Source organism: Cyprinodon tularosa, unplaced genomic scaffold, assembly GCF_016077235.1.
Source record: "Cyprinodon tularosa strain WSP-4 unplaced genomic scaffold, ASM1607723v1 ctg761, whole genome shotgun sequence".
Lineage (NCBI taxonomy): Eukaryota > Metazoa > Chordata > Actinopteri > Cyprinodontiformes > Cyprinodontidae > Cyprinodon > Cyprinodon tularosa.
The window spans coordinates 65644-180443 of NW_024039520.1; the positions used below are offsets into that span (position 1 = coordinate 65644).

At 39.1% G+C, this 114800-nt stretch overlaps 6 protein-coding genes and 1 long non-coding RNA gene across 8 annotated transcripts in view; 3 read left to right on the forward strand and 4 right to left on the reverse strand.

Annotated features, from left to right (window-relative positions):
• Positions 1-9127, forward strand: part of ppp1r16a (protein phosphatase 1, regulatory subunit 16A) — a 16353-nt gene extending 7226 nt beyond the window's left edge. Inside the window, exons 2-11 of the mRNA XM_038270474.1 lie at positions 3001-3892; positions 4055-4125; positions 4940-5085; positions 5353-5456; positions 5557-5681; positions 7388-7513; positions 7590-7665; positions 7756-7885; positions 7974-8136; positions 8242-9127. Coding sequence (XP_038126402.1) covers positions 3646-3892; positions 4055-4125; positions 4940-5085; positions 5353-5456; positions 5557-5681; positions 7388-7513; positions 7590-7665; positions 7756-7885; positions 7974-8136; positions 8242-8775 — 1722 coding nt within the window. The 5' untranslated portion in view covers positions 3001-3645 and the 3' untranslated portion in view covers positions 8776-9127. The remainder of the gene's footprint in view (positions 1-3000; positions 3893-4054; positions 4126-4939; positions 5086-5352; positions 5457-5556; positions 5682-7387; positions 7514-7589; positions 7666-7755; positions 7886-7973; positions 8137-8241) is intronic.
• An 8396-nt stretch (positions 9128-17523) lies between these two features.
• On the forward strand, positions 17524-30582 carry si:ch211-217a12.1 (alanine aminotransferase 2-like). Of its 2 annotated transcripts, XM_038270479.1 has the most exons (12): positions 17524-17622; positions 17716-17906; positions 24806-24895; positions 25035-25143; positions 25298-25431; positions 25953-26196; positions 26586-26665; positions 26875-27011; positions 27192-27366; positions 29629-29784; positions 29859-29971; positions 30053-30582. In XM_038270479.1, exons 2-12 carry the CDS (start codon positions 17760-17762, stop codon positions 30141-30143), a joined length of 1476 nt encoding a protein of 491 aa, XP_038126407.1. In that variant the 5' UTR covers positions 17524-17622; positions 17716-17759; the 3' UTR covers positions 30144-30582. The 2 variants fall into 2 exon arrangements, with proteins under 2 accessions (XP_038126407.1, XP_038126406.1); XM_038270478.1 differs by having other exon boundaries at positions 17554-17906.
• A 41-nt stretch (positions 30583-30623) lies between these two features.
• pdia4 (protein disulfide isomerase family A, member 4) lies at positions 30624-35906 on the reverse strand. The gene is made up of 10 exons (XM_038270477.1): positions 35628-35906; positions 35132-35312; positions 33492-33697; positions 33271-33409; positions 32979-33184; positions 32720-32878; positions 32461-32612; positions 32083-32239; positions 31395-31628; positions 30624-31266 (listed from the first exon to the last, which is right to left on the reverse strand). Exons 1-10 carry the CDS (start codon positions 35701-35703, stop codon positions 30854-30856), a joined length of 1923 nt encoding a protein of 640 aa, XP_038126405.1. The 5' UTR covers positions 35704-35906; the 3' UTR covers positions 30624-30853.
• A 5821-nt stretch (positions 35907-41727) lies between these two features.
• On the forward strand, positions 41728-43587 carry LOC119773493 (complement C1q-like protein 2). The gene is made up of 4 exons (XM_038270465.1): positions 41728-42046; positions 42191-42253; positions 42475-42603; positions 42900-43587. Exons 1-4 carry the CDS (start codon positions 41770-41772, stop codon positions 43178-43180), a joined length of 750 nt encoding a protein of 249 aa, XP_038126393.1. The 5' UTR covers positions 41728-41769; the 3' UTR covers positions 43181-43587.
• Positions 43588-60401: 16814 nt separating this feature from the next.
• LOC119773495 lies at positions 60402-61095 on the reverse strand. The gene is made up of 3 exons (XR_005279421.1): positions 60821-61095; positions 60556-60618; positions 60402-60459 (listed from the first exon to the last, which is right to left on the reverse strand). It is a non-coding gene; the product is annotated as an uncharacterized LOC119773495 (long non-coding RNA).
• A 5394-nt stretch (positions 61096-66489) lies between these two features.
• Positions 66490-97837, reverse strand: LOC119773500 (polycystic kidney disease 1 like 1). The gene is made up of 52 exons (XM_038270476.1): positions 97659-97837; positions 95452-95583; positions 93635-93905; positions 91540-92023; positions 91274-91490; positions 90275-90514; positions 90054-90186; positions 89772-89969; positions 89396-89577; positions 87554-87757; positions 87250-87413; positions 86990-87160; positions 86742-86909; positions 84857-84946; positions 84593-84763; positions 84432-84509; positions 84188-84330; positions 83971-84091; positions 83714-83855; positions 83265-83454; positions 83130-83186; positions 82903-83038; positions 82679-82848; positions 82186-82596; positions 81903-82054; positions 80587-80687; positions 79959-80157; positions 79786-79869; positions 79400-79607; positions 78974-79080; positions 78764-78863; positions 78546-78674; positions 78291-78464; positions 77835-78006; positions 77664-77728; positions 77245-77576; positions 77067-77151; positions 76805-76972; positions 73966-74084; positions 73776-73886; positions 73591-73696; positions 73361-73420; positions 72467-72510; positions 72126-72360; positions 71934-72038; positions 71100-71237; positions 70872-71006; positions 70514-70723; positions 70215-70370; positions 68680-68841; positions 67183-67286; positions 66490-67111 (listed from the first exon to the last, which is right to left on the reverse strand). The coding sequence occupies exons 1-52, from the start codon at positions 97835-97837 to the stop codon at positions 66874-66876; spliced, it is 8451 nt and encodes a 2816-aa protein (XP_038126404.1). The 3' UTR covers positions 66490-66873.
• Positions 97838-108740: 10903 nt separating this feature from the next.
• Positions 108741-111550, reverse strand: skida1 (SKI/DACH domain containing 1). The gene has a single exon (XM_038270473.1). The coding sequence runs from the start codon at positions 111075-111077 to the stop codon at positions 108798-108800; it is 2280 nt and encodes a 759-aa protein (XP_038126401.1). The 5' UTR covers positions 111078-111550; the 3' UTR covers positions 108741-108797.
• Between the last annotated feature and the right edge of the window lie 3250 nt (positions 111551-114800).

Genomic DNA, 114800 nt, shown 5'->3' on the forward strand with positions numbered 1-114800 from the left:
TCAAAACTTTTCCAGGCAATATTTTTAGCTTTAGGACAAAACTTGACTAAGAATATGAGGGAATCCTGTATCGGTCATTGCTTTTGCTGGTGATTGTTGTGCAAGGTCCTACCTGAGGCTGAATCAAAACTCTGATTGGTGATAAGATTTTTTCCCTCAATTTAGCCGCAGTTGTGCTTGAATTTGCAGTCTGCTCCCTCTTCTTTGTACACCGTTTGAATAAGTTTGCTATATTAGTAGGATCTCTGTATAGAGTCTTTTATATAGCCATGGTTTTGGTGTGTTGATCACTGCTGTTTTTTTATTTGTGGTGGATGCAAATAGCACTAGACAAAAGCCAATCAAAGCAAAATTTTACTCTGTAACATCCACTTGCAAGCAAATACTCTATAGAAGACACTGCATGATGAAAGACTGTCTTAGATGTTTTTCAGTTAGATCTTCTAGAGCTGTGATAAAGAAACTTAGACATATGCTACTTAAATAAGTTTTATATGCTTCCATAGTGTGTAGTTTATAAGCTGCCAATCAATATAAAGTTTTTACTGAGCCTGCCTGACCGAAACAACTTCCTAAATAGTTTCATCTCACAGGTTGCATACTGTAAATTTAATTGTGTAACACTTGTGATTAATTCCTGTTATAAATCTTGTATTTTGTAATTTGAAGTAGGGCTGCAACTAACAATGATCTTGCAAATCGATTAATCTGTCAATTACTTTTTTCGATTAGTAATCAGACAACCAAAGGTTCCTTAAAGAAGGATTTTTACTAAATTAAACCAAATGAAACTAAAACATTTTCCCAGAGGAGTTCTGGATAGAGCATAGTTAAAAAAAGTTTTTTTTTTTTAATCTTAAATGCAAAATGTTTACATATGTTTTTACAATTTTGATATAAATACTGCTCTAAGTGGATTGCTCTGTCAGCTAAAGGCATGTTTTACAGTCTCTATACTCCAGTTAATGATTAATTGATTACTAAAATAGTTGATGATTATTTCATAATCGATTAATCGCAATTATTCCAATTAATTATTTCATCCCTAATTTCGAGGTCCTATGGGGCTTGACTGGTTGCTCTTTTTGGAAAATGATTCCCTTTATCTCTGGGCTCGACAGTCAACATCGGCGTGTCTGTGGCCGAGCTTCAATCCTCTGATACCCAACACCGATTGGCTTTGGCTGAGGTTTGACTCGTCCAACTCACTCTGCCAAGCCTGCTAATCTGCAAACATTGTCCTCTTGTCCCCTGATTGCGTGCTCGCGGTATGAAAGCATTGCAGGTGATGGTTTGTTTGCCTTACTCCACGGGTCAAAGTTGACACGTATGTTCATGCATTTGTTTTATAACTTCTTGTTTTTCTAATGTCACAGGAAGTGATGGACAAGTCTAATGGAGCTTTAATAAAGACGCTCATCAGATAAGATATAACAGCAACAGCTAAGCCTCCTAGTAAACAGGAGATTTTAAAGAGGCAATTCCTTTCTGCCAGGAAGAAGTTTAAGTTGTTAATGAGATTGTAGTCACTCAAGAAACTGTTTGGTTAGCAGTGATTTAGAGACATGTTTTCCAAGACCAGCTGACAGACCGAGCTGCCGCTTTAGGAGCCTTGATGGATGCCCTTTATATAATAAAAAAAAGTCTTATTCACGCAGATATTAGATGATAAATTCAATTGAAGTTTTCCGTGCATACACAACTGTGAAGAACTTACTCAACTCAGGAATTTTGTAGTAAAGCTGCTACTCGTATGTATTAAAAACCTGATACTAAAAGGAAGATCGAGATGTATTATACAGATGGTCAAACATCCTATTTCTTTTATTGTAGGTCTGCTCAAAACCCCCCTCATTTAATGCAGTGTCGATAATGTGCGTATTAAAATTCCTGGACTCCTCTATATGTGCAATCAATGAGTAATTTATCTTAACAAAATGACCTCTGCCACACTATATACCTTTTTAAAAAGCATTTTTCTTGGAAATTGAATTAAAATCATGTACAAGGCCTTTAACCTTGAATTGAAAAGTGAGCCAAAGAATAAACAGGAAAAACTGTTCACTCCTTTCTTTAATTCAAAATTTAAAGTTAAAAAATTGAATGGGTTCAATGAACATTGGTTAAGTTTTATGTGCCAGTGCTTTTCTGCATGAGAAATTGATTTTAGTGTTTTGTCTTCAGTGCAGGGTGCCTTGACCAGTTGTAAAGGGGCCACTGGCCTCTGCTGGCCCCTGATTAGAAATAATTTATAAATCAACAAAAAGGGATTCAATGTGAGATTGGACAATTTTTCAAACCATAGAAAAAGTTAATGAAAATCAGCAGCAAATATATTAAGGCTTATTGGGGTTATATTTAGCCATATTAAAAAAGTATGTTGCCAAATGTTCAGGTAAATCATTGCAGGAACAATAAACCTCACCAAGACTACAGTTTTAAGAGAAGTTAGTGACTGAATCTAATCCTAACCAGTGCACCTGTTTGTTATCAGCTGATTTGTAGAACAGTGCAGTTTTCCAGTTTTGGTTGCTTGCTAACTGCTGCAGCTCTGTGTCCTAGGTCTACCATCTTATCACTCACTCTCTCTATCTTAGCGAGTGCCACTTGTTGACCTTCCTCTCAGCATGCACAGGCCAACCCCTGAATAATATATGAGTAGCCTGGAAAGAGGCAAGTGTGTGAGTTGTGTCTCTGCCCTGGAAGTGAACAAAAGGTAATGAGAGCGATCTTAAACTTGCACTGAAACTGAGTGTTTGGCAGTTTTAACCCCCTTTTTTTTTGGTCCTCATCTCATCCCTTAGGGAACAATGGTAGCCAGCAGCTATGGCAAAATGTAGCTTGTGTCAATCATTAATGAAAAGCGCCCTGCCATCTCAAGTTTCTCCAGGAGAGAAGAGGGAGACGAGGGAACTCTGGGGTTAAAGATGACCCTATTAGGAATGCAGAACGTATGCATTCTACTCTAACGAAGCTCATATCTTCTCTTCCTGCCCACAGATCAGCTCACTACAGCCTCCATGCTGCGGCTTCACAGGGAGCTTCATCCAGAACATCAACAAGAAGGCTACCTGTGTACCTATATAAGCTGGGGATGGAGCCGATGTGGCCTTGTGTGTTATTGTTCTCCTTGATGCCCGTGTTTGTCTAATTTCACTCCCATGTTAATCCAAATTTTAGACCTAATCTGCAGACGTAAGAGTAGTTTGAATCTGCCTTATAAGTCCTCCTATTTTCCCTCTGTCTCTCATTGAATTTATTATTGCAAGATTACCTACAGCTGAAATGGATAGGATGGTAAATTTGCTGAATTTTGCACCTTTTTCTATAGGTAATACGTCAGCAATATTTAAATGTGGAGTGATACCACTTTTTTATATAAATCTTTGTTAACCTACTAGTGGAATCATGGAGACATTTTCACAAAAAGCTACTTAAGTTGGTTAAATTTTGTTGTTTTTTTTGTATTTTCTTTAGTAAACCTAGACCTTTTTCTATGATATGCTAAATATTGTGATGTAGTTCTTTGAACTAAGAGAAGACTGAAGAGGCTAGTGCAATGTTTTGAAACCCAAATCAGTATACAAATCCAATTTCAAAGACTTGAGGCAAACACAGCACAATATAGTCCCAATCCTGCCTGCCATGGCGGCAGATCACGGCGAACTGCTGGCCGAGATGGCCACAGTCGGGCGCCTGAGCGCTACTGAGCGCCTGAAGCACGCCCAGAAGCGCCGTGCTCAACAGCTGAAGGCCTGGGCGCAGATGGAAAAGGATGCAGCGCGAGGATCAAGGGCCAAAGCAGACAAGAAGAAGAAACGCACCACAAAAGTGACTTTCCCCAACTCTATCACCCTGCTTGAAGCAGCTGCTCGCAATGACGTACAAGAGGGTGAGCTGTAAACACAAGCAGAGATGTGCAAAACTATGCATGTTCTCAAACCTTTCCTCCTTTACAAACACATCATTCAGTCTGTTTTACTTTTGTTTGTAATAAAATTGATTAGAACTGAATTTGCAAGCATGCTTTAATGTATACTATTGCATTTTCTAGTGAGAGAGCTCGTCAACAGTGGTGTGAACCCAGATCTAGTCAATGAGGACGGACTGACCGCCCTACATCAGGTACTCCTGCACTCAGGCAAGGGACTTGCTGGTTGTATAAGTTCAAATGCACAGGTTTTATATAAAAGAAACTTGTCAGCATGCATGCATAACTGATTTGAAGTTTGCTCATTAAATAAAACATCCCTTTTCTTTCCAGAAACCATTTATAATAGACAGAATATGTGAATACAAACCTACTCCTGCATGAACAGCAGCATAAGCTTAGATCTGTTTGAAAAGAAAACCAAAGCATTAATTCTGACTCTACTGTGTTATGTCTGTCTGTGATGCTTGCAGCAATCATGTTCTTTTTTTAATCTATTATGTCTACATCTTCTGTTATCTTAGTTTATCTGGAAGTAGTATCTGGAGAGTTTATTCCACTCCAAATGTATCCAGAGGCAAGATGTTTTCGAAGCAAGGGGACAGTCTCAGGCTTATACTTGATTTATGGAAGTCAGATTTAGAGGAAATAAAGCAATCACTGTGATTTAAGTGTAACAAACATAGATCTAACTGTGTAGCAAATAATCCTACATGTTTTTTTTTTTTTTTTTTTATCTTTTTAACTCATGAAATAAATGCTTTTAAGCACAGACAACTCTTTATAAAGTCGGGCCCAGCAGAGATGTCTTTCAGGAAAAACTTTGTTTGCACAGCAGCAGACTGAGCCATTCATGCAAATTTTCCTCTTAAGCAAGTTTAGTCACTGCATTCAAACTCGAAACAAGATGCATCCATTCATTTCTCTTCTTTTATGTTTGTTTTGAACCTTTTTTTCATGTTTTTCTTTTACTATGTGCTACTGGTTTCCTGTGTTTTCTCTTCTCAGTGCTGCATTGATGACTTTGTGGAGGTAGTGCAGTGCCTGCTAGATGCTGGTGCCTCTGTGAACGCCTGCGACAGTGAGCTGTGGACGCCGCTGCATGCTGCTGCCACCTGTGGACACACCGGACTAGTGCAGCTCCTCATTCAGGCGTGAGTCTTGACGCAGCTCTAAAAACATCTCCTTTCTTTAGTTTTTGCTAATTTATTCTAGCCTCCCATTAGAATCGTAAGAGCAATCAAATATTTAAAAACCTATAGGCAGACCCACTTTCATTTTAGAGGATAAACAGCAGATTGAGAATGCAGAAGCAATTGTTATGCAAAAACAATGGAAATATGGCTCCCGTCTGACATCAGGGTGTGTCACTAGTCACTCCTGATCAGTTTGCATGTCTATCCACGTGTGTTTTCCTGTAGTGGAGCTGACCTGCTGGCTGTCAATGCAGATGGCAACATGGCCTATGACCTCTGTGAGGATGAGGCTACCCTTGAGCTGCTAGAAATGGTTATGACCGAGCAGGGTCCGTATACTAAATCATTGCCTACAAATGTGTTTTTTACCTTTTGAATGATGTAGTCTGGTTTTAAGCATACTAATATATATATATTTTTCATTTGCAGGGATAACTCAGGACCGCATAGATGAATGCAGAGGAGCTAGAGAGAGAACCATGCTTAAAGATGTTCAGGCTTTAATTCAGGACGAAGCAGATTTAAATGCACAAGACAACAATGGAGCAACGCTGGTGAGACTGAAGGAAACATCCAGATGAATAGATTTGTAACAGAGGAGACCAGAGGTTAGTCTCAGAAAGCAGTCGCTTTAAACCAGTGGAGCAGGGGCGTCAAATCCATTTCTACAACTGAGGAGGGTTCAAAGCGACTCGTATCTCCTTTCTCATTTACCTCTTTGCTAAACCCCACTCCTTTTCTGTTTCGATCGTTTCTCCATCCTGGAGGTGATGTTCATATATCCCCGTAGTATGAAATTATCCCAGAGACAGTGCTCTGATCCACCTGCAGCTGCGCTTACACGACTAAACACAGGTGCAACAATGCTGCGTTATATTGGTTATCGGTCGCTTCAGTTCAACGGTCCAGCCGTTTGAGAATCCCTCCAAACCTGGACACTTCTGCCCTGTCTTCAGAGCTGGCTCTCGGTCAGCTGGCAGAGCGGTAGCGCATGTGTTCATCTGCCAAGTGCTCAGTGTAAGTCCATGACAGTCTGAAGGGCATGGGGCTCACCTTTTCACTGCTCACCTATATGTGCAAATAAATCCGGGCATACGCTCTAGGATTTCTTTTGCCTTTTCAGGCCAATTTTCCAGTCATGCGGGAATTTTTCAATCGGGTCGAGTTTCAGTCTGATTATGCGTCTCGCATTGTGTAGTGTACAGGGGGTAACGAAGGGCGATCAGCCACTCACGATCACCTCCCGATCAGGAATCGTAAAGTCAGGAGAAAATCAAACATGTTTGAAATTCAGGCAGCCGTTGTGGGCAAATCGCTCAGTGGGCAAATAAGGATTCTTCTCCTCCATCTTCCTCTCAGACGAAAACACAAAAGCATGGCCGTGGTGCGAGTGAAATGGAGTTATTTCTGTAAGATTGACAGACTGTAGTAGCCACGTTTGCTCAGCCATGTCTTTCTCCAAATACGTCGTCGCCTTTTGTTTTTAGGGCTTATAGCACATAATTGTACAAATTGCCAACGTAATGCGTTTCACTCTAGTAAGCTTCATATTCCTCTTCTACTCGTTTGGCTTCTAGATCGATGAGTCCAAGTAGCGCCATGTCACTAAGGAGCTGAGTCCGAAGTGGTTTTTAGACGTACAGTGTGAACAGGTAGATCACATCAGAGCGTCGGGTCACACAGTGTGAGAACATACTTCGTGAGCTGTGAACTTTTAAACGCTGCGGATTTGTCGTACAGTGTGAGCTGTAGCTGCGGCAACGATTGAAAATCGAACACTGTATGCCCGGCTTTAAGAGGTAAATGTGTTTAAAAATCCTGCATCCGCTGCCCTTGGTGAAATTAGGCCGATATGCTGAGTTTTAATAAGCCATTTTTAAGAGCTTTCAGCATAACGAGCATCTGTACTTAGAAGATCTAATCAAAGCCCATTAGGAGCCTGGATTTTAGTTAAAATATAGCCTAACTGTTAGAAATCTAAGCATAAAAACACTGGCCAGAACCCTGGACTGAAGGGCCAAGGAACACAAATTATTATCACGCTTTAAAAACATTAGTTGTATATAGTTTTGGAAATCTTGTACTGTCTACTTTACAATTAACTGCTCCATGTGTTGGTCTATCATTCAAATTCTAATGTAATTAATTGAAGAATGACGCATAACAAGATGTGCAAAGGTCAGGGAATGCTGCAACAAGGAGCTAAACTTGGCAATCATTCACCATCTCTAAGTCACGTTTTATTTCCTTCTGATTTCAGCTCCATATAGCGTCTGCCAATGGCTACATGTCTGTAGCAGAGCTGCTGGTGGAGCAAAGGGTTCAACTGGAGCTGAAAGACTCTGACGGATGGACACCACTTCATGCTGCTGCCTGTTGGGGACAGGTCCGTCCTGCACTCGCCCTTCAAATTGCATCATTTTAAAGCTTGCTCATAAGAATTGTTTTCACGTCTTCTATAGATCCAAGTAGTGGAGCTGCTGGTGGCCCATGGAGCCAATCTGAACTCCAAGTCTGTTTTAGACGAGACGCCGCTCGGTGAGATCAGAGGGTTTGGTAGTCGCTGAAGATAAATCCTCTTTTATAGATGTGGTGTTGCGTTAACTGGTGCTGCTGCTTCCTTTACAGATTTGTGTGTGGATGAGGAGGTCCGAGCCAAACTGATGGACTTGAAGCACAAACACGACGCCATCATGAAAAGTCAAGACAACAAGAAGAACACGCTGCAAAGACGAGTGTCCAGCACTGGAAGTAGAGGGTAAAAGGAGGAATTCAGAGTGAAAATTCTTCCAGAAGTCGGAGCACTTTAGTGTTTGACTGTATTTCTGTCTCATCTGCTTATTCAGGAAGGTGGTGCGTCGGGTCAGTGTTAACGAACGCTCCAGTCTGTACCGGCAGGTGCACCACAAAGAGGCGATCGTGTGGCAGCAGCGCAACAGCCAGGCTGAACCACAGGACGACGACGAGGACAGACAGACTGATAATGAGCTGCTCCAGCATGCTGCTATGGTGATGAGAAAGACTCATGTCATGCTTTCTATCCCTTCAAATGTGGGACTTGATGATTCTGTTGGTTTGGTTTTCATTTTTCGGAACATTTCCCTCGTTTTTCAGGTGGCTTCCGGTGCAGCAACAGCCCGTCTGGAGGAACTGGAGCTTGCAGACAGAAAGATTTCCTCATCTAGCGTTGGAAACGGCGAAACGTCCGTGTCTCTGTCTTCGTCTGTGCCTGGAGAGCTGTGGAGCGGCGGGGGCCGTATGGATCGCAGTGCCACCTACGAGCTGAGCCCAGCACCCACAGCCGGGAAGTCAGAGGGCGAGGGAGCAGACAGTATGACTCGGGAGAAATCACACCACACCCTGGCCGACCTGAAGCGCCAGCGGGCAGCTGCCAAGCTTAATAAATACCCCGCCCCTCCTCCTCCACTGCCCTCCACTGCAGAGGTAGAGGAGCCTTCTGTGGCAGCTGCCCAGACGACAACCCCTGATCCCGGATCAGAAGCCCAAACGACTCCGACTCCAGAGCAGTCAGCTTCTCCCAGTCAGGTGTTCTTCACCACAGCCAGCGGAGATCCTCCACTGCTGAAACTACGAGCCCCTGAGGAGGAGCAGAGCAGCAATAAGGAGCCGTGCTGTGGCCTCATGTAGATACTCTCTGCTGCCTGCAGGGGGCAGAAGCACTCCAAAGTGACAAACGGACATGTTTAAATTAATCACTTAAGACTGCATGTTAGGGCCACATGTAATCTGATCTCACAGCAGAATGTGCAATACCTACGTTGGGTTAGAGATTTTAGAATCATACATTCTGTAAACTATTTACCCACCTCTTTCTAGTGCCTTGTAAGTTCATTCCTACCCCCTGAACAATTTCTCTTTTTCAAAAAGCTTTAGGATCTTGACACATGGGTCAACTAAAAGTATGAAAATGATAGATGGTTCATGTTATTTTGAATAAAAATCTGACTTCTATTTCTACACCTGGTAGAACCACCTTTTACAGCTGCCAGTGTTTCCAATTTTTCTGTGCAAATTAGCTAAAGTTCATGCTGACTTGCGTTAACAAGTCAGCATGAACAAGTCAACAACCTTTGAGTTTAGCTCTAGCTGGATGTTCAAGGTTAATATCCTGTTAGGAGGAAGATATCTACTGTAGCCTCAGGTCTTACGGTTAGTGAAGGGTTATTTATTACTGTATCCTGTTATATTTCTGTATATTCATCTCCCAATCAGAGCTGCCCAGCTTTCCTATCCCTGCTAAAGAAGGCAATCCCAAGGCTTCATGCAAGTTCTCTGTGAACAGCTGGGATTATACCACACATCAATAGGCTTTTTTCTCTTTATGCAATTTAGATTATCTGTTGCACTTGATTTTATTTAGAGGCTGCTGAGTAAAGAGGGCACAAATTTAAAGTTTTTATGTCCATTTGTAAAAACCTTATAACTGGGTTTCTTTCCACTTCAGATTGTGCACTACTTTAGTGAATCACATAAAATCCCAACAAAATGCAGATGTTTGTTGTTGCAAGATGATTAGTGCCTTTACAAGGTACTGGACTTGCCTTTACACCAGTGAACAGGGATCATTGGTGAGCTGTAAATGCTGCATAGAGGTGAACCTGCTGACCTGACCAAAGCTGCTATAATATATGATATGAGAACTCACTGCTTAGTGCTTTTCTGCACAATTTTTTTGTTTATTTTACACTAAATAATTAGTGAAGGGGAGTAAAATAACATGCTTAAGTTTATGATTAGGGTTGGATATCAACAAATATGCTGTTAGGCTTTAAAAATAACAAACATCTATATGGATGGCCTACAGCATGGTGTAACCATGCCTGATTATTCTAAAACATTGGAAATGTGGAGGAACGTTCTTATTGCACATTTTCTGCTGAGACTGGACTGCCCTGTGCCAATAATCGTTTGATGTACGCCTCTGTTTGTTCCTCTCACCCATGTTTCCTCCTCTTCCAATCAGCCTGCACACCCCAGCACTGACTCCTGTTTGATGTTTGCTAAGTTTTCACATCAGATCTGGAGGATTACAGTCAGAATAAAACAGTTATATAATGAATCAAACGATTAATCTTGAGGAGGAGAGAGTGGATTTCTTAATTGATTTGTCTGAATTTAAATGTGATTTTTCTCGCTTTTGTTGGGTTCAACAGCTTTGAATTTGGAAAATTCAAAGATTTTGTTCCCCATCATTCATAGCAATGAGTCGGTTTGTTTTATTTTCTTTTGATATAAAATCTTTTGTCTTTAATCAAAGAGCATGTAATATTTTTTCTTCTGTCAGTATTTTTTTTACCCTCATAAATTAATCACATTATTTATCACTCTAAGTATAAACTGTACAGCTTTTAAAGATAATTGATGTAAAGGAGAAAAATATTTTTGCATTCACATAATGATCAGAGACTTATTTGTGTTGTGATTCAGCAAATTTTCCTATTGATCATCATGAGAATTTGGTGCCTTCATGTTTGTTGCTGTTTAACATTGGCTTGCACAATGTCCCACAAGTAGGTGAGATTTGGGATTAAATATGACATCAGACTTTATTCACCTTTAATCTTCGCTATTTACTGTAAAGGATCACAGTTTTACTTTTATTGATCCCTGATTAAAATAAGGAAAAAACAATGTTTTCCCAAATAAAGGTGGTTTAATTTATGTTTCTATTTAAATATGGGGTAGAAAAGTGTTATTTGTTTTAATAGAATGTATAAAAAACAGTTTTTTTGGCCTTTTTGACAGAAAATTAGACAAATTATTCTCAAGATACTTTGCTGTAATCTGAGCCTTTTCCTCCTGACAGATCTGATAATGGAGTCGGCTCCACCCATTTTTTTTCTTATCTGATGGCAGGATTAAGGCTATTGGCCATTTGTGCCCTACTTTTACCCTCTGACTGATGTCTTCAAATATTTTTTTAACTTAATTTTTCCTTATGGGTCCATCTATTTTCATCTACTCCATCCTTCCAGCAGTGATGCATCCACACATCATAATGCTGCCACCACTGTGCTTCACAGTAGGGTTGATCTCAAACTGGAGTTGCTTCTTTTTCCCTCAAAATTGCCAATGCTGTCAAACACTTCAGTTCTCATTTCATCTCACCAAAGGATGTATTTCTAAAGAACAGGTCTAGGTCTGACTTTTTTAAATAACTTATCTAGCTGATTTTAGCTGCTTCTTGAATAGTGCCTTTTTCCTCTCTTGTTTTTCAGCCCAGTTTGCTATTCGGTTACTTCTCATTCCAGCTTCAGCCAGCTTCCTCATAAGGCCTTTAGGCTTTGTTCTTTGCTTGAGATTTTATTTATTTTTTTTATCAGATATTAAAATGCATTGATCTGGGCACAGGGGTTTGTTGATATTTAATGCTAGTCTTCTCTGCTCTCTCTCACCTTTTTCCAGTCACATAAACACAGAGCCCGCCCCTTTTTTGTATTCAATGATGGGACATTTCTACTTACTTAATAATTATAAAAAGATGAATGTGGCACCTTTAGGCAGCTGGAAATGTACCCAGGGATGAGTGCACGTGCACTGCTTATGTATTCTGTGTATCTTTACTGAGTTATTTTAGTTGTCCATCCTGTCAAACTAGGAGGCGTTTCTTAAAATACATTTCGAGGTGAGCCTCTTTTATAAGTGTTGTAATTTAACCTGTCAGGATCTCACAGATCTATGAGATGTTGTTCTGTGTTTTCCTAAATAGCTTTAAGATAAGGAAATCTAAGTGTGCTGAAACCTCTACATATGGGGAAAGTAATGAGAATCGTACAAGAGTACATCACACTCTTTCTGACATTTACTAAATCCTGATTTTGAAATAGTAAATCTTTAACAAAAGAGATTTTTTTTCTTCTTCTTCATCAGGTGTCCATAAATATCTGGTTTCATCTGTACTTTACCCTTACCCCAAACACACTTACCCCCCTAACACACACACCCTGCTTTTTTACCCCTCTTTCATCACACCACTCTGAGTACATCTCAGATATCATGATCTGTTCCGATTTGCCCTCCAGAACAGTATACACTGGAAAAAGTATAACCTTGCTCAAACTAAAAAACAAAATGATGTAAAATATTTGACTTCACAGAATCTGAATTTAATCGCTTGTTATGACCTGATATTATGTTGATGTAAACAATACTGCACTTGACAGAACTTAAAATCTTTGCCCTCAACCAAACTAATATATTGACATTACCTAATATACTTAATTTTAACTAAATTAACAAGAATTAATGTTTGTATAGAAACTAGTTAATTTAAATATAACCAAATTAGGTTTTTCACATATGAGAATTTAGACAAGCTAATTAACCTAACAATCATGTTTTTTGATTGCGGGAGGAAGCTGGAGAGAATCAATGCATGCTCAGGGAGAACATGCAAACTCCATGCAGAAAGAGCCTAGGCCAGGTTTCAAACCCACAACCTTCTTGCTGCAAGGCAGAAGTGCTAGCCACTGCTCCACAGAGCCATGTTATGGGACTTAATCTTGATGACGTGTTCTGACTGGAAGCAAAGCTGCAGGCCATATTGAGAAAAATAAAAAACTTTGTTTTGGGTCCTTTCTATGTGTATTTAGTTCAGATTAAATCAAACTTGATGTCTCAAAATCCAAAAAGAATGATTTACATAAACAAATCAATAATTTTATCTAGAGTGAAAAGCATTAGTTTAAAAGAACAGTTACATGTTACACCTTTTTCAGTGTAACTGACATTAAGGAAATCAAACATTGTTATAGTAATGAATGCCTACAGCTGTTGCTTTTAATCTTAATCATTTCCCTGCAACATGGGTTGCAGGAGATCCTTGTAGATTGTGCGCAGCTCTGTGATCTCAAGGTAACCGGTTAATGTTTGGTTTTTGGTCCCTGAGCTGTGAGAACTGCTCAGCTTAGACTTACACAAACCACTTTACTAAAGAGTTGACCTTAAAGATAACCTATTATGTTGACTTGTCATTCGATGCTGCCAAAATCCGCGCTGTAGAAACGTCAACGGGGGACATCACATGCTCGGATGTGACCGGTTTTAGTTGGTGATATCAAATGTCTTTCCCAAGACCCTTCCAAGAGACCTCTGCAGGGTCCTTGTTATATGAACATTGGTTTGATCAGCTGCTCTTTGTAGCACACCTTGTTCTTCTTTAATTGTTTTTATCTGTTTTTAGTGTTGTTTTAAAGCTCTAAACTGACTATTTAGATAGATATGGCCTACAGTTCTGTGATTTTTTTAGTACATTTAAATAAATAAATTAGGAGGTAATTTTTCCAGTTCATTTCATAGAAAATATTTAAATCTTTACTAGATTTAGTGCTATTACTTAATGAAGTAATCCAGGTAGATATTAAAAAAGGGCTGGGAAAAAAATTCTTAGGAATCTTTCCATTTTGTTGCATTTAAAAACTTATTGGGATTAAATGTATCGGAGCAACAATACAACTTTAAATTTTTAAGTTGCAAAAGATGAATCTGAAAGCCATAATGTACATTTATTTTCATTCAGCACTCATTTCACAGGAGTTCCAGCTGCAGAGCCTTTATGGTTGGTGCCTTCCAGGTTCACATATCTTCATTGAAAAGTAGCTCCAGCTCAGTCAGACTGAGAATAAAATGTCTTCTAATGTTGGTTTTCAAGTCTTGTAAATTGTAAGCTGTATTTAGGTCTGGACTTTGACTAAACCATTTTAAAATATGAATGTGATTAGATGTAACCCATTCCAATGTGAATCCACCCTGGTCTCATCGCCATCCAGTTAACAGGTTTTCATGCTGGATTTTCCTGTATTTCCTCATCAACTCCTCTCAGGTTCCCTATTTCTGCTGAATAGAAAAATTCCCATAGCATTATTCTGCCAACACCGTATTTCACTAGTTTTTTAAGTTCCTCTTTTACCTTCTGAAATTAGGCTGATTTAAGATCTGATTTAGGATTGCTTACTTTTTGAAATCAAAGTTGCTATAGACAGCCTATGGTTGAAAGGAAATTGTTTTTTTTTTTTTTTTATTAAACAACTCCTAAATAATGTTCTACATTTACCCTCAGCTTCAACAAATATAATTGTCTTTTACGTTTCCAGTGCACCACTTTAGTGCCCATTCATTTCAGCTACATTTGATAATTCTAAAGTGGGAGAAAAGTCAACCTTTTTTAACATTAAGGTTGATCATTTATTGTGATAGAGAACTAAGAGAGATGTCTTGAACAGGTTCAGGTTTTGACCTGTTTCTACCAGAGATGTTAATGAAAAACTAAAGTCTTAAGTTTCTCTCAACTATCAATTAGTCAGTGCTAATTTCTATCTATCTATCTATCTATCTATCTATCTATCTATCTATCTATCTATCTATCTATCTATCTATCTATCTATCTATCTATCTATCTATCTATCTATCGATATATATATAGTGCATTTTGCACTATTAATCAAACCTGGTCTTGTGTATTTCATTTACTAAAGATAATTAAACCCAATTTGATAAATACTCTGATTTTTCCTATCATTCATCCGTGCAAGGGAGGTTCGTCTTAGTCCTTATTCCTAGTAGAAATAATTTTGGCAGGATTTTGATATTTGGGAGTTTTTTATTTCTCACTTTTTTAACAGCCTCTTCAAAAGAAATGTTGAGAAGTGTCTGAACAGGACATGATTCATTAGTCCTCCCTTCCCCTTTTCTTAAGTGAATCTCCTAAAAAACCTGCTCCAGTACATTTCAATATCTGATAAAAGTTCCTTTTGCAGCAAGAGGATAAGATAATATCCTCCTTTATATGGTCTGACAGGCCTGTCTGTATTGCACCTGCCTATAGTTGCAACAGCTGATAAATGTCATTGTTAGGCACAGATAAGACAAGAGCTCACAGAACGCAGTGGTCAGTTTTATAAGAACCATGCTATATTTAAAAAAAATAATAATTTTTTAGTGTTTAAATCAAAGACCTTTACAAAGAAAATACTTTGACTGATTTCAAAGACTAGATTAGGGTGCCATATTTTTCTTTTCTTTTCAAATGAGTCACTTTGTCAGATCCACTAAACCTCACTTCACCAATCATCCACCAGGGTCACTGATGGGGAATCATTTTCACTAATGATCCGGTTCAGACATTCTTAATTCCTTGACCGATGACCTTATTAATTAACCTGAGGGTCCTCCCAGTGATTCCCAAACCTTTAGTGCTTGACCCCGTTTTGGCTTGCAAGAAAGTTTACACAACCCCCAATCGCCTCTCTAACCCACCCATTCCCATTATGAGTGGAACAAAAACAACTTAGCTACAGTAAACATTGTAATAAAACAAACTACATTCTCCTTAAAATCACAAGACTATCACCATTAAAATGTGGTTATTTTACATATATGTTGGTTTTAATGTATAACAGAATTTAACTTTGCTGTCTATACGTTTTTAATTGCCTCTTAAATAGGGTAATCAATTTAATTAATTTCTACCAGCCACCCCCTGCAATTACACAGAGCCCCACCTAGGGGCCACGCCTCCCACTTTCGCTCCGAAAGTAAACTGTATCCGAACGTCCACTCTAACCCCTAAATCCCTCAATCGATATATAGAGCGGGGACTATATAGTACACTTATAGTAAACTCAGTTAACTGACCGTTCTGACAGATGAGAACTCCATCTCCACGCATTGTGCCTGCGGTAGCAACAGCTGTAGGCGACAGCGGGCTGCTGTGACAACAAATCCCATAATGCTTTGTGGGGAATGTTCTCCTCACAAAGCATTATGGGACATGTCTGCTTATCTAGTGACCATAGATGATCACTACTTTTAAAGGTGTCATGGTTCTCCCCTTTTGGGACTGAGTTTTTAGTTTTCTTTGCTGGAGGGCGGACAGGCAGACTATGGTGGTCCTGAGGAGCAGCAGAGAAGACTGCCACTTGTTTTTCTGACGTGGATGGCGTTCTGATATGGTGAATAGTTTCCTTTTCTCAGCGTGAGGAGAGGGTTCCTTCCAAGGCTTGAAGGACCAGGTTTATCCAGTGGATCTGTAGAAATCCTGCCGGAGAAAAGAAACAAAGAAACAAGATTAGGACTAGAGGTCTCAGAAAAGGAACTCAAAGTTTTACTCAGCAAAGGGGGGGCTAGAGTATCCAATACTGGCAAACACTCTGGCGAGGAGATGGTGACAGTCTGCTGCTTATATACTCCTCAGACGGTGCCCAACGAGCTGCAGGTGTGAGTAGTTGACAGCAGGAAGAGGCCCTCCAGGCCAACAGAGGAACAATGGAACCATCTACTGGATGCACGGAGACACTGAAAAAGAACAAAGAACAACCCACACAAACTGGAACCCTAAAAGTGAAAAAAGGTGAATTGTGGGAAATTTCGAGTCCACTGCTTTTTCATCCACTAGATGTTCAGACACTCATTTCAAATGCCCTAACCACTATATTGTGCCCTATATAGTGATTAGGGCAGACATTCGGACACAGCCACAGTCATTTTTCACATTTCCTAAACTGACAAAATATTAATTATAATACTAATAAAAATATATAGGATTTCTTTTCATCTTTGAAATAATGCCTATGTTCAAATTAAAATGATAAAATAAGATAAGATTGTTTCTCTTTTCAAAGCTTTTTTGAGCCTGCTTAATGTGAGGCTCTAATTTTTTAATCACCATCTCAGGATTCTGGGTGGTCCCTGCTAGATTCATTCATAAGTGAATAAAATCTGTGTTATGTTTCCATTCCTTGCGAAAAGTTTGCTTATAAAAAAATAAAATTCTGTCCTACAGCCGATCTATTAACATAAAATAACTTTAGGTTTAAAGTCCATTTCTTAAAAAATTGTATCATAATTATTCATAAATACTAGTAGGCTACTTGAAAGCCAAAGCAGTTCTCATGCAAATATATTCAAATGAAGCACAAAGACGCTCTTCTCGTTAATCAGGATGAGTATCTCCAAACTCCCCTTCTAAGTGTTACTGATACCCTCCATGTATTGGCTTGGTAATGGGATGATACCGAATTTTCTAGAAAGTTGCCTCACAGTGATATAAAAACCTCAGCCTGGGTGTGAAAATGAGGGGTTTATCTAACGGTTCGTGTGCCGCATTCAAGGAACTGGATCAGTAGCCACTGAGTAAGTGAAACGGAAGGACTATATCCACCAAAAACATATCTATGGACACATATTTCTGTAACAGCTGCTACTGAGAAAACTTGTGTTTGTAAGTGGGTGTAGATACAGTATTAGTTTTCGTCTTTTCCTTTAATTTGTCAAATTTGAAAGCATTTTACTCCTGGAAAGGTTCATTTTCCTGAAGTATTTAAACGCCTCATTGGGAAGTGTCCGGTTCGCATAAATGATGAGGAGAAAGTCCAACCAACCGTCGGACGGAGGCGTGGCGGCCCGGATTGGAATATGAGCACCGGGAGGCACCGAGCTGAATAGACTTGTAGTTTGTTTTCTCCACAGAAAGAGCTGTTAACAACAGATACACTTTATCTGATCCTCTGTAGCAAAGAACTTCTGTTACTCGCGATAACTTTTTTTTTTATTTTTTTGAAAAAAATAAAGTTGACTTGAAGTGACAGCAGAGGGGTGATCAGAGCGCAGCCAGGATGTCCCAGCAGGCAGTGAACGGGGTGTCGTGTCGGGGGAAGGTGCTGACCGTGGAGAACATGAACCCCAACGTGAAGCGGGTGGAGTACGCGGTCCGGGGGCCCATAGTGCAGCGGGCGGTGCAGATAGAGAAGGAGCTGCGAGAGGTAAACTGAAAACAACAGACATGTTTGGTTTGCTTTACTTTTTGATTGCTTTCATGACTGTCTTTGGCAGGCAATCAAATTTCTGTTGGGAATTCCCTTTACAGTAAAAGGTACTGCAGTGGGGTCTTTAAACTTCCAGCAGACTAAAGAAATGCAACACTTTGCTTAATGTAAAGCAATCAAAATGTGTGAATGTTTGGATTGATGATGCTAATAGAGGCACAAGTACGGAAGAGGAGTAGGGCCACTGAAAAAATCTAATTTTTATTTCAGTATATATATATATATATATATATATATATATATATATATATATATATATATATATATATATATATTAATATATAAAAATCAGAATTCTGACTTTTTTCCTCAGAATTCTGAGTTTAATCTCATAATTCTAACTTTAATTTCATAATTCTGACTTTAATCCAAGAACTCTGACTTTGATCTCAGAATTCTGACTTTAATCTAAGAATTTTGACTTTAATCTCAGAATTCAGACTTTTCTGCTCAGAATTCTGACTTTAATCTCAGATTTCTGAGTTTAATCTCAGAATTCTGACTTTTTTCCCCAGAATTCTGACTGAATTCTGACAGCTAACAAACATGTTAGCATCACGCCGTAGCCATGTATGTTTTAGAGTCTAAACTAGCTCTCTTGTTTTAATCACCTGCTGCTCTTCCATTAATGAAATAGCATCACTGGGGACCCCTCGGGCACATAAAAAGTCAGCTAATTCCTTCATTTTCCAATCCTGTGTCACTGTTCCTCACAAACAACTCACATCTTTGTCAGTGAAGCTGAGTGCTCCCACATCTCTTCATGGTGCCCATCTACATTAAGATCCAAAATTCTGAGTTTAAAGCCAGAATTCTGAAATTAAAGTCAGAATTCTGAGAGAAAAAAAATCTGAATTCTGAGACTAAAGTCAGAACTCTGACTTTTTCCCCACAATAAACTGAAATAATATTTAAAAATCAGTAAATTTAGTTTTATTTTTTCAGTGGACCTAATCCTCTTCCATACTCAAGAGAGCGGGTGTTGTGGAAAAAAAAAGTGGTATTCTGTCCAAACCAGATAATCGCAGTGGTTACATGATAAAGTTGATCAATAAAACAATGTTAACACGAAAAAACAAAACAAAACAAACAAATATATATAATTATACAGAAAAAGATTATTTTGCATTAAAATGGCTTTTTGGTTTTTATTTATTTCTATTATGCTATATTGTGAGGTATTTGACATATTTTGCTCTCTTTAAGCTTAGAGAGTTTTGTTATATTATTATCTCGCTGAAATGTACTATACAAAATTGGGATCACCTTGTATTGGGATGATTATTTGTAAATAAACTTATTTTAGCATTCTACCTAAAAAGAAAGAATTGCAATTTTTCCCCCAGTTTATGCATCAAAGTCATATTGTTTTAATAAGAATGAAGAACGAGCCTTCAAGTACAGAATGTTGACTGATGTGGTTGATGATGAGTGTTTTGGATGCATTAATACCTGGAAAAAAACAGGATATTCTGGATGTTGACCTTTTGATCAACGATTGAAGTGAATCAATTGAAATGAGCTAATTAAATCTGTGACAGATTGATTAATGTACCTCCACTTCCAAGCCATGACAGATACTGCTGTTAATGATAAAGCTTAAGCAAACAGTGGTGGTAATGATCATCTTCAGAGCTTTTACTGGTAAAAAAAAATCTGCATATTTAAATATTCCATCTATTTGTGCTGTTTATATCAGCCATTTTAAAAGTAACTAAAAGCCATAATCTTTTTTCCTTGGGTACGGTGGCACTATGTGTATTCTGTACTTACATAATTTAAGTTTTTGTGAATAATTATTTATTATTATTTTGTAAATAATAATAGATGATCATTTCTTTACGTGACCATGTAAATTTCCCTCTGGTTCTGGGGTGGAATGACGTCCACTGTAAGTATGGAAGGCAAAAAGTGCTGCAAATCTATTACATAGATTTATCATTATCTTATCATTTTTACTAGTTATAATAGAAATAACATTTTAAAAGAAACTAGATAAATGTATATATAGATGTAAAATATAGTGTCTACATGATTAGTAAATTAAAATATTTTTTTTTTCAAATGTAAAATTAGATATATTTGTTTCCTGTTCTCAGGATTTTATAGTATTTCAGTTACAGAGCTCCATTAAAAAGTAACCATTACAATCACTTGTTATCTGATTGGTTATTTTTAGACCAGTCGTCATTTTCTGCACACTGACTTTGAAAAGCTTGCAGCGAAAAGAAATTCCAAAGCACCCCAAAGCATTCGACATTAAATTATTATTTAACCAACACAATTTGACTCATTTTGTAAAGAAATTAAATCTTTTTACTAATGACATATTTACATACTTGCATATCTTATATGTTATGGTGGATGGAGCAAATAAGGATGAATTAAATGCATAATTTGGATGATTTCCTTTAAAATGTGTTGCCTCTTTCTCTGCAGCGATACAGCAATCAAGTAAACACACTTGAAGGAGAAATTTAAAGTAAAACATGTAAATATAAAAAAACAAATCATAAAATGTACTAAAAGATACAGCGGTTGTTTTATGTGATGCACATGTCCATATTTAGTCTCATTCGGTTTACTGTTGATCTGGTTTAAAAGCGAAAAAACTGTCCTGCTTTATTTAATGCTGGCTTCCTCTGTGATTAGAAACAGGACAGACGGAACAGGTCATCTTTTCACATCCGAGTCTTCTTTGCTCTGCTCTTGTTGCATTCCAACGGTGGCGTTACTGATCTACTGTATTTTTGGAGGGAGGTTAAGCAGGTTAAACGGGATGTTTTTAACAATCTCTTGATCAAAACTCCCTGTCCTCTTCTTGGAAACACGTGATGAGATGTAGTGGACGACCCTGCCTGGCATCGAGTACATTTAGCTCTCCCTTTGTCTCAGATGCCTGCAGGACTCTGAGGACATGTATATTGTGAAGTGTTGTTACATAAGATGAGCATTCTCTGTCCTCCTTTGTGTCTTTGGCCTTACCCACTCAGAGGAGAGAGCCTGCTGGGGCCCACTGGGCTCTGGAGGTTCAAAACAAGTAGCTCTGATGAAAGTGCTCTACTTCTTGGCTGTCCACTTGTTTTTCTACGCCTATAATCTGGAAGAATCCCCATCTTCACAGCTGACAAAATAATTATCCTTGAAGGATTGTGGTTTGCGTCAGATATTTAAATTTAAAATCTAAATCTGAGGTTGTGAGGTGTTTTCAGAGGGGTCGCGGGGTTTGAATGGCAGTGCTGGTCGAGTCATCTGCGGGTGTGCTTCCTGTCACATCTGCTACTGGAACACTTTTAGTTGTGGCTCAGCAGATTTAATGCGTGTGTGCGCATGTGTGCTGTTGATGACCCTTATAAATCCTTACGCAGACATCTGGCTTGACACTTCCTGCTCTGGTGCAAGCTAATTCAGGCTTGGATCTCAGCTTCTGGCAGGTCTGTGCTTCTCTTTGACAATAACTCAGTGACACCAGAGCAGAGACATGAGAAGGAAGGGTAACTTGTCTGACATTGGTAGGCTCTGCAAACGTCTTTGTCTTTTTTCATTTAACTGAAAACTGTGATTCCGTTTTCTTAGATATCTTCCCTTAGAGATTGTTTTGTCTTTGTAGAGTCACACAACAATATTAGTTATGTTTATTTTCTAGTTTGCACATCTCTTAGTTTTCATACCCCTTACATTGTTATCAACATTGTCTTGTTACGAACACAAAGATGTATTTCTTTTTGTCTTAATCAAAAAATGCAAACTAATACTGCAGCTCTGCTTGGCCACATTTTCAGTAGGGTGAACCCTAATAGAAGCAGCATCAAGCTGCAAGAAAACAGGATGGCATAGTCAAAGTTCAGCGCTAAATCCCATGAAAGATCTGGAGCATGACCTGAATATTGATGCCCAAAGATGCCTTTTATCCCATCTTACTCAGTTTCTGCTCATTTAATTTTAATTTCCTTTTTTAAAGTTCTGTTTATTTCCAGTCTATACTGGAAGTTTTCCATGTAATTGATTACTTATCTAGAGTAGGGCTGCAACTAATAACTATTTTGCAAATCGATTTATCTGTCGATAATTCTTTTGATTAATCGATTAATAATCGAATAGTTAAAGATTCCCTAAAGAAGACTTTTTATGAAATTAAGCCAGATGAAACCTTTCCACCTTAATCTGGATAGAGCATATTGTTAGACAAACATTTATTTCTATCTTAAATGCAAAATGTTTACATATTTTTTTTTTTACAATCTTGGTAAAATTACTGCTCTAAATGTGTCGCTCTGTCAGCTAAAGGCATGTTTAAGAGTCTCTATACTCCAGTTAACGATTAATCAATTACTAACTCAGTTGACGATTATTTCAATAATCGATTAATCGCGATTAACCTGATTAATTGTTTAGACCCTAATCTAGAGCCAATATCAATAAGCATGTGTACAAAGAGAGCGACAGAAAGGAATGAATATGGGATTTAATGAGCGTCCAATTAGTGTGGTATAGTATGTTATAGTCGTCAGGAAGCTTTGGAGATGATTTCCTGGAGAAGAATTCTTCATAAAACAAGGAATATTTTAGAAAACAGTGGGCAACGTCTTCAGAAGACTTTTAAAGATCCTTCCTGCCTAAAGCTTTTAATATAAATAACTCGTTAACAAAACCCTATGAGTTATAAATGATAATGTTATGTTATCTATTATGTGTCTTCTTCAGTCCGCTATCCACTAACCCTATAGAAACATCAGGATGTAATACATATAGCTCCCCCTTGCTTCACAATAAAGAATGGTCACACATTACAGCACACAGAAAGGGCAACGTTTGCTTAGCAGTGGCTTTGTTTCAGCATGGCGAACCCTAAATTTGTCATCATGGGTTGTTTTTTTAAGATGTTTATTGGAACAGAAAAAGAAAGCAAAAACATATCTTCACCTAACAGTAGCCAGGCACATTTACCTCAAATCAAACAGCAGACTGGATAAGTGCAACCTTCTACTGCAGGAAGGAACTGTTGGGGGGGAAAGCAAAAGGTGTGGTACAGATAAATTATATAGATGCATGTCGGATTTTTCAGATTTTTACTCTGCCAACCTCCAAGAAAGCAAATTAAACACAGTGATGTTTGTGGTTGCATGTTCAAGGGATGCAAATGCGTTTGATTGGAGCTGTAAGAAAAACATTTTTTTTTTTTTATTCTTTGTGGGTTCTGCTCAGTCTGGGCGTGTCGGTCAGGCCTGTGTAATCAGTGCCTTGTGCTGACCGGGCAGGAGAACGCAGAAAATAACTGGCTTGGAGAACAACCCGACTCTTTGTTAGTGGAGATTAAAAAGGGAAACGAGCCGCATCGAGTTATTCAGATCTGATTTAACGCGAAACAAACGAAGCTCTGATAAATTAGAAATGCGTCCATTTAAAAGGAATTCTTTCCATGATGATAGAATCTTATAAAATCACATGGAACCAGAGCCAAGAACATTAATTTAAAGAAATAAACATAGATTATTTCTGTATTAAAATTTTAATCTTAGTTTACAAATATCTATGATAAAATTTTGACCAGACAAGTTCTAATATTAGCTTCACTTTTTTTGTTTTAATTTTTAAGATAATTAAACAGCTGACTTCCTTTTACAGCTATCTAATTACATTCTTGAAAAGGTTTATGTTAAGATGTTGTCTATTGACTCTAGCCTCTCTATGTGTGCGAGAAATAGAGAACCTTCTGACCACATCTATTTATTTTTCTCCTTGAGGCTTTCATTTACAAATATCCATCATCCTCTAATACCTGCAGCTAACCGAGCTGTAATATTGTGATAATTCTTGAGATTTAAAAATGTCCACACTGTTAAAGGAGACTGGGTCTCATTCCTCACTGTTTTCACTCTGACCTTTTTGGTCTGGTGGCCAATTACAATTACACAAGAATATCTGCTGTTGTTTTGCTTGACGTAATCTGAGAAACAGGAACAGCTGCGGCACGCTGGAAGCAGCAAACACCCCCTGAGTTTGGGTGAGTTCTTTAAGTTCGAAGAGAAGAAGGGGCGCAGATTTTCTGGTGAAGAGAAAAGAACCAAAGTGGGGGGAAAAAAAACAAAAAAAAAAACGCACATGATTGAAGCCAGTCATGGGATTAGATTAAGCCAGCATGTCTTGATGAACATGCAACCATAAACAGAGGATGGTTTGTGTCTCTGGAAACCCCAGAAGTCTTCCAACACGTAACAAACCAGACTCCCTGCTAGGCCCCTTGTAAGGCGGGGGAGGGGCGGTTCAATTTCACCCTTCCTGGCCTTTCTTTGATTTAGTTTCTTGCAAAAGTATCAAGAACTCCTAAGCAGAAAGAATTGCATGTTTGAGCAGTAGAGGTGGAAAACCGTACATTTAAAATATAATCTGAAAAGTGTGCTTTTCTATTACGTGTTTTTCAATCAATATCTTAAAGAGCCACCAAAGGTTAAATTACAGACTTAAAAGTTTTTGGCTATTCTCTACAAGTTCTGCTCAGCTAGATTCTTTGCATAATGCATCAAGTTTTTAGTCACATTGGCTTGGGGAGAGTATGTGAACACCCATTTAAAAGCTTGCCATAAATTACTAGTTAGATTAAGAGCTGGACTTTGACTGGGTTTGGGTTGTTGTTTTTTACATTACTAAACTTTAAATAAGTCATTCAGTTTCTATCAGAAATATTCTAGAAATAGCTTCCCAGCAGCTGCTGCAGAAAGCAGCTCCACAGCATGATGCTGCCATGTTTCACCTTTGAATTGTTGCCAAACTTTTCTTGAAACGTATTCGTTTAATTCAAAAATGAATCCCCCTGACTTTGTTTTCTTTTGTTGCAGGGAGTGAAGAAACCCTTCACAGAAGTCATCAAGGCTAACATAGGCGATGCCCACGCTATGGGTCAGAGACCAATCACATTTTTCAGACAGGTTAGACCCCTCCATTGGCTGGATTCCTCCCCCTGATAGTTTGCATCGTCACTGATCACACTGAGCACTGACTGACTTTTGTGCAAAACATATGTTGCAAGGCCTTCAGCCGATTGACCTTTGCTCCTCTGCCTCTCAGGTGTTGGCTCTATGTTCTTATCCAGAACTTTTGGAAGATAACAAGTTTCCAGAGGATGCCAAGAAGAGAGCTCGGCGTATCCTCGATGCCTGCGGGGGTCACAGTATAGGTTAGACGATTACCATCACCCTCACCCTTTTAATCCATCCGATCTATCACATCTTCTACCTTCCTAATCAGTGTGCTGTTTGCAATCTACTGCATGTTAAATAGTTACAGATTATCCTTGCTGTGCATTGAAAAATCACACCTCTGTCCTGCAGGGGCCTACAGTGCCAGCCAGGGAATCGAATGCATCCGCCAGGATGTGGCACGTTACATCGAAAGGAGAGACGGCGGCATCCCCTCCAACCCTGACAACATCTACCTCTCCACTGGGGCCAGTGATGCTATTGTGGTATCTATCACACCTTTATTACCTCCTCCTTCACAAGCTGGGGACAGGCAGCAGAAATGACTTCTTAAAAGGACTGTATTCCTGAAAATCCCTTTCAAAGAGCTGTAACCCTAACCTGTATTGATCTTCTGTTAATGATGTACTTACTAAGCTGTACTTTGCACAGGTCTAACTTCATTTCCACCCACAGACCTTTGCCACTCTCACTTTTATGTAACCATTTCACAGCTGGCATTAAGAGAGAGTCTTATGTAGAGATACAGCAGGTGTGCGTGCAGGAGTAAATGGTTGCATATCTGGCACAAAGCGAACAAACATGTCAGATTTTAAATAGTCTGAAATAACTGCATATCACATTTCCCTGATACTTTAATTTAGGTCAAATCTATGCTAAATGACCCAGAATTAAGGGAAATCTTGTGACAGCATATAATTACCACTGGGGATCTGAACTGATTCCTTCATAAATGAGTCATTTACACTGCTTGAATATAAATGGAAAACAATTCTCCATATTTCAGACCATTCTCAAGCTGCTTGTGTGCGGCGAGGGTCGAGACCGCACAGGGGTGATGATCTCAATCCCCCAGTACCCCCTTTACTCGGCCGCTCTGGCAGACCTGGGCGCCGTGCAGATAAGCTACTACCTGGATGAGGACAGCTGCTGGAGTCTGAATGTGACAGAGCTCAGACGAGCCATAAACGAAGCCAAGCAGCACTGCAAGCCTCGTGTGCTGTGCATCATCAATCCAGGGAACCCCACAGGTAGGCCTTATGCATCGCCCCTCACCTTTCCTGGCAAACCCGGTGAGGAGGTGTTAAAAATACCACTTAAATGGGTTAATCTTTTTATTGCCATTGAATATTTCACTCAACATTTTAGGAAAACTATGGAATAGGCTGCAGAGATGACGGCTTCAGAAAACAATGTGGAGAAATTGTGCAAAGTGAAATGGTCAAAGATCTTTCCATGTTCTGTCCAACCTTATCAAATGTCACAAGAGCAATATTAAGGCTGTGCTGTGCAAAGCACTGGTAGCAGGGGGAGCTGTTGTCTGTTGCATCAGTAATTTAATTAAAAACAAAAAAGATCCTAATAAAAACAGTTATTCACCTTCTTTCCCAATGATATTGTTTTTTTTTTCCTATGATAGGTCAAGTCCAGAGCAGGCAATGTATTGAGGATGTGATCCGATTTGCTAAAGAGGAGCACCTCTTCCTCATGGCTGATGAGGTAAATAAGTTTTCGTTTATCTTCAGCAACATAAACAATCTCAGATGTCAGGTTAGAAATAAAAGATTACAGAAACTTATTTCTTTGTTTAGGGCCCACCCATGCATGCATGCATGAAGCAACATAACAAAACACAAGCATCCCCCGCTAATGATTTGTTTCCATTTCCTGTGTAACCAGTTTGTTCTGAAGCTGTTTTCTTGTTGCAGGTCTACCAGGATAATGTGTACACTGAAGGCTGCAAGTTTCACTCCTTTAAGAAGGTGCTCTTTGAAATGGGACCAGAGTTTTCCAGCACCGTGGAGATGGCCTCCTTCCACTCCACCTCTAAGTGCTACATGGGAGAGTAAGCAGCTAATTTATTAGTGACTTTAAATGAAGGATGGGGAACTGTGTGAGTGGCCCACCCTCTGCTGTTTAAGTATTCCTCTCCAGGTGGCGGTGATGTGGCGAGCTTTGGAGGATCTTGCTTATCGTATTCAGCACAGTTATCCCTGTTTGTCTTCTCTCTATTTGCTCTCCTGAGGTGTGGATTCCGTGGAGGCTACATGGAGGTGATCAACATGGACCCGGAGGTGAAGGCCCAGCTCACCAAGCTGGTGTCGGTGCGTCTGTGCCCCCCCGTACCAGGACAGGCGCTCCTGGACCTGGTGGTGAACCCCCCACAGCCTGATGAGCCATCCTACGCTTCATTCATGAAGGTGAGAAACAAACACTCCTAATCACAAAGTGCACACCCGGATGCAGCCCTGAGCGCTTCCGCAAACGTATTACACTTACACAAACACACACAACGGCCAACTCATGTAATCTGTACAAACAAAGCAGCCATTGAGTTTGCTGAAGTCCTTACAAGGCGGTAATTGGCTTCTTACAGAAAACTTCAAGCAGTGCTCTGAGCTTTGCAAAGTGGATTATATACAGTGGATTATATAATGCATGGTGTTGTAATGTTAGCCTGTTTCTGTCCAACTCACAGTGCTGTGAGAGGATCGCATTCATTAGACGGTCATTACCAAGTTCACTGGTAACATGACTCTCACGCTGCAGGGATTTTATACCAGCATAAAAAAAAACTGCAAATTTCTGCACTTTTTTGAAATTGTATTAGGAGACATATGTTTCGGCTTTCTCTCCCTGCATTAAATGCATTCATAATATTCTACTGTAGCTTAAAATGCAACAAGAAAGACAGAATATGAAACCCTGGTTGGATCATCACAGGTTGATAAACTTTGCACCTTCTAATGGCTACCTGAGACAGTAGCAGCATATTCGCCGAAGATACAATAGTTAAAGTTAAACCAAGTGCAGTTTTTATGCTGAGAAAGCTGTGAGAGGTAAGCACGGAGTGTCTGCCTTACCCTCTGTTTAGCAGTAGATTTGAGAAATGTTTAACGGTGAGGATCATTAACTTAGAGACTGGTTGCTCCATAGCTGCATCATATAGGTCAGGGGTCTGCAACCTTATATAACCCTATATTCAGTCCAGCTAATAAAACTCTTTAAGAGCCACAAACTTTTTTTTTTCCTTTTAAAGATAACATAATTAACATCTACCAAAGATTTGTCCTTTTTTTTTTAAATAACTAAGTAGTTTCAAAATGTTGGTTTTAAAATGAATAAAAAAATTATAAAGAGAATACATTTTTAATGGGCTGCTGAAATGTTAAAAATTCTGTATGTGTATAAAGGATAAAAAAAAGTATTATATTTAGTTTATTTTGGACATTTAACACAAATAGTAAATGGAGAAAATACTAACTAGCACATTAAACAGCATTTGTTAGTATATCTATAGATTTGCTGGCTCTTCATCATTTTTAGCCAACATGATGAAGAGCCATTGCCGAAATATCTAAAGAGCAAAAGGTTGTAGATCCCCTTATATTGGTCGTCCAGGACCATTCAGTCCTTTTTTCTCCCCTCAGAATTCTGACTGAATTCTCACAATAAAAAAAAGTCAGAATTCTTAGATTAAAGTCAGAATTCCTAGATTAAAGTCAGAATTCAGAGATTAAAAGTCGGAATTCATAGAAAAAAAGTCAGAATTCAGAGATTAAAAGTCGGAATTCATAGAAAAAAAGTCAGAATTCTGAGAAAAAAATAAATAAAAAAAATCAGAATTCTGACTTTTTTCCCCCCATACTAAACTGAAATAAAATTTAAAAATCAGTTCAAATTTTTTTTTTCTTCTGCAGTGGCCCTAATCCTCTTCCATATCATTATGACCATCTTATGTGTAGAATTTAAAAATGATAAACAGATATTTAAGTTTACTGGCTGAAGGATTTTCCTGGATATGATCCATCAGAAGTGGGGAAAAGATGAACCTTGTAAATTAACTTATCTCTGGTTTATAAGAAACAGAGGCCCAGTCATGTTATCTGTTCCTGCAGAAGAGATAAAATTAGCTCAAACTGTTGCAGTTTAGTTAAACGGTCAGCTAATCTTGTGCAGTGCTTCCATCTTTATAAAAACAATCCCTCTACTTCATCTGGTAAATTAAGCATCTGAACAGATAAAATAATTTCAAGTGTTGGTCTAAAATGAAAAAAGTATTTCTCTGACAAGTGATTGAAAAATTAACTGGAAACCAGACTGAAGTAAGTTCAGCCTTTGCTCTTTTATAAAGTTTAATCCTATAAGAAATCTGTGCAACATTCAGAGCAAAAAAAATCAACTGTAGCAGTTTATTTTAGTCCTCAAAAAGACCAATTTCCAACTTCTTTTGAATGCATCTGCTTCCACACCTCAATGAAATTAGGTGAATTACCTCCTCAAAAATGTCAAGTCCTCCAGAGTCCTACTATAGACCTGATTATTAGACCCAGGTTGATGGGGCAGGACACCAGACCTGAAGAACAGGAAGTGAAATACCCCGCTTTACAGGATCTCTAGCTGTAACTTAAATGCCAGAAGATGATTTCCGTTTTAACTCTCTCCATTTGCATCCCTCCCAGGAACGGAGTGCTGTTCTGGCTGCTCTGGCAGAGAAGGCCAGGCTGACAGAGGAGATCTTTAACACAGTACCTGGGATCAAATGTAACCCGGTCCAGGGCGCCATGTACACCTTCCCCCGCATCACTCTACCACAGAAAGCCATCGACAAGGCGAAGGTCTGCTCTCACCCACCCTGACTGGTTGTTTTATTTAAACACAGACATGAGCAGTCATGTGTGTTCACCTGCAGGCTGAAGGAGTCGTTCCAGACATGTTCTACTGCATGAAGCTGCTGGAGGAGGAAGGGATCTGCTTGGTACCAGGAAGTGGCTTCGGTCAGAGAGATGGAACCTTCCACTTCAGGTTAGCCTCAATGCTCAACATCTTCCTTAGTTTTTATACATTTTTAAGAGCATGTTTAATGACTCCTTTTCCTCCAATCAGGATGACCATCTTACCTCCTACTGAGAAGCTGAAGGTGGTGCTGCAGAAGATCCGTGACTTCCACTTGAGGTTCACAAGCGAGTTTTCCTAACCGTCCACCACCTTCTCAACCTCTGTTCATGAACCAATGTCTCCAGTGCCAGTATCTCCAGTGCCTTTGTGCAAATGAGGAAGCAGCTCTGCAGGAACCAGTTAGAACCCCCAGAGCTCCCAGTCTACCTTTTTAAAAATGGACATGTATGAACTGCAAATGAAGACGTTTTACACATCACTACATGAAGCACTTTGATCTCTGAGCCTTACAGTTACAGAAGCATCATCTCTTGTGGTACATAGTTTGATGCCGAATGATTTTTGTCTTAATTTAACCTCATTAATTGTGTTATCCTTTTATGAAGCTCCATGCTGAGGTACTTCAGTGTTTAGTTCCAGGATGTAGCCATTTAAAAAACGATTTTATGAATGTGGTCGTTTCCTGAAATGTATGCATTTCCATTCTCTTCATTTAAAATTTCTACAAAAAAACTTGACCCTCCAGCTCGACTCATTTTTGATTCATTTTGACAAGGAGTCTGGGTGTTGGTGCCGACAGCCACCATCATTTTCAGCTTTATTTAAAAACCGTCAGTGCTTACATGCTTTCAGAAACAGGAGCTGAATCTCTTGGAATGAACAGAAACTAAAAAGGATGATTGAAAAGTGTCAAAGAAAGTCAGTAACACCATTTAGAAATGGATGTGTTCCCTTTGGCCTCCACCAGAGCACCGATTAGAGTTCTTAGCTCCTCACAGAGAGAAAGTCTCAGAGTTCGTCTCTCCTCTGGAGCTTGGTGGCGTGCTCCTCCACAAACTTACTCAGCCCTTCTACTGTTCTGTCTCCACCTTGGAATTTAACTGGGCTCTGCTTGCTGTTACTGGGAGCAAAGTATATGGTGGGGAAGCCTTCCACTTTGTAGCTGTCGTGTGGCACATCGTTGGCCGTGGCGTCCATCTTGGCGATCACCAAGTTCTTCTCAGATTTGTACTTTTTGCCAAGCGCCAAGAAGTCAGGCTCCAGCTTTTTACAGTGGCCGCACCAAGGAGCGTAAAACTCGATCAGGACATCCTTTTGTGTATCCATGACGATTTCATCAAACGTCTTCCCCACCACAACCTTAACTGGTCCCTTGTTGTTCTTTGGCACTGGTTGGGACTTGATGATGGGTTGGAGCTTTCCTGTTGACAAAAGGAAAGATCTAAATTAATTCTTAAATTGCAAATAGAAAAAAAAAAAAAAAAAAAAACAAGGCTGGTTTCATATGAAACCTTTTAAAGTAGGATTTTACCATGAAACAAAGACCCACCTTTCTTAAAAGCAACCACAAATTCTCTCAGCACCTCTGAGTCAAACTCCTCCGGCTCCATGGCGAACTTCTTTCCTCCGTCTGCCAAAATCCCAACGTTCACCTCTTCTCCGCTGTCGCCTAAGCCCAGGCTCTTCAGCTCGTCGGCGTAATCCTCCTCGTCGGCAATGGCGAACGTGTACTCTGGGAAATCTTTCGCAACATCCAGCACCTTGGACCTCCAGAACTGGGTGGCTGAAAGCGAAACAGAAGATGAAAGGTTCGTCTGTGCAGAGGCGACTCTTTACAGGTGGTGTGCAGCTGTCTGTGAACGACAACCTTTCTGATCTGCACTGAGATTAAACTCGAAACCACAGAAAGGTGATGACTCAGAAAGCAAACAAAATGAACAAATAAGAATCAAATATGAAGAACACCAGCATGAATCGAAATTTTGCAATGACACAAAAAAAAAAAAAAAAAAAAAAAAAAAATATATATATATATATACACACGTGTAGAGAGAAACTAAAACGCCATTAAAGAAGTCGGTGGCTGGATCATGCAGTGAAGACTTTCCTTCAGCACCAACTGGGAATCAGGCTGGTCGATTAAAAAGATGTTTGAACCAAATACAGAGCACTGCTGAGCACCTTTAGTATAAATCACCAGCATATTTTAAGCTTCTATCATTTTTTTCTCATCTCACCTATCCTGTAGTCAAAGCTGAAGTCGACTCCATAATAGACGACCACCAGGGGGCGCTTTGTGAAGCGTTTGGCATCGTTGCTGGGTTTCCTGTGTCCCACCAAGGGAATGGAATGTTTCCTGAAGAATTCCTGGACTTCAGACACCGTTGTAGACTCCTGCACAACACAGACAGAGTTTAGTCTTTCTTCCTATTTTTATTCTACAATCTGCTGCTCAATGAAGCATAGCCAATGCTTGCATCTTAGTGCCAGCAAGCTCAACAGAAACTGTTCATATTCTAATGAGTTTCACAGCTAGTTTCATTTTCAGGATTTCCACTGAGAAGAAATGGAAAAATAGATAAAAAAAAAAAAAAGCTTGAAATAGAAGACGGCACCTTGACTGAAAGTTTGTTAGAAGCCGGCTCATACTTTGAGTGGAACTTCTCAGGCTGAATAATGACAACTTGACCGGGAGACGCTTTCAGCAGTTTGGCCACTTCAGAGCTGAAGGAGTGACGGAAGGTGAAGTCCTCCCTCAGAGCGTTACCTGCCAGACAGAAAACGGACGTAAAAATAACGCCAAAGATCTTTATAATTCTGCAACGACAGGCTATGAAATATGCATGGAGTTTAAAGCCTGTAACAGATACTTACAAGCTTCGATGTAGATCTCATAGGCGGCATCCTGTTCGCTGGAGAATATTCCAACTATAACTGCATCATCTCCATCTTTGATCAGCTCTTGAACCTGCTTTGCTGCCTGCACCTGCTTAGAAGGGGGTCCCGCCTGCTCACTCATGAAGTCGACGATCCCTAGGGGTAAAGTAAAAGATCAGCCTGTTGCAGGTGAAACAGAAATCTAAACTTCTCCCTTTAATGTCAGTCAAATCTGAACTGTCAGAGCTGCGCCTACCGTAATTCTCCCTGGGTCCGTTGTATTCGAACGCTTTGCCTTTCCTGAAGATCTTCAGCGTGGGGTAACCAGTGACCCCAAAACGTGAGGCGAGCTCCGTCTCCACTGTGGCATCAACCTTAGCCAGAGGAATAGGAGGGGAGCGCTGACTCAGCTCTTTGGCAGCCTTTTCGTACTCCGGAGCCAGACGCTTACAGTGTCCGCACCTGAAGAAGGCAAATTGTTTATTTTAATCTAGACCTGGACAGGAAAGGAAAAAGCGTCATTGTAATCTGCTGAGGGAACAACTCACCATGGAGCATAGAACTCCACCAGGATGATGTCTGCATCGTTCACAGTCTCATCAAAGTTGTCCTTCGTCAGCACCAGGGTGGCTTCAGGAGGCGGCTTCCAGCCTGGCTGAGACACCTCCAGCACCCGCGCTACAATGGCTGCAAGACGCGTTCGACGCATGAGAGCATTTTACTCGCATTCAGGTAGAAAATGTACAGAGAGCCTCTACTGGATTCCCACCCTTTTCGGTTCTCTCTCCATCGTAGTCCACAGGCTCTCCATTTTTCAGAATTTTAATGGTGGGATATCCCGACACGTCAAACCGGCTCGCCACGTCGTTGGCTTGTGTGGCGTCCAATTTGGCCACAGGGATGGGAGGGTCATTCTCCTTTAGAGTCTGAGCGATTTTCTCATACTCTGGGGCAAACTGCTTGCAGTGGCCACACCTGACACAGATCATAGACGTATGATTACAGTTTGACCTGTGAAGTGTTCCTTAAAGCTTTTCACATCTTTAACAATACAACCACAAACCTCAGTGGTTTTTAATCATCACTAATACATGGTCTTTAAATTGATAAACCTGAAGTATAATTATGAGATGGATGGAAAATGATTTTCCAGTAAAAATCTGATAGTTGGCAAGCGATTTTTATTTATTCCTCTTTAGTTTGGAAACCTTAAATCAACTTTCCTTTAGAAGTCCCCTAATTTGTACATAATGCAGATCAAGGAAGAAAACATTCGGGTCAGAAAGAAAGTTCGAACTTTTGGAGATAAAAAGGAGAAAAACAAAACATGATCCCAACAATGAAGCATAGTGGTAGCAGTATTATGCAATGTTGACCTTTTCTCAACACAAAGAGAATTGCTGGCCAGAGTTAAGAGTTAAGGGCTGGCTATACTCCCCGCAGTGAGTTTGTCGCAGATATCATGCCCAAAATTGAAGTGTGGTCTGCGCTATGTTATTACATGCCACACAAAAGAGGGATAATCACAAATTAGCTGTGGGTCTAGATACGGTTGAGGTGGTGAGGAAGTGGGGCAATTTTGTGCCGGAGGGCAAAAAAGAGCTGGGATCCAGGTGGAAAAAGGGTCCCAGCGTTTTTATGCTCCTTGCTCATCTAGCTGGTCCAAATTCACTAGTCGTTTTCTGCAATGGCGGTCATACAAACAGGACAAGCCAGTAAGGTACCAAACAGGAAATACACGTAAGTAGAGCGGATGTAGATTTGACCAATCAGAGGCCTCCTGGCTGTAGTCACCCACAGTTTGGGAGAGGTGCAGCAGATTGTCTGCGGCAGGGGCGGAGGCACATTTGCATTCACTGCAACACACACCCAGACGACCTGGTTTCTGAGTATAAATCAGCCTTTACTGTGAAAATAAGTAATCTAAAAAAAAAAAAAAAAAAGAAGAGTGGTTCTGAAAGGAGGCTTTTAAGTGCATACAAAAAGGTGTAAGATTTTAGTTAATTCAAGAGATGGAATGAGATAGTTTAGATTGAATCACATGCATGTGTTAGAATGGCATAGTCAAAGCCCAGACTGAAATATTCAGCAACAATTAAAAAACTGATGTTAATCAAGACGTGACCAAAACTAGAATTTACCCATAAGGCACTTAGAAAGAATAAAGCTAGCCATATTCTTCACATTATGTTTGTAATAATCCACAACTCTTTGTTCCTGCAAGTTTGAGTGCAAATGGTGGTCCTGTCCTGGAAACACACAGCCAGACAGCCGAGCACCAAGCCAACTCCCATGCCAGAGATGAAGGGAGCACATCCAGCCACTCACAATCAGAGAAACAGGACTACACTGGAAAAACAAACCGACCTCCAACATCTATTTCCAGGGACTTTAAACAAACAGACCTACCAGGGAGCATAAAACTCAACCAGAACCGTGTCCTTCGCCTCTGTGAAGGTGTCGAAGTTGCTGTTGGTCAGAACCAGCACTCCATTCTCTTCTTTCACCTCCGTGTCATCTTCCTCCTCATCATCATCATCCTCATCATCACTGACGTCATCAGCAGCCTCTCCTTGGTTTTCTGTGGCATCTTAACAATCACAGGACAGAAAGGTGCAAAATATTTAGCTCACAATAAGCACAATTAACTAATAAAGCTTTAATATTTTTTAAATAATGCTGTATAAAAAATACCTAATGAATGTGAGCATTTTAACTATATCCACCATGTAAAATTAGATTTAATAGAAGTGTTGGTGCAGCTTTGTTGGCATGCTAACTACTAGGCTAATTATGTTCAGCTGCTTAGCTAGCTCGGCTATAGAATCACAATAAGTTTTAAGGAAAACGCATTAGCTGCTTAAATTATATGGCTATTTATCCAACAACAACAGACGAGACTCACCATCTTCACACCTGCAGACAGACGCAAAGTGTGCAACGCCGAGCAGCACAATTAGCAGCAGAGCGAGCTTCCTCATTGTCCCAGCCGTTAACCCGGGGAGCTTTAATCAACTTAGCTTATAAAGCTGATGAATGTCATCAAAAAAAGAGGCGCCCTTCACACAGACCCGCTATCCGGATCAATACTGATGATGTGATGCCCTCAAAAACCTTCGCTTTGTGCTTTCATGCAAACTCTGACTTCTCAAAACACCAGCGCCGCCTCCTCCGGCTGCAACTTGTCTGACTTGCCGCGCTCTGATTGGCTCTGGCCGCCTGCCGTCAGCCAATCACAGGTCGCCACTCAATTTTTCAGTGGGGAACGTTGAGGGTTGCTATTGGATACTTGTGTTGATCTTTTTCTTCATCCTGAGTTGTAGACAACTAGGCAGAAGATTCAAACTACTTCTTATGTTTTATATCTAAGAAGCCAAACTGTCAATAACTTCTGATTCCCAGACCTAGTGCCTGACTGTGCCCCCCTATATTTAACAAATCTGAGAATTATTGAAAAATAACCCATTGAAAAAGCAAGAGGGACATCAGAAACCCTTGGCAAAAAGTAGTATACTTGAAGTAAATTCTATTAGGAATACTTAAGTATGAGTTTAGAATGTATACCAAACAATTTACTTTTAGTGTACTTGAAGTATTACTAAAGTAATACTTCTTCGGACTAAACTTGAACATTTTTAAGTTTACTAAAGTATACTTAAAGTAAACCATAAAGTAAACAATAGTATAGTCCATAGTACACTATCATACTATTGTTAACTATATGAAATATAGTTTAGAATAAGTAAACTCGAAATGCACTGCCTGATTTTAAGTATGAAATTAGTGCACTTTTAGTAGACTTGAATAAACTACTATTTGCTAAGGGAAGAGTCTATTTATTTATGCATCCTTCATCAATAATCTAATGTTGCTGATGTTCAGCTCACATAGCATTTGTAAAACACTCTAAGTATAAATATGAATTGAAAAACAGTCAGAACGTCAAGAGAGCCTCAATAACGTGAAACTCCCCCCATGAACTGAGAAAACAAGGATAAATCAAGGTTACTATATAACAAAGATAATTTTTTAAATGCAAATTATACTGAAAATGACTCAAAACAGAGACAGCTTTCTATCCTTCATAATTGATAATGCCTTGATAATGCATGTTAATTTGTATTTTTTTCCCCCTGCTTTCCTATTGTGCTTTTATTATTTAAATTTTTTTTTTGGTGGTCTTATTTATGTTTCTTTTGTGTGCGGTCAGAGTGTGTCCTTTATGCCGGTGCAGGTTGGACCTAATGTGATGATGCATGATGCTTTATTAAATAAATCAATGTAAATAAATCATATTCCATGATAGCTGTGCATTTTTTTTTTTTCAGAGATTTTTTTTTTTTTTTTTACCCATTGTTCCCTTTAATATTTAATGTTATTAAGTATGCTTGTTTGATTTGCCACTGGCACCTACATTTCCCCATCCTGTTCTATTTTGTTCCATTCTATTCTATTCTATTCTTGAGCTATAGATAGTTTTTCATGTTTAAACCCCTAATTCTAATTTATTTATTGTTATTGCGAGTGATACAACACAGATGGGTGCATAATTGGGGTGAAAGGAAACTGATGCATAGATCTGAATTAATTCACAAAAAGCTAAAAATAATGTAAAGGGGTATTTACTTATTCCCTCTAAATCAATATTTTGTGAAACTACATTTCACTAAAGACAGCTGCAGATCTTTAATATCTAAAGCAGCTTTTACCATCTGGAGTACAAAATCTGTTAAATGGTGAGATTAGCTTTAATTTACAGTACAGTCAATGAGGTAAATACAAAGTCATGTTACATTGTTTTTGTTACATAACTATGCATGATTTTTGTACGGATATAATCTTTTGATATGTGGTGGTCATATTTCACCTGATAGGTTTGTTAGTTTGACACCAGAAGGTTGCTTTAACCTTTCAGACTGGTCACTGTGATCCTGTTTGCACTGTTTTCTCTGGGTAAGCCTCCCTGTATGTTCAGAGTGCACAGACACAATTCCAGCTTCTGCACCTGCACAGTGGTCAGACATAAACATGAAACAAAGCTTGGTGTAGATATGTACTATGTGAACTAAACTGAAAGAAAAAAGAGCTTCAGGACATAATAGAAATACAAATGATTGTTAAAACAAATCAATAGTTTCAGTTTTCCACCTGATCACCCATGAAGCTGCTCTAATAGCACACCTTCTGTCAGGTGTTTTATTGTGCTTGTCTACTTCATTTATAAAATGGAAAGATAAAATGGATCAGACTTTGAACCAGAGCAAAGCTGTGTTTGAACAAGACAGTGCCCTGTATGCAAACTTAAAATGAAATGATAAACTTTTTCCTTTATATCCCCAAAAATCTGACTTTATAATCCAGCTTTTGTCTTAGAGCTGAATGAAAATAAACAAATACATAAAATAAAAAGACTTGAAGGATGCATGTGGAGTGATTATTTCCCAATATTAAATAAATCAAGTGCACCTTTAACTAATGTAATTACGAGGGCTTCAACAAGCTAATTAATGTGTGGAATCTTGGAGAAACAGCGCCCTCTGCGGGAGAGCTAGAGATAAAGCATGATGATGTTCCCGTTCATTCCGATTTTATTTACTATGGATCATCGTTATGATCACTTTATGTTTATAGCCAATTTCTTTACATTACAAGTGGGATACTAATTTTCCTATTTAAATGTCTAAAATAATATTTTCTAGGTAATGTGTAACTGTTCAGCTTCTTTCAGTATGCAGGAGATGATCTTCTAATGTTTCATTTAACATATAATTTTTTTCAAAAGGGTTCTTTGAGATTCATTAAATGTTCCTGCCAAGGACTAAGGCGTGAATTATTAGCAGAAAATAGATGCTACTAAAAGTGTTATCAAAAGTCAGCAATAATAGCCTATATTAAGTCAAAGCATATGTTTTTAATGAAATCTAGGATATGTAAACAGTTTTTGAAGAGGTTTGTACTTATTTTGGAAATTAATGCTTTATGACCTTCTAATAAAAAACGAAAAAGATGAAGAACAACAGCAACAACAAAAACCCAACAAAAGTACATTATTATTATTATTATTATTTTTTTTTTTTACAAATACAGTAATCATTAAACCTTTTTTTTTTTTACATTTATTATGTTATTGACCTTTCCTCAACCAAGTAACAATAAATAAAAAGTGTAAAATGAAAAATTGAATTAAACTCCTTTCTTAAAGTATAATTTCCTTTGATCTGAGAGTGATAACCGAACTGTAAAATAGTGGGACTCTTACCCCAGACAACTTAGAGATTCAAGGTGTTTAAACAAAGCAGGTTGAGAGCAGCAAAATATCAGCATCTCTGTTGACAGCTGGGCTGAGCTGATGGAGCTCAGAGACATGGCATTCCAAATGAAGGTGGACCTGTTACATTACCTGAGCAAGAGAGAGAAGCTGGAGCGGGAAATATCAGCTAAAAGATACTAAAGTTATTATCCAGCGTTTCGGAAATGCAGATTATTTATAGCAAAGCAAGAAAAAAATGTCCAATATTAATAATTACTATTTGCTAAAAAAGAAAAATAGGAATTAAAAATATTTTCTGTCTGCATTATATGCAGAGTAGTTTTCTTACCTCAATCACAACATGCAAATCTTTGGAAACAAATTGCAAATAAGTAAGTATTGATGCTCTACATTCAGGAAAGCAAAATGTATCAGGCTTATCTAAATTACAGGTTGCTGGAAATAAACAACTATTGTTGTAAAATCTTTATGGGGTCTTTATCTGTGTTTTGGTCCCTGTTTTAATGTCCATGCTCTGCTCTCCTCCAAACTAATTATTTTGCTAAATAATCAACTCACCATGCTGCCTCCTAGTGTCTGTTTGTACTTTGGTCCCGAATATCAATCAGCCAGAGTCTGTACCAAATCAAATTTCCTTTGGGACAATAAAGTTAATCTATTGTTAAGATACTGGACAAGATTAAGCCTGAGCTCGATCCATGCAAAAAGACAAAAACTGTAAACATGTCTTCAGGTGGATGAGGCCTACCTCAATGTAACAGTTTTTTTCTGCAGAACCTCTGGTTCAAAATTACAGCAGCACTTTGAAACACTGATAAAGAAACCAAATGTTATTTTGAGCTTGAATGATGAAATATAAAATCAATACCGGTACATAATTATGAACCATTTTACAAGAAATGCCTGAATGAAATAAACTTTAAAAATCTGTCACTCTTAGAAAAAACAATGGAGTATGAAGTTCCACACAAATAGCAAGATATTTAAAAGAGTTTTCCTGTTTTTTACCTGACACAAAAATGATTCAGGTATCAATTTGGCTCCTAGAAACATTAAATTCATAAAGCCCAATTAATTAAAAATACTGTATATTAAAAAAAAACATTTTAAGTACTGCAATTAGAAATTTCAAAATTATAAATGAATATGTACCACTCAGAACATTATTATTAGAAACTATTAGAAACTACTATTAGAAATTACTATTAGAAATTATTAGAAACTATTATTATTATTAGAATCATTAACTGGTTTAAATGAAGATTGTAAACATCTACATGTTATACCATGTTGATTTTCCATTTAGGTTTAAATGAACAAATGTTAATTTTCATAAGTCACTTAAATTATTGTTTGATTTATTGACTATTCGTCAAGACTATTAGTGAATAAATGATAAAGTTATGCTTTTTTGATCTGGGAACATTTTTGAAGGCAATCATTAAATCTGGACCCAGTTAATCTTTAGTTGTTCAGTTCTCCTCTAAGTTGCATCTGTATTTTTTTACTTCACTTGAAATCTTGAACATTGAAAGATAACATATTAAAGTATGTAAGTTATGGAGAACAAAAAAGGGTTGAGCTATATATACTTGAGAGGATATTTTCCTGTCCTTACATTTATTTAGCTAACTATCTCTCACTTTTTCCTTTTAGGTTATTTCAGAAAATAAAAAAAGTATTTTTTTAATTTAGCCTGATCAATAAAAATCTAATTTCCACAGAATATTTATTTTGTCTTTGTTTTCCGGTAGGATGCCTTCCTGATCCACTGGAAAAGCCTGGACCTTCTTCCCCCCCTGGAAGGAATTATTTGAGTCACATTGAGCAAAGGGAAACCTCCAACAGATCTGTTCAAGTCTGCTTCAGGAAAACCCGGTGACAGTCCGCTCCATTGCTCCTCTGGACCCAACACTAGTCTGCCTGTCCGCCCTCCAACGAGTTCATTCATCTCTGGATAAAACCCCACTAACTGGATCCTAAGGTAAAACAAGAGCCCCCCCAAACGTGTGTCCCATTCCTGCATATTACAAGTCTCAGTCATATGTCCTACGAGCCTTGAACTGATCATTTTGATCTCTCCTTCAGAGTTTCAAGTTCCGGTTCACCAGTCTGCTGAGGTTTAACTGAGTTTACCTTGCTGTATAACCTCTCACTCTGTTTTTGTCAACCTACAAATAAACCAGTTAACTTTAACCCTTGGTTTTCTGAGTGTGTCTCTGCATGTGGGTTAGAACCTTAAAGCCCATCATGACAGTTATCCCTGAGTCATTTTATCATGTAAATGGGGGAAAAGAGAAAAAGATCTGCATGAAGACTCAGCCCCCAAAAATCAGCATATCTAGGATCAGTTAGACCAATGTCAAAATAATTGGTATAATAATCAGCCTCTAAAAAACTGCATCCGTCGCTTTTGTTGTACATTTATTTCTTCAGTGGTACATTCAAGTTTATCTATTTCATTAAATACTGTGGTCCTCCAACATGTACCTCAGAGATCACATCACGATGATTGTGAAGAACCCCTGGTCTATAAGAGCTTTAGTTGTGTTTTTTTTTTTTTTGTAAATTGGTCAGAACTAGTCCTGGGCAATTTACTCTCTCATATTGTTCTCTGTCCTACTTTACAGGAACCAACAAAAACAAAGCAATAAAATAGAAGGACACGCCTATTTATTACTCACACAGTGACCTGCTTTCTGCCTGTATAAAGAGCAAACGTGAGCCAATCTTTCAAGATTTCATTATAAACTACTTACAAAGCAGAGGTGTCAGGATGAGGAGGTCTGATGTTTTTCAAATTTTTCTACTTTGTCTGTCTTTGACTCACAGTGAGGCTGAAATGGTGATAGAGAATGCTATTGCTCTAGACCAAGACTCCCACTTAGAGATTCAAGATGTTAAAACAAACCACGTTGAGAGCAGCAGAGAGATCAGCATCTCTGTGGACATCTGGGCTGAGCTGAAGGAGCTCAGAGACATGACCATTCAACTAAAGGCAGACCTGGTACATTACCTGAGCAAGATAGAGAAGGTGGAGCAGGAAAAATCAGGTAAAAGATGCTAACGCAGTTTTCCGCATGTTTGAAATGCAGACTTTTTATTACAATGCAATAAAAATAAAAAAATATTAAGATTTAGGTACAAAAGATCATCATAATTTAGTTTTTCATGTTCTATGATTAATATCTCTGCAGCCCTTGAGGTCAGAATAAGCTCAACTGAGATGGAGATAAAGGAAATCAAGATGCAAAATGCAGGTACTGATGACAAAGGAACAAATATGAGAACCTACAAATCAATAAACAGAGAATTAAGCTAAATTTGTGAAAAATCACGCATATTGATTAGACATGTACGATTGTTGTAAATAGGTTGAAATGATTTGTTCCCAGCTAAATAAAAAAAGCAACTTCTCTGCCCAGAGCTGCAAACCTCAGATGTCAGATGTATCCTGTCTAATGTTTCCATTTTTTCACAGATCGACCAAAGGTGGCGTTCTCACTCGGCCTTACAAACGCAGGACGCCTCGGTCCTTATAGCACTGATGTCACTCTGAAGTTCAGTAAAGTTTTCAGTAACTTTGGTCAAGGCTACAACCCAAACACAGGTGATAATGCCCCCCCCCCCCCCTTTTTTTTCTTTTTCTTTTTGTAAGTGGCAGTTTTGGCATGGAGGGGTTGAGAGGGAGTGCAGAAATTCCTCCCTTCTGTTGTCTACACATGCAAAAAAGCGCTACAATACTTGCAGCATTTTTCACTCACAGTTAAAATATGGCCATCTGTTGCTTGCTACTACATTGTTTTTGCCATATTGAGCAACAATGTCCACATTAAATCTTCTGCTGTTCCCAGAGTACACACTGCTGGTAACTTTTCATCTATTTTTCTTTTTTTTAAATTCTAGGTATCTTCACATCCCCAGTAAGAGGAGTATACTATTTCAGATTTACTTTCTTTGAGGTCGACAATGCTAACTGGATGGGGGTTCGACTGTATCATAACAGCAAGTTGATTATGATTAATTATGACCGAAGCAGCAGCTACTATGAAAACATGTCTAATGGAGTGATACTTCAGCTGAACATAGATGATGTGGTTTACATGGTTCTGGTGTCACCCTACACTGTATTTGATGACCATAGAAATTACAGCACCTTCACTGGATTTCTGCTTTTCCCCTTGTAAGAATACTCAGAAGATACAACATGCTACATTTAATTTAAAACATTTACTTTGGGAGCACCAGTATTCATGGGACATTAACTTTAATGTGACTATGAAAATCTATAGATCTCAAGTGCTGCTAATGCTGAAAATTCTCAGTCTTTCCACATAATGTGAAAATATTTTTCTTTCTGTATTATATGCAGGGTAGCCTTCATGCATCAACCATAACTTGCAAATCTTCTTAAACAGATTCTAAATGGCTTAAATTTTTTCCCCCCAACATTTTATGGTTAAAGTAACACAATGAAGACTGACAACAAGCTGAAGACTTAGAGAGCCCTCAGTTTGTTGTCAGGTTCTTTTTGTTGGCTCCATTTTCAATGTTTATACTATGTTCTTCTGTAAACAAATAATTTTATTAAATCATCAACTCACCATCCTGCTACCTGGTGTCTTGCTCCCGAACATTAATCCTGGACAACAATTACCTTTTGACTTTATACAATGATTAACTAAATGAATAGCATAGAAGAAATGTAAACCTCTAAGATTTTTATTGTTTTTATTTAAAACATTTGTGGTTCCAAATCTATAATACTTTAATGAATAGCTGGTACACTTTCGTTACTGGACAAGATAAAATCTGAGCTGAATCCATATAAAACAGACAAAAACTGTATGCATGTCTGCTGGTGGCTTTGGCATATCAATTTAGCATGTTTTCGTACAAAACCCCTACATCAAAATGACTGCAGCACATTGAAATATTGATAAAGAAACCCATGGTTACTTTGAGCTTGAATTATGAAATACAAAATCACTCTTTAATCATGGACAAACTATAAAAAAAAATGTCTTAATGAAAAAAACCTGCCAAAAAAAAAAAAAAAATAACAAAATAAAATCTGCCAATTTCTTCCATCCTTTCACAAAAACATTGGAATATCATGTTATATAGAAATATAACATATATAGAAAGTATTCCCTGTTTTTACCTGACTCAAAATTTTATCATAAATCTGTTTTCTTTGGCTAGAAATATACGAGTTATATATACAGTATATATATATATATATATATATATTATATATAATCTGTAAAGATTTAGCCCTGATTATTATAGTGTTGTATTTTAGGCTAAATAAACAAGTAAAAAGTAAAAGGAAAAACATGCAGTTTTCTATAAAAAATTACATTAGCTTCTGGAAATATAGTCATACAAAATTGTTATGACAGCCATTTCATTTTTATATAATGACAACTACAACTTTAGGTACTTTCTAAAAAGAACAAAATAAGTGTAAAATTTGGGCTGAATGTGTCATGACTGGTTTTATATCAAACCCACATGCAGAACACAACGGAGGCTGGGTAAAAGTTTAACAGAGTTTATTTAAGATGTTGACACACAAAAACATGAACTGGATCTGGAACAGGTCCGGGTTGGGTTCACTGAAGTCTGCAGAGATGATAGTTTGATTAGCTGGGCAGGCAGATGATTAATGAGTCCTTTTAGATAATTCTGATTCTACCTTGACGGAGTCCAGGCTTCTCTTGTGAGAGAGGGAACCGTTGGGTCCAGAGGCTGTTGATTCAGCAGAGTACACAAGCAGCTGCAGCGTCTAGCTTCTGACTTTGAATGGCAGACCTTGATCAGAGTTTCCAGCTCTTCACAGAGAGCAGCAGGGGAAATCCAAATAGGAATCTTGGGGTTTGGCTCACCAGGGCTGGAAGGCAGGTTAAGCTCACCCAGAGCTTCAGACTTGAGACAGGTTTCCTGTGAGCAAAGACAGAGGCAGGTTAGAACCAGTTTTCTCACTTAGAGATAACTTAGATTCTTTCAGGTAACAGAGGCTCAGGTTGCTAACCAAACTAAGGTCAACACTGCGGCGTTGAAGGAAGGTCTGGCAGCTGCTTATGAAGGGAAGGTCTCCTGATGAGTAGATGCGTTTCAAGTGTGCTGGAGGGCTCCAGCCCAGGAGACCCATGGCGCACTCTGCTGGAGAAAGGTGGTACATCCCCAGATCCCAACAGAATGTTTATGATGTGATGATTCTGAGGACGACAATTCTTCATAAGGTTGTAGGGTCACATCATCAAATGAAATAAAAAGTCTCCTGGCTGTAAGGTAAAGCAGTTCTAAGTCTGTTGTGTCAGAGTTTGCATGATCTCCCCAAACAATTAGGGCCTCTGTCTGATCAAAAGCATTATGGTTATGTTAATTCGTTTCTCTAAAATTTCCCTCTAGCCATTAGTGTTTCTAATGAACCCACCCTTGAACCCATGCCTCTACCCAGGAAGAGGGCTGCACAGGATACAAGTAGAATGTTGTCTATGATTATTATCTTATTTAAGATTGGTAGAAATTAGTTTTCTGGAAAAGTTTGCACTCCAAGCTCCACCAGGAACATTCTCTGGTAAGTTTGAAGCATGGTAATAGAGCTCAAGGCAAATGCATACATTGCTTACTCTTTGTAAATTTTCTCAAGCTGAACAACTGAAAAGCTACAATATTTTGATGGAAGGGACACAGAGTCACCCACCCGATGGTTGAGCGATGGGGCTAGATATGATGCCAGGGATGGCTCCATAGGTGTAATGTTTACCACCCCAGCCCTCCTTGGTCAGATACCGATGTTGCATGTCGGCAAAGAAAGAAGAAGGACATCCAGATAAGCTGGCTCAGCAACTTGTGTTTAATTAATAGATTTGAATGTCATTTCACTGCTATTACCACATGCATCTTCTTTAAACTCACCACTGTTCTTAGTCTTAAGATCCTCAATGTCATGTTCGGATTAAGGTGTCTAACCCACATGCAGAACACTCGGAGGCAGAAGAAAAGTTCAAAGATTTATTTACAATAAATGTACAAAATTTGATCAGATCCAGGAGGGGACTTGACTGATCACGAGTGGGTTCACTGCTGAGGAGGACAGAGAGATTAGTGGAGGTCCGGGTGTTTTGCAGGTTGAGAGTGTTCAGGTCAGTACCTGTTCAGGAGTGGAGCAGAGCAGCAGAGGGGGGGGACCTTGAGGGTCCAGAGGTTGTCGGCAAGCTGAGGGCGGAGGCAGAGCTTACAGAGTGCAGGCAGATCACAGATTGAGTTTCCTTCCAGTAATCTTCTGACAGCGGGCAGGCAGTTACTTGACTGAGGCTGCTCTCCAGAGTTCTACTGAGAACGAGCAGACAGATCACCGGTAGAGAAACTCTCCAGAGTTTCAGGTATTCAGGCAGGATCAACCTGGGAAGCAGAGAGGAGAAAACGGGATCAGGTTTGGTTCACAAAAGTCAGAGATCACGGACAGGCAGGTTGGCTCAGGCTTGCTAACCATTACTGGCAAACACTCTGGCACTGGAGTGAAGCCCTCCGCCTCCTTAAGTACAGATCTCCTGATGAGCAGATGGGAGACAGGTGGTGTGGTCGGCTCAGGCTCCAGGATATCTCGTTGCCCTCTGGTGGAGAAAGTGGACAAACCTCCAGATCCCAACACTCAACTTTACTCTTACTGATGTTCTGTTCGTTCTCTAAATCTGAAAACAAAGTTGGTATTTTACAAACAGAAAGTTAATAATAGAGCACATCAAGCTTACCATACATCAAATGCATTGAATAATCCTCTGATTGGCATGCATTTGTTCAAGCCTCCAGTAGGGATTTGCTGAAGTCTTTTCTGGACTTCAACACTTCAAGTTTTCTTTTAAAAAACATAAATGGTAAATCAAAGTACAAGAGAAATTAAATATTAAAGTAAAAATGTCAACATCCTAAGTTTTTTCATACTGCATATGGGCGCTGTCTTGAAATAAGTTTGTGTTGTTATAAAAATGCTGGCAAACAGTCTGTGAATTACCTAAACTCTTCTGCTTGCAGGCTCTCTATTTGAAATTTCATTCCAATGGTCAGGTCTCTCAGTTCCTTCAGCTCAGCCGAAACATCAAGGCAATTCTCAGTCTGCCTGCTGTCTTCATCATTGTTCGTTTTGACATCCTGAGTCTCCAACTGAAGGTGTTCCGCCACTAATGGTGCTCTGCCTTTTTTTTATTCCTTCATGCTCACCCTGAGCCCAACTCAACCACTGGCAGAGCAGCAATGTCAGAAGAATTGCTGCATTTCTCATTGTGAAATATCTCCTGTTGCTGCAATGCAATCTTTGAGAGCCTTTTCAGCTTCATAGAGTACATAGAGTACTTAAGGCAAGAAAGTACTTGGGAATCAAACAGGTGCGTTCGGTCTTTTAATATTTATTCTTGATAACATCAGTCAAGGATAGAAAGCAGGGAAGCATAGATTAAAATGCTGAATGTCCTTCGCAAGTTTATAGGGCGACTGCGCTGCAAGCTGAGCAACATATATAAGAAATAAAATAAATATAATGATAGAAAATAATAAAAAAATAAAACGGGATTTTATCCCTGTAATGTTATTCCTTTGCTGATGTTCAAAACTCTTCTCATGCATAACACATCACAGAGAATAAGACCATTCATAGATGTACAGTCACTTCTAGTAGATGTTTTGCAGCTAATATTTTCATAAAGTAGATTGCAAATACAAACATGACTTTTAAGTCAACAAATACAGAAGTAATGAGAAAAAATATAATTAAAACACCGATTAATTAATCTTACTCTATATGGTTTATGAAATGTACTTTTGTAACTTACAATAATAAATCTTGCAGTCTGCACAATACAACTAGCCCTGGCTACGTAGAACATGGAGCCGTTTGTTCTTGTTGTGATCTATCCAATAACTGTACTGTTCCAAAGACCCATGCATAAAACTTTTGTGAAGTGTTAGCAAAATGTTTTAGTGAAGAGAACCAGTTTAACAGGTTTATTGAGAAGAGAGTACAGGTGTTCAATAAGGAACTCAGAGAACTGGTGAACCGGAACTGGAAAGTCTGGAGAGGAGATCACCATGATCAGTTCGGGGGCTATGGTACTGTGGAAGCGGGACTCACGTTTGAGGGGGTTCTTGTTTTTCCTTGATTCAGTTCGTGTGGGTTTATCCAAGGAAGAGGGAACTCATTGGAGAGCGGACAGGCAGACATTCGTTGGACCTTGAGGAGCAATGGAGCGGACTGTCACTTGGATTTCCGAAAGGGACTTGAACGGCTCGTGTGGGTGTTTTCCCCTGCTCATTGTGAACTCAGTTAATCTTCAGGGGGAGAAGGCCCAACCTCCGGTTACACAGGAAGGCTTCCTGCCGAAAAAGCAAAGACAAAAACGAAGTTAGACTTAGAAAAACTTAGGCTCAGATTAGACTCAGCTAAACTCAGTCGAGGTAGTGACAGTCCACCGCTCAAATAGTGATGAACCAACGAAGGAGAAAAAAACACACAAACAACCCACAGAAACTGGATTCCTAACAATATATATATATATATATATATATATATATATATATATATATATATATATATATATATATATATATATATATATATATATATATATATATTTATTTATTCCATTGTCCAAATACCATGGGGTGCCACCAGAGATGGCAAAAGTACTCACTTTCCGTACTTGAGTAAAAGTACAGATACTTGTGTTAAAAAATACTCTGGTAAAAGTGGAAGTACTGATTAAACTTCTTTACTCAAGTAAAAGTAACAAAGTACAGGCTTGTAAATTTACTTAAAGTATAAAAGTAAAAGTAGAAACCACTTTTTTTTTTTGTTGCCTACATTTTAAATGGATGTCTGCCAATAGGACTAGATCTCTGTTGTGTTAATTTTCAATCATCTCGTCGTCCATACTACTATGCTAACGCCACCGCCACCAAGCTGCAATGATTTGCTGCGAATGAATACCGCCGAATCTGTCGATTCATCTTGTAGTGGTGCGTCAAATGCAACGTAGATTCCTATCCAATTAGATTGAATTTGGTACTGATGACGTGAAAAATAATAATGGTAACTTTATTGAAATGATTCAAAACTAAAGTAACGAGCCAATTTTTTAAAATGTAAGGAGTAGAAAGTACAGATATTGGTGTAAAAATGTAAGGAGTAGAAGTAAAAAGTCGCCATAAAAATAAGTAGTAAAGTAAAGTAAAAATATCAGAAGAATCTACTTGAGTACAGTAACAAAGTATTTGTACTTCGTTACTTCCCATCTCTGGGTGCCACAGGCTAACGGAAACCAAGAGGTGACAGCAAGAAAGACCGCCACAGCCAAATATCTACAAAGAATAAGGCAGGTCCTGAGAAGTCAGCTGACTTTTCAGCTGACTGAAAGTCAGCTGAATTGGAAAAACAAGATCAAAGCCATCAACACATATGCCCTGCCAGTCATCAGATACCCCGCTGGTATAATTAACTGGCCAAAGGAGGAGATAGAGGCTACTGACATCAAGACGAGAAAGCTCCTCACAAAGCATGGAGGATTTCACCCCAAATCCAGCACCCTGAGCGTAGCGAGGGAGGCCGAGGGCTAGTGAGGGTCAAGACCACTGTCCAGGATGAAACAACTAAGATCCAGGAGTACATCAGAAAGATGAACCCCAAAGACAAATGGCTTGGCAAATACCTCAGGCAGGAGAAATCCGAAAGTGAGGACAAGAAAGATGAAGGAGAACCATCATGGAGGGACAAGCCGCTGCACGGTGTGTAAATAGAAGAAGTGGCTGATATCAAAAAATCCTACCAGTGGCTGGAAAAGGCTGGACTGAAGGACAGCACAGAGGCACTAATCATGGCAGCACAAGAACAGGCACTCAGTACAAGATCAATAGAGGCCGGGGTCTACCACACCAGGCAGGACCCCTGATGCAGACTGTGCAAAGATGCCTCTGAAACAATACAGCACATAACAGCAGGGTGTAAAATGCAGGCAGGAAGTGCATACATGGAACGCCACAACCAGGTAGCTGTCATAGTGTACAGGAACATCTGCCATGAGTATGGGCTGGAAGTCCCAAGGTCAAACTGGAAGACACCTCCTAAGGTAGTTGAGAATGACCGAGCTAAGATCCTATGGGACTTCAAGATCCAGACTGACAAACAGGTGATGGCTAACCAACCAGACATCGTGTTGATCGACAAACAGCAGAAGAAGGCAGCAGTGATAGATGTGGCAATCCCATCAAGAAGAAAGAACATGAGAAGCTTGAGAAATACCAAGGGCTGAAAGAGGAGCTAGAAAAGATGTGGAAAGTAGGATCAGCAGTGGTGCCAGTGGTAATTGGAGCACTGGGGGCTGTGACCCCCAAACTGGGAGAGTGGCTACAACAGATTCCAGGTAAAACATCAGAGGTCTCTGTCCAGAAGAGCGCAGTCCTAGGAACAGCTAAGATACTGCACAGAACCCTCAAACTATCAGGCCTCTGGTAGAGGACCCGAGCTTGAGGATGACACATACCACCCCACGAGGGGTGAGAAAATAGTTATATATATATATATATATATATATATATATATATATATATATATATATATATATATATATATATATATATATATATATATATATATATTTTTTTTTTTATTTTTTATTTAAAGTCATGGATGCATGAACTCCTTTTTTTAAAAATCAGTGTTAAATTCTGTTTAAAGTAACAGATTATAATGAAAAATGTCTCCGGGCCTTTACTGGTTGTTGATTTTCTTTATTTGGACCCTGCTGATTTTTAGTTTTATTACCCCTGGTCTAACAGGCAAGACCTGTTAATTATCTCATGGAGATTCTACTCAGTTTGATTCTGTCTTACATTACACAGGAAATACCAAGGAGCTGTTTGAAGCTGCTTTGAATGTTATCATCCAAATAAATGGTCATTATTAGTAGTTCCCCCCACAGAGTTAATTAATCTACGTATGTGTAATCTGAAAATAATTTCAGTAGTTCTTAATGTACTGCAAAAATAAACAAAAAAAAAATGATCAGCATGTCGCTCATATTTTACAAACCAAAATAAAAAGAAATATATCATGTCAACTGAGTTGTAGAATCCTCTTCCTATAAATGTTTAATTATCTGTGAAATCATGCTGATCATTCTTTATTAAGATCCTCGTCACAAGGACACACAATATATATATATATATATATATATATATATATATATATATATATATATATATATATATATATATATATATATATATATATATATATATATATATATATATATATACCTGTATATATATATAGTACAGACCAAAGTTTGGTCACACCTTCTCATTCACAGTTTTGTTTATTTTCATGACTATGAAAACTGTAGATTTACACTAAAGGCATCAAAACTATGAATTAATACATGTGAATGTACATATTTGATTACTGCTTGATGAGCTTCAAGAGGTAGTGCCCTGAAATGGTTTTCACTTCACAGGTGTCCCCTGTCAGATTTAATAAGTGGGATTTCTTTCCATAAAATGTGGTTGGGACCATCAGTTGTGTTGACCAGAAGTAAGGTGGATACACAGCTGATAGTCCTGCTGAATAGACTGTTAGAATTTGTATTATGGCAAGAAAAAAGCAGCTAAGTATAGAAAAATGAGTGGCCATCATTACTTTAAAAAATTAAGGTCAGTCAGTTCGAAAAATTGTTAAAACTTTGAAAGTATCCCGAAGTGAAGTCGCAAAAACCATCAAACCACAAAGAAAATGGCTAACATGAGGACTGCCCCAGGAAGGGAAGACCAAGAGATCACTATAATCACTCCTCTAAAAAAGTTAATTAACACCTAAATTAACCTGGTGCCCACAGTTTGGATTACGTAAAGGAAAAACGCCTTCCTGCAGCGACGGCAAGCTGCCAAGAGGCAACCGGACCAGAGGCTGCTGTTAAATGGGATTCCTAGTAACAGCGCACCTCCTGTGTTTTTTTTTTGTACCTTTTCCTGTTCACTATTATGGCAGCAGAACTGAAATCTGAGTACTGTGCTATGCTGAACAAATTTGCTGTGCCTAGAGAGGCTTTGTTGGTGAGAAGCCCCTCTTATTATCCAAAACGGCTTTATTTATTCAATTTGTTACCAAATTTACATGTCTCCAAAAACGCCGAACCTGACAAAGGAAGTAAAACAGTGGAAAGGAGAGAGATCCTTTAGATAGTAAGAGAAAAAAAATGAAAAGGGAAAAAAAAGAAAGACAACAAAACCATCCAACCAGCTGCTATATCTGTAAAAAATGAAACTGCTCCCTGTAGGCAATCCAGGTGGAGAACCTATAGGGCAGGGGTGGCAATCTGGTTCCAGATAGGCCATGTGGCTGCAGGTTTTCTTCCCAACCAAACAGTAGCACACCAGACTCTAGTCATCTCATCAAGTGAGTCCAGTCTTAACATGATGATTTTCTGGAGTGGTTAAATGCAGAGGGTTCATATTGGGGTTTATTTCGTTTATACTTGTGACAGTGTAATGACAATAAAATGGTGAAACAGTGATATCTGTTTAATCAACGCACGTCCAGCAAGTTCAGATGCTCCAAGCCTTCAAATGAAATAATGATGAATGAAGGCGGTCATGAGATCTGGGTAATGACCGAAAGGACAAGATCGCGAATACAAGTGGCCTAAATGAGTTTCCTTCGCAGAGTGCATGGGGGCACCCTTCGAGTTTGGGTGAGGAGCTCAGTTGCCTGGGAGGAGCTTGGATTAGAGTCGTTGCTCCTCCACATCGAAAGGAGCCAGCTGAGGTGGCTCAGGCATCTATTCCAGATGCCTCCTGGTCGTCTCCCTCGGGAGGTGTTCAAGGCATGTCCTTTTGGGAGGAGGCCCGTGGAAGGCCTTAGGACAGCTGGAGGGACTATGTCTCTAAGCTGGCCTGGTGTCATTTCAGGGTCCCCCCAGAGCACCTGGAGGAAGTGTGTGTGGATCGGGAAGTCTGGGCATCTCTGCTTTGACTGCTGCCTCCGCGACCCGGCCCCGGGTACAGCGGAAGAACATGGATGGATGGATGGGTGGATGGATTCCCTTTTCACAGATTCAAAATGATACAGAAAAAAATTTATTGTTCTAATTGATTTACGGTTCATGTCGTATTTTATTTTCTGATAAATAAATAGATTTGAGGGAACATTGGTGCTCACACTGTTAGTCAATAGAAGCAGTTTATTTCCAGGTCAGACATTGTTTGACCACTTTCCATTTATTGTAAGTAAGGGGAACACACTCTGCCCATACAGAAAATGGCTGTATGATGAACTGATTCTCTCTTTGCAAAGATGTAAATATAAAGTGCCGACTGAGTGAAATCCATCAGTTTCCGTTTATTAAACCGGGGTGAACAGTTAAATACATTTTTCCCACTACAATTTGGAGCTGTTAAGGCAGGATTCTCCAATGACGGATTTTTACAAGGACAGGGATTGTCAGAAGGGTCAGGTACCACCTGGAGGAAGCAGTCTTCCAGCCTCAATACCTCGTTTCGAAGTTTAAGGAAGTGAGGACTTCTGGCATCGATGTCCCTGGAGGTCAGCGGGAGGATCAAAGCAAACCATTTCTTTTTTGAGACGCTGAGATAAATCTTTTGTAGGCACAGCTTAAAATAAATTTCAAAAATAAAATTGAAGACAATTTAATTTAAGATTTGATTTAATTCAAGACAGCAGAATATTAATAGATTTAAAGATTATGAGAAATCAAATACTGGAAAATTAGCTCAAACAAAGCCCTCTTCTAATAAATCTGATAAAAATAAAATAAATAAATGTAATCTATTAAGTGAAAAAAACAAACTAAATGAAAAGTTAATAGGTTAACCATTTTTAATGCACTAAAAATTTGTATAATACTAAAGAACCTACCTACATAGCGTACATATTACATATATACGTACATAGATGAAAAAATAAGTTTTCTTTTGGGGAGAGGAGTGACAATTTAGGTTTTTTCACTTGAGAACCAAAAGACACTTGAAAGGGAAAGCGGAGGGCTCTCTCTAAGCACTGACAGGAAGGTTTTAGGTATCACCAGAAGGCTCTTAGTTTTACTAAGACGTACTACAGGGTCAAAGGCCACCTTGGGGCCCTAGTAATTGTTGGGTTTGCTTGCCTTGTTGTGCAGGCCAGCTGACTGCACATCTCATTGAATGTCCATGGGTAGTTCTGGTAAGTCTCACATTGAAAAAAGCAGAAATCCACTAAAAGTGCAGTAATTATTTCCATCGTTATACAAAGAAAAACCAGTACCAAGATTCATAAAAACTTCATCCCCTTGTTCAAGTTGAAGTACAGCTGCATTAGATGTACTTTCATGTAGGCCATCACTGTGTTGAAAAGCGCCTAAAATGAGATCGCTATTATGATATAAATAAACACCGACTGTATGTGTCATGATCCTGGCACTGGTGGCTGGCCTGATTGCTCATTCCACTCACCTGTGTAACTCTGTCTGTTTTTCTCATTACTGCTTATCTGATCCACCTGTTTTCAGCTCCTATATATGCTGTGTGTTTTCCAGCTACCAGTGCCAGAATATTCAAGCTGTTTTGTGTGAGTAACTCTAGCCCTCTGTTTGCTTTTTTGATTATCTAAATTGTGACCTGTTTCTGTCCTGTGGATCCTGAGTTTTGCTTTGCCCTAGTCTGCTCTTTAATCTGCTCTGTTCTGGACTGATTCCTGAATTCACCTGGCTTTCTGACATTGGCTTGGATTCCCCTTCTGTACCTCATCGGCTTTCTGATCCTCTGGTCTGTGAACTTGGTTCTGCTTCGACTTCGGCTTTGGACATTCCCTTCAGGACTCTGTTGCCCCTCGGCCTCGGCTGGCTTCAGCTCCACTCAGAAACAGGACCCGGTTTATCCGCCCCAGCTGACGAGCAGCCATGCTTGGAGTTAATTAAAGTCTAGTTTTGAACCATCCAGATCTGTCTGTTTTTGAATATTGGGTCCAAGGTTTTGAATTCACTACAGAATATTCTGGCCAAATTATGGACCCATCAGCAGACAGATCTTGGAGCGAGGCCGTCGATCTGAAAATGTCTCAGCTAGAATCCGGAGTTACTGAGATTCTCACTCACCTGCGCAATCGGACTTTAACTGCCTCAAACCATTCCCACACAGCCGCGCCTGTTTCTTTGCCTCCCTCTGTTTCTGCCAATAATGAACCACGTCTGTCTGCCCCAGAACTGTATAGGGGCGATCCGGAGCACTGCAGAGCTTTTTTAACCCAGTGTGAGATCCGCTTTGAGCTGCAGCCTAACGCGTTTCCTTCTGACCGAGCCAGGGTGGCCTATGTTATTTCGCTGTTAGCGGGTAGGGCGAAGATATGGGGAACATCTGTGTGGCAGAATAACTCCTCCCTGTGTGATTCGTATGGGTTTTTTTCTGAGGAACTACTTCGAGTTTTTAGCCCTGTTCTTCCCAGCAGAGAAGCTTCTAGGGGACTGTTGACTCTAAAGCAGGGGAATCGGTCAGTGTCTGAGTACATTATCGATTTCCATCTGCTGGCTGCTGAGAGTGCTTGGAATGAGGAGGCTCTGATGGACGTCTTCATCACGGGACTCGGAGAGAGCATCAAGGACGAGCTCTCCACCCGTGATTATCCTCTTTCTCTTAGGGAGCTGGAGGAGTTGGCTTCCCGCATCGACCTTCGCCTACAGGAGCGTCGAAGGGAGTGGTCCTCTAGTACGTGCCGCCTTCCCTTCAATGCAGTCTCAGAGGATCGTGGGAGGACTTCGGAACCCCTACTCTCTTCTGGTCCTAAGCCCATACAGCTGGGACGTTCGTGCCTCACCAAGGAGGAGAGGGATCGCCGCTACAGGCTCCGGCTCTGTCTCTACTGCGGAGGAGAGGGACATCGGCTGAAATTCTGCTCGGTAAGGGATCAGGCTCCGGGGAGGATCTTATTGAGCTGAGCCAGGCTATCTGCCTCCCCAGACTTTCTGCTTCCTGTGACTCTTTCTGTTGGCTCACATAGCCATAGTTTGTCAGCCTTTTTGGATTCTGGAGCAGATACCGAGTTCATGGATGGGGACCTGGCCAGAAAGCTCGGCATCAAGCTTTTTCCGACACCGGACTCTCATCAGGTACTAGCCTTAGATGGACATCAGCTTAACCAGTCATCTCTTAGGACTGAACCTGTAGAGCTGGTGGTGGGGGGGAACCATGTTGAACAGTTAGTTTTTCTTATTATTGATTCACCTCAGATTCCTGTAATATTAGGTTCTACCTGGCTTACTAAGCACAACCCGCACATTGACTGGCAAAGGGTGGAGGTTTTGGGTTGGTCCATTGCTTGTTCAGGTTCCTGTTTACTATCAGCTAAGTCTAGGATGTTGGGTTATTCTGTTGATCCAGAGTTTTCTCCAGATCTTTCTAAGGTCCCAGATGAATACCTTGACCTCAGAGAGGTGTTCAGTAAGGGCAGGGCCAAAGCCTTACCTCCCCATAGACCTTTTGACTGTGGGATTGATCTACTGCCCGGTTCCACACCACCTAGGGGTAGGTTATATTCCTTGTCGGCCCCTAAATCCCAAGCTATGGAGAAATACATTTCCGAGTCACTTAGGGCTGGCATCATCCGTCCTTCCTCTTCCCCTGCTGGGGCGGGCTTCTTTTTTGTGGGCAAGAAGGACGGATCCCTCAGACCTTGCATTGATTACAGGGGTCTCAATGACATTACGGTCAAGAATCGGTATCCTATTCCCCTAATTAACACAGCATTTGATCAGATTCAGGGAGCTAAGGTTTTTACCAAGCTGGATCTCCGCAATGCATATCACCTGGTGCGCATCAGGGAGGGTGATGAGTGGAAGACTGCTTTCAACACCCCGACTGGTCACTATGAATATCTAGTGATGCCTTTTGGCCTCACCAATGCACCGGCGGTTTTTCAGAACCTGGTTAACGAGGTTCTTAGGGACATGGTTGGTCACTTTGTCTTTGTTTACATAGATGACATATTCATCTACTCACGGGACTTGGAGTCTCATAAGCTCCATGTCAGGTCAGTGTTGCTTCGCCTTCTCCAGAACCAGTTATTTGTGAAGGCAGAGAAGTGTGAGTTTCACGTGAGCACTATCTCTTTTCTGGGCTTTGTTGTCTCCCCTGACCAGATCTCCATGGACCCCTTGAAGGTGAGCGCCGTCACCGATTGGCCGGTTCCTAAGGATAGGAGGCAGCTCCAGAGGTTCTTGGGATTTGCCAATTTTTACCGCCGGTTCATTAGGAACTTTAGTCAGGTGGCAGCGCCCCTTCATGCCCTCACATCATCCAAGGTCAGGTTTTGCTGGTCCGATCAGGCGGATCGAGCTTTTCAGAGGCTCAAGGCTGCTTTCACCTCAGCCCCAGTTCTGGTGTCCCCCGACCCCAAGAGGCAGTTTATTGTCGAGGTGGATGCTTCCGTTACCGGGGTCGGGGCGGTGCTCAGTCAGGAGGCTGAGGATGGAAGAATCCACCCTTGTGCTTTCTTTTCCAAGAAACTGTCAGCAGCTGAGCAGAACTATGATGTCGGGGATAGAGAGCTGCTGGCAGTCAAACTGGCTTTGGAGGAATGGAGACACTGGCTGGAGGGTTCAGGTATTCCGTTCCTGGTCTGGACAGACCACAAGAATCTGGAGTACCTCAAGTCAGCCAAGAGACTTAATCCCAGACAGGCTAGGTGGGCACTGTTTTTTGGGAGATTCAACTTCTCTTTGTCTTACAGACCCGGGTCCAAGAATACCAAACCCGATGCTTTGTCCAGGGTGTTTGAGGCGGAGGAGGAGATTCTCAGTGGTGCTGAGGAGTATGTCTTGCCTGAATCTGTGAGGTGTGCTGTAACTATGGTTAACATAGAGGAGGAGGTTAGACAGGCCCTTCTTGACCAAACTCCTCCCAGTGGTTGTCCGTCTGATCGTTTGTTTGTTCCTAATGCTCTTAGAGGGAAGGTCCTTGAGTTTTGTCATTGTTCTCATCTGTTCTGTCATCCTGGTATAAGCAAGACTATTTACATTGTTCGTTCTCAGTTTTGGTGGCCTTCTCTGTCTGCTGACGTGCGGGAGTTCGTGGCAGCCTGCTTACAGTGTAACCAATCCAAAGCATCCAAAAGACCACCTTCTGGTCTCCTCCGGCCACTCCCCATCCCTTCCCGTCCTTGGTCGCACATTGCCATGGACTTTGTTACTGGGTTACCTTGTTCTGAGGGTAATACTGTCATCCTTACAATCATTGACAGGTTCTCTAAGATGTTGCATTTGGTCCCTCTGCCCAAACTCCCCTCAGCTAAGGAAATGGGGGAGGTCCTCACCCGTGAGGTTTTTCGGCTCCATGGTCTCCCCACTGACATTGTTTCTGACAGGGGTCCCCAGTTTGTCTCTCGGTTCTGGAAGGAGTTCTGTTCATTGTTGGGGGTCTCTGTCAGTCTCTCATCCGGTTTTCACCCCCAAACAGATGGCCAGACAGAGAGGGCCAACCAGGAGATCGAGACAAAGATCTGCATTCTCTGTGAGGCTGATCCCACTAAGTGGGCCAGCCAACTCCCTTGGGTAGAGCATGCCATAAACTCTGCTCCCTCTAGCACCACTGGACTCTCTCCGTTCTATGTTGTTTTTGGTTTTCAGCCACCGGTGTTCACCATACAGGAGAAGGAGTCTAAGGTCCCTTCTGCACACCTTTCTGCCCTTAGGTGCCAACGGGCTTGGAGAAGGGCCCGGAGAGCAATTTCTCAGGCCCTGGTTGGTCAAGCTAGGGCTGCCAACCGCCAGAGGGTGCCGGCACCCACTTACAGGGTGGGTCAGAGAGTTTGGCTCTCAACTAGGGACCTGCCTCTCAAGGTCGACAGCAAGAAGCTGGCTCCCCGCTTTATTGGGCCGTTCCCTATTGTTAAGGTGGTGAACCCGGTGGCCGTCCGCCTCCAGCTCCCTCGTACCTTAAAGATTCACCCCACTTTCCATGTATCCCGGGTCAAACCTGTTAGGTCCTCTGGTTTTGTGCCCACACCTGGGTCACCTCCACCTGCCCGGTTCATTGATGCAGACCCGGTCTACACGGTCCGCCGTCTTCTCAGGTCTAGGCGGAGAGGCCGGGGGCTCCAGTTTTTAGTAGACTGGGAGGGTTATGGACCTGAGGAGAGGTCCTGGGTCCCGGCCCGGTTCATCTTGGATAAGGACCTCATTAGGGCTTTCCACAGGGATCACCCAGATCAGCCCATTGGGGCGTCTGGAATCCGCCCTTGAGGGGGGGGGGTTCTGTCATGATCCTGGCACTGGTGGCTGGCCTGATTGCTCATTCCACTCACCTGTGTAACTCTGTCTGTTTTTCTCATTACTGCTTATCTGATCCACCTGTTTTCAGCTCCTATATATGCTGTGTGTTTTCCAGCTACCAGTGCCAGAATATTCAAGCTGTTTTGTGTGAGTAACTCTAGCCCTCTGTTTGCTTTTTTGATTATCTAAATTGTGACCTGTTTCTGTCCTGTGGATCCTGAGTTTTGCTTTGCCCTAGTCTGCTCTTTAATCTGCTCTGTTCTGGACTGATTCCTGAATTCACCTGGCTCACCAAACTTGGACTGTTTTTCTGACATTGGCTTGGATTCCCCTTCTGTACCTCATCGGCTTTCTGATCCTCTGGTCTGTGAACTTGGTTCTGCTTCGACTTCGGCTTTGGACATTCCCTTCAGGACTCTGTTGCCCCTCGGCCTCGGCTGGCTTCAGCTCCACTCAGAAACAGGACCCGGTTTATCCGCCCCAGCTGACGAGCAGCCATGCTTGGAGTTAAATAAAGTCTAGTTTTGAACCATCCAGATCTGTCTGTTTTTGAATATTGGGTCCAAGGTTTTGAATTCACTACAGTATGATTGGCTCTGAGCTCAAGTACAGTTAGTCTGAAGTAGTAGGTTCCTCTGACCGGGGCTGTGAAGATGCCTGCAACAAGATAAACAACAGGATGAAGAAACGCTGTATATCTGCATCCATTGCTGCTTTCTCTTAATTATACTGAGTGAAAAGGTTGGTACCGGTAGATGGGTTGTAGGCTGTGCCAATGTTACTGAAGATTTAACTGAACTTCAGAGTGACTTCAGTGTCAAAGGGTCCAAAAGCTCCAGTGTTTGAAAATGCAGCTGACAATGCCAATTTTAGTTCACCTGAACACGCAGAAAGAGGGCTTAAGTCAAAAAGGCACAACAGAGTTAAAATTCATCACTTGAGAAGATGGGAACTTTACTAACTAATACACCATCTACCAGTTTATAGGTCGAGGAAACTGAAAAGGTTTGTTCATGTTAAGAATGTGTACATGCCTTGTGTTAAACTGTATTAGATATATTCCTAGATGTAAATGTGTGCTTTTTTTTTTTTTTACTTACCCATGCTCTTAGTTTTGTGATCCTCCATCTCACTTTGGCTGATTTTGTTTTCCAAATCTGCAAACGGATTAGATTTTTTTCCAAACAGAACGTTACTAATACAGTAACTCATCAAGTTTAGATCACTGTATTAAAAAAATGCTACTATCTTACTTGCACTTGTTTGTTTGAGCGCCTCTACCTGCGATTCGCTGAGATGTAATCTGGTCTTTAAAGCTATAAGAACATACTGACTTTTATTAGAATATAAACAGTGACTTAAAATGAAAGAAAAGCAGAATTTTGATGTAAAAAAAAATGCTTCATTTTTTTTTTGCCAGACCAAAAACTGACCTGCACCCCACCCAAAAAAACAACAAGAAAAACAAACAAACAATTTGTGTGACGTTAGCTGTATTTACGTCAATCTGTACGTTACCTAAATTCTCCTGCTTCAGTGTCTCTATTTCAGCCTTCATCTCAATGGTCAGGTCTTTCAGCTCCTTTAACTCAGCCCAAATATCGGTCTGTCTGTTGACTTCAACGTTGCTTGTTTTAAAATTATTAGGCTCCAATTGGAGGTGTTCCTCTACAAATGGGGCTCTGCCACTCATTTTAGTTCCTTCATGCTCACTCTGAACCCAACTCAACCACTGGCAGAGCAGCAATGTTCGAACTATTGCAGAGCTTCTCATAGTGAAATGTCTCCTCTAGTTGGTGTGTTGCAATATTTGAGAGCTTGTGCAGCTTCTCTATTTATACACATAGAAGGCATGTCCTCAAACAAGTTAATGAGAATAAAGCAGGTGCTATTGGTCTTTTATTTATTTTTGATAGTGTTGGTCAAGCTTAGATTAAAAGGTTACACAGCCTTCCCCAGAGATTATAGGGTTACTGCACAGGTAGCTGAGCTATAGATGTAACAAATAACAAATATGAAATTATTGATAATGATAAAAAATTATGATTTTATATTTATAGCGATATAATATCCCTGAAAAGGCAGGCTCCACATATCACAGAGATTCAGACCGGCTTTAAATTGTAAATCAAAGCCAAAGGGCTGAGATGAAGCCAACTGTGCACAGAGATGGAGTCCTATGGGAGCACAGCTGGTGAAGTCTGGGAAGACAAAAGTGCGGTTGATTTCATCGACTCATTGACTGGAAGGCAATCCCTCACACTAAGCATGCTTGTAGCGACAGTGGAGAGGAAAAATTCCCTTTTAACAGGAAGAAACCTACAGCAGAACCAGGATCAGTGTGAGCGGCCATCTGCCGAGGCTGACTACAGGAACAGATGGGGCGAAGCTACTATGAGAAAAGGCAGAGAGATCATAATGTTAGAGATTAAACTAACATTCTGCAGGGTGGAAGAATAGAGATAGAATGAAGCAAAATGATGAAATAGGGGTCCCTATGTCCTTCAGAAGTCTAAGCCTATAGCAGCATAACTATAGAGATAGATCAGGATAACCTGTGTCGCTCTAACTATAAGCTTTATCAAAAAGGAAAGTTTTAGGCCTACCCTTAAAAGTAGACAGGGTGTCTGCCTCACGGACTAAAACTGGTAGTTGGTAGGAATTGGATTTCACAAACACATTGGAATTGAATTGAGCGTTAAGGCCTGCAGTGTGAACGTAGCTTTTGATGAGTCAGGCCAAACCAATTGGCCCTAGATAGAGTCAAGCGGCTTTTAGCCAATTAAATTACAATAATTTGGTCACTTATTTCTGCATTGGGCTTAAATGCATGTGCCCTAGCTCTCATCAGTGAAGAATTTTACCCAAAGTGGTTTCACCATTGGACCTCTTTTAAAAAAAAAAATGATTGCGATTCAGGTGCAATGGAATTTCAGGTTTTCATTAGCCTTTAAAACCCATTTTACACAAATTTTGGGAAGCCAGACTTTGTCATTACCAGTGGAAAACATAAAACGCGGATGCAGAGTCTAGCCACAAGATGGCAGATCTTCTTTACCTGTGCTAGCAAACTAGCTTCTTTTGTAGTGTCTTTTAAATTACATGTAAGGAGCAGAACCCGGCTCCTTTGCATAAACTATGGTATTGTATGTACTATGTGCTTATCATTATTTGTTTAGTATCCACAAGCAGTGTTGTGCCTGAACGCGTTCATTCAACGAAAGTTCATGAACTCGTTCGTATTTTGGGCGAACATGAACTGAACGTACGGCATTACTGCCTGATGAACGTTATTGTGAACTTGTTCATTCTGGTGTCTGTGAACGGCACGCTCTCTCAGTTCAACTCCATTCAATAGGTTGCCAGATTTCTATAGAGCCCTCCAGGCGAAACCCCGGCTAAATCACACCGTAAACAGGCCTTAATATGTAGCGGGAAAAACACCCAATCTGGCAACACCAGCTACCAGTGTCGTAGCCTACAGCCGCGTGCGTCATCAAAACAAAATGCAGCGTGGAAGCCACAGCAGCATGGAGACGACCGTGGATGCGAAAAAGCAGCAGTATGATCACTTGAAACAGTTTTATGACCAGGTGGTCGGTGAGGATGATGGCAACAATCTTACATTTCTCTGCAAACTTTGCCCGCCGGCTTTCAGTAAAAAAATCAGCACTTCAGTAACCTTAAATTCCTACCTCAGCCTGGTCCCTCAGTTTGTATTAGTAAAATGTTCTTGAGGGTTTAACTATTCATGTAACTTGTTAGTTAAACCTGCCTGGTATAATTTTCCAGGATTCCAGCATTCCTTTTTAGTATGTACTGAAATGGAATTTCAAATGAAAAAATAATAATAAAAAAAAAAAACATTTGCACCTTAAAGACTACTTTCCTGTTTTTCTTTTAATAATTCCTCATAAAAAAGACCATTCAAGCAGCACATTTTTCCTGATGTTTTTGAGAATATACTGTAGGGGTGAAAGCTGCAGCTGCTACAAGTGTGAAGTGAATGGACAGCAACAAAGCATTAAAGCAACAATGGGGAAATCTGTCCCCTCAATGCTAATGTAAACCCTGGTTGGATAAGGATTCAAAACTGGATATGAAGATGAAATCTGACGCACAGTTTCAGTGTTACAACTGATAAAATAATTGCTGTCTGTGGTTCTACAGTAGGCTATGGTGTAATTGTACGGAGCCCCTCTGATGACATGGTCAAAAAAAATTTTTAATTGTGGCCACGAAGTAGTATTTCGTGCGCACGAAATACTACTCTGTGGCCACGCAATAAGTTTAACGTGCGCACGAAATACTTATTAATAAAAATATAATTCCTGGACAACTGGGTAAGCAAATCAAGCGCGCCTTAGAGCGTAGAGAAGGCGCGCTCGATTTTTTTTTTGACCATGTCATCCGAGGGGCTCCGTATAATTGAGCAATATATGAAAAAAAAAAAAAAAAAAAAGAACTATGAACTAGTTCATTTTTTGGAACTGTCAACTTAGTTCAAAATTTTGAATTATGAACTATGAACTGAACTAGTTCATTTTAAAATGTGTGAACTGAACTTTGAACTAGTTCACGTAGAAAGAGAACTTTCCCAACACTGTCCACAAGTGTACCAGAAAGTAGTAGTTTATTAAGACGGTTTTATTTCAACTTAGGACCTTTAAACATCAGCTGTGATTGAGACAGCTCTACATGGCTGAGCTGTAGCTGCTCCAGAAATCTCTAAAAGACTGGGATCATCGTTTCACCATCAATAGGACTGGATGGCATCATATAAAAAAATAGTTAAGTGTGACAACCCCTAACCAGAGAGGTAAATTGGAGTATGTACAGGTGCTGGTCATAAAATTAGAATATCATGAAAAAGTAGATTGATTTCAGTAATTCCATTTAAAAAGTGAAACTTGTATATTATATTCATACATTACATACAAACTCATATATTTCAGATGTTTATTTTGTTTAATTTTGATGATTACAAATGACAACAAATGAAAATCTCAAATTCATCATATCAGAAAATTAGAATATTACTGAAGACCAATAAAAACAAAGGATTTATAGAAATGTTGGCCAACTGAAAAGTATGAACATGAAAAGTATGAGCATGTACAGCACTCAGTATTTAGTTGGGCCTCCTTTGGCCTGTATTACTGCAGCAATGCGGCGTGGCATGGAGTCGATCAGTCTGTGGCACTGCTCAGGTGTTATGATAGCCCAGGTTGCTCTAATAGTGGCTTTTAGCTCTTCTGAATTGTTGGGTCTGGTGTATTGCATCTTCTTCTTCACAATACCCCATAGATTTTCTATGGGGTTAAGGTCAGGAGAGTTTGCTGGCCAATTAAGAACAGGGATACCATGGTCCTTCAACCAGGTACTGGTAGCTTTGGCACTGTGTGCAGGTGCCAAGTCCTGTTGGAAAATGAAATCTGCATCTCCAAAAAGTTGGTCAGCTGCAGGAAGCATGAAGTGCTCTAAAACTTCCTGGTATGTGGCTGCGTTGACCCTGGACCTCAGAAAACACAATGGACCAACACCAGCAGATGACATGGCACCCCAAACCATCACTGACTGTGGAAACTTTACACTGGACTTCAAGCAACGTGGATGAAGTGCCTCTCTTCTTTTCCTCCAGACTCTGGGACCTTGATTTCCAAAGGAAATGCAAAATTTACTTTCATCAGAGAACATGACTTTGGACCACTCACCAGCAGTCCAGTCCTGTTTCTCTTTAGCCCAGGCAAGACGCTTCTGACGCTGTCTGTGGTTCAAGAGTGGCTTGACACAAGGAATGCGACAGCAGAAACCCATGTCTTTCATACGTCTGTGTGTGGTGGTTCTTGAAGCACTCACTCCAGCTGCAGTCCACTCTTTGTGAATCTCCCCCACATTTTTGAATGGGTTTTGTTTCACAATCCTCTCCAGGGTGCAGTTATCTCTCTTGCTTGTACACTTTTTTCGACCACATCTTTTCCTTCCCTTCGCCTCTCTATTAATGTGCTTGGACACTGAGCTCTGTGAACAGCCAGCCTCTTTAGCGATGACCTTTTGTGTCTTGCCCTCCTTGTGCAAGGTGTCGATGGTCGTCTTTTGGACAACTGTCAAGTCAGCAGTCTTCCCCATGATTGTGTAGCCTATAGAACTAGACTGAAAGACCATTTAAAGGCTTTTGCAGGTGGTTTGAGTTAATTAGCTGATTAGAGTGTGGCACCAGGGGCCATCAATTTTGAACCTTTTCACAATATTCTAATTTTCTGATATGATGAATTTGAGATTTTCATTTGTTGTCATTTGTAATCATCAAAATTAAACAAAATAAACATCTGAAATATATGAGTTTGTATGTAATGTATGAATATAATATACAAGTTTCACTTTTTAAATGGAATTACTGAAATCAATCTACTTTTTCATGATATTCTAATTTTATGACCAGCACCTGTATATTTATTTTCACCCAAAGGGCTCATGAATGCTCATATATTGTGTCTCTAAATTATTTTCCTCAACTACTTTTTTTTTTCTATGAGTAATTAAAACCTAGTGTGACTCTTGATGTGCCTTGGTTATAGACAGTGAACCATGCAAAAATCACAGCTGACATAATTGCTTAAAATGGAGCAGAGCAATTCCCCCTACAGATAATGTTTGTATTTCATTCACCCGTTAACTCTGTATCAGTTATAGGCTCCTTGAGATGACGTGTGGTGAATTGGCACTATATAAATAAAGTGAATTGAATAAAAGAAATTCCCAGTGAAACATCACCAAATCAGAACTGATTGACTAACTACAGACTCAATACAGGCTCAATAATAATGCATAAATCATCTTACCTATAAATCTGTTATCATTTTAATATTTGTGCTAAAAGTAAAAGTTCATTAAAGTGTTTAAAGAGATTAATAGATCTCAGCAAATCAGAGGCAAAGTAGTTACTGAATGCAAGTAAGAAAGAAATATCATCCAATGCTATTTATTTAAGCTGGATGTGCTGTATTACTTACTCACTGTTGGGAAAACAACAAACTGAACATCCACCAAAGTGAGCTGGGTGATCTCAAGAGTAAAAATACAGGTGAGAAGAAAACGGGCGCGTGTGGTAACTCAATGATACAAAAATTAATATTTTTCTGCTGAAGGGACATTTTAGAGAAACATATTAACCTTGCAGTCATGTTGCAGAACCCATAAATCGTGAAAATTCCATATAGAAAGACCCCAAGAGAGGAAATGAAACATTTATGCAGCACTAACAGATGCTTTACCATGCATTTGTTACATTGACTCCATTTGATCATTTAAACATGTAAAAGACTCACAAAATTCAGATTCATCACATCATAAACATTCAGCATCAACTTTATGTTTGCTTCCTTTAAGAAAGTCCCCTGAAGCCATAATAACAGGTATGAGAAACTCCACTGTTTCAGAATCTAGTTTATTCAAAAGCTGTAGTATTTCATTTATTTTATTTACCTAGAATACATCACTGAAAAAAAATCCGGCCAAGGTTAATCTCTAAAGATAGAACTTGCTTACAATAAAACAAGAAAAATAATGCACTATAGTTCTCCTGTTCCTGGCTCCTTATGGACCAGAACCTCCACCACCTTGGATTTAGTTGTATTAAACCAGCAGCTACTGTTTGTTCCACCTTGTAGTTCAGGTTGATTCTCACACATATCTTCAGTCCAAAACCCAACGAGGGATGTTGACTCTGAGGAAGACAGCCAGTTTTTTATTTTTAACAAATCATTTGCTTCCTCTGAAAGGGTTTGGATCCTGGTTACAGCCTTGCATCTGGTGGGGATATAGATGATATTTAGTTGTTGAAATGCATTAAAAGTAGAATTTGAGTCATATTCTCTTACTTGAACAGGTGAGATCCAGGTGAGGTCGTTCTTTCCTGTGATTCATTAGTTGCTTTATTCCCTGTCTTCGAATTTCCCCCCGTCATCTCCGACCTCAGACATCCCTAACAGAGTCATAAATTGCTTAGAAGTGGTTAGCGACTTAAAAGCAATCTTCTCACTACAGCAACAAACGGGGGGCATAACCTCAATCGTAAAAAAAACATCCCATAGTTTAATCATTTTAAGGGCCAGTGATGGTCTAGTGGTTAGAACATTGCGCTTGGGTCCAAATTGTTCAGAGTTCAAGCCACACACACTCCCACAGACTGCCACTCTGGGTCCCTGAGCAAGACCCTTAATCCCAGACTGCCCCCCCGAGTACTGCACAATGGTAGCCCACTGCTCCCTAAGGGGATGGGTTAAATGCAGAAAGTGAATTTCCCAATTGAGGGACAATAAAAGATTACCTTTTACAGTATCTTCCATCACACTTCTTCACTATTGTCTTCAGTTCATTTCTGCTGCCCTACAATTAATTCTGCAAATCTCCCTCAATTGTAACGATCTTGGTTCTGTTGGTTTTCTCTAAGTTTTCAGTTTCACGTTTTTCTTTGTTTTCTAGCTTTATTGATGTGTTCTGGATTTATTTAAGTTTCTTAGGTTTTTCTTTCCTTGTCCTCTGTTGCCCCCTTGTGTTTCCTTTTCCCTTGATTTCCTCGTCAGCTCTGCTAACACCTGCTCCTTATCAGTTCGTTAGTCCTGCCTTTGTTCAGTCAGCCATAAATACACTCCCTCTGCAGTCCCTCTGTGCTGGTTCCTTGTCTTACTTTGTCTCACCCTGGCTCCTTGTGATGGTTTTCCCCTGATGTCTCCATGGTTCTGGTTTGTGTTTTATTTTTATGTTGGATTTTTGGACACCTGTTTGCTACCTGTGTTATCCCATTAAATCTTCAAAGAACTCACCCCTGCCTCTCAACCTCTGCATTTGGGTCCTCACAAAAACCTCCAAACAAACCGTGACTTCAATGTCTAATACTTCTAACACTGAATTTGACTTAGCCATTGCAATACATCATTCTAGTTTAGATTTGCTGCCGTTTTTCAGTAATCATCCTTCGTAGCTTTAGCTGTGGAACCAAACATTTTATTGCTAATTTCTCAATACTAGTCATTCTTGTTCAGTTTTTATCCGGCTTTAAATATACACACTTTAACATGCTGAACAAGGTCAATGGGGGTTGGACTGTATTTCTGTCTGTAGAAAGATAAACTTAGAAAACAATATCCTTTTATCTTATTCTTGTGTTTACACACGTGGTTCGGTCCAGTAAACTGCTAAAATATCTACTTTTAACAAGTTTCTCAAACTTGTTTATAGTCAGTTAATTAAATGTATTTTATAACTAAAACTTGTCTGCTTTTAATGAAATTGATTAGAAGAAAGTTGTATTTAATTGTCCCATGACATTCAGTGTTACGATGTGAATGTTTGTATGACTGAAATTTCAGCCTCACCTGTGTGTCCATGATGGAAGACTGTGGCGAGGCTGAGATGACAGGAGTGTCCTCCTCTCTGTAGCAGTGAGCTCTGTGAGTGCGGTGCATGCTGTTAGAAAGGACGTTGAGTTTCGACAAGAGTTCATCTACTGAACTCTCCAGCTCATCAAGGACAAAAATCTGAAAAAAAAGTTATATTATGATTTTTATCATACATATGAAAGGCTTCTAGAAATGGCGGTTATATTAAAGCTCTGCTTTATCTGCAGTCTGAGATATTGCACTGGTTTCTCTCATTAGTAATGTATGCATTAATTTTACACTCTCGAGGTTGCAAAGCAACTTTTTTGGTTTTTGCAAAGCTAAAAACCAAAAAAAATCAGTATAAGTATAAACAGGTCCTCCGCTCCTAGCAGTCTAGAGATCCAGCTGATTCAAGAATCCCTAAATGAAATAAGCATATATATGTAAAAGCTATAGGGAATTTGGTCAGAATCAGAATCCATTTTATTGCCAAGTAGGCTTGCACTTACAAAGAATTTGACTTGGTGTTGATGGTGCAGAGCAATTATATATATATACAGTATACAGAATCTATAGCTATATACAATATAAAACATACAGCATATTGTTTATAGTATATAGCCATAAACTATATACACAGTAGACTGTGTGTTAATGTAACGCAGAAGGTCTGGAGATGCTACGTTGTGTAGTTTCTAGGTCCTAAACGCAGGAGGGATAGTGGCAGTGTCATGGGGGTCTCTCTTGTTGATAAGGCTGTAGCGGTGGTGTAAGGTTTTGGTCCACAGCCTCCTGTCAGAGGGAAGTGAAATAGTTTGTGGCTGGGGTGCAAGGGATCTTATAATAATCAGTTTTGGGTTTTTTTTTATTATTATTTGAGTTTTTACAGCACTAGTGGCTCATTTTTTTCATGGACAGTAGTCCTCCTCCATGCTAAGGAGGATTAAGGCCTCCATACTGTACATGGGTCATGGCTAACCACTGCGCCACCAAAGCACACTCCAAACAATCAGATTTGTAAATAAAAATCCCATTCAGGTTCAACTGCAGCCTGATTCTGCAGGTTCTACAGGTTTGTTCCTGTTAAAAGCTGATCTTATTGTATTGTTTTACATCAAGATCCAAGCTGGAATTACTTTGAATCTGTCTAATATCCTGCAGAAATATTTCTTTATATCAACTCGATATGCATGCACTGTGTCCTCAGATGATATTTCTTAGGAATATTTTAGCCTTTTATATGAAAAGAGGAATATATAGTACGGAAACTGGGTTCTGTGTGCCTCAGTAGAAGAGCAGGGGCACCATAGATTAAGGATGGAGGTTTGAATGTTGTCCTAGGCCATTTATTGCTTTACTTTCTGCCTCTCTTTATGCCATTCTTTCATGCTATTAATGAGGAAAGGACTCTGGTACAATACTATACATGTGATGAAAATGAAATCCGTTTTTGTGTCTTTGTTATATGATTTACTTCTTTATCAATAAAAACTTAAATATGCATTTTCCAGCTAAACATTTCCCCCTACCCTTCTTTTGTCTGCTTTCCTTGCTTGTCTTTGCCGTCCAGTGAATTCAGACACCCTCCTTCTCATGTAGCATAAAATATCTCCTGTGGAAAAACTAACGTTCCTGCTCTGGGATCTTTTAGCTCTCTTCACCAATAAGGAAAAGGCCCCAAGTATCTGTAAGAAAAACAGATGACTGTAAAGGGACAATCATTTTTATATATCTCACATAATCTTTTAAACTATGCTTTTAATAAGGCTGTTGTTAACTGATTACACGTGTTATTAATGACACCGAAATCTAAAAGGGAAATATGTACCATTGCTGCCCACACAGCAGTAGTTGTTAGAAACAGAACCGCCCAGTGAGTTAAACCCCACTTTGAGTTAAGTGGACTCTTTGTGACGCGGGGCCAGCGGTAATGACAAAGCAGAGTCTGCAGGGAAGGGGGAACAGAGCTGAAGGAGCTTTCTGCATACAACAAATACCCAGTGCAGGAAAACGCCAGCAGAAGGATCAGACCTGAAACCTTACAGGAAAATAGGGAATTAGTTTTCAATAAAGAAATTTTAATTTCAAAACAAAGTTCTCTAACATTTTTGATAACAAATAAAATCACTTCAAATGGGGATAAGAACCATATGTAACTGTGTTACTATCGAGAATAATGTGTTTACCATAGGCCATAAGAGGCTGGAGAGCATCTGTGAAAGCACTGCAGCTGAGGAACTGAAGGTTCTGCTCATTCTAAGAAAGGCCACACACTTCATGGTCAGGAGGAAGATGATAACACCCAGAAATGTCCGAATATTCTGAAAAAGATATTTTATTTTAGGGGAACCTGTATGACATGTTTCTGCAATGCTGTAAAAATCTCACTGCTATCATTTGTTTTGGTCTCTCACCTGTTCCCAGTTAGCCACAGCGCTAACATCAACATGCCCTCTATGTTGTGTCTGCAGCAAATTTACAACTTCCATGGTCATGGTGGAGCGACAGATATAACAAACATTACAGATTAGAGTCACTGCCAGCAGACCAACCTGCAGAGGAGAGACACAGCAAAGCACTGAAGAATTATTTTATGCTTTGAACTTTAATAAATCTTTTTTCCTTATTTTATCAAAACATTCTGATATAAACTCACTTGACAGTTTGATTATTGCAGGTAGTGGTATAGTGGAGGATTTTGGCGAAGTTTTGAAAATACCTGCCCTCTCCACTTAAAAAAAAATGCACAAGCACAAGTCGAGAGGGAAGGCCTATTAAACGCGTGCGAGAGCAAGCACAAGCCCATTTCTCCTTGTGCACGCTCTGTTTAAAAGTTGCTGTTTGCATCATTCATACAAGCTTACTTTCCAAAAGAAGACTTGCAATTTTTCCCACTATGCCAGACCCGAAAAAAGAACAGCCTCCACTATACCTTTATCGTTTTCGTAAAGACACCTTGGTCCTACAAGCACTAGTATAGAAACCCTGAAAGGCAAGTAAGAAAAATAAATAGTTGTTTTTTTGGGTTGTTTGTTTTTTTTCCTGCTCGGAAAGGCAGGTAGGGAAAAATGGGCAAAACTGCAGACCTTCAAACAGCAAAAAAAAAAAAAAAAATGAACTTTTCTTTTTTTTCCTCACTTGCCTATCAGGGCTTCCGTACATTGAAGTCTTAGTGGGTGAAATGGGTGTGACTCCCTGTTTGATATTTTCAATCTATGCAGATACGAAGGAGGATTTGGTTGACTCACATCCAGCCACATGCAGGGACTCCTCCAGCATCCAGTCAGTCCTTGTTGTGCAATATTGGAAACTTGATTGCAGGATTGTATTAGAGATAAAAACAGGAAGAGAAGCTGGTGGTGAAAAAGAGAAAAGATTAGATGCTTCATTCTGTAGAGTTCCTCGGGTTGATTTAAATCAGGGTAAAATGAGACCTTTACCTTGCAGAACAAAGTCACATAGTCCCATAGAGTAGGAGAATAAAACAGCCTGACTGACTGGACCTTGACAGAGTGCAACAGAACACCACCAGGGATCTGCTCAGTGGTCAGGGTCACACTGCTAAATAAGTGAGGTGCAGGGCTATACAAGGTAAACTGAACCTTTACGGCCACTGTCTGCCTATTGATCCAGGTGCTTGAATACAAGCTCTTCAGGTTTAATGCAGCTTCGAACCTGCAGAAAAGTCCAGCAAACATTTAACAACAAAGTCAAAACATCAGCATTATTAGTGTGACATATTTGGATTGAATAAGTCTCACTTTGTGTGGCCAAATCTGACTGTTGCAGTTTTCCATGAACAGAGATGATCACATGTCCAAGGAGCTGTCAGCATAGCATTCTGGGACATTTTAAATGTGAGGGTGAGTGTTGTACAGGAGTAGTTAGCATTTAAAAAAGCTTAACTGTGTAACTACATTAAACTTTTTTTTTCAAAAGCTATATTAAATATTTTACAGCAAAGATGATTAAATGTTTGTAATCATTCTAGATTCAGAATCTTGCTGAATTGATCGCATAGATCTAAGATTCCCAAATCTTCTAATGCAAATTAGATTTGCATCTCCACCCTTCTTTTTTGTAATGATTTTTTGGGGGGCTATTTGTGGCTAAACAAACACAAATAAGGCATTTTATTTGAAAAACAGAGAATATATGACATCATGGATTTGTAGTTAATCAAATTCTATATTTACAGATAACCTTTATTATCGTCAGAACCCAAAGTTCTTCAAAAATGCTTCTTTTTAAAAAGTTTATATTGACAGATTATAATGTTTGTTTAAAATATTCTCTCAGGCATAAATGTAATCTGCCAACTTAATTAGCAGTAAATAAAAACTTTATATAAATATCACTCAAAGCCACAGCTGGGTCAAATTTCTGACATGCAATTAGCCGTTGGAAAGGCTGAATGTATTAATACAATGAACAAGTTCATTGATTCATAAATCAGTTAATATAAGGGATTTTGTTAAGAACAAATTGAAACATGTTAGTCTCCAACATTGGCTCTGTTTGAGGTTTCTCACATCACATTTATTTATCTAAGCTTTCCTTGGATCTCTACAGAAAAAATCCGCAGCATGACCTCACAGATATGTTCATAAATTAGTTTCTTAATTCCAGATCTTTTATCTTAGCCTAGATATCATCTGTGTTTCCTTTAACTTACCTTAAACACGTTGAGGATTTCTCTCTTCTCTATAATGGGCTCTCCAATTACAACGTGAGGCTGCTGGAAAAATAATCTAATTTAACATAGAAAATGCTTCATTGAAAAAAAAATATCATCTGTTATTTCTTTTATTGATGATTATTTGCTAATTAAGCATAAAAGGAAAAACAGCAGACGCTGTATGTATATTTTACAGACTCGATGCAAATTAATATCTTTTTGCTCACCTCCTTTCTTGCTGATGAATTCTGGTACAAGAAATCCAGCAGACTGGACTGTGTCCACCTCCACCAGTCCTCATGTGTTTTTATAGAGGTAAAGGAGTAATTGTTCCTGTCGAAAGAAAATATCTGTTTAATTCTATGTTTATGAGCTCTATCTGTGTTGCATCTATGAGATGTCTGTGTCTTACCTTATAAAGCGTCTTTTTATGGCTTTGTTGAGACTCTGATGCTCGTTCTGGGAGCTGCCAGAGATTATACACACCATCAGGAGAAGCATGATGGTGCAGAAAAACAAATCCCTGCAGGACAAAATAAAGTGTGAAATCTTTTTGCAAATCTCTTATATATTCTCCAATATATAAAAAAACAAAGACAAACCGGAGTGTTTCCTGGATTTGGGCATCTCTCCTTCTCTTTCCACGAGTTTTCCTCACTTCTGCTTGAGTCGGCGGGTGCATGAGACGCAGGTACCGAGCTCTCTGCCTCGCCCTGAGCAGCTGAGGAAGCAAGGGAATAGGACATTAATGCTTGATGAAAAGTACCTCTTATAACACACACGTCCATGTTGCGGGAAGAGGAATGAAGCCTAACAGCAGGGGAATATCTCAGTATAATTTAAACATGACATCAGGGGGGGGTGGGGCTAAAGTGTCATGGTCATGGTTCTGTTAAGTTTTCTTGGAGTTTTTAGTTTTATGTTGATTCATGTTTTTCTTTGTATTCTAGTTTTATTTGTTTGATTCCTATTTTGTTATGTTTTTGGATGTGTTTGAGTTCTTAGGCTTTTCTTTGTTGCTCTTTGTTGCCCTCTTGTGTTGGTTTTCTTTTCCCTAGCTCCTTTCTAGAAGCCTCTGTCCACACCTGCTCCCAGTGAGCTCGTTAGTCCTGCCTTTTGTTCAATCAGCCATAAACACTCTCCCTGTGCATTTCCTCAGTGCTGGTTTCTCATCTTTCCCTGGCTCCTTGTGCTTGTTTTCCCTCATGTCTCCATAGTTCTGGTTTGTTTTACATTTTTAAATTGGATTTTTGGATTCCTTCCTCTGTTACCTGTGAACACTCAAAACTGCAAGAACTCACCTCTGCATTTGGGTCCTCAAACTTCAACCCAACACTGACGTGAAGACAAATATAATAATAATTGAACTTTATTGGTGTCAGGGTTTGGTTGTGGTTTGGAGGACCCAAATGCAGAGGCAGAGGCTGAGGAGATTTCTGGGAGTTTTAATGGGGCAAATCAGTAAACAAAGGCAGGAATCCAAAAATCCAATTAATAATGAAAGGCAAACCAGAACTGAGGAGACATCTGGGGAAAACCAAACACGAGGAGCCAGGGAGAGACGAGGAACATAGACCACAACATGGGAAGACAGCAAATACAAGGAACCAACAAAGAGTGAGAGCAGAGGGAGAGCATATATAGCAGAGAGAGACAAAGGGGGGGCTAACGAGCTGACAAGGAACAGGTGTGAGAGGAGACAACGAGGGAGCCAAGGTGAAAGGAACATACACACACAAGAGGGCAATAGAGGACAACAGAAAAACATGAGAACTAATATAAATCTAGAAATTACAACAAAACTGGAATTAAACCAATAAATCTAGAAAACAAGGAGCAAAGTAAAGAACAGCAGAACCAAGACCATGACAATTGGTATTAGTGATGGGCAAGTGAAGCCTCATGAAGCAATGAAGCTTTCCAACGCAAAGTGTTGAAAAAAGTTCATTACTCGATGCTTCATTCATCACTCACTAGTGACATCTGCTGGTGAAACTGTAACAGCCTTGTTACTCAGTTGGATCATACTTCCAAATATTAGGAAATGCAATATTGTCACAAAGTTTTCATCAAACTCATGTTTAGTAAGAGGAGAATCCTATTCAATTGTCATGTTTTAATGATTAAAATGATTTGTAGCCAATCTAATCCTTGACCATCAGTGGTGGTGTTAGGTTTTCTTTTATGACATGGACTTATTAGACAATGAAGATATGTGTTACTTTAATGTATTGAGAACTGAGTGACTGTTGCTGCAGACTCTGTGTACTTTGAGCTTGAAACTTGCTTCCTTAAAGACAGAATTTGTTTAAAATCATCTCTTCCTAGGAGTTCTAGTTCTGATTCTTAATATCAAGTTACACATAGAGTTTGCCTCTTCTAATGGCTTTTAGTCTGGTTTTGATGTGTGATTCTGATGCATCTCCTGATTAAACAAAAGAAAATATAGAAATTTCTGGATTTTAGGTTTAATTGTTTTTATTTAGGAATATGACTTTTTTCACTGTTTCAGGTTGTGATTGTGATCTGTCATCTCATAATACTCCCACATATGAGAGGTTTTTCTCTTTTTTGACAGCTCCATTACAACCACTGCTGATGAAAACTGTTCTGCTGAGACCAAACCACCTACTACAACCCACAAAGCAACAGGATTCATCGCGCTTTTATTTTGAAAACCGACACGCAAAATGAAGCAGTCACGTGACCAATGCAATGCGAGGCCTCGTTTGTTGCCAGTCACGTGGTTTTCAACAAGACAACACAGGCCTCGAAGCGGGGCTTCATTGACACGCCCCCTTATTACTCGGTACAAGCCTCGAAGCCTGGCTTCAGATAGCCCATCACTAATTGGTATCACATTGGAGAAATTTACCTCTGCATTTGACCCATCCCCTTGGGGAGCAGTGGGCTGTCATTTTGCGGTGCCCAGGGGGCAGTGTGGGGTTAAGGATCTTGCTCAGAGACCCAGAGTGCAGGCTGTGGGGATCGAACCAGGTACTTGCAACCTTCTCAGAGCACAAGCGCACTGCTTTAACCACTAGGCCTACAGCATCCATATCTATTCTCCAACAACTTTAGTTTAAAAATGTTCTATTAAGATAAATTATGTAGGAGATCGGACTAAGAGTCTTGATTGATTGACTTTATTGATCTCTCAGTGGAGAAATGTACTTGTTACAATAGGAAGGAAAGGGTGCATGGGGATATATATAGTATACAGTGTTTCCACATATATATGACAGCTGAAGTCTCTTATTTAGCAGGATTATCATACAGTGTTATTGCACAGGGTATTAACATGGGTATTTATATAGATGGATATTAATATATATATATATATATATATATATATATATATATATATATATATAAATGTTGCACTGGGTATCAAATATAAAAAACAGGTTATTGCACAGGGTATTAAACTTGTTTTTTTACCGTTTCCACAGATGGAGAATTCTTCCCATAGAAAGCAGATGTGAATTTTTCTCCTGGTCCATCAGCAGGATTCAGGCTCCACAGGTTTGTCTCTATTGGTAACTTTCCTACAGATCTATCTGCTGCTTTGGTGAACCAAAAGGAGACAATCATTGCCAAAGCAAAAATCTGCAGAATAATGAAGACATGGTATTATTAATGAGGAATGAGAAAAAAGCTTGGTTACATTTTTATTTTCTAATTTTTGTGTGGTTATTATTACTAGAACTGGTTGGATGAGGAACACGCAGCCCATGAGAGAAACACAAAGTGACTGTATCCACAGCAGAACCCTGCTGCTGCTGAATCTGATGGAAATATATATATTTATACATATTGTTAGTACATCGATGGCTATAATGTTTTGTTCTTTTTGAAAAATGCTTAAGTTATGACACTACCTCATTCCATGCCCAGCTGTGACCACTAAGCATGCGAGAGACAACAGCAGACACAGCACCCAGGCCGCATAGCGGCACCAAAACAATGGCAGTCTCAGCTTGTTACGGACAGGTTGATCAAACCGCCTACTCTCAGGTATTTCAGTCCTTTCTTCAGTTGTGTGGTCAAAATATTGCCCATTTGAAGTAAGTAGCAGTTTGTGGAGCACCTGCCCTTTATTGCCTTCAAATACCAGATGATCATAATTTCTGACAGCCCTGTTTGCATGGATTGTAGATTCTCCCTCTGTGTCTTTGTTTTCATGAATGGAGGAATGTAAGATATCTGTACCCTGCAGCAAAAACAAGGTTCAGACAGTAATCATATGACTTTGAAAGAGAAAATGGTGAATAAAAAAAAGAATGGCTTAAAAATCTACCTGGTATTTGTTCCTTAAGGCTCTCTGTACCCAAGATGATTGGTAGTCTAACTCACTATCATTCCCTAAAAAGGTTTCAAGACACAAAAAAAGGTTTTATTCTAAAAGCATCCTTAAAAACAAATGAAGCAACTAAAGTTGATGGAAGTGAACAGTTGAATTAAAGCTAACCCTGAAAATCCCCCTGTGCTGTTTTTATGTGATATGCATGTTGAACTCCACATCCCGTCAGTCGAAACAGTAAAGATATCAGTGTTGCAACGGGTAATGCAACCATCACACTTAGCAGTCCGGTGGTCAAAGAAACATCCGACAGATCGACGATGCCCACCTCAAATGGCAACTGTAACAGGGACATTAAGAGACCAGAAGTGCATGTTATAAATATAACCTTGCAGTATGTAGCTCTGACAGTATTTAGCTAAGATTTTACCATGAACACACAATCCCTATGGTAAAACATGGGGGGACAGTATCATGCTGTTGCAATGTTTCTGATCAGCAGGGAAAATAATGCTGGTTGGTTTGATGATAGCAGCATTCAAAAAATGAAAGTGTGTAAATAATGCCACAAGGTGCCAAACTATGCCCATATTTCAAGGTTTTATAGTCGTGTCACTCACTCACCTGAACATCTATTTGCGATACGATTACACTGTTTGCACATGCATAACCCAGGATGAGAAGCAGGCAAACGTTGAGTCTCTGAGTGTGTGTGAAAGAGCTGGAACTGGGACAGCTGTACACACTAAGCCACATGTGGAAATCCGCCAAGTAGTCGCAAAACCGCAGTAAAACCTTCTGCAAGAGTGAATATGGAGACAGAGAGTCAAACTGAGGCTTAGATAACATAGGATTTATGCCTGGATCCAGTTTTTGCACCTTAGCAAAATGTATTTCTTGAGAGCAGACACGAAGCATCCTCTCCACTTGGCCATCAACTTTGTTGACAGCAAGCCAGCACTCACTGACAAACTGCCATGAGCGCGCCTCCGCCGGCGCTCTTTTTACCTAGAGGATAAGCAATTAAACCATCCAGCTTTATGGTCAGACTGAAAACAATTTAAGGACAGTGTGAAAGAAAAAGTTTTATTTTCAACCTCAGACACCACCACTTCTTTGAGGTACCAGTCTGGAGAAAGTCCGGAGTTGTCATGCCAGATGTGAACCCCCCACACTGGGCCCAGGCTCTCTGTGGCACTGCAGAGACCAAAGACGAAGTTGTATTAAAACATCAGCAGATTAACTATATTTATATATGGGGAAAAAATTGACATGTTGCAGAGAAAACACGAAGGCTGATTTCTTACCTCAATATAAAGGTGTCTTTAGTGTTTCTTCTAAACAGAGTGCACCCTGGGTTTTGAAGCTCTTTTGTTTGTGAGAATCCATCTTCCCCATACAGAGCAATGTAAACCTTCCAGACATGAAAAAAAATTCCAAACTGAATTCAGAATCAAACTTAATTACATTTATACTTGAATCAAATAGATTTTGCATTTTGACTGATTTTCTGGAGGTGGATACTTCTGTTTCTTCTTTTAAAGCTCCACCAGATGTGCAAATACATGCTATATTAATTAAGAACAATCTGGAGACATTTCTTTATGGAAAAAGGGGGAAAATTAATCTCACAGAAAAACAAACTGTAATCAAACTATTGTCTTTTAGCATTAATGAAAAAAGCGTATGTGCTTGCTAGTAAGATCAAAGCCCATGAACATGGATAGGCCTACTTTTGCAGTCATATGGGCTGCAGAGTAGAGACCAGTGTGTATGCAAACAGCATAGAGGTAGGGGTCTTCCGGGTTGTTGTCGGAAAGGAAGTGGACCCTTTGATTCTCCTTAGACATAATGTCAGCTCTTTTGGACCAGACCAGCCCTAGGATGTACAGGACCAGGAGGATAACCAGAATACTGAGAACAGTGACATTGCTGGAGGCACTGAAAGATAAAAAGCAGAAGATAGCATGTTCAGAATTTAGTGTAAACATATGTTTAAAATAAAAGATGAGCCCCTAGTTGTAGGGGTGTGTGGAAAAGTTTGAAATTGAAATCCAAAAAGTATAAAAATGGGTTCTGTCTAAGGTGAAATTGAAGTGAAAATGAGGGAGAAGGTCACCTTAGGAAGGGATCCAGATCACCACTGTCCTGGCTGCTCTGAATCTGCTGCTGAAAGACGGTCATTGGCCTCAGCCCATAGCAACTGGATAAAACAACACAAAAATCATGTTTTATGCCTTGTCGATATGTTTGATTTTCTGCAGGTCTGGCCACATACATTCTATGATTTACCTGCAGTTAACAGCGGAAGACATGTCTGTTTGGTATGTCCTGCAATCATGGTGCGTCCAGGCCCTCTGCTGTCCATCCCAGGACAAACACAGACTGCTGTCCACTGTCACACTGTAGCTTATCTCTTGGCTTTGTAGATTGCTCTTGGATAATCTTCCAAAATTAGCATCAAGCAGCGCAATATGGGCAACACCTGCAGCTAAGGATGTTGCTGGGTTATTTTTTTTTTTTGCAAGATTATTTCTTTTTCTTACTCTAGAAAATTGTGTGTTTCTACAACTTTTGTGATCACACAGACTGTGCTATCCAGAAGAGCAAGCAGAATAGAAATGTAGCACAGTCTGTTTATTAGGAGTCTTTCTAACAGTTGTATGTTTTCCTGTTTTTATTTAACCCAAAGTTAAACACAAACAATCAAGGGAAAGTTGTCTGAGATGAGCATAACTCAGAGGTCACTTTTGGAACCAGAACATTAGAACAAACTGTAGCAAAGAACTCATTCTTCTTTTTTACAAACTAGATTTTGACTGGCTTAATCTTATCTGATATGATGTTTGAAATAATGAGATCTATTGATCATACGAAACAATAGATAAAGAAAAAGGATGCAGAGAAAAGAATCTCTTACCATTAAGGTAGGAAGGGGGAAGAGTTAAGCGTATGGTGCTGTGCTCCCATCGGTGAATCCTTTGCAGATGGTGCATACTGGGAGTTGGCCTCTCAAACATCCTGAGACGACCAACGATCAGGATTTAGCCTCATATTATTTATTAAACTCATTACAGTTTATGACCAATATTCAATATATTTTGTCTGAATTTGAGGTGATAGACCATTACTGTGTATTGTATAGTTATGAAGTGGAGGGAAATATAGGTTAGTTTTAATATTAAGCATGGTATTAATCTATATTCATTTTCTGTAGTTTGATAGTAAGACAGCTATTAGTTCTACAAATCTGAAATTAAAGGTCCCATATTATGCAAAATCAGTGTATGAGGTTCACTAATAAAAAAATTAAAAAACTTTCCCCTCTCTTACTGCCTTTCTCTACCTCTCAGGTAATGTTTGCTCAAAATGCTCTGTTTGAAAGGCATTCCCCTTATGATGTCATAAGAGGAAGTAAGCAGTCTTAAGCAGGCTGCCCAACGGTCTGCTACAGAAGGCCTTTATCTAATGTATTTCTCTGTGTTCCTAGGTTATCTTTAGAAACTCTAACTGGTTGTCATGGATGCGTCGTGGGGCTCATTGTTTTTTTATTTTCAAATGTAGAATATTTCAGGATCTTAACAGAAGAGTGGCTAAAAAAATTGATATATCTGAAAGAATTGAAGCAAACATGCAGAAGGAGAAGCTCAGGTGTGTGTGTGTGTGGGGGGGGCAAAAGCAAGATTCCCTATTGCAAGGCAAGGTAGTGGCAGCATCATGCTCAGGTACTTGTCTTGAGCAGGAATAGTGATAATTTCTATAATATTTGCTATTTATTTTATATAATGCAGTCTTGGAAGAAAACAGGAGACTAGAGAGGACTGAAGAGTGGAGTGAAGGTTGACCATTGAGCAGGACAGTATAGCCCAGTATGGCTCAGAACGGAACAGGGTTGTTTGTTACAATGGTTCAGGTAAGCTCCAGATCTAAATCCAACTGGGAAGCTCTGACAAGACTTGAAAAATAATCAACAAAAATGTTCTCTAAGCAAACTGACTGAGATATCACTTTTTTACACTAAAAAATGGTGCAAGATTTAACCAATGTGGGTGAAACTGAAACCCCTGAAGAGAAAGAGGGGAAAAATCTGAGTATGTCTGGACTTTCCTATTATTAAAGCTGTTTAGTTAGTTAGTTAGTATCATACAGATTTAATGATTCTGATAAACATAATAGGATGCAAATTCTGCAGCTTGGCACTGTTTGGATTCTTAATATTGTAAGCAAAAAGTTTACCTGAACAGAAGCATGATGGGAAAAGGCTTACTGGGCAGTGGCGTAAACACCACAGTCACCTGAATGGACCGCTGTAAGAGCTGCTGGCTGATGGTGAAGTTGTGGTAGTTGATCTGGCGGCTCAGGAGGATGTACTGACTGGGAGAGCTCTCCTACAGTAGGAAGATGGTTAAATTAGATTTCTAAAGAGTTTTAAATGTTTAGATATGAAATGTTCTTTTTAGAAACAGAGATCTTCACATTTAAAATTAAAATAAAATAGAGTATAAAACAGATGACTTACGTTTCTTTGTGGAAGTTGTAGCTTAATGTTTATTGGCTGAGATAGGGAATGAATATGGAGTTTTCGTCTGGTGCTGCACCTGAACAGACTAAGATACACCACTGGTCCAGTCAGCTGGAAAAGGGAGGTGGGAATAAAATCCCTCCCTGTTTTAACTTCTGGACATGAGTCTTTGAGATGATAGTTGTGGCTGAGCTCAGTCATCACTCTGAGGACGCAGGGTTGCTGCTCTCTCAGCCGAACCCCTTTGGTGTGATGAGCAAACAACCTCCGGATCGGAGCAGCTGGCATGTGGATGGTGGTGAAGCCACCCTGGATGATTGTGGAGGATTGGTTTTGGGTTGAAACAAGCAAAGTCATAGGGCCAGCTTTAACTTTGTGTACCTTTGCCTCATTGGACAGAAGGAACCTCTGGAAATAAATTAAACATAATGAATCCCAGTGAAAATTTGATTTAAACAGTTAAAATCTGAAGAAACATTAATGAACAAACCAGCATCAAGTCTGCTGCAGTCAGCAGAATCTCCTCCACAAGCTGTGCCAGTGGCTCTGCTGGACCTGCTTCTCCATGTTCCAGTGTAGAAACGGTGGACTTGTTTGGTTCACTGCAATCAGATCCTTCTTCACAATCCTTTTTTTGTGGTTTTGTTGATGATCCTGGCCCTGATACATGAGTATTGTTAGAATTATCTGGTTTTTCAGGTGTGCAACTACAACCTGTGACCACCTGGAGGCAGTATGACAGCAAGTTGATCAGACTGTGGAGCCTCTCCTCCTTGGCAGTAAACTCAGGAAACTTCTTTGAAACAGATCGAACTTGTGAGGCTACATGTCTGACACTCGATAATGTCACCTAAAGAAAATAAAAAACAGGAAATGTTGTTTTTACTCAGGATAGTATCTTAGATAACGAACGACTCCCTTCCAGCCATTCATCCTCTCACCTGATTTTGAAATTGTAAAAGCTCATTCAGAACAGAGATGCTGTCAGCCATCATTAGCTAAAATTAAAATAACATTTATATCATCAGAAAACTGTTGTAGACCCAACAGAAACTTCATTAAATGTGTGTATGTACCTGGTCACTGCCTTTAAGCTGGCATAATGTGCAGATAAGCACATTGCGAGTGTGCCTTTGTGCCTGTGTGGTAGCCTCAGCATCCTGGCTCAGTCTGTTTAGGATGCTGGTCAGGAGGCTGATATAGTTAAGGATCTCCACTGGATTCCCAAGCTGCATCAGAGTGGACACGGTCCTCAGACTCTCTGAGCTGGGGGCAGAAAAAGGTCATATGACATGTTAGACTTCTGCTGCAGCAAAGGGACTGCACGTTTACAGGGATTGGTTGTAGTGGATAGCACCACTTAGACAAAAAATGTGAAAATTATCTAAATCTTTTTATAAAATATTAATAATTTCATTTTTTTAAATCAAAGATTCTAACATGGGTAAAAAATATTGTTTCTTCCAAAAAACAAAGCAGTTTTAAATTATTTTAGCTTAAGACTGAAACTTATGGACTCTCTTACAGCTTCAGGGCGGGATCATGACGATCGTCTGATGAAGAGGAGGAAGTGTTCCTGAGGAAGCTGGGTCTGACTCGTACCGTCACAGGACATGGTTTGGTGGCTGAGCCAGTGCTGCTGCATCGGATTTGGGTATAGATTTTTACTAAAAACAAACAAACCAACAGTAAACCAGTTAATTACATCGAAGAAGTAGAAAGAAATCGGAAAAAGCAAGTTTGATATATGCTAATTCCTTAGTGTCTGTGGCTAATGTTCACCTTCATAGTCATTGCTGGGGTCACCTGATGGGAGGCTGAAGTAGTACTGGAAGTCTCTTCCCTGGTAGAGCATCCTGGGGGGTCTGCTTCCTACACTGAAGCTGTACTTATACTCTAAGTCCTGTTATATACAAATAAAAACCACAACATAAAGAGCAAGTGGATTTCATTTATGAAGCATTTTGTCAAATAAAGAGTTTAATATATAAGTTCACACCTCCTGCCCTGAGGTACAGAAGATGCTGAAGGTTGTGTATAGCTCCATCCCATCAACCGGCTGAACCTGGCACGTCATGCCGCCTGGGACAGGGTTGGTTTTTAGAAAGAGCTGAGTCCGACCCACCAAAGTATTTTGAGACTCTAGGAAAAAAAAAGAAATATTGAAATATGTATTTAATAAGACTAATGATATGAAAAAAACCTCTATCCTCTGTTATTCTTTAACGTGTGTTAAAACTCACTGGCAATAACCTGCAACATGTAGATGCTTCTTGGCTTTAGACTGAAGGGTCTGAATCTCAACAAACTTGAGGAGATTCCTAAGAGAAAATAAATAGTTTAAAAGATGCAATATTTAAAAATTCAGAAAGAGAGTTACTTTCTTCATTTCTAGATGTTTCACCTGTGTAGGTGTAGGACTCAAACAGGTCTCTGTCTACTGCATCGCGGTGTAAGTCCAGCAAAGTGGGCTCCTGAATCAGCACTGAAGGTTTGGGATCCATCAAGTAATTTCCCTCATCTTTGCGTTCTGACTTGGAGTCGTCACTTGGACCGTAGCTCTCAGCGTCGACCCCTAATGATCATCAGTGACTGAATAAACAACTATATTGTACAAACAATAAAAAAAGCAGTGAGAGAGACGTGTGTTTGTTTTAGCTTTTATTACCATTAGGTCTTCCTGCTGAAGTCGCTGAATCTCCTTCCTCCACGTTTGGATAAAGAACAGCATAATCATCAGACTCTGCTATGGATTTGTCTTTTTTAAGGTAAAAAAAGAAAAGAAAAAGCCTCATAACTTTCCAAGCAAAAAGGTGGCATGAGGAGCATGTAATCCAGCATAAAATTACAAAACATAACCAAAAAGAAAAAATGACATAACATAATAGCATATTTTATCATATTTTTGTGCAACAAAACTTACATTTTTGATATTACTAACATTTAGTTTTTTTAAGCCAAAGAAAGAAAACTTAAAGACACTATTCTAAAATAATAAGACCTTTCATGTAAATAAATAAGCAACAACTTGTTTTTTCTCAAACTTATCAAATATATATATTTACCTTTTACATCCAACACAACAGAAGGTTATAGGATGTGTCTCAGTTATAGATGCTTTTGGTTTTCTGACAAGGAGTCATTTAGAGAACATAAACCCAATCAGCAACAATGAAAAAAAAATCCCATTTGGAAGTTACAGTTGATATTTTTTTCTGTGTCTATTTAGGTTTAGCAAACTATAAAGGTTTAACAATTTTATTGATCCAGTTAAAATATACTTTTAAAACAAATATGTTTTCTCAGATTACTTTAATATTATCTTATTCCATCTGTCCAAGACAGATGTTCTGTTTCTGTGCAGAACAAGCTAAACATGTAGCCTAAACAGATGATTTGGCTCAACACAGCATGTGAGATAATGATTTATAAAAATGATAGAGGAGGCATTACACTTACAGAAAAAAAACACAGCGAGAGCATCTACTGTTGCATTATGAGGTGGCTTTTCTTGATTTTAATTTGGCTAACCTCAGAAAACCAGACCTCCAGAAAAAAAGTTTTTAGCAGCAAACTGCACTATACCTAAAGTAAATGCAAGGTCTAATAGTTATTTAACTAAAGCTTTTGATACTGCCAATCATGAGTTATTACTTAAAAGAATGTGTAGATATGGAATTAAAGGTGTGGCGCTTTCTTGGATCAAGTGTTATTTAGAGAATAGATCACAGTATGTCAACAGGAAAAGTACTGATTCTCAGTTACTGACAGTGACTACTAGTCTCCCACATTATAAACTATGTGAATGTCATTAATAGCAGCAAGATATTGGCTTTACTACCTTTTTAAAAAATTCTACTGTAGAATAATTATTTTCTTAAGACCATATTTTGGGATGTATTATAAAATGTAGCCACCTTTTTTTCCTTTTTACTAGTCCAATGTTACTTAGTTTTGGAGTGATGGCATTATGAGCTTATTCCTTTTAGCAATACACCCTTTTCAGACTGTTTTTTTTTTCCTGTTACGTTATGTACAATTATTTATTGTATACATGTGTATTTTAAAAAAAAATATCATCACCATTTATCAATGTATACAGTGAAAAACATTCTGCAGCATTACAAGATTAAGTCATTTGACTTCAGATGGTCAAACCTTTGGTTCAACTTGTTTTTGTTTTTTAAGCAATGATGTGCGAAGACAATTTATAAGCTGTCACAAGTGCATTTATAAATATATAAGATAAACATAAGATTTTGATGAACAGATTTTTTTTCTTTTTGCAAAGCCTACTATAAAATACTGATAAAACTTTGGGTCAACTTTTTACAAGTTGTGTAGAACCCACACTGCATCCCCTTTAAAATGGTATGTTTTCTGTAATAATACTATCAGACAGCATGATAAATATACTACAGGGAAATAAAAATGGGGTTTAGACGTGGCTTTAGCATGAGCCTGTGAACTGTAATACCTTAATAGTGCAAAAGCCGAGCAGTTTGTAAAAAAAAACAACTAATATTAGAAGATTCTGCTTTGACATTATTTACCTGGTTGACCAGCTACAGGCTTGTCTTCCATTAAAGGAAGAGCATGTTTCCAGTCTGTTGAGGACTCACCGGGAAACTCACTAGAAATGCCTTTAAGGCTGTTTCTGTCTAAGAATATTCTAGTGTCCTGGTCAAAAACAGATGTATATGAAGACTCAGAACTTGAATCTAAAAATGGGAAGAAACACGGCAGTTAGATTTTTATCTCGGATGATATTTTGTGTTAATTCTGCCTTTAACTAACTCACCAAACTGATGTGGTTTATCTCCACTTTCTTCCGATGTTGACCCCCAATCACCCAGATATAAATCCTGGGGCTGAAACTGAAGGGACGTCGACTCAGGAGTCTGGGTGGATGTTGTGGGATTCTCCAGAATTGCCGCCGGGGGACTGATCTCCACTGTGTGACAAAATGGGACTGGGAAAGAAAAATTCAAGTGAATACATTTTTTGACACTGAGTTCATTCAAACATAACAACATGGTGAACTAATTTATCTTTTCTTACCCTCTACAAGGGGCTTGGATGAAGTGTTGACAAGGTAAAGGCTCCATGTGAACTGGAAGAGTTTACTGGGGATGTTACAGTCCTCACAAAGAGCGCTGACCGAAAACGACTGATCCCAGTTTACACGATCTCCCTGGCACTGATAGCAGAGAACAGAGACCTTCCTGTATACAACATATTTGGGTCATTGATAATAACCACATAATTGCTTCACCTAATACTGGTTTAAATGTATTTAATCCAGTTCAACAATCGGTATTGTGCCTCTATGGGAATGTATCTTTATTTCAAGAAGACTAATTACCCTGTAAGGTGTGGGGTTACTGTGAGGAAAGTCTCTGATGAAGCTGAGCGCCCTCTGCTGTGGACGGTTAGCGTGAAATGGAACTGGTCGAACCTAGGCTTCAAGGAACTGGTAGGAAATTTCAGCACAGAAGATGAAGTGGGAATGTCCTGGTTGAAACAGGAGCTGGTGATGATTGACATTGGTTTACATGTCCAGCTGTAGCTAAAGAGAGAAAAAAATAATGAGAAGAGAGCGTACGACTCCAGGTAGTCATATACGGAAACATTATTAAACATTTTACGAGTCGGGATTTCTTTGAAATTTAACATCATTGCCCTTGATTTCATTGTTTTTACGTACTTGAGGATACATTAACCATCTTGTTTAAGGCTTCAGTGATATATAGGTGTTTGAAGAAGCTAAATATTATTTTGCTAAATGAATCAGAAGTTTAAGCTACCATAAGTAGGAGCTGCTCCAAGCATTTAGTTTGCTGTGGAGGTGAATTCTTCCCTGGTGCAGACATAGCTTTTACTTATCACAGCCACTGCGTATCATCAATTCAACTCAGTTTATTTATATAGCACCAATTCACAAAACATCTCATCTCAAGGCCCTTTACAGAGACAATTCAACCAGATCATAAAGTCAAACTGATTCAAAGTTTTTTATGTATGGAAAACCAGTTGATTGCATCGACTCATTGACTTGAAGTTTAATCCATCACACTAAGCATGCTTGTAGCGACAGTGGAGAGGAAAAACTCCCTTTTAACGGAAAGAAAACCTCCAGCAGAACCAGGCTCAGTGTGAGCGGCCATCTGTCAAGGCTGACTGGGGTTCAAGGAGACAGAAGCAAAAATAGAAAAAGAAGTAAAGATACAAAAGGTAACTGTCATCCTGCTCCACCGGCAGCCCTGTCCAGGAAACACACAGCCAGGTAGACAATCTCAGAGCCAGCTCACATGTCAGTATGAAAGAGAGCGCATCCAGTTAGTCTGAGTCAGAGAACCAGGACTACACTGAAAAACAGGCCAAACTCCAATATAACATAAATAAATGCGTTAATTGCAGCAGTACAGCTGATATTTCTCCCCAGGATGGTGTCCCAGGAACAGATCAGACGAAGCTACTATAAGAAAAAGCAGAGAGACCATCACATTTCAGATTGAACTAACAAATTATGCAGTGGGAGAATAGAGATAGAATGAAGCAAAATTAAGAAAAAGGGGAACCCTATGTCCTCCAGCAGTCTAAGCCTATAGCAGCATAACTATAGAGATGCTCAGGATAACCTGAGCCACTCTAACTATAAGCTTTATCAAAAAGGAAAGTTTTAAACCTACCCCTAAAAGTAGACAGGGTGTCTGCCTCACAGACTAAAACTGATGGTTGATTCCACACTAGAGGAGCCTGATAACTAAAATATCTGCCTCCCATTCTACTTTTAGAAATTCTAGGAACCACTAGTAAACCTGCAGATTGAGAGTGAAGTGCTCTGTTAGGAACATCAAACATACTAGATCCTGTAGAGTTCTTCTGGTAACTTGCAGCATAACATATGCTCATCCATCATTACTGTTACATTTGAGAACAACATTATATAATTCAACTCTGAGTTGGGATGATCACGCTACAGAATTTTTTGGACTTCTCCCAAAACTCTCTGGTTGTGATCCACTGGCAGATACTACACTGATGGGTAGTAAATGTATGCTTTTACTTTGTATGGACTTGTACTAGTTTTTATAATCTACCAAATGTTGCAACAATAATACAAAAACACTAATATTAATATTATGTCATTGTATTGTCCAATATAATTCCTTTTAAAGTGTCCGACGTGGATCAAAGTTTGTACCTGAGTGGGACGTCAGGGTAGTCTGGATCATAGGATTTCTGCCCATCCATGGTGATCATATTATTGTCTTTCGTACGAATAAAGACATTGGTTCCACCTTGGATAAATGCCACCAGAGGGCTTGGCTTTACTTGTAAAGTCACTGTGTAGTTACTGTACACCACACTGCCAATAACCCCAACCTGCAGAAGACCAAAAACACCACAAGTACAAATCAGAGATACTCAGTTCTATAACTATAGGATAGGAAACTTTTACTAAAAGTTTTGGACTGTTTAGATGTCTTTTTTTCCCCCTCTATTCCTCAATAACAGCACTATCACTATTTTGAAACCAGATGATGATTGAGTCTATAATAGGTTTTGTCCAAACTTACCCTTGCTATGGCTGTGTAGGTGTCATATTGGAGGAGATGGCTTTGTAGAGTGAGACTTTGTCCCTGTGTATCTATATGAGGCAACGGAATGATCTGGCCTCCAGAGCCAAATAAAGTCCAGGTATAGTGAAGGCCTTCTGATGTGTCCATGTTTGTATCAAACGTCACCCCCAGATGGATAACTTCATGCCTCTGAAACTTAGCACAATAATTAGGTTTAGTTTATTTGTTACTGACCTATAAAATATTATTTCAGCATGATAGAGTGTAAACAGCTGGTACTTGAAGTTTGAGTGGACCCATGTTTTTGACTGGTGGAGGCTGACAAGGCCTGTCGACAACAAAGACGTGGCTGCTCAAAGAAGCAGAACTAATGAGATTAGATGCAGTCACTTTGACCAGAAACTCTCCTAACCTGTTGGAACATAACAACAATACTTATAATTTCCTGGGAGGGAAAACAAGCTCTGCAAAAGGCCTGTGTGAAAATGGTGTGAGTTAACCTGTGGTAGATATGATGTGTCGTGCTCAGTCCGGTTCTGGTTATTCCGTCTCCGAAGCTCCACATGAAGGTCATGTTGGTCCCCACACTGACTCTGCATGTTATTATAAGAGTCTGATTTTGTAGGACTGAGGTCTGGTGAACCAACCTGCTGAGCTTCACCACTCTCTGGATCTCGATGGAAAACGGGTCCGAGGTGACAGTCATCTGACCCCAAGAGGCAGCAACCATCACTTTGTAACTAGGTGAAGACAGGGTGATTAAAATTATAGATAGAGAGCAATGCTGAATACTGTGCCAGCAAAAGTAATGAAAATTATTTTACGAGTAAAAGTGATTAATTTTCCTTAATTAGACAGTAATACTAGGGCAGTGGCAGCCTAGTGGTTAGGGCATAGAGCTTGGAATCCTGGGGTTCTGAGTTCAACCCCACAGACTGCTAGGGAAGGGTTAAATGCACATTGGAAAAACTATCCAGAAATAACTAGAAATTTCTTAAATGTGGTGTTATTACCCTTAATTTAAGTAGGTACTGAGATAGTTTGCCAATTGAATGAGTATTTTTACACTTAAAATAAAACAATTAGATAATATACACTTCAAATAAAACAATGCAATTGTGTTTTCTTATTTTAAGTGTAAATTGTCTTGTTTCATTGGTTGTCTCTTTTACCTCCTCAATCAAAGAACAAATGCACCTAATTTAAGGACAGAAATAACTTATCTAGATTTTTTTTCCAGTGCAGAGGTAAATTTCTCCAATGTCCAATAAATAAAATTCAATTATATAATTAATTATTTTCATTAATACAATACAATAAGATACAATGGAATGCAGCCATCCAATGCAATCTTAAATGGCATGATGTAATGCTACACAATATGATACAAAATGATGTGATCCAGCCCAGTAAGATTTGAAATATACAATGCAAAGCAGTGCATTAAATATGATATGATATTCATATTGCAATTAGAATATCTTATATGTGACTCCTACCTGCCAGGGTTGTGATATCTTTTAATTATGGACCTTAATGAGGTTCTGGCCCATTTGGAGTCTCCAAAGTCCCAGAAGAACTCTACAGGATCTGGTATGTCACTGACAGCCAGGAAAGTTATGTCTTTATTTGTGGGATACACTTGCTGCTCTGCATAAATCCTAACAACTGAGGGGGGAAAATAAATCATAGTTCTTTGGTGAATGCAGAAAAACTCTCAAACTCTCAAAACAAGAGTTGCACTTCTTACCTATTTCCTCCTCACTCTGAGCTGGTGGTTTCCAAGCTGAAATATTTTTGGCTTGTAACTTCCTTTTCCCCCTGACACACATTCTCACACATTTGCTCTGAAAAGACACCTGATTTTCAGCTCGCAGCTGAATCACAACAGTCCCGCTGCGGTTGAAAAGCAAAACCACTGTTGCTTCGGCCCCTGCGGTGCAGCTGCTGCTTCTGTGCTTTGGTGTTGCATTCACCAGAAGACAGGCAGTCACATCTGACTCTGCTGAGATGCTAAATGAAACCCGACACGTTTGGTTTGTTGTCCCACCAGGGATGTCAAAAAGCAGCTCATTGTCACAGTCCTTCATTCTGCAGACGCAGTCTTTGAGATTTTCAGAGCTGTGGTTGGATTCTGCTTCCACTGTGAGCTTAAAGAGCTCGTTGCCCTCGGAAACAATATCACCTGCTCTTAGCTGATAGTCAGATACATTCAGGCTAAGGTTAAAGATGAAAGGACATTCAGCTACCTGCAGAAGAAACACAGGCATAAAGATAATCAAAACTGTATAATAAATAATTGAAGGACAGATTGTTTATATTTGGGATCAAGAACCATGACAAGTTGAAAATAAATTGAAAATAACCATACAGTCCCTCAAGTAAACAGGAAGAAATCTCCCTATTGATCTTGTCATGCATGCAGCTCAACATTGTATTTGTTAATGACTGAATTTGCACAGAGATGGCACTTCTAAAAAAATGGAGGATATGGGTGAAGCCATCATGAGTAATGCTAATATCTGGACACTTTGCTTTTGGAGACCATCTTTAACAGATTTTTTTTTTAATGAAGTGCAGTGAATACAGAGCTCAAACTGTTTTCAACTTGATTTGGACAATACTGTATTTTGCAGAATTATTTATTCTGTCTAAACTGTTTAAGACTGCATGCAATGAGATTTTAACCTAAACACAATGGGAATGAAACCATTCGGGGTTCTTTATTGGTTCAGAAATTTTATTTAAGAATTTCATCATTGCTTTGGGGGCCTAAGGTGAAACCTTTGTGCATGAAGCTGATTTTACACTTGGATTGCTATACAAGCAGACTAAGCTGATTTTTGATTAAACAAAATAGGATGTAGTAACTTAAATTTTATTCTATAAAAATAACAGAAACGGAAATTCACTGAATTTCATTCTTGTGAGTTATTCTACTTTCTCCACATGAGACTCAAATGAGAATTTTAATCTTATTTTAATCAAATTCTGATTTTATTAATACAAACAGAGTATGTATCCTCTGTCCATCTACAGGAAACAGATTACTTATGGTGAGTGAAAGTCTGAATTTATTTTTTTAAAATATGGTTGCTTGATTTATGTTAAAGAAACTTTTTACCTGTCTTTTTATATACAAAATATAATCATGATGATATGGGGGAACACAATTTATTTTATCTGTTTTGTTTCCTATTTTATTTTAGGTAACATGGTTACCAGTGGTATTGTCCACTGGTGTCTCTCAAAGCAATCATTTTTGTTACGTTTTACTAATAAAATAACAACTGTAAAATTGATTTAAATTAGACATAGACACGCATTAATTTCAGAGGGTTGGCATGGCGATATAACTTTTAAAATATATTTTTAAAGCTTTATGTAAAACTGATGCTAAAAAAAACAGCTATGTATGTTTAGCAAAGTAAATTTGAACAATTTTCAATAAGCTTAATAGAATATGTTAATTTAGTTTTTTGTATTCATTTGTTTGTTTATATGTATATATATTCTTTTTATTCTTAAGATTGATCTGTGGTGTAGGACCACACTAAACATTTATTTAAATAATAATAATGTCTTAATTTTATCCAATAAGTTAATAATTTATGACTATAAATGAATGCTAAAATTGAGCTAAAACAAAACATCGAAACACAACTCTGCGTGTCAGATGGACAGTCCTGACACAAAATAAGCGCAAGCTTACAATTAACTGATTTACTTTGGAAAAAAATCTGCATATTTACTCTTCACTAGCAAGAAAAAAGCTAAATATTTCAGAAAATATACTTTCACTCATCTAATTCTGTAAATTGCTTATTACTATTTAATCTGGCGTGTTCATCTTGACTTACCAAAGTAAATTTCAGGAGCTCAGAGCTTGAAGGACAATCCTCCTCCACATCCTCCATCATTTTCTCTCGCTGTTTATGTCTTATCCCTGGAAAGGAAACTACATTCACTCCTTCCTTCATTTCTAAATCCAGGGTGACAGTCACATCCTCAACATGCTCTTTGCTGGAGCCTAAATGTGGGGAAGGACAGCAGGGGGGCGTGCCTCGGGGGCCTTGGAGAAAATAGATCATCAAGCTGCGAGAGCAGATCAGCTGGATAGTGGAGACAGAGCTGCAAACAGGCATATCTGAGAGAAAGATGGAAAACCAGCTGAATACAATGAGCATCACCACAAACTATCACTTTCTGTGAGTTTTCAACACGAAATAAAAACACACAGAAGGACCAATCATCTGTCACATGATGTGAACTTTGACCTTTGCTAAGTTTTTTCCAAAAAAGGTCAATGTTGACATAATACAATTGCCCTCTAAAAGCACTGGTCAGGAAATTAACATATATTACAGAGATTTATTTTCTCTTAGTTTACACATTTTCTTAAAAATTGCTGAAATATTTCTGCCATGACCTTGAATCATTTTTGAATAATAAATAAATGAACAGACCTTCTCCTAAGAAGCAAAGTCTTAAAGAACTGCAGGGCAGCTTCAAGATATTTTTTATTTAAATAATCAGATTAATAATGAATGATAAAACACAAGTTCTCTTCTATTAAATAATGATACGGTTAAGCTGGGTACAAATGCATTTTCTCAGTTCTACGTTTTCCACTTTTGATTAAGTTTAGGATATTTTGTGATTTCTTTACATGTCATTATTTGTACAGTATTTTTTTCTTATGTTGTGAATTTGCCCTTCCTCAAAATCTCTTCTTTTTTTGTTGTAATATTTTTCATCTCTTAGTGTATCTGCATGCCTTCATTTGCTTTTGAATTTGCCGCTGGCACACCAACATTCCTCTGGTTGCAAATAAAGGATATTTATTTTCTATTACATATCATACTTTGACTTTAACCTTTGCAAAAATAGTATGGGTTTCATTTGACTGAAAAGTTGCTTAAGATTTAAATATACGTGGCTGAGTTATATCATTTAAAGTTGAAGTGGGGAAAAAAACATGTTTATTCGATTTTATTTTTCAGGGAATTACATTTGACAGAGTTTATGTGTCTCTCGAATACTCAGTAGAAATTAAGTTTAAACTAAAGCAGCATTTGAGTTTAAATACCAAAACCTGATGTGACATGTCGCTAATAATTTATCATATAAATGTTTTCTCAGCTCATTTGGAGTACTTTAAATAAAATCTATGAGACAAACAATTTAAATGACAAAAGTTAGCCAAAATAATGTATTGCTGAGGAAGTTAAAGAATGGAAAAGAAAAATTCAGATATATACAAAAATCTATATCAATGAATAAAATTCAAATAATAATCATAATATTTAGAAATAAAGTTGTTTTAACACAGGAGAATTTATGTGTAGCTCAGTATATCACCCTAAGATCCAACCTTCGGTCTGCTTCCAGCATGCAGACAGATTTCCAGAGAATTTCTCCCCAAACGTCTTCCCTTCTCTTACTCTCCCAGGACAGGCTGACACCCTCAAATAAAGACAAAATGGTGTTTTGCCTCTGTAGATTTCCACAGACCCTTCAGATCCATTCCCAACTTTTCCTATAGACAGATAATAAAAGGATCTGGAATAGAAAGAAATTTGTCAAACACAGGCGGCTGACAAAGTGTTGAAACATTTAGCTTTGAAGGATCAGATAATGAAACCCAAGACCCCTAAAAGACAGAGCTGTTTCTCACCTTTGATTTTTGCTTCCTTCTTTCACATCTTTTGTCTCCTCTGTGACAGAGGAGTTAAAACAAGCGCTGACCACCAGAGCGTGCAGCTGGTTCCCACAGGAACAAGTCTCAGAAGACAATACAAACTGGCACCTTGAACAAAAACAAAAACAATGATCGGCACAGATTGCAACAAAAACCACTGTGACTTTTGTTTTATAAGTCAGCTGATAAAACAAGAATTTAGCCAACAGAATTAGTGTATTTATCATTTTATCCTGGTAGATTTTAACTTATGGTTATAAAAAAATAAACTGTAGCTAAACAGATGACACGTGGTTAAATAAATTATTTAATTCCAACAATTTGATCATCATTAGGTTGCTATGTTAAAAAGAAAACATAAGCTAAATGTGTGATGAAGTGAAAAAATGTGAATAAATTAAGAATGTGAATTATTTTCCTTGGTGGTCATATCTAAGCTATCTAGCTGGAATTATTATTTTATCTAATACTGAATCATTCTTAACCGCATATCATTTGTCAGCTTTTTCTAAGATATTTTATCTATTTAATTCTTCAATTCAATTCAGTTTATTTATATAGCGCCTTTTCACAACACGTCATCTCAACACACAAATCATACAGTCAGATTGGTTTAAAAATTAAGCTGGGAAACAGAACCGCTAAGAGTTGACTGAACAAACATGAATGACCAAAATAAAGTATTTCATGTTTTATTCGAAAGAAAACTTAAGATCACATTTGCTATTTTTTTTGTTTGATTACAGTTTTAAATATATTATTAGCTAATATGTAATGACATCCAATCTTTATAGCGCATGCTTCCAACAAAAAGAGGATAATGATTAAAGATTTTTCTCTTTACATTTTGTTTCCAACATATATGTAATGGTTTTGAAACAAAAGAAGGTTCATATTATACATTTCTTGATTGCAGATTAACAATTGAGCTTTACTCTTCAATTTTGTGAAGAAAACCATGTTATCTTTCCATGAGCTAATTATAAAAAATAAAAGATTTTATAAAAGTTAAAGAGCATTATGACTTAATATAGATATATATTCAGGGGGAAAAAAGTAAAAAAAAAAAAAAAGTGTTTTTGGGCAAAAGTAACAATTGGTTTACTAAACCAGAAGAAAAATGTAATATTCTATTTTAAATTATGTACATCTTAATCAAGTGTATTGGTTGTTGATATGAGATACTTGTGTTTTTAAGGCTGCTCTTATAACATTAGCTAGGGTAGTTAAGTGGCATTTTTGTTTGCAACTAACTGAACTTATAAATGAGGCAACTTTTTTTGACTTGTGGTCCATTGTCCTTAGAACATTAAGGTTGCAGAGTTTATTTTATTTTCATTGTGAATAAAGAGAAAGTGTTTTTTGTTTGTTTGTTTTTTTACTGTTGTACTGAAGCAATAACTCAAGTTTCCGTCTAACTTTGGCTACTTTAGTCAAAGAGCAAATATCAAATTTAAAGTAGCAAGCAATGCTACTTTAAAGCTTCTTTACACCAAGAGGATGTTGGAGGACAAGGGTTAGAGGGTAGTTGTGAGAGAAAAGGTGGAAACATCACAATTTTAGATGAGAATTGAAAGAGTTTTATTCAGTGGGTTTACTTATTCTGCCAATACAGAGTGAGTTCTAATCAAAAAGCCTTTCTAAGTAGTTTTTCTTTCTAACATAATGATCTAAGCTTTGCAAAGGATAAATACTAGATGTAATCTGAGTAATTTATTCAAGTAACAATAGGTTAATGAACACATTTTCCCCATAAAATATAATAATTTAAAAAATCTACTAAAAAAATAAATAAATACAAATTGCAACTCATCTTCCTTGATTGAATCTAGTGCATCATGCAAATTTTAGTTTGTTTTTTTATTATTATTATTATTTTATTTGCTTTTTGCAGCACCATTTGATTTCCAACACATTCCTAACTTTCACTGGAAAAACGATCTAGAAATAAGTAAAAATGTCCTAAATTAAGTGTATTTACCTTGAATTTGAGTAGGTAAATGAGATAGTTTGCCAATGGAATGAGTATTTTTGCTCTTAAAATAAGATAATTCGACAATATATAGCTACCTGAAATAGGACAATGCAATTGTGTTTTCTTATTTTAAGTGTAAATTGTCTTGTTCCATTTGCAAAATATCTCCTTAACCTCCTTAATCCAAGAAAAAATAGCTCCAGCTCACCCCTCACACACGCAGCTTTTCGGGTCAAGGTCACGGACACCCGTGGGTGTATAATCCTGTAGGGAGCTGTTAACGCACCGGGCGAACCGCACAGATACCGCATGACCCGGAGGCGAGGAGGATGCAGAGTGAACGCAGAGCAGAGCGACGATTAGTGCGTGAAGATGAGCGATGAGCATCTCTGGTCCGGATTAAAAGGCCGAAAGGGAGAGCCAACAGCTCTGCTGCATGGCCGGGATCAAATGAGGAGGACTGGCTGCGCTGCAGAGCTTTATACAGGACCAGAGTAAAAAAAAAAAAAAAAAAAAAAAAAAAAAAAAAAAAACTAAAACAAAGCGGAGGCGACTGTATGCAAATAATGAAAACCTTGCAGAGGAGGGGGTGACCTCTGGAAGAAGAGCTGAGGGATTGTTTAACAGCAATCACTGGGGTCAAACAGCACACATTAAAATATATATATTTAGAGTTGATGGAACTCTGTGGGACAATTAATCTGTTTAATTCCTCAAAAATTTCATAAAGCTCTTTTTTGCGACCAGATTTAATAGTACAGCATGAATGCATCTCATGATTGTTATCCTCTTGTGTGGAAAGTGGTGACTTTTATTGATCAAAATGACATTTGTATAAACTAACCTGCTCCTAAGATCTGCCCATATTTAACATGAAATGGCCTCATCAAGGAATGAAGCCATCTAGCTGTTTTAATCAAACAGTAGGTGAGCTTTACTGACACCTGAACTGTTTGCTGTTTTGGCTCTTAGAAAATAATATAAGTCAATATGAACTCATATCTCTAAAAGATTTTTCACAAGCTCCATAAATAAAATAAAAAACAGGAAAAACATTCTTAGTTTAACAAAGCCCTTGGTTCCAGTTTTGTTGTAAACACTTCCACCCTCTTTTACTTATCTTTGCATGTCGGTAAACGCAGCACGGGGTTCATTTCTCTACAGTTAGGAAACTTGAAAGCACAAGGCGAAAGTTTTTTGTGAAACTTTAAAAAGGGTGTCTGCAGCTCCCTTAAAGGACGAGGTCTGACAACAGAAAACGGAGTGACGCATGGCTTTGACTTTAATGTGCATCTAAAAATGTGGTTGTGTTTTCATTCTTGACTCTTCTAATTTATCACTTTCACCAGAGTGAAATATAAGTTACTGTATTTCTATTCCCCATTGCTCTGTAGTATTCATCCGATCCTATGTTAGTTATTCAAAAAGGCTCCTTATTAAACTAAAAATGGAGAGAAAAATGTCACCAGTATTTACATTTCACCGCCTAAATTTGGGAAAGCTTTAATAAAGCCTTATTTTCTTTCTTGCGCATAAAACCCACGAGTTGTGCTTGGAAGAGTATGAATTAGTCGTGTCCTGCCCCCCCTTTGCTAAAGAGAAACCGCAGGGATATCTCCACCGTTCCACCTTAAAAAGCTCTTCCGGCTTTTAGACATCCCCTTTAAGAGATATTTTTCCATGTGCCGCAGGGCGACAGGGGGCGCTGATAGACCGTAACATCTCTCTCCTCAGACTGAAAGGGGTACAACAAGGGAATCAAACACATTTTCTCACTCCCTTCGTTTTATACTGCAGCATATTTCTTGCAATTTCGTTTCGTTGCGTCTTTCAGCTCTTATTGTGTGTCCATATATTTTTTAAAAAACACCGATAATGGAGTTATATGCGCCTAAATCTGGTTTGCGTTTCAAAAACTGAATGGCTTCTTAAAGCGATTTTTACATGTGATCATGCACGAGTCAATAAACGATTTAAATATGAAAATGTTGCGTTTTAACTCTTTCGATCCAAGCAGAAAAGATTAAAATATCAGTTTATTTTGAACAGAAGGGGAAAATGCTGCGGAACCCCCCCTGGAGTCAATCCAAGGACCCCCGGTGTTTCCCGGATCTCACGTTGAGAAGAATTTTTCCAACCCACCCTTCAAACATCAATAAAATCTGTTTCTTTCTCTCAAATGTACGTAAAAAGCCATTTCGAGGACTCGGACGACTTATTCTCGTTCGTTACGCGCGTGCGCTTTGGTTCGATGCGCGCGCGGGGTGATGCAATTAACTCGCAATCAAATCAACGAAATATTCAGAAAGCAGCTGCTGGTTTTGCGCCGAGGCGCAGCCGCGTAAAGGAGGGCGCCAAGATCATGCGCAAGGCAATTATGTAAGCGCCCTCAGACTGCGCCTCCGCCGGGAACACTGCGGAAAATAGGTCGTCTGGAACCGGGTGGCTGCGGAGGGTCAAAGACAGAAAATCATAATTATTGTTTTATTAAGCGGTTGGGGGGAAAAAGCCCATGGATTCATGTTATTCTGTTCAGAAAATTGCAGGAATAAAACCCGAATAAGAGATGGAAAATAAAAGAACTTCTTTCTATGTTTTAGAAACAACAAACTGAAATGACAAAATGATGGGGGTTATAGGCAAGTTTCAACAGGTTCAACATTTCTCAGCATTTCTAACAAATAACTACGGACAACAAAATCATCACCCTTAATTAAATAATCTTTATCTATTTCAGTCAGATTCTAATCAACATTTTCAAGAGAAATACTTTCATGTTAATCCTATATTGACTTCTATTCAACACACTTTAGGGAACCATAACAAAGTAACCCATTATAACCTAGTTTAAAGTGTGCTTAGGAACTATGAAATATTCCCCACTATATTAGAATAACGTGAATAGATATACAACAAACAGAAATAAAATAAAATAAAATGAATGATATTCAAAGAAGAACACAATTTCAATTTTGGCTGATTCATTTAATCCAGCCAGATTGTTTCAACAGCTTAACATCAGATATACCTTGACTGTAGGATATGAGCAACTCCTTTCAAGACAGAGTAAAAACATCTGTGATATCCTCAGATCATTTTATAACAGGTTAATAAAATGAATGAAGAAAAAAAAATTAAACAAATGCAGTAAAAAAAATGAACATCACAGATGAAACATTTCCCTAAAAAGGAAATTAAATAAGCCTAAAAATCATGGGGGAAATTTCTCACAAAGATTTGCTGATATTGAAGAAAATGAAACAGATCATGTTTGGACCATCTATAAAAAGAGCAAAATGAACTAAAAATATGGATTTTAGCTCAGTGTTTAGCAAAAGCAGTCTTTTAAAAGCAAAACTTTTAATCCTGGAACAGTAAGTTGACCTATATGACATCAATTTAAAGTTTTATTATCTTGTTGTTCCGCTGTTGGTATCCTGGGTTTTATTATCTAGAGAAGCATAATGTTGTCAGTATCACTATACTCAATTCAGTTAATTCAGATAAACATGTAATAAACATGTGATAAAATATGACAGGTCACTAAATCCTGAGCTTCATTATAAAGGTGTTTGTGTGAATTTTCTATAGTTACCTTATAAGGACAAACATTTATTGATTGATGTTGTCCAACCAGCTGCATTTTATTCCTCACATGATCCTGACTGTTGTTTTTTGTTTCTGAATGTGACCATATCACTCCTCATTTGGTCTTCAGTGTAATGTGTTTAATGTTTAACTTGCACCCTGATGGGAGGCCTTGAGATATAGAAATATCTTAGTCTAAAATTTATTAAATGCATCAGACTTTAACAGTAACTCTCAGGGGTGATAAGTGTTTGATCCCAGGGGACATTCTGGTAAATCAGATACCAAACCAGCTCTACTGGTCAATAAAGTCTCAGGATTTTTTTCCATGTCTTTCTTTTTTGATATGACCATAGCTTAACACAATAAATTAATTATTTTTTGTTTTAAGCAATTCAGTCTAACAGTCATTCAACCTGACAATCAGATGAAACCAAATTTAAAAATACAGATTTTTGTTTGTTGGAGGAACTTGAAAAACAAATCCTTTTTTTCTACCTTCTTATGTTAGAGTTAAAATAAAAAAAATATCTGTAATTGATCAAGATACATAATATATACAGCATGCAAAGGAAATTCTGAGAGGTAAGGCTTCGTGAATCTGAATTTCAATATGTTATTTGATGGAAAGTGAAAATAAATGTATGACTTTTTGTAACTGGAAGAAATAAAGCAACAGCTGGGCAGAAACATGCAAGGGTACAAAAAGCTGTTTTTGTCTGAAAAAATACAGATATTTGCATAACTGTGTTTAAATGCCGGAGTTCATTTAGATTTACCACCTGACTGCCAATCAATGAACACCCCAGAGATTGACAGCTGTTGGTTGAAATTGTATCACCTAGATGACACAACAGAGTCCTATTATATTTCCATGCTGCTTACTTAAAGAGACTCACTTTAAGAGCAAATTAAGAAAAGGAGGCTCATCCACTCAGATCTGCTCCTGACACTTTATGTCTCTCATCCCCATTGCCCTGCAGCAAGCAGAGAGGCTGTGGTTTTCACCCATCCAATTCTTGACAAATAGGCTCATAGGTGAGAGTATCTGTCAGCTTAGAAGTAGAGCAACACACTGACAAACTAATTAATATGAAACAAGCTGAATCTTGAATGCATGCAGTGCAAAGTTCAAAATCCAGATTTTCGTCTTCTAGACAAGACGTTTTATATGGGACAGGAATGGTATGGAGTGGGTGTTGCTTCCAGATCTAATCCCAGAGTATTGAGCCTGCATGTGTTTGTTTGTGTGTGTCAGTGGCTTTATTTCAGCCATGTTAGCCTCGGTTCCTAGTCCTATAACTCCCTGGTATGAGGGGGTCAAAGGTCACTCCTGCTTGTGGCCATGTTCAAATCCCTTCCATAGTGCACAACATTCTCAACAGAACTTCAGAAAAGGGAAAGCTGTGCTTGAATAGACACTGCATTTCAGAGACACGTTTTATTTGAATTCAGATTTATAAAGAAAAATAAAAAAAAAACACAAAAAAAGATTCAAAGCATTTTGAATACATAAGGATTGGAAAAAAAACAAATAAGTTGTGTAAGCAGTGTTTTTCCATGAAGATGGAAGGTGGATGCATAGTGAGTTTCTAACTTTTAATAAAGTAACAAGAAACTTTTTTTAATTTATAACTTATGAAATCTTCTCCAACAGACCCTTTTTTTTTAGATCTGTTGTATGATTTTTCCATTCAATGTGAAATTTAAAGTTAAATTTTTTTCAAGAATTCCCCATAGAATGGTAGAATGTTCTTATTGCCAGTTGCATAACTTGTTGGATTTAAAAGTTGTAATAAAATAACCATTACACTTTAAACTGGTAAGATGTTTGTTGTTATTATTATTATTTATTTGAATGCTCATTGAAATATTTGTGAAACAGAAACACTTCAGCAACGTGTATACTGGACCATTTCTCTTTTTTTCTGTGGCTCTGTATACACATGGTATCTCTGTACACACATATTTATAAAGCATTTATATATTTATTGTTAAATATGGTAGAGCTGATCCTCCATACACACACACACACACACTGATATATAAATATATAAATATATATATATGTATATATATATGTATATATATATATATATATATATATATATATATATATATATATATATATATATATATATATATATATATATATATATATAGATAGATATATATGTGTGTGTGTGTGTGTGTGTGTGTGTTCATTATCAAAATAAGACCTCCTAGATGACTGTTCATGACTAAGTTGGAAACTGAACGCCCTCACATCCCACTCATTTGGTCCCTCTTGTCCTTAGAAAAGCCTACAAATGGGACTGAGCTCCATGACCAAGGAGAAGCCCTCTGGCGCTGGTTTTTCCCTGACTGCGTCCCCCCAGTCCATGTGGCTGAAAACAAGGCTGCACATTTCTTTTTCTCTTTGTTGAATATATATATATATATATATATATATATATATATATATATATATATATATATATATATATATATATATATATATATATATATATATATATATATATATATATATATATATATATATATATATATATATATATATATATATATATATATATATATATATATATATATATATATTCAACAAAGAGAAATATATATATATATATATTTTTTTTTTTTTTTTTTTTTTTTTTTTTACTTAGAATAAGTAGGCTATTGCTTAAAACATATAGATTTTTCTATATTGATTTTTTTCTTCTACAGAGTAAATTTATATAGCTAAAATTAATTCAATATTAAATTTAAATGTATTCAATATTTAAACTTATATAATTCAAAAATTCTATAAATATTAGCCCTGAACAACTCCTAGTGTTGCAAATGTATGCAGTAAACGTGAGAGTAGTCCGGACAATCACGTAAAGTTATAGTTTGCCTCCAAAACCTTTGCAAATCTGCATTGTTAAAATTCTATCTATTTTTCTCAAAGGAGAAAGAGTTTGATCCATTGTGGTGTCGCACATGAGGAGGGACACCGACCCTCCCTGTTAGCCGAGCCGGGGTTTGTTTAACGGGACCCCGGTTAAACAATGGCCGAAGCACTGCTGCCTCTACCAGGGGTCCCTCTTTCTCTTCATCTCAGCTCGCGGAGCCCGAAGTGTTGAAGAAGCGGAATGCTGCGTTATCCGCTCTACAGATGCTTTTTCATTCTAAAGAAAAACGCTCAGATAGTTTGAATCGGTGTTGTGGAAACTACATGTGCTTGTTAATGCTGGTTTATCACACTCTGTTAATTCCCAGTCTCTTTATTTACTGGTATGCATTAGCCCAATCAAGTTATTATGACATTTGCTGAAAAATGGCATAAAATATGTTCGCAAATGTGCGCAAATATTTTCATTTGTGGTGCAACGTATTAAACGCGTGCATATGTCTCAAACACCCAAATTCAAACTTATGAATTTAAAATTCACTAGAAGACAAACCTTTATGTCCTGTCCGACTTTCTGTGGTTTTGCATGTTTGGTTCTGATCATAGGAGTTTGACAGATCATCCCAGGCTTAATTCAGGACTGGTCAACTACCTTCGAATAACCTATATGCTTCTCTTTAGAGTTTAAATCATTTAGTTTGTGTGTAGTTTACTTTGTGGTGATCGTATGCAGTTATATTCCAGTATTTCAGCGCAGAAATATAAATTGCGTCTATGCAAGTCCTACTTCAATCTAATAAGGGGGAAACAGTCGTGCGTAATGTGCGTCACCATGCCGAAAATGTGCAGTGTAGTGTTCATTGTTCACCAAAGTTTGCAGACATGCAGAGTTTCTAATTATTACTTAATATCCTTCAGGTCATCGTGCCATCAAATAAAGGATACATTTAGGTTATATTTGATATTTTTGAGCCCATTTCTGCGTTTTGTATGGGATCGAGCTGATCCATCATTAAAACGTCCCGACAGCCTTATATATGAAAATTGTCTTGGAGATCAATATAAACTGCTGGACCCCCCAACTCGCTAAGTGTCTGTTAGGATTAAACTTTACGTTCCTCCCCACAGCAATAAATAAATAAATAAATAAATAAGAACAGAAAAAAACCAACAGACAAAAAAACAAAAACAACCCTACTTAAAAAAATACCAAATTTTCTTAATTTTTTGTTTATTTTTTTCAAGCCCCTGGATATGTTGACTGTTGTTTTGTTCTTCCCTATGTTCTTTCTGCTGTTATTCTAAAGAAGTTACAGTCTGCTGCTCCCGATCCGCGCAGGAATTTAACCCTAAAACGCCAGCAGGAGCAGCAGCAGCAGCAGCAGCAGTTCCCAGCGTGGCCCCTGCACACTCCCGCTGCAAGCAGCCGCATATCCGGGAACCAGAAAACCTGCAACTACCTCGGTTTTCCTGCATCAGGCACATGGCTTTCTATGCTCTTGTTAATCTGAGACACATTGCTATGCATTTCAAGAAACAATTGCAATTTTGATCGGTGCATTGTTCAGTACACAGTCAGAAGTGTGTTTCCTTTTTATTCAGACATGTTGCTGCAGAAAGGTGTTCTTTAAGATGCGTAAATCGTCCCTGCTCGAAGGAAGCACGCCATCTATGTGGTCGTGCTTCTGTCTGCGTGCAGGAAGTCGTTTGATTCATTTTTACTGGGGTTTCCCTCTGTTTTCTGTAAATGGAGCACACACGCAGCAACCGTGTAGAGGGCTTTGACACGCTGAATAGGATGTCTATGTGCATTATTGTTTGTCCTCACACACTAAGCAAGGGAATCCCCTCAAATCCCAGCTAAGGGACACATTTTTCATTGTTTATATATATATATATATATATATATATATATATATATATATATATATATATATATATATATATATATATATATATATATATATATATATATATATATATATATATATATATATATATAATTGAATATTGGGATTAAAGATTTGTAACATTGCTAATATTAGCGTCAGGTAATAGGTTGTGCATATTTTAGGAGAAGGCAATTCTAGGCAAACGCTGAAAGCTTCCTATAAGATTCAAATAAAATATTTTATTGACCCTTTGGAAAACTATACCAAAAAAACCCCACATTTAATTCAGGAAAAAAGGGAGAAAAGCTGAAACTCACACTCAGTCCCATTTAATGAATTGGTTCCATAATTAACAAACAAAACAAAAAGAATAGAAAGGGAAAGTGCTTCAGAAAACCACAGTTCAAGTTTCCATTTCGAGTGCAGTTATTCTGTATTCACAACAAAGAATCAATATACAAGCAACCCCCCCATAAAAATTCACAAAAATAAATATTCAGTTTCATATATAAACAGCCAGTGACTTCAAACAAATGTCCCCATATATATATATATAAAAAAAACAAAAACAAACCCTGACCTCAAGTATTTTAAAAGTCCACCCAGCTGAATGGGTGAAGGAGGGCATGGCTGCTCATACACACGCTGATGCACTTGTTTACGTGGATAGGGTCACTGTCAGATAAATCCCCGTGGAAAACCACCAACTCTGTCCTGTCAGTCGTGCATTGTGCGTGGGAGCCGCGTGGGGGAAAAGCTGCCGGTTGTATTCCTCTTCTCACAGCGTCCTGTAGCTTATGTGCTTTCTGACTTTCACAATGAATGCAACACAGCAACACCTCCCTGCAGCCTCAGCCATGCCCCTATAGAAAACCCCACCATGGTGCTGAGTCACAGAGACAGACAGAGAACATCAAAAGTTCAAGTTTTAGTTGCAATAGCTGCAGCCCCAAACTGAGAGCCCATGGTGGAGTTCTGTGTGCGCATTTGGGTAGGTCGCGACTGACATCATACAAATGTATCCAGGGTTATTTCAAACACATTGTTTCTTTGTTTTTACTTCATTTTTACAATCATTCCAAATAAATGCCCCCCAATCTCTCATTTCTGTTGAGCTTGTGAGAAAGGCTGACATCATTCACGGGCTCTTTTGGGGGGGTTTGTTGTGATCTACCTCGCCATATAAGCTGCTGGGGCCTCTCTTTTGTGGAGGGACAGAAAAGCATGCCAATTAGCAGAGCGCGTACTGCAACTGCCACGAACACCGTGGACGCAAAAAATAAAATAAAAAAAATAAATGCCTACACTTCGGTGCAAACTTCAGCCCCTGTTCATTTAAAGGTATGTACACACACTGAACAGGGTCAGCAAAGCTCTGCGGGCTGCATGGAGCATGTCAGAGCGGCCATGTTCAGAAAGGCTACATTCAGGATGCATGTCACAAATAAAGAAAGCAAGGCTTCACACGTGTGTTGTTGCGGTTTTTGTGTGTGTTTGAGTCTGTGTGTGTGTTTGGTGGAGGGAAAATGGGAAATTATCACTACTAAAATAAGGTGATGCTTAAAAAAGATGAAATTTTGGAAAATGAGCAAAAGAAAAAACACTAACTAAATCTTTTTTTTTTTTTTACAAATGTTTTTCTTCACATACACACACAAAAAATCTTTTTTGTTGTTGTTTTTTGTGTATATAAACAAGAATGATTTAGAGTTGTTTTTTCTTCCCCTCGTTCACTTTTAAAAGCTGAAACATGCACTGCAAAAAAAAAAAAAATGAATCACAATGAATAATTTTTTCTTAAAATAGGTGGAGTTTGTCTTAAATTGAGGAGGTAAGTGAGACCCTTTGCCAATGGAGCAAAGCAATTTACATTAAAAAAAGAAAAAAGCAATAATGTCAATTATCTTATTTTGAGAGTAAAAATGCTCATATCATTAGCAATTCATCTTATTTTTCCTATTCAAATTAAGAGTAAATACACTTAATTTAAGATGTTTTTTTTACTTATTTTTATTTTATTTTTTTGCAGTGTGACGTATAACGGTATAAAAGTGCAGCACTTTCAAGCCTTTCCCATGTGCTTCAAGGTCTCCCACTGTTAACCTACTTTAGAGATCCATGCGTCCCCCCCTCATTTCATTATCTAAATGAAATACACTAGAAGCACCCAGCCTGACCCAAAGGTGTCGTGTCTGCCAGATGGACTCGCCGGTGACTTAAATCTCGTTGTATCACGAGACCGTTTTTATTTTGGTAGGTGGGGTGGGAGTCTATAAATGAGCTGCAGTGCGTTTTGTTTCATGCTGTCACACTTTGGAAAACTTACTTACACTCCACATGAATGCATTTGCTTTGAAAAAAATAAAAATAAAAAAATAGGATCAAGTTTTCTCACAGTACATGTGGGTTATTGTGGCCATCATAAAAAAAAACAGCGCTGATTTGTTAGAAAGTATACCACGTGGCACATAATTGGAAACCCTAATATTTTGTATTTTTCTATTATTATTATTTACAAAGTCAAAGAGTCCCTGCCAGATTAAAAGTTGCCTCATCTAAAGGAATGTTGGATTTTCTTTTCTTAAAAAAAACAAACAAAAAAACACTGCTCTTGTTTTAGACAAAGAACAAACCCATTGAAACTCTGCTGCAACAATCCAACAGGTCGAGCAAACCAGGAAACCTAATGGACCAAAGACTGGGAGAAAAACATATTGCTTAGAATCAATAGCTTATTTTGAACCGGGGTTTTTAGACAATAATACACGAGATGTGTTTCACAGTCCTGTGGAGGCTCCAAGTGGGATCTTGTGGCTTTTCCTCAGGGGGAGAATAGAAACGGAATGTAAATCCCACATGACAAAAAAAAAAAAAGTTAGAAAAATAATATAAGTGAAGGCAGAGAGGGTAAGCAATCACTTTAAGACAAAGGGTATGTTGGAGATGAATAAGGTTTTTTTTATTTTGCCTCAGCTCAGTATTTCCTGGTTCTCTGAGTGTGCTGTGGGGGAGGGAGAATCTGACCGCCTGGCTGCCACTTCCACACGGGGTGGGACGGAGGAGGAGGCCCCGGGCCCCTAAGTGAGCTCAGGGAGTAAGCAGGGCACAAATCCCCGCTGCTGTCCACGATCAGCGACGGTGGGGATGGGAAATTTGCCATCAGGGTGAAAGGTTTTTTTGCAAGAGAAGCCCCTGCTGCTGCTGCTGTGCTGCTGGCGGTGCTGCGTTTGCGTCTGCTCCGTAAATCCTCTGTGGTTGAAGACGAAGAAGATGAGGAGGAGGAAGAGGGAGCCGTGTTGACTCTAGGCACGTTTTGTTTTGTATGCGTCCTGGAAATTCGGGGTTTTTTAGCCTCCCGCCCCGAAGCCCTGCAGGTTTTCTTTCTCTGCTCCCCCTCCTCCGCGCACGGCGCGTCCTGGCTGCTTTTGCATTGCAGAGAATCGCAGGGGGACCCAGGGGCCACGCCGGGGCTTTTCTCCGCCGCTTTAATCCCGCTGTTAGAAAAGACTCCATGTTTGATGGCTCCGCTGAGATCTGCCTTATCTCCTTTCCATTTGCTCTGGCTCTGTAGGTATTCATATTCATCGCAGCTTTCCTCCACTTTAACTTTCACATTGCTCAGACTGAAGGCGGACCTGCTGCTGTCGGAGAGGGGGGACGCGGTTGCGGGGGGCTCCTCTGACTCAGTCTTTATTTTTTTCGGCGGGGTGCAAACTTTCAGCTTCTCCCGTCTGTCGGCGCATTTTTGGGGCTTGTAATTGTCATCCTGTGGGCTGAATCCCCTGGACCTGAAGGAAACTGGATGAGAGGCCTTGCTCAGCTCCTGTCCAGATGAATAAGGGACCAATTCCTTCTCAGTCCTGTTTGGATCATCATCACAAACTTTTTCTTTTGCAGGTTTGGTGAAAATATTTCCCCCAGCATCTGGGTTTAACTGTAAAGAGTCTTTCCTTGTTTCACCATAATCACAGTTTGGATTCTTGTCGGTGTGACTCAGCGTCCTGTGCTGCTGGTTGTAGTGAAAAGTGGGCTGTAGGACCAAAGGTGCTTTCCCCGCGTGGAGACCCACTCGTGCGCGTCTGAATCGGATACTTTGGACCGAAACGCGACTTGAGACAGAGCTGGAGTCGGACTGAGATGAAGTCTCCTCATCTTCATCCGAACTGACCTCTGAACTCTCCGATTGCGTATCATCCTCATCCACCTCCTCCTCGGAGCTGCTGCAGCTGCTGCTGGAAAACCCGGACCCGAAGTCCGAGTCCCGACACTGTGCGTCCGAATATGTGCTGCAGGACTCGGTATCGCTGCTGTAGCTCTCCGGGAAGCCGGACTCATTGTTGCTGCTGTTGTGGTGGTGGTGATGATGATGATGGTGGTGGTGGTGATGATGGTGAGGTCGCGGGTAGAGATAGAAATCAGGGTTGAGGTGGAAAGCGCCGAAAGTGGCTCCAGAGGATTTGGGCTGGACCAGCAGCACCGGCGGCGCGTGCAGGTGCGCGTGTTTGCTCCTGCCGCCGCTCTCGCGCCTCCTCTTCCTTTTGTGGAGTGAGTCGCCGGCTGAGCGCTGCTGAACTGCTGCCGGCTGAAACAACGCCGGCTGTCGGAAAAAAGCGTCACTTTGGCTCACAGCGAATCGGTTCCCTGTAAATTTATCAGTTTCATAGTTTTTAAAGTGTTTGTGGCTGGATTTAGCTGTCCAACGGTAATCCCGTCCGTGGGCTTTGTGGTAAAATTGAGGTAGTTTGGCGTCGGTAAGGCAAGAAGAAGGACTCAGCTCTCTTTTCCTTCCAGTCCTGCTTTGCAGCTGTGGGACGCCGTGCAAACTGAACCAAACTTTTTCCTTCCACATAGGCTCCGCGTCCGCGCGCAGGACACCCGGGGGCTCGCTCTCTTCCTCGTCGTCGCCCGCGAGGGGGCACGCCGCTTTGGCTGTCCTCTTCTTTGCGGACTTCAACACTCGCTCCGTCTTGCAGGAGACGTACAGAGCCTCCACGTCCTCCCGAGAAATGAGGGTGCACTTAGCGGCGTGGAAAGCGATGGAGTTTATTGCCTTGAGCTTGCGGAGTTCCTCCAGGTCGCACTGGTGCTTCTTCACCTTTAGGTGGTCCATGCGCTTGTGCACCGTGGTCCGAGGGATGTTCTTCAGCAGGTCGGTGAAGACCTGAGACAATGCAAACATTTGCCTTCCTTTGATGAGCAGGTATCCCAGTCTCACTCCTTGCATTTCCTCAAACCCACACTCCAGGTCTCCCATGTTTGGTGCATTAATCCATGTAGTGTCTGCTTGGACTCTGTAGATTCACCGGCACATGTCACAGGGTCGTGGGCTCAAGGCATTCTGCATACCTTTAATCCATCCACTCTGCTGCTGCTGCGTCATGAACATGCAAACTTTGACATGCGGAGTTTTAAACGGGGCTGATCCTGTCTGATGGCAAGCAGACAGCATCCAGCCCTGTCCGGCATGGTGAAGGAATGCGCAGGGATGCATCCACCAAGCCGGGGGCCGCCGCTGTTACCTGCGTCCGCCCGGCTCCACTCCCCCTCTGGTCGGCAGCAGGACGAGGGGTAGGTGTGCACCACTGCCTCAGCCAGAGGGATAAAATAGCGAGAGGAGGAGAGGGAGAGAGGGAGGTGTTGCGAGGGTGGGGAGGAGAGAGGGAGGAAAGAGTGAATCCGAGACAGAGGAGAAGCAGAATCAGAGCTAAAACAGCAGCTGCATTTCTGACTGCTGGCTAAGCCACAAAAAAAGAAGAAAAAAACCGACTTGGAGTGGGAGGTGGGCCAGTCTAGAGACACCTTCATCAATTAATGCCGGCGGTGTGGAAGCCCATTGGACGGCGCTGACAGGTGATGCAATAAAAATGGATATTCCGTCCCCACCCCCCCTCCCACACCCCGCTATTACTGTAGTTTACAATTGTGCCCACAGTCTGCCGTTTGAGCAAATAATGCTGTTATTGAAGAAGTGGATATTTCAGTAGCTATAACCCCCCCCCCCCCCCCAACACACACACACACACACACACACACGCGCGCGCAATATTCTTTATTATATAGAAATGAACCGCAGTCACTGTTTTAGTCAGTAAAAACTGGAACATATGGTGTTATTCCCATTAGGTTTAACTGTAATTTGAAATAGGTATTACTGATTGCATAAAATGATTCTGCCTTTGTTTGGTATGTGTGTCGACGCAGGAAAAAAAGGCGCAGCTTAAATAACATATTCCGGGTTTAATTGCTTTGCAAGCAGCTTTGTTTTACTTTGACGGTCAGCCAGTTTTTCTTGTTCCAGTCTTTAGATCTTTTCTTTTTTGTTCCCATATATGCAGACATGCCCACTTTTAGGATTACAGCTTGATTTTAAAATGATCCGAATATTTAGTTTGAAAAATATCGATATTGCTTCAGGATTTGCGTAATGTTTGCGTAATTACGCAAGGATTGTTGTGCTTTTATAAATAACCGCCTTTTATAACAAGGTGAAGGTATTTTGAGTTCTGTTTTGTTATTCCCCTTTTGCGTACGGGTGCAGAACAAAGTGCAAAGTCAGAATCGCATTTCCCGCATATAATTTTTTAATAAGCCTATATATGATCCTAAAGCCTGACGTAACAATTGTATAAATAATTTGGCACGATTCCAAAACAGATAATAGTGCATTTTTTCTTATATTTGCGGATGTAATGATAATAAACTAGTTCTGGAAAGCTGTCTCTTTCAGAGAGAAGAAAAAAAGCACCGCGGAATCACAGCATGCACCTTCGAGGAGACCGTTCTGCACACATTTAGCCTCTGAGCATATAAACCTTGTGGTATAAAATGCACGGAGTCATGCACATACACACGTCCGGACTCGTAACCTGAAACGAACGCACGCACACCTCATCCATCCACACACACCCGACAGGATTCTCAAAAAGAAAAGTGGAGATTGCAGCTGAAGTCACCACCCTGTGGGCTCTCCAAATAACCTATTGGTCTTATCGGTTAATTATTCTGGAGGGGAAAAAAGAAACAATAGCCCCACATTATGCTCATTCGATCGTCTATTGTCCTAGCACCACATTTTCTCCCATTGTGTATAAAATACGTCGGTCCCCCCCCTGTGGCCCCCGTTCCCTCACGGGGTCAGTCTCAAGACCGGGCATGCTCATCCGCACAGCATTAATAAGCCTGCTTATGTTTATTTACAGGCTTTGCCAGCATGCATTGAATAATACCGACCTGCAAATAGAAGCAACATCTGCACAGGTTGGTGAATCACAGCACATCTTCTCAGACTGCAGCGCCAAGGGAAAGCATGCGTAAAGCACAGGTTTTAAGGTAAAAGTTGTTCCACTTTTACCCTAAAACCTTTGAATGACAGAAAAGGAAGGTAATGCGGGTGTTTTATGTGTGTGTGTGTGCGCCTTTGAAAATTATCTGCGATTACATGAAGCCTGTTCTCTTTAGCTTAGTTAACTCCCACTGCAGCCCTGCTCGAGGTCAAATGACCCACATTCTCAGCGCTTCCTCATATAAGCTGCACATGGACATCTTCTGGCCCTGCTTACGGTGAAAGGGGCAAAAATATCATAATTAAAAGACTTTCATGGGGCTTATTGACAGCAGTGATGTTTGAAGAGTTCCTGGGTGGGTGAAGTCCGGATCGCCCCTGTGGGAGCAGATCATAGATCCCCACGCACGGCCGCTGTGCGCACCGTGTCCGTCCTGCATGGGGGAGGTTTGGGGAAAAAAAGACAATCAGCGCTTGTTTCATCTTTAGAGTCCTGCTCTTTGGATAAACTGGATTTCTTCTGGTCGAGACAATAAACTCTCTTTGTTTCACTGCCTCTAATCTTGTTTCTCTCTTGAAGGGTTTAATACATGTGGTTCGAGATTTAACTAATTTCAACGTATCACACTTGTTTCTGTTGACTGGTATCATATGAAATAAATTTGATATCGTTTCCATCTTTTCGAGTTTCTTATTTTGAATAGAAATGTCGCTTACCTACATTAACTGCTATTTTCATTGTTCTTTTACTCTTTATTTTTTACTTAAATGACTAATCTGCTTGCGCAAAGGCGTAAATCGGATTTGAACTCAATGTTATAACCTTGCAACGATCCTGTTATCTTAAAAAAATAATAAATACAACTTTTTATTCATGTTAAAATGAGATTTAAATCCTATTTTTGCCACACAGTTGCCACACGTGGCTACAAAAAAAAAAAAATAGACCACGAGTGGCCAAAGCAGTAGACCTTAACCACGGTGGAGTTTTTTTTAACAAGCTTCCGCGCAGGGGCTGGTGATGCTGCAAAAAAAAAAAAAAAAAAAAAAAAAAAAAAAACGTTTTAGGGGTACAGTTTAGTATGCACTGAGCATGTCTGCAGGAACAGATTAGGCTTTAAAGGGAAGCAACAGGATGTAATTTAATAGATTTGTTTGATAGAAAGCTCTAAATGTAAACATGGGATAAGTGCAAAACAGATCTATCTATCTATATTATACATATATATATATATATATATATATATATATATATATATATATATATATATATATATATATATATATATATATATATATATATATATATATATAATGCAAAAACGTTCTGAAAATAAGTTAAAAAATTCTTAAAATATGTCTAACTACTCTTAATTTGAGTAGGAAAATAAGACGATCTGCTTATGAAATGAGCATTTTTACCCTTAAAATTAGATAATTAGATATTATCCACTTGAAATAACAGACTACAGGTGTTTTTCTTATTTTAAAAGTAAATTGTCTTATACAATTGGCAAAGTCTCTCACCTGCTCAATTCAAGAAAAAATTCAGTTTTCTGAGAAAATTACTAACTTAGATGTATATTTTTTATGTGTGTATATATATATATATATATATATATATATATATATATATATATGTGTGTGTGTGTGTGTGTGTGTGTGTGTATAATTCTGACTAGCAACAGATACGCA

What these genes read in the sequence shown, in the direction of transcription:
- LOC119773493 (XM_038270465.1), top strand. Translation starts at nt 41,770, where the DNA reads ATGAGGAGGTCTGATGTTTTTCAAATTTTTCTACTTTGTCTGTCTTTG. An exon ending in GGTGGAGCAGGAAAAATCAG is followed by an intron (nt 42,047 to 42,190) that starts GTAAAAGATGCT and finishes ATATCTCTGCAG; the next exon opens with CCCTTGAGGTCAGAATAAGC. An exon ending in AGGCTACAACCCAAACACAG is followed by an intron (nt 42,604 to 42,899) that starts GTGATAATGCCC and finishes TTTAAATTCTAG; the next exon opens with GTATCTTCACATCCCCAGTA.
- LOC119773500 (XM_038270476.1), bottom strand. Translation starts at nt 97,837, where the DNA reads ATGCTCATCGCTCATCTTCACGCACTAATCGTCGCTCTGCTCTGCGTT. An exon ending in TACCCTGACGTCCCACTCAG is followed by an intron (nt 87,758 to 89,395) that starts GTACAAACTTTG and finishes TTCTCTCTTTAG; the next exon opens with CTACAGCTGGACATGTAAAC. An exon ending in CTTCCATCATGGACACACAG is followed by an intron (nt 67,287 to 68,679) that starts GTGAGGCTGAAA and finishes TGACTCTGTTAG; the next exon opens with GGATGTCTGAGGTCGGAGAT.
- si:ch211-217a12.1 (XM_038270479.1), top strand. Translation starts at nt 17,760, where the DNA reads ATGTCCCAGCAGGCAGTGAACGGGGTGTCGTGTCGGGGGAAGGTGCTG. An exon ending in TAGAGAAGGAGCTGCGAGAG is followed by an intron (nt 17,907 to 24,805) that starts GTAAACTGAAAA and finishes CTTTTGTTGCAG; the next exon opens with GGAGTGAAGAAACCCTTCAC. An exon ending in CAATCACATTTTTCAGACAG is followed by an intron (nt 24,896 to 25,034) that starts GTTAGACCCCTC and finishes TCTGCCTCTCAG; the next exon opens with GTGTTGGCTCTATGTTCTTA.
- skida1 (XM_038270473.1), bottom strand. Translation starts at nt 111,077, where the DNA reads ATGGGAGACCTGGAGTGTGGGTTTGAGGAAATGCAAGGAGTGAGACTG.
- pdia4 (XM_038270477.1), bottom strand. Translation starts at nt 35,703, where the DNA reads ATGAGGAAGCTCGCTCTGCTGCTAATTGTGCTGCTCGGCGTTGCACAC. An exon ending in TGAGATCTACATCGAAGCTT is followed by an intron (nt 32,613 to 32,719) that starts GTAAGTATCTGT and finishes TCTGTCTGGCAG; the next exon opens with GTAACGCTCTGAGGGAGGAC. An exon ending in CAGCTTTGACTACAGGATAG is followed by an intron (nt 31,629 to 32,082) that starts GTGAGATGAGAA and finishes TTTCGCTTTCAG; the next exon opens with CCACCCAGTTCTGGAGGTCC.